This window comes from Mustela nigripes, chromosome 2 (assembly GCF_022355385.1).
Source record: "Mustela nigripes isolate SB6536 chromosome 2, MUSNIG.SB6536, whole genome shotgun sequence".
In the NCBI taxonomy this organism is placed as follows: Eukaryota; Metazoa; Chordata; class Mammalia; order Carnivora; family Mustelidae; genus Mustela; species Mustela nigripes.
The window spans coordinates 161,096,994-161,241,172 of NC_081558.1; the positions used below are offsets into that span (position 1 = coordinate 161,096,994).

The following is a 144,179-nucleotide window of genomic DNA, read 5'->3' on the forward strand; positions in this document are numbered from 1 at the left end:
CACTTGACACCAATGACCAAGCGGTCATCCTGTACTAGGACCTAGCATTATAAAGAGAAATGAGACACACTCTCTGTGTACAAGTTGTTCATAGATGATGTGGATGACAGGTAGCCAAAAATAACAATGTGTTCAGAAATACTGTGATAAACATATTAACAAAGCATTACTGAGAGGCAGGAGAGAAAGTCCTCTACTTCCCATCTACCTCCATCCCAGAGCTTAATTGGTCCATTTCAGGAAAGTCCCCTTCTAACCCAGACTGCCTACCTAATCACATCCCTTGAAATTTTGACCATTCTTCAAATCTTGGGTCAAGCCATTTTTTCAACGAAGTAGTTCCTAATATGAGAAGTAGCAACTAATGGGAATTAGTCTTTCCAGTTTGTGTGCTTCCATCACACCTTCTTTAATCTCTGCTTTAATATTTGCCCCAATTATTTTTAACTATATATGGTAATTTGTATATATATAACTAAATTGTAAGCCCTTTTATACTCGGGTTGATACCTGATTCATCTTTGGGTCTCTCCCAAGCCTGAGCATGGAGGTTTCTTAATATGTACTCAGGGTCAATTTATTTAAACCAGTTATTCTACAGTCCCTTTTAGGATGCTAAAGTGAGAGGACCCTGCTTCATTCTGGCAATTGCGAGTAGTTATTTGCACATGCCAAAAATAACTTCTTGTTTTAAAGAGGCATAAAAAGGCTTTTAGACCTAAAATGTCTTATTCCTCCCATCTCTTTTCATGTTTGAACAAAGAATGGGCATTTATAGTTTATTTGATTTAGTTAATCAAAGATTTTTTAATTTGGAAAAGACTCTATATTTCATTTAATCCAGCTTAATTACAAATGAAGAAACTAAGTCCTGAGAAATTCAGATGCTTCCTCAATATCAGACAGCCAGAACCAACAATACCAAATCTTAAGATCAAGGCTCTCTGCAATAGACTAAACAGTTTACCTTCAATAAAAAGGGAAAAACATGATTTTTAAAAAAACTCAAAAAAAAGTCAAGAAAAGAAATACACAAAAATATAGAAAAAGAATTCATTGAAAATATACATGTTATAGAAAACATTTTTTCATCAGTCCATTTGTCCATAAAGAATATCATGCTTTCACTAATGTCAGTGAAAATGTTTGTAGAGTTTAAAACTTTAATTTAAAAATCTGACTTTTGCAACTTCCAGATCCTTTACCCTTGGGGTCTCCAATCACTCTAAATGGTTGGCAATGAGATTTGTTCTGAAGTTCTTCTCCAGAATATTTCAATATGTTTGGGTGACACTGGCCATTAACAGGTGTTCTTAGCAGTTGTATAAGTAAAATAATACACCAAGGCTTTGTTGAGAGGTACACGCACACCTGTTCTCTCCCATCACGCCTTGGGCAAATGCAGCAGATGCATTCAAATATAACCTAGTTTACTCCATCCCAGTTCTGCTATTATTGCCAGAACTCCTGCCTTTTCTCTGAGCTCTCCCTGGGGCCACCCCACCCTCATCCTGACAGATCTGACACAATCTTATAGTCACCCTGTGTCGTTGTCTGTTGGCACACAGGAGCACACACATGTGCATACACATCACACAAAATAGGTCTAAGCAATAAATCTGAATTTAAAACTTCCTGGGTTCCAATTCCAATATATCCCTGTTCCAAACAGGGATATATATGTGTATATATAAACACATGCATACACACACAGATATATACATATACATATATACACATACATATATACAACTATATATACACATACACATATATACCACATATATCATATATAATTGTAAACATATAAATATATATATTACTCAGATATATAATTTGTATACATGTATGTCTGCCTATCTATCTCTTCACAATGATATATAATCACTCAGATAAGGACCACCTAGTCTTAAACATAACTTCATTTGCCATAGAGGACAGGCTGTGAAAACTGGTTTTAATTAGAGACTACCACCCCCTCCCCTAGTACACACACACACACACACACACACACAGCTGCTCTGTGCTCCCCAAGGCCCCCTGAGGGGCACAGGGATAATGCATGGGTTTTGGAGCCAGCTAGTCAGGGACTTAATTGTTAGTTTTGTTATTTACTATTTGTGTGATCTTTAAAAAATTACTTAATCTCTTGGACAATAATTTTCTTATTTCCAAAACGAGGATGTTAGTAGCTGTCTTGGAGGTATAGATATTTGAGATATATAATGTTTGTCAGTGGGTGCTGGGGTTAGCACTTAATAAGTAAGAACTATTATGCTGAAGGGGATCGCAAAGGGGAAGAGGTGTAGGGGGAATGGGGGAGGAAGATGATGGACTCCACCTCCTGAATGCCTTCTGTATTTCAGAATTTCTCCACAAGGCTTGGCAGAACTTGAGTGCTAGCCATTGGCTAGGGGATATTAAGCTTGGGGGAGGGGAAAGGAAACTGGTGGGGGGGAAGAATGGTTGGTGGGGAGGCGTCCATAAGTGGCTAGCACTTACATGTGACTTTCCTGTGTTGAGCTCATACATATATATGCTCATGCCCCTTCCACTGCTGGGAAAAGGGCATTCACAGAAATGAATTCAGCAGGTTGAGGAGTCAAGGTCATTTTTTTTCTTTCTTTCTTCCTTTTTTTTTTTTTTCTTTTTTTTACATAGAAGGACCAGACTTCACAAAGCAGGGTGAACAAATTCCTATGTCCTCCATAGTGACTAATCACAGCATTTCCAGTTACAGCAGCAGACTCCGGCTATTTGCCCACTTCCCCTGGCAATTCTAGTAACTGTGAGATACCCTATAGATGGCAGAACAAATGCCCAGCTCCTTTCAGGAGTCGTGGTGTCAGAGCACATATCCAAGCCACTGGCAGAGCTGGGGCTGTGGTCTGATCTGTCCGTCCAAAGTACAACAGGAAGGAGGAAGTCCGGACATGCCCTGAATGACAGAGTCATTTAGGGCCTGTCTAAGATGCCATGCTGTTTGCAAACACACACTACCTGCCATACCACCTGACCAAACAATTCCACCTGAAAGCCTGAAGACAGATGACTAATGTTAAAAGAAGCCCGTGCATCATTTCAGTGATGACTCCACAGGCATCAATTAAACATGGAAAAGACCTGTTCTGAGGCATGACCATCTGGCATTTCCCAAGGAACTATAGTCAATGGCTGATAAAACACAAGTGATCATAACTATAAAGAGATTTAGCAGCCCTCTCCTTGCTCAAAAGCAGCAAGAGCCCATAAGGACAATGAACCTGGAAGACCTCCAAAAGAAGAGGCGAGTAAGAAAAGGCTGCATCTGAAGCCAGCTCTGCTCTTCCTCATGCATAGAAAGCAAAGATCTGGGTTGCATGAGGTCATGCACAAAAATCAGACTGCTCCCAGGGATGCTTGCGAGTTTGTCTGGAAGTCTAGGGCTCAACATCAATTGTTATGTCTCCAGGTGAGAGAAAACATTGGCAGTAGTCCATCCCCAGCTCCGAGGGGTGCTTTTCAAGTACAGGCGTCTGGGACTTTGCCCAGCACAGCAGTCCAAGATCACTGTAGTCCAAATGGCCCTCCCTAGAAACCATGTTCTAGCCAGCTTTTGAGTGGAAGGAAGAGGACACATTTAACAAATTTAATGAGAGTGGTTCCAAGGCATAAAACCCCTAGGATAGAAACTGTGGCTGGAGGAGAAGTGTTTTTCAATGCTCTGGTTCTAGATCAGTCAGGCAGACACCTGTATATATATATAGACAAATCTTCAAACACCACCTCATCACACCTAATGACTGCCTGTGACCTCTGATGAGCATTTGCATTCTCTATATCTGGCTTTTCCAACAGCAAAAATATGTGTCTTTATACTCAGTCCTGGTTCTGAACCTGTTATCTAATGCTAATCTTTGTTTGTTTGTTTTTCCTATATGCAAGGTTAAATTAATGAGAAAGAAAATACTTTTCAGTTTTAATTTTGATCCAGATTGAAAATCGTTAATGACCTTTTATTCATTACTCGTGAGCTCTCCTTTTTTCTTTAAGTGATTCAGGTACTCACATGGCCTGGTTCCAACATTAGGGATGTAACATTCTTAGAATGAGGCTACCAAGTAAAAACAAAACACAAACAAAAAGATGCAAATAAACAAACAAACAAAAAAAAATGGTGCTTCCATTCTCCCAAGCCCCTTTTGCCAATGATGCAGTGTACTTAAATCTGTTTACAGCAGCTGCTTCAGTGTTAAGTTTTTGGTTGGAAATAAAAACGTTTAGTAAGGTCACTGACAATTATTTTCTCAGCACAACAGAAAAGCAACCCAATCCATTAATAATAACAACCACACTAAAATGGCAGAAGCAAACACAGTGGGAACAAGTAGGAATAGAAGAGTACCTGGGATTGCCAGATTGGAAAGGGGGACGTTGTGGAGGTGAGGGGGGAGCGAGGCCATCCAGTCGGCATTGCAGACCTCCGATGATGTCTTTGTCCCGCTGGGGTTGGGGGAGCAGATGGTCCCCATCCTGAGTTTCCTCCTTACCTTCCTAACTGCTAGCATCCCTCTTTGTCAGTCAACAAACTGCCCAGGCGCAGCCCAGAGCCACTCACTCAGGGATCATCACGGCCCGGACTCTAGACATTCCAGGGCCATCTTTGTCAAGCCAGTCTTGCCAAAAGACCTTTCTGCCGGGGAGACGGGGCAAGTAGGTGGTTCCCTACCCCCCAGCCCCCGCAGTCCCCACCCTCTCCGGCCCAGCCGCTGTTCCACTCCCTTAATCTGCTCAGACCCGGCTCCGTTAAACTTCTTAGGTTCCCCCTCTGGAGCCGGGGTTAGGTAGGCCCCTAGAGAGCAATCCTACAAAAACTGAACGTCCGGCGAGCAGCCACGCCCGGAGCCACTCACACGACAGGTGCCCTTACGGCGTACGGACAAGCCGGTGGGTCTCTACACACGTGAGCGCCCGGACGCAACATCCCCAGCCGGATTTATGCCTGTCTGTGTGTCACCGGGCTGGCCCAGAAGCTGGGCCTGCCTCCTCCTCCTCCCCCCGCTTCTCAGCACACACTCCCCCTGCCCTGTGGCTTCCCGAAGGCGCTCAGAAGTGTAACCGGCGGCACCCGGACTCCGGCAGCCCCGCCCCGCACTGCCGGGCAGATTTGCCGGGCTACGCGGCCCGTGATTGGCCGCTGGCGGAGCGCGCTCCGATTGGCCGGCGTCCGTCCGGGCTGCCCCTCGGAGCGCTCCCACCCCTCCGCGGCCCAGTTCCCTCCCTCCGTTACTCCAGCCGGGCTGCAAGGCGGCGGGCGCCGCCGCGGGGACTGCGGGCGGGGGAACTTGGGGGCTAGTCCTGGGACCTCAAGAAGGGTCCTTCCTCTGGCCTTCCAGGAAGCCAGCGCTCAGATGCTGTACACGACCACAGATGATGTTTCTTTCCTTGTGTCTTTCCTCTACACACACACACACACACACACACACACACACACACACAATGACAATCACATAGAATGTATTACATTTTAATAAACCACAGAGGCGGCAGAAATAGGGGGAGTAAGAAGGCTGAGAAAGGTGAAATATATCATATTTGGATGACAACCTCTAGGATGGTTTGTTTCAGCAGTTACATAATGAAGATTTACTTACACACCTCTTACCCCCATCTTAGAGGAAGGAATAATGATGACTTCTATTTGTATTACTCAGGTATTTGAAACCTTCTTGCAAATTCTTTGTCCCATTTGATCTTCACAGGGCCCCCATAGGGCAGGGCGGGTGGTGGATAGGATGCCCTTTTCACAGATGAAATGGAAGTTCTGGGGCGTTCAGAGAGCAGCTGGCGCTATTTGGAAATGCCATTTTAAAAGGAAACCCTCAAATCCAGAGGTCTGTAGGCACACAAACTCATTTCCCTGCTTTCTGCAATATTCCCTACTCCTTCAAATGGTACTTTTTCATGGTGGTATACTACAGGGTCTCTAATGGTATGAGAACTTTGCACAGCAACAATCAGAAACATCCTGGCCGACAGGCAAAATCAGAATGCCCCACCCCTACCCAGGACCTTGATAGTGGGGTCCTGGAGGGCTTCAGGTCAGGCAGCTCCTGGGTGACTCAGGAAGGGCTTATGTGAAAAGCAAGCAGCAGGCTTTGCTAAGAGAAAAGTAAAGTCTGACGCCCAATCACTGACCAGCCCACTTCAACTCCAGGGTAACTCCACAGGCCCCTGCAATGCCTGTGTCCTAGGCACCTCTCAATGCACATAACTCCTGCTCATATTGTCCCTGTGGAGGCCAGGAAAAACAAGGCTGTACCTACCTCGAGTCTAGCTCTGTACAGCCATCTTGATGTTACAGATTATCAAAATATTTCTTGGGTTCTGACCTACTCAGGTTAGCACTTTAAACAGTCCCTCTCTTCTCTAATAATTGATTTAAACCCCTGGACTCAGCTGCCTCTGTCTTTCTTAAGTCCCCTACACATTCCCCAACTGATTAATGTTGACCCGAGTAGGTAGGGACAACTCTACGCCCCTACTCAGCAGGAAGAAGTTAGAGAAGATGAGACCTTCCACCTTCAGCAACCTTAAAGATTTAAGGGTCAAAATTGTTCAGGGCGAAATGTGGAGGCCGAGAAAATTAAGGCCATCCCACCTCAGGTTTAGCTGATGTGGGAAACAGAGGCAGAAGAAAATCATTAAAATTCCTTACCTACTGGGACGCCTGGGTGGCTCAGTTGGTTAAGCAGCTGCTGTCGGCTCAGGTCATGATCCCAGCGTCCTAGGATCGAGTCCCACATCGGGCTACTTGCTCGGCAGGGAGCCTGCTTCTCCCTCTGACTCTGCCTTCCACTCTGTCTGCCTGTGCTCGCTCTCACTCTCTCTCTTACAAATAAATAAATAAAATCTTAAAAAAAAAAAATTCCTTACCTACTGACAAGCTCTTGAAACAGACAGAGTAGCTCTCCCCTGGGGACTTAACTGCCCTCACCTTGAGGTTTTGCGGACAATCCTAGCCTCACCAACCCTCTACCCCAACAGATCCGAGTAGGATTCTGTAAGTCTACTTTAACAATTCCTTTATCTCTAAACCTCCAAGATAGTGTCAAGAATCATTCCCAAGTATATGGCCCACTGATACACATCTAAAGGGTCTCACGAGAAGATTTTTATTATTGGTAATAAATAGCCCTTCTCCCAACAATAGCTAGCCCCCCAAGATCCTGGAGACCTTGCTTTCAAAATTCCTTAGAGACTTATGCCATCCCTAATCCCCTTTGTCCTCACCCACCACCGAGTCTGACTGTAATCTGGTTCCAGGTCCAAGTCCCCACTCCGCTGTGTCAGGTATACTTGGGCCCAAGCTTAAGCTTGTCAAATAAACCCTCGTGTGATTGCATCGGTGCTTGGCTCCTTGGTGGTCTCTCGGACATGAAAACTCGGGCATAACAGTCCCCTTTTCCTCTTCCAGGTTATTCTTAACATTCATTTGAACCTGCTTTTCAGTCCTTTGAGCTGCCTGGTATTACAGGAAATTTTTGTTTTTGTTTTCCTGGAGGAGTATCCCATCGTTAATAAAAACAAAGTGTTCATCATGTATCTTCTGGTGTTTAAAGGGCACTTCAATATAGTGCTCTTTTTTTCCAAGTACACCATGGCACGTGTTTGAGTTCACATTAAAAAAATTTTTTTTAATATTTTATTTATTTATTTGACAGAGGAAGACACAGTGAGAGAGGGAACACAAGGAGGGGGAGTGGGAAAGGGAGAAGCAGGCTTCCTGCTGAGCAGGGAGCCTGATGCTGGTCTCAATCCCAGGGCCCTGGGATCATGACCTGAGCAGAAGGCAGATGCTTAACCACTGAGCCACCCAGGTGCCCCTAGAGTTCACATTTTTTATTCCTTATAAAAAAAATCACTCCGTAAAGCAATATCCCAACATCTACTTTTGATATGTCACCTTTCTGTGCTTTTCTTGAGTTTAGCACCCTTTTAAAAATTCCTAAATGCAAAATTTTATTGAAGCTGGCTAAGGCAAGCAAAATGTGTTCTTTAAGCTCTATGGTGGTATGTTAATTTCAATGCATTTTTCCCCTTGATTTTTTAGCTCTTAATGGAAGGCGTGAGCATATTAAGAAGGCATTAAAGGAGGAGGGACTTGGTGGCATGGTCAATTAAGCGTCCAGCTCTTGGGGTCATGATTTCAAGGTCTTGAGATCAAGCCCCACTTCAGGCTCCAAGCTCAGCTTGGAGTAGTCTGCTTAAGACTCTCTCCCTCGGCCCCTCCCCCTCCAATAAATAAATCTTTTTAAAAAAGAAAGCATTAAACTTTAGATTTAGAGATATCACTGTGTGAGAATTCAGAAACAAGAGACATGGAATCACTTAAGACTAGAAGTTTTGTGTCTCCATGAAATTGGCATCTTTTTTGATCACAACGACTTGACTTTGCCAAGAAAACAGTTCAAAAGAAGCCAGCGCTCTTCTTCATAGATTCTTGAGTCATTCTGGGAGAAATCTTGGAGATGAAATCACAGCATGTAGTACAGTTCTTGGCATATAGCAGGTGCTCAATAAATGTTTGTGAGAGGGAGACAGACACTTGGTAAAACACGCTCCGTGGGGTTCTAGGAAGTGTCTGAGAGTAGGGTTTTTTTAAAACCTTAATGTGTAAATCCATCATATTTGGGTTGCATCTGAGATGGGCTCAGATTCTGCATTCCTAAATTTCTAGCTGTGCTGGTTCAGTCCACACTTGTAGGTAGCAGTGCTTTAGAAAACAGGCTCATGTTTCATAGGTGGGTCCTTGTATTGCTTTTTATCTTCATTTTCCAAGGTTTTATTATATTTTTACACCACTTTTAAAATTTAAAAAACTTGCATTAAGAATCTCAGCTAAGCGGGCGCCTGGGTGGCTCACTAGGTTAGGCATCTGCCTTCGCCTCAGGTCATGATCCCGGAATCCTGGGATCAAGCCCTGTGTCAGTCTCCCTGCTTAGTGGGGAGCGTGCTTGTCTTTCTCCCTCTGTTTCTGCTCCTGTGCTGTCTCTTGCTCATTCTCTCTCAAATAAATAAATAAAATCTTAAAAAAAAAAAATCTTTAGCAGGTAACCCACCCACTAAGGGGCGCCTGGGTGGCTTCGTCTGATAAGCGGCCTACTTTTGATTTTGGCTCATGTCGTAACCTCAAGAGCCCCATGTTGGTCTCTGCACTCAACCTGGAGTCTGCTTGTCTCTCTCCCTCTGCTCCTCACCCCTCTTGTGTGCTCTCTCGCGCTCTCTCTCTAAAATAAATAAATACAATCTTTAAAAAAAGAATCTCAGCTAAGAATCTGTAAGTAGAAGAGAATAATTTTTCCTCTCAAATAATGTAATGGAAACCAAAATATTGGTGGGATTTTTATACTATGCCACAGATATTTAGGGAAAAATGATTTTAAAATAAAAATAAAATTTAGGATTTGGTTAGGTAGTATTTTCTTACATGCTGGATTATGAAAGTTATTAAAGGGTTGTGGGCCTAAACTAACAGAAGGAGTAAGATAATAATTACAATGGAGTAGAGTGCTTGTCATGTTCCAGTCGTTCTGGTACTGCTAGGAATGCGGGAAAAGTTAAGTGTAGGCTGGCATCTGAGGAACCTCAGATAGAATATAATTCAGGAGAAAAGAGAGCGAAATATGTGAATTACACATTGTGATGTGAAGTGGAAGGAAGGGATAATACAGACATGTAGAGATGGACAAGGAGGTGCACATTTTGATGGGCGTGGAGAGGGCCAAGGGACATGTTCTCAGAGGAGGCATTCTAGCCAAGACTGGAATTCTGAAAAAGGTGTCTGCAGGTGGAAAACGGGCCGGCAGTTTTGGCGTGAGAAAGAGATGCGCTCTGGGGAAAACATCAGCAGCAAAGCCGTGACTGTGAGTGGAAATGGGAAAGGAAAGCCGCTAGAAGGGCAGCTGGAGGGATAAGTGGGAAATAGGTCTCATTCATTCTTGCTGAACCTTCACAAGAGGCCGGTGAGTTAGGCACTATCTCTTTCCCCGTTTAAAGAGGATGCTAAAGCTTCAAAACGACACAATTCTGCCTGAGATGTCATAGATAGTTAGTGGCCGAGCTGTGACTCTAAATCTCTTGATCATAGTGCCAGTGACTCACTAGGGGTTACCTGTTCATACTGCCAACTTGGTAGAGTTTATAATAGAAATATATTAAAGAGTTTGAACCTTTTCTCCCCCATAGACAAAACAGGCCATTGAAGGTTTTGAGAAGAGACTCACGTTGTAGTTTAGGAAGAATGGCTGGAGAAATGCAGTCCTTTAAGGAAATCACTGAAATCAGTTATCTAAGCAAGAAAAAGGTAAGAGAGCACGGGGAAGCTCTAGCACACAGAGACTAAATGCATAGACTTTCTTAATGACAGTGCTTGCTGCCTCCTCCCCCCACTTCTCACCTCCATGGACCCCGAATTCAAGAGCCCAAGTGGCCTAGCTCTGAAATTATTAATCACTTGCAAGTCTCCTTAAATTGTTCATCCATTTCTTGTTATATATAACCAAACCTGTTTCTAGGAGAATTTCTACAAATTAGTTTTCTTTTCTGGAAATTTTTCTATTACTTGATCAAGGACGCCACTGAATTCCTGAACAGGTGACTGCAGGCTTTGCCCTCTTTGGGAGGCTACATTATATTTCGGCAGTGTCTAAAATGGCTCGTGTTCTTTGGAATTGTGTCATAAATGAGTAGTCAGGTCCCAGAGCCAGCACCCCAAAGAACTTGCCATTTGGGCATTTCTGGTTGGCGAGGCAAGATGGCCTGGATTTTAGTTGATTGAAGACACCCTAAGAACCACAGGGGAAACACACTAATTTAATGACAGTACCTCCAGGGCTGTCTCTGGCCCCCCAAATCTAAGATCCGGTGCTATCTTACCTCCCAGTCAATGTGCTAGATGGGAAAGGAACAGATCTCAGAGAGAATCAGAATCCAGGCACTTTTTTGGTCCGGGGACGTTGCCTAGAGGGGAAGGAGACGACAGGATGCTTTGAGTTCCACATTCACAATGTTTTTTCCCCTCCTGGCTGGTGGGTGTGGGAGGGTGAAGGACGGAAATGAGGAGGCGGTAGACGCACGGTGGGATGTAGCCTGCTTTGTTTTGTGTCTCACGTCAGCAGAGTGTATCCCTCGTCATCTCTGACCTTCTTTTCCCAATTTAAGCCAGAAAATTAGGCGACAAGGATGGGAGTAGGATGGAGAAATGTCCCCAGTATGGGTGGTGCTGGGGACATGATGACAGCAGCAGCAATTACCTCCAGGAAGAGTGACATCATTGCAGGAACTCGAGACATTCAGGAGCCTGCAAGGAAAGGCAGGGAACCAAGAACACTGCCTGGTGAACAGACTTGGAGGGCAGAACCAGGAGCTGGGGATCCAGTTACTTAGTTGATTAGGGCTGGAGCCAGACTTCGTGGCACTAGGACCAATGCCCTGCGGACACACAGGTGAGTGTCCCTGAATTGGGGAGGAGAGCAGTCAGCAGAAACAAGAAGTGGTGGTATGTGCGTATCACCTCCTGCCTGTAGGAAGTTTATGGCTCTCAATGGGGATCCTGGTAATGAGACAAAAGAGGATGACAGGTAGGAGCTGGCCGAAGGTTGTTTCTCCCAGGTGGAAAGGCTTGGGTTCCAGAAGATGCTGAGAGCCTCTGAGTCTATTCTATTTATCCAGGTTTTCTTAGTTTATTTAGAAGAAAATGTACTTAAACGATGACACGGGGTCTCTACAATCATTTTGAGAGGAGCTAATAGCAAGTGATGATCGTAAAATTAGTTTAATATCCATTTATTCCTCCTATCCCACCACACTCCTTGCATCTTCTTCTGCTCCCCTTTCCACCCCTCCCTTATCTCTGAGAAAGTAATTGAGAGAAAATAAAGACTCGGAGGCCAGTTTTCCAGCTAGTCAGCTAGTGGCAGTATGCCTGATTTAATATGTTATAGAGCCACCTTCTGGTGGTAAAGGTACATTTCACGCACACCGTAAATTTCCTTTCAGTTTCAATTACCCTAAAAAAAAAGTTCCTCCAGCACTGACACCAGTAAGACCACTGGGGAATTTATGCAAGAATACGGATTCCTTGGTCACACTCCAACCCTAATGAATTAAATCCCCTGGGGGTGACCCCTTTCTATTCCATCTTTTTAAAAAGGTCCCCAGGGGATTTTAATGTTGCAAAGGTTTTATTTATGTCAGGACTTTGAAATGTCGAGCAATTTCTCTTTCATAAAAAGTTGGAATAGGAAGAATGGCAAAGTAAGCAACTCTTACCCGTGTTGTGTGTAAATTTTTGCAATGAGAGGAGACTGTTTTGGCAGAAATTCTTGATCTCGGCTGAACTGGCAGGAAAACCAACCGTTCTCCTTATTTGACCCCCCCCCCCAAGGTTCCTGGAATCGAGAATGACATCAGCTATGAGGAGAGCTTGTGTGTACTACTGTACATTAGTAAGCACTTGACCTTCGGTCACAGTTAGAATGACTTCTCTACATTCGTTGTTCATTGGGCAAATTCGATCTTAAAAAGGAAAGCATTCTTTTTTAATGGCCTGACTCTGTGTTTGGGGTTGCAGACATCATTTGGAAATAGCATGATGACACATTATCTAAGGAGTAAATATCTCCTTATCTCAGAGTAACTGAGAACAGATATGATCATTCTCTGCCAACTTTATTACTAAAATCACAAGTTTTAGAAATTGACTTCAACCAATATAAGTCATTCTTTTTTTTTTTTTAAACAAGGTAATCAATTTTAGTGTAAATAAAAATAATGAGTCTTTAGTGTTTTTCCCTTAGCAACTCTCTCTGTATGGTAGGTTATAGTCAAAAGCTGTTAGCATATTTCTCTGCAGTTTGATGATTTGGTTTCAAAGGATTCTGATCTGTTGACGTGTCTGCAGGTAACCCCTCAACTCAAGACACATGTATTGCTTCGTGGAGGAAGTCATAGTTTGTCTTAACAATCTATCAGTGCCCACAGCTTCCACTTCCTCTCAGTAGCAGAAGTAAGAAAAAAAGAGCAAAGTTTATCCCACACATCTATGTTTCACCCAAGTATAAAAATGAATGTTCTAGGGCTCAGAGTTAGGCAACAGAATGCAACAGAGGAAGATAGGAGTCCCTGCAATGGAAATATCCAACCCAAGTTTGGCAACAAGACAGTAATGTGGTAGAGGCGGGGTTGAAACATTTGCTCGAAGATTACACTAGATGAGTTTTATGGTCTCTTGAACCATCTTGTTTCCTCCCCATCCCTCCTCCAGCTGTAGATCCTTTTTACCTTTTCACAATTTAGGCCTTTCTTGCCTCTCCTCTTTATTATCTTTTCTTACTTAAATCTTCCACGACTTTTGCTGGAACTGGGTCTAATGGAATGTCTTATATATAAATATGGACCTGATATTTTAAAGTTTACTGCTACCAGCAAAACCTTGATACTGTGCTTTTGGGAGTTTTCTAATAAAGACTTCATATTGGTCACACACTTTCACCTGTGGGACAGCTCAAAATATTCTCTACACCCTCCTCAGATTCAGTACCCAGGATGAGATGCTCGGACCTCAGGAATCAAGGCTCAGGAAACACTAAAAGTTCTCAGAATGAGGAGTATAGATGGCTTGGATGGGAGTTACCTCTCTGTGCTCCCAGCACCCTCACAGTGGTAGGACTAGTGTGTGTGTGTGCAATCCTAGGGCAGAACTTCTCAACCTCTCCTCCTGAGATGCCCCAAGCATGAAGAAGAATAAATGCACCACTTTCCAGAGCCCCATGTGGCCAGCACTGATCATAGCGTTTCTTTCAAGTGGTGTGTGTGTGTGTGTGTGTGTGTGTGTGTGTGTGTGTTTTACAAATCCATTCAAATTTTGTTATATATGTATATAAAATTTGAATAAAGTTGAGATTCTAGAGGTGCTATGTTTATCTCGTGGCTTTGAGTCCTTCCTGGTGCACATCCATATCCCTGGGCATTCATGTTGCCTAATGTGAAAGTCTCAGGTCTGAGAGAAATGCACCATGAATCCAATTATACACAGTGAAGCTCTCTTAGTTTCATCTCCAACCTGGTTCAGCAAAGTACAAGACTACAGGTGGATTTGAGGCCAAAACTTGAAATAGTGCCTATTTTCCAAAACTTGGGCAAAATGGGGCAACACCTGGTTGCGAATCGGGGACATAGGCCCAATTTTTCTTGCCACGAGAGACTCGATTATCAACTTAGGAAGAGTAGAGGACCAAAGACTTCCAATCTAAGACTTAACTCTCTGCTTTTGACTTGATCAGGAAAAAAACTTCACCCATAGAACTGACCCATAGAACTTTGACCCACTGAGATCTGTTCTTGTTAAAATTTCAGACCAAAGGAGGGCTTAGTGGGTTACGCCTCTGCCTTTGGCTCAGGTCATGTTCCCAGGGTTCTGGGATAAGGTCAGCATCAGGCTCTCTGCTCAGCGGGGAGCCTGCTTCCCCCTCCCCTCTCTCTGACTGCCTCTTTGTCTACTTGTGATCTCTCTCTGTCAAATAAATAAATAAAATCTTAAAATAAATTTTTTTCAGACCATGGTTCCTCACTGGGCTGAGTGGGGTTCTTCTTTGTTTTCCAGGTTTACTGGGATATTACTAACACATAACATTGTATAAGTTTAAGGTGTATGACGTAACGATTTGTGAACATGTATGTCCTGGGAAATGTGGATCGCAATAAGGTTAGTTAGCACACCCTTCACCTCACATAGTTACATTTTTGGTGTTGCTGTGGTGAGAACATTTAAGGTCTGTTCTTTCCACAATACAGTATACAATACACCATGCTATTTGCTAGGTCCCCAGAACTTATTTCTCTTACAAGAAGAAGTTTGTGCCTTTTGACCAACATCTCCTCATCTCCTCTCACCACCACCCCTGCCCCCAACCGTGGTGTTTGTGTTTACTTAGTCTTCACATTCCCAGCACCTGGCCTTTTCTCAGCGCCCACGGATACAGACCTGATTCTACCAATCTGAGAGAAACTTTGACACTGACCCAAAGGCAAGTTCAATCTAAGGCATTTGCCAAACCACCCAGATTTGGGTCCTTACCTGACTGACTTGCCACAATAAGATTTTGAAGAACACAGATGTCAAGGGGATGTATTCATTTATGACACAAATTGAGTGAAAAAGAAAAAAAGTATCTCAGCTCACCATGGTCAGTGAGAGACTGTCACCTGTCTCAGCTAAACCCTCTGTTCCTCGAGGCATTTCCCCCTCTCCTCTGCACTCACTGGCCATCACCTGTCATTCACTCACATAGTACTTGAGCACTAACTTGTCCCAGGCCTCGCCCTCCTCTGAGGGTGCTGAGGTGTACAAAGCTACCTGACACCCTTGAGGACATTCCAGTCCAACAGAGGAAGTCCTTGGCCCTCATTTCCTCAAAGGCAAATTTTCACTGAAAATTACACTAAAGCAAAACCAGCAAATGAGAAAGTTGGGTCTCAGGAAAATAAGAGATTATCTTCAAATTCACTGTTTATTGAATTAACACATACCGGTCAAGCTATTTATTGAAAATTTGGGGATATGGACAAAATACTCTAGGAGGGGAAGGCGAAATGATTGCTGAGCCTTCTAGCCCCAGCACCTGCCTGGGGAAGGGCACATGGGCTGCCACCCTGAGTGCTGAATGGGGAGGCAGGGCCTGCTGTAAAGCATACACTGTTTCCGTGACTTCCAGTAGGGTGTTGACAAAAACCACTGCCCAAGGAGTTGTCTCTCTCTTGGGTGATGTCTGGAGGGACACAGCTTAGTCTCCTTTGATATGAAATGGCTTAATGGTGAGAGGAAAAGCTTGCCCTGGAGTTCTGGGAAAATCAAAGGGCTCTATTCATTTCCTTAAGAAAGAAAAATTGATTGAAGTTTTGGTGGATTCCAGCCAGTACCCAAGGCAGGAGAAGACCCAGAAATGAAACAAAAACAGCCAGCTTGCATGATGAATCCTCATTTATTTTCTCCTGAACTTTCAGATTAAGTCCCAGAGAACAAACGAAATTCCCTTGAACGAACAGATCTTTGCCTCTTGTCCTACCGTCTAAGGGTTGCAATGTTTGAAAAAAATAGGCTCGTTTGAAAAAAAAAAATAGGCTGGTTTAGAGTCAATTACACATTACTTACTGGGATCTTACTTAAGCACTTATAAAAAGTTCTATTTGGAAATGATTTCAAACATTAAAAACGATTGCGAAAATAAAAACAAAAAAACCCCCACATACTCCTTTTACCTAGATTCATCTGTTGCTAATATCTCCACCATCTGTTTTTCTATGTATTCGTGTATGTGCATGAAATATATGTGTATTGCATATACACTCACACCCATTTGAGAGTAAGTTATATATACCATGGTCATTTACCCCTAAGTACTTCAACCTGTATTTCCCGAGAATAGGAATATTCTTTTACGTAACCATAGCCGAGTTAACAATACTTTTATCTAGTCTTCTGCCCATATTCCAGTTTTGTCAGCTGATCTGACAAATGTCAGAACTGATTGGCCAGATTTTCTTTGTAGCTTTTCTTCCCCTGCAGTAAAAAGGATCCAGTCTGGAGTTAGATATTTGCCATTAATTGTCATGTCCTTTTAGCTTCCTTTAATCTGGAATATTTTTAGAGCCTTTATCTTTAAGACACTTTTTAAATTTTGTATTTATTCAATGTCTCTTGATGATTGGATTCAGTTTATTTGTTCTCTGCCTTAATACTGCACAAAGATATTGTGTCCTTCCTGGTAAAACACTGGCGGGGGGTGGGGGAGGGGGTATTCATCTAGTCATCTATTCCTCACTAGTGATGTTCATTTCGACTGATCACTTGGTCAGGTTGTTCTCCACTACATAATTACCGTGTCGTTTCCCTCCCTTGTCACCAACAAGCATACTTCTGGCAGATCCTTAGAGACCATGAAAATATCCTAACTGTCATCAAAACTTGCTGGTTGATTTAGCTAGCAGCTGTTGATGAATCTAGCCTTTCTTTTTTTCTCTGTCTCACCTTACCTATATTTTGAGCACCTATTTCTGGTAAGGACTCATATATTCCTGCTTTTTTTTTTTTAATATTTATTTAATTTTGAGAGAGAGAAAGACAGAGAGAGAGAGAAAGCAGGAGCAGGAAAGGGGGGAGGGGCAGAGGGAGAAGCAGACTCTCCGCTCAGCAGGGAGCCCCCTGTGACACTGGATCCAGGTCCTTGGGATCATCACCTGAGCCTAAGGTGGACCCTTAACCGACTTGAGCCACCCAAGTGCCCCAAATTCCTGCTTTCTTTGAAAGGTTTCTAATTCATTAGTGTACATAATTAGGTTGGTGCTCAAATTATCCCAGATTTAGCCAGTAGGAGTCCTTTCAAGCTGACTCTTGCATCCTCTGGTAAACCCCAGCATTTTTGGAGTAAGTTATTATTTTCTGACATAAGAAAATATTTCGTCTCACAATACATCATCTTTGCCCTTAATCAGATTAAGGGCAAATTATCTTAATGAGTCAGCTGTGCTCTCTGGTACTGGAATATCTTTGCTCCTTGTTCCTTTCAAAAGACGTATCTGGGAAAGATAGGCATGTATGTATATAGACTTACAGTACAACACTCAAGTATATAATCAAAATTAACATTACCAATGAGATACAGTTGGATATCATATTATATAAATTATATATAATTTTTCTTTATTTCTTACACTGGTAGCACATTATATAGTCCTTGTACTTTGCTTTGCTTTTTCTTCTTAATACTATCTCCTGGAAATCACTCCATACCAGTCAATGGAGACTTTTTTCTTTCCTATTTTGACGGCTGTACAGTCTATTTCCTATTTTGACAGCTGTACTTACTGTAGTTTATTCGACCAATCTCCTATGTTTGGACATCTGGATAGTTTTCAATACTTGGCAATTACAAATCATGCTGCCAAGAATAACTTTGTGCATATAGTGTTGGAGGTAGAGCTTCAGGGTCAATTCCTGAGGAGAAATTCCTAGGTCAAAGGATAATGTAATATGCAGTTTTATTAGATATTGTCAAGTTCCTCTTCATAGTGATTGTGTCATCTTGCATTCCTCTCAACAACATATCAGGGTACCTGTTTCCCCATAGCCTTGATAACAGAGCACATTGTCAAGGGTTTCAAATTCTTCACAAGTGGATGAAGAAGAAATGATGTCTTAGTGAAGTTTTAATGTGCATTTCTTTTAATATTAATGATTGAATTTTTTCAAGTGTTTTAAGAATTATTTTTATTTTTATTTTTTATGAGATTTTATTTGCCAGAGAGAGAGAGAGAGAGAGAGAGCGAGCGCACACAAGCAGGGGGAGCAGCAGATAGAGGGAGAAGCAGTCTCCCCACTGAGCAGGGAGCGTGAGGTGGGGCTGGATCCTAAGACCCTAGGATTATGACTTGAGCTGAAGGCAGACACTTAACTGACTGAGCCACCCAGGTCCCCCTCCATAGGTTTTGAAAGCTTATTTATCCTGTTTGTAAGTTCTTTATCAGCTTTTATCTGTAATATACGATGCGAGTATTTTCACCTCGTTTATCATTTGCCTTTGACTTTGCTTTTTTGCCATGAAAATTGCTTTTATTTTTAAGTAGTCAAGTATCCATCTTTGCTTTCATTGTATCTGGATACACACACACACACACACACACACACACACACACACACATATATAGAGAGAGAGATATTTTATTTATTTATTTGTCAGAGAGAGAGTGCTTGTGCACAAACAGGGGGAGCAGCAGGCAGGGGGAGCCGCAGGCAGAGGGAGAAGCAGGCTCCCTGCTGAGCAAGGAGTCCAAAGCAGGACTTGATCCCAGAACCCTGGGATCATGATCTGAGCCCCTAAAGCGAAGGCAGATGCTTAACCTACTGAGCCACCCAGGTGTCCCTGGACACATATATTTGTAAAGTTACATTTGTAGGAATAGTTACAGTATCTATGTACGATGACTACAGTGTATATTATAGCACATATATATGTGTGTGTATATGTACTATAGTGTATATATATATATATAAAACTAGTTATAATATCTATATACTATACTAGTGTATGTATATATGTTATATATAAATAGATACAGATATCCACACACATATTATGTATAAACTTATAGTTAAGACAATATACCATTTTCTCAAGAGTTTTTATTAGGAATGGGCACTGGATTTTGCCAAAGACCTTTTAAGCATCTTCATCTTTTAAGATTAATTGTATGCTTTTCCTCCTAAGCCCTAATTATATGGCAAAATATTAAGAGATTTTCTGTTATTGAACCCTTCTTGTATTCTGGGTATGCATAATTCTTAGGTGAGATTTTCAAGTTGGGTTAATATGTCTCAGTGCCTTTGTCTCTATTGACGGCTCCTTTCTGAGGCCTTCTGAAAATATTTCTCACATTCTGTCTCTGAAATGATACCCTTTTCTTTATTCCTTTCTCTTCTTTACACATACTTTTATTTTCACATGTATTTATTTGTTTAAATGTCTATTTCTCCCATTAAACTCTACACTCATGGAGGGTATGGAGGGTGTGGTTCTTAGATATTTTTTAGATCAGCTTTTTTAAATAAAGATTTTATTTATTTATTTGAGAAAGAGTGAGCAGGGGGCTGGGGAGCAGAGGGAGAAGCCGATTCCCCACTGAGCAGAGAGCTCAATGCGGGGCTCCATCCTAGGAGCCTGGGATCATGATCTGAGCTGAAGATAGCAGCTTAACTGACTGAGCCACCCAGGCACCTCCATGTTCTCTTCTTTACGTTGTGATCTTGGGTATATTACTCATCTCCTTTAATTTCCCCAGTGTGCCACCATATAATCACAATCTCACAGAGCCTTTGAGCAGACATGAGAAATCTGAGTGAGCAGACAAGGCAAAGAATATAACAGAAGTTAGAAGACTATAGAGATGCTGGTTGGGAAGAAAAATTTTATTCAATCATTTCAAAGGTGTTCTTTGGCCCTGATCTTGCCCAAGGTCATAATCTCCTGCTCTCTCTCTGGCTGCAGAATGCCGCCTTGTAAGTAATCACAGAATCCAGGGAAGAAAGCCCCTTTGCAGAAGCTGGGAAATAAAATGCCCTTCTCTCACTATCTCATTTTGTGTTTCTTCTTGCAACATCAGCCCATTTCTCCAGTTAATGTCTTTTTCTCCCACGGGGGTAACTTTCACTCACCATTTCAGCTGTCTCTGCTGGTCACTCAAGCTTTGGGTGGTCGACATAGCCATGACAGCTGTTATCAAACTCACGGAACAAAGTTTCTGTATTTTTGCAGATTCAATCTTCAAGTGCAAGTCAAAGCCAACTCTCCTAAATCAGGGTGCCTAGAGGGCTGCCTTCAAGAACCTCTTGCTGGCTCTGGGTTTCGGAGACAATGCTCTTTCATTATCTCTGGCCTTGGTCAGATTCTCTAAACTTCTTTTGGTGTCTGGTCTTGATTACTCTTTTTACTTTTTCTTAGTCTTTTTTTTTTTTTTTTCACACTTTCTTGGCTATTCTACCTTCAGGGGTCAATTATTTCTACTTTTCTTTGTTTTCTGTCAACAATTTGGGCATTAAAAAAAAATCAATATTTACCTAAATGTACACAAAACATCTGTCATCTATTGTAAAAAGAGACAACAAAGCAATGAAATATTATGATATAATGGAGATTGATCACACCATGGACTGGAGACCAGAGATGGATTTCCATCATTCTGGCTCAATCCCTTTTGATTATGTGATGTTGGGCAACTCAAATTCACAGAGTGTCTTAATTCCATTTTTGTAATAGGACCTCTAATGCCCATCCTGGCAAAATGTTAATGTTTTTATTTTTTTTTTTTAGATTTTATTTATTTATTTGACAGAGAGAGATCACGAGTAGGCAGAGGGGCAGGCAGAGAGAGAGAGAGGAGGAAGCAGGCTCCTGCTGAGCAGAGAGCCTGATGTGGGACTTGATCCCAGGACCCCGAGATCATGACCTGAGCCGAAGGCAGCGGCTTAACCCACTGAGCCACCCAGGCGCCCAAATGTTAATGTTTTTAAAAGACCTATAATGCAAAGTTAATTTGGTCAAGCCAACCATATGTTCTTCAGTTAAAACAAAACTTCTGCTGGATCAAAAAAAAAAAAAAGCGACTATTCTTGACAAAGGCACATGTGAAGCTAGTCTTATTTATTTCTCAAGAATTAATGAGGAATGGAGGGTAATTAAGGCAGGCAAACATTAGTTTATTTTTCTATTCATTGGGCTATTACTGTGTAACATGCTATACCTAAAGACAGTGGTGTTAAATAATGAGTATTTATTATCCCGCACAGTGTCTGTGGGTCAGGAAACCAAAAGAGGTTAGCTGAGTGGTTCTGGCTCTCATGAGGTCCCAGTCAAAAGATCAGCTGAGGTGCAGTTAACCAAAGGCTTGAGTGGGGACTGGAGGACATGCTTCCAAGATGGCTTGCTCATATGGCTGGCTAGTTGATACTTGTTAGCAATAGGATTTTGTTCCTTAACAGGGGGCCCTCTCCACAGGGCTGCTTGAGTGTCCTCACATCATGGTAACCAGCTTTTCCCAGAGAGACCGATCAAAGAGAGAGCAGTGCAGAAGCTACCATGTATCCTATGACCTAGCCTTGGAAGTCACACTCTGGTGATTTCTGCATATCTTATTCATTATACTGGGCCAGCAACCAGTACTCACAAGATTGTACAAGTACATGACCCTGGATTTGAATATCTCCTTAAATTTTATACCATAGGTGTCTTCCTTGCCTTACCCTAGTCTTGGCCAGCTATACAAGTTAGTTGCATTTGGTATCAGTGGGGATTATATAAGAGGCAAGAATCATGATGGACATACTAGAGGCTGGTCACCACCAAAAATAAGTACCTAACCAAGATTCTGAATAATGAGAAGGGACCTTGAATGGTTCAGCAGTTCTCAACTTTAGCTGAACTCTGAAATCACCTGGAAGTGCTAACGCCTCGGCCTCACTCCACAGGGATTCTGATTTTATTGTTTTGGAGTGGGACAGCTCTGGTGTTTAAAAAAACTCTCCAAGTTATTCTCACATGCGGTCAGGGATAAGTACACTGCAAATGAACTAAATGTTCCCTCTGAGACTGAAGTCCACCCAGCATTTGCCTATCATATCTGATAAGAACATCTGTTGCCCCTTCCTAGGGCAGAGAGTTTGGGTGGTTTAGAAGAACAAGGAGCATCAGTAATTTACTCACTCAGGAACTCTTGTTGAATACAGAACAGGTGTGGCTAACTAGGTTTCTTTTCCATTACCTATATGTTCTATCTGAAGTATTTTATAAAAGAGTGGTAGGAACAGGATTAATTCAACAATGCTAGTATGATTTGAGCCTGTATTTACCTCAAGACAGATAAAAACATGCAGACTGGATGAACAGGAGAGTTCCCAGAAGAAAAAGAGAATAATAGGATTTGCAGAAATTGGGTTGGGGTTAGGGTGCCTGTTTACTCATGTAATAGTTTGACGTACCAATGCACACATACATGCACACACGTGTTCAAGTGCACACACACACACACGTAAAGCTGAGGATGAGACCAGACCACTCTTAGTTCATATCATTTTAGAGGGCAATGAAGTATTCCCTATATCTACGAGGCTACTTGGTTGCTGGCCAGGTTTTCTTTGATCCCTCGTCCATCCATGGGGCAGGCGCCTGGGCAGAACATGGTGGGAGGAAGGGGGACTGGGACTGGCATCTTGCGCAAGGTATTACGATTTCCTCTAGTGAAAATAAGCAAAATATTTTCCGTATGAGGAAAACTTGCACTTATTTGGAACTCTTTCTAGAACTTTTACATTTTCTTCTTTTTGTAATTTTCCTAGGGAACGCAACAAACCTCAGGGATGATCATATTTTTGGCAAATAGTTCAGAATGTTGGCAGATGCCCAAATGGAAGAGGATCTGGCGTGGACATATGCTTGAAACCATTGTCGTCACCTCACTCAGTGAACTAAAATGAAAAATAAAAACACCGCAAGTACTTTTTTAATAACAGCAGCCTCATTTGCACTTCTTACATAAGCAAGAACATTCCTACAGATCGCATGGGGTATGAGCATGACTTCGCCTCATTCTTGCTCAGTTTCAGGCATGCAGATGAAAGGGGCTGAGTTGCTGGGAAAACAGGTCACTCACTTCTGACATCCACTGCAGCTGCAGTAAAGGCTTGGCTAGAGGGCAATTATGTTAATAAAGCACAATATCCAGCTTCTCGCAGGATTCTAGCAGAGTTCTATGTGGCAAGTCTCAAGTGGCTCTTAGAGAGTCTCCATCTCATGACAAGGCAGATCATTTCCCATGGACTCTTGAATGCAAGTGTACTTGATGGGAGGTGGAGGTGGCTTGAAAGGCGGGGGTCTTTCCATGCTAGGAACAAAACATTGCTCTTTCAATGCTAGGAATGTGAGGTGGTGATTCAAGGAAATAGGAAAATAGGACACAGAGAAAGAGACATCCCCACTAGTTCCCTCAGAATTTTTCCTTCTGTTTATTAGCCACGTTATAATAGCATTAATATTTATAGATATTATATAGCTTGTGAAGCATTTTTATCATAACATTATTTAATTTGCATCTAGGGATTGGACATTATTGTCATCATTCTACTGAGGCTCAGAGGTCTTCAGCAACTTGGTAAAGAGAACCAGACAAGCGATTCTGGTCTTTTGACCAGAACCCATATTCTCCATGGAAACTGCCTCCTAATAGAAGAAGTGTTTCTCTTATGTGGGTTAAAATACTCCTCCAGAGACAAAATCTTTAAATTCTGGGACTAACGACTGAAGGTTTTCAAATAATCCCTTTGCCAACCTTACCCCCGCCTTCACCCACACAGTCACTGTGCACTGTGAGGATAGGGCTGAGATGGGAAGAAAGGCTCTACGGAACCCTTGTATTGGTTGATGCTGGGTGGTTAATGTCAGAATCCCTTACATTTCAATCAGTGAACATTCTTAAAGTCATCTTTATATCAAAAGTACTGTTCTATGTTAGCACAACTCTTTGTCTGAAATGCATTTGGCATATGTCTGAGTTTGGGATGTAGCTGTACAAATTCTCCAACTCTCTTGATATCAAGACACAGAAATTCATCTGTGGACAGATTTCTGTCCTTGACTCAAATCCATAACCCCTTGCTGTGGTATAGCGATAGAGATGGACATGGAGAAGGAGAGAGAGAGAGAGAGATTCTCTTCTCTATATGACTCAAATATTGGATTACAGAATAATAAAAAGAATCAATTCAAAATTTCAGATTCCCACTTTCTTCTTTTAATAAAAATATCTAATGCCTATTACCTGTTTTTTTCTGATGCGTTGATGCAGATAATATATTTCAACAGGTAGATAAAATTCTAAGAAATTTGCACTTCTGTTGTTTCAGGGAAATTAGGAAGTCCTCAAGGTCATATGGTAGCCAAAGTGTAGTCCTTGGACAAGAGTCCAGAATTTCAGACTACTGGTTTAGTGTTTTGTTTTTCACCAGGAAACACTTGCCGCACATGGATATAGAGTCTTCAAGGACAGTTTAAGTAGAAGGTACCGCACAGTGGTCATTGGCATTTTAGACAGTAGTAGTAGGCGTGGGAGAACAGCTCTGTATGTTGTAGGGGTCTCCTCCAATCATGGTCTACTCTGGATCCAAAAGAGCCAAGTCAGAATAGTAAGGCTTAATCTGACATGTCATTTCAGATGGCGGAGTGGAGGGAAAAGATTCTTGGAGGATATTTCAATAAGACAAAAGAGGGGTAACCCACTGTTTACTTTCTTTTGTCCTTGGGAAAAAAGAAAGAGGATGGTAAAAGCCCATTTTGCTGAAAGCAGTAGGGGTTTCTTAAAATTACCTTTCTCACTCAATTTCACACTTGAGCATCTGGGCCCAGCTGGGCCCAGACAGTTCAGAGATGCATGAAAATGAAAAAGTAATGAAGATTAAAAGAAAAATCAGTTTTAGTGTTTGAGGTGAGGCAAGGCTCCATTTTCATTTCATGCTCACTGACTTGCTCCATCTGAGTGTCACTGACTGAGCAGGGAGAAGGGGACACCAAGGCAGAAGTTGCACAACTCATCTCAGCTGGGTGGTGCTGGGCAAGGTGGGGAGCTTCTCTGAGCCTCTTTTCCTCAGTTCTATATGAGAATGCCATAAAAGAGTGATATTTAAAGTGCTCAGTGAGGGACACCTGGGTGACTCAGATGATTAAGCATTTGCCTTCAGCTCAGGTCATGATCCCAGAGTCCTAGCATTGCGGGAGGGATTGAGTCCCGCATCCATCTCCCTGCTCTGCAGGGAGCCTTTTTCTCCCTCTGCCTGGCACTCTGCCTACTTGTGCTCTCTCTGTCAAATAAAGAAATAAAATCTTTTTTTAAAAAAAAAAACAAAACAAAGTGCTGAGTGAATATATTGTACTGAAAAACTATCTCTGTTCCTGCAGATTCAGGATTATACTCACATTTCCTTCTGGTACTGGCACCACCTTCTCACTCCGAGACCAAACAGCGCTATGCAGAAAGAGAGCAAAGCTGCTACAATCACTGGCCAGGACATTCCATCTTTAGGTTTATTGACCACAATACCTGCAAAGGACATAACGAGAGATGAACTTTTATGCCAAACTTCGGGAATTTCAAAGCAGCATGACTTGAACCCTCTCTCCTACCTGTTTTCTCCAATGGTCCTCACTGACCACAGTCATGCTCTGGGATCATACCTATGCCTTGTTCTCACTTCCGTTTTTGCACGTCTGCAGTTACTATTTATGTGAATGTCTTTCTTGTTATAATGTTCCAGAATGAATCTTTTTTTTTTCTTTCATTTTCCCAAGGCCTTGGACAATTCCTGGCACATAATGGGCAATGAATTTGTAAAAATGAAAAATAAAAGGGATAAGCTCTAAATCTGTATTCCAAATTTACTCCAGTAAAGGAAACTTTATATGTGAAGTAATGGCCTAGCTTTGGCTTTGCTTATTCTTTAAGGAGTCATTATATGCTTTATGGAATATTTATGTATTAGGAGGAGGAAAAAAGCATCATAACGTCATAACATTCTGATGCCCTGAAAATCCCAAACTGAGAAGGCCTGATTAGTACGCACAGAGTTGTAGTTGCTCAAAAGATCATCATCGAAGACTTTTCCTTTGGATGTCACTCAGGGAACAGTGTCCAGAATAGAGATTTCCAAAACCTTCTACCACCTCCCTTCTTTTCCTTTCTCTCTCCTTCTACGCACTTCGGCAATAGAAAGGAGAGAAGTGACAAAAGGGGTAAAACTAAAATCAGTTATTTTGCTCTTTCTAGGGTCTGCAAAGGGAGGAGGTCCAAAGTAAAGGTCTGGCCAGAATTATATTGGTGGGTGATAAGCAGACTTGTTTTTCTTACCCCTTGATTATATCCACACTCAATTCATTCATTGCATTTCTAGCATTTGTACACCACGTCAGACTGTGTGAATCAAAGACTTTCCAATATTGTTGATTTAGACCAGAGGCAATGTAAATATCATATTCGGACTGTTTTACCTTTTTTCTAACATGAAGGAAGAATTAAGAAAATTAACTCTCTTAGGAAGTAAGATTGATTCTACTGCAGAGAATAAGAGGGAATGTTTATAATTACACAGTTACTTAATATTTTCCTTTTTGAAAAGCATTTTACAATCATGTTAAAAATTCAAATAGTACAGAAATATAAAGCTACAATGAAAAAGGAGGTGATTTTATGACTTTCAGATGCCAGTTATCCATATTAGAGGCAGCAACTTTTAATAGTTAATTATGTATCCCACTAGAAATTTTATACATATATATGTATACATATATATCTGTTATTTTATACATATACATATATAAACATGTATATGTATCATGAATATATATCTCTTTTTCTTAGAAATGAGGGCAATACATATTGTTCTGTCCCTTGTGTCTTTCTTTTAAAAATATGCTCTTGAAAAAAAATAAATAAATAATTTTTTAAAAATGCTCTTGGAATAACTTCCCATGAAAGTGCATAGATATTTACCTTCTTTGATTAAATGAGTAGCTAGTTCCCCAATATATAGACGTATCATGGTTTATTTACTCAGTCTCTTGATGTTCAAGGGTTAAATTGTTTCCAGGCTTTTGTTATTTCTAACAACACCCTTATACCTTATGGATAGATCTTTAGCTCTTCAGAATATGTAGATCATTTGGGCAAAAAGTCGATTTTGCATTAGAATAATTTGGTTTCATTTTCTTTTATTGTTTCAACTAGATTGTGAACTGTTTGTGGGTGGAGACTAGGTTTTTAATTTCTCTAATTGCCTCATATTTATTATAGTGTTTTTTATAAAGCAAAGTCTCAAAACACATAGGCCAAAAGAGATGGATTCAAAATATTAGTTACCAAATCTTCTCTATGTTCAACATAGTTTGGACTGCAGCAATATGATGTTGTCATGTTTATGACACACATCCAGAGACCTGGGGTCTTCCTGATGCTCACCCAACCTCAGCCTAGTCTAAGTAGATGCTTAGGTTACTCTGGAAGCCCATGCAGTCCTGCAACACAGACCCATATGCTATGTTGTATGTGCAGGTGACTAGTTCACACTAGTTCACAGTAGCAGTAGAACTGTGAAAGAATAGAGTATCATGATCATAAAAAAAAAAAATCATACAGATGATTAACAAGACTACACAAAGTTCTGTTTCAGTCAAGTCAAAATTTACTAGGCTCTACATTGGTAACATGATTTTACCCCTACAGTTTCAGAGAAATAAAAGAACAAAATATTTTAAACCAATGCTTAAAATTTTTCTCCCTACCACACACAGAAAATGAGACCACTGACTTCAGGAATGTCAAGCAGAGCTCCATCTTGCCCCATCTCTGAACTAGGCCGTTTTTTAAGGCACCAATATCTGAAAGGCATCGGTGGGACTTCAGTTTGTTCTACTGGGATGTTGCATGCAGGATGCTCCAATGATCCGAGGACTGGATGACCTCTGATACAGAATAAGCTGAGAATTTAAGTGGAGTGTTCCCCAGTCAAGAGAACACCCTCTGAAGTGAGTTGACAATGCCTCTGCACTTACAATCAAGATCTGGGTTGGGAAGATCTTGATCTCTTATGATATAAAACAAGAAATTATATTCAGTATCAATAAAATTTTATTAGTTTAATTTTTTTTTAATTTTTTTTTAAAGATTTTATTTATTTATTTGTCAGAGAGAGAGCGAGCGAGAGCGAGCATAGGCAGACAGAGTGGAAGGCAGAGTCAGAGGGAGAAGCAGGCTCCCTGCGGAGCAAGGAGCCCAATGTGGGACTCGATCCCAGGACGCTGGGATCATGACCTGAGCCGAAGACAGCTGCTTAACCAACTGAGCCACCCAGGCGTCCCTTTTTTAAATTTTTTTTTAAGATTTTATTTATTTATTTGACAAACAGAGGCAGGCAGAGAGAGGGAGGGGGAAGCAGGCTCCCTGCTGAGCAGAGAGCCCAATGTGGGGCTCAATCCTAGGACGCTGGGATCATGATCTGAGCCAAAAGCAGAGGCTTTAACCCACTGAGCCACCCAGGCGCCCCGCAACAATCTTTCTTGTCTCAGATATATTTTCATATGATAAAGTGTTTCTCACTTTTTGCCTGGCCAATTTTTATTCATTTTTCAGATTTTAATTTAAATATATCCTTATAGGATATATTTATCCTTTCCTGTTGCCAGTAAAAATTACATATTTCTGTTATATTCTGACAATACCTTATATTATGTCACAGTATATCTGTCACAAATATATTTAATTATATGATTTTTTACTTAATGTATATCATCTTCAATAGATTATAATCTTCCGAAGGTCAGCATTTTCAAGGTCTCCCTGTATACAAGACAAGAAAGATCTACTTCTTTCACAGAGTATACCCAACAACTGTTACAGTGCCTGGCAAATGGTAGGTACCCAACAAATATTTGTTGTGTGAGTAAAACACAAAATTGAGAAAAAAGTAAATGACTCACCAGTAATATGGATGTGAATATTTTTAGTAGATCCATTGTTAGTTGTGGGAACTTCTGAAAATGTCCTGATTGTGCTGGTGAAGACACCACCTAGGGATATACAGGGAATATGTGAACTGATCCTAACAGCCATCTCAACCCAATCAAGTGGTGTAAGATCATGATTGGATCTCACTAGTGAAGGAAAAGCTCAATTTTAATGGCCTAAATGTTCCTAAGTACTATGTATAAAGTTTACTAAGGACCAATTTATATCAAGACTTGGACCTTAGAATCTAACAACTACCAAAAAAGTGAAACTCTCTATAGGTTTAAAGAGGAAAAGAGAAACTATACAGTATACATAACATAACAATATTTGCTAAAGAATCTCCATGAGAATTTACATGATTATAGGAAAATGTCTTATGTTGGACCCATAGAAAAATGGGAACTTTCTGTATTCTCCCAATGCAATACCATTTCTCCCACTGTAATGTGTTTGATAAAGTCAATAAAACTTCCTTTGCAACATTCTAGGAGACAATTCCATGTTGACAAATCATCTCAATTGCTAATGGAAAATTAAAATTTAAAATGCAATTTTAATGGATTTAATTAGCCAAGAAATGCTATTTTGTAGATTTCATTTTGAAATAAAATAGAGAAAAAAAAATCTAAGACTTGGTTTCTGACTAGCTTCTTTGGGTGACTCTCACAGGGAGAAGTTTTGGTTCTATTCATTGTCATTTTCATCATCAAGTTGCACTTTTTATACCTAAGATTGGTTTCTTACCAGTTCTTGTTTTTCCACCTCTGCCAACACCTTCCTGACCCTAAATCTCCCCCCCCATCACTCACCATGATTTGTTGAATTTGCACCTGAGGGGGATGAACTATATGTTTCACTGGGCATCCATGAAGCTGTTAAAGGAAGAAGGTATTAGAAGAATCAACCTGATGTGCTATGAAGTGTGTAAACCTGGAGATTCACAGACCTGTATCCCTGGGGCTAATAATACATTATATGCTAATAAAAAATTTAAAAATTAAAAAAAGAAGAGTCAATCTGTATAAGACTAGTTATTTTATAGCCTCTTCTTGACCTTTAATTGAATCTAATAATTTATAATAAAATAATAAAATGAAAAAAGATTATTAATGAATATGTAAAGAAAAATCACTGAACTATTCTACAGCACACATTAGAATGTCCCAAAATAAAGTGGGAGTTGAGGGAAAACTTGTAATTCTGATGTCTCAAATAGCGAAGATTTTGATTATAGCTACTTAGAAGCAGGAAGAAGGAAAAGAAACAAAATACTAGGAGAAGTTTTCCCAGCCACAGAGAGTGCGCCGTAACTATTCTTGTGTTCATCCAATACATGGGAGCGAATGAAAGCCCAGGTGTGTTATGGTGGCCTTTAGTCAAGCAAAGGTGCCAAAGGGACTTTGAAGACTTTGGTAGGACATGCATGAGGGAACAAAATAGTGTGTACTTGTGGATAAGCTGATATTCTTGTTGTGAATTTGTTGTGAATTTTCAGACCCTTCTGGTCACAGGCATCACTAGCTGCTGTGCTGAGTCATCTTGATGGATTAGAGAAGCAAACCTTCCCCTTGAGTGGATGGTAGCAAATTCAGGCAGTACCTATAGCTTTGGGAGTAGATCTATCAACTCATTTTGTTTAGTTCCCCCTCTCTGGCAAGAAAGTTCCACTTCTTGGCAGGCTCTGCATTTCTGTATTTGATAACAGGCTTATAATGTAGTATAAAGTAAAATAGCTATAGTTACACGCAGTTGCAATCAGTAGAAAATTATTATGCTCATCTGTTTAAAACATTAGCATGTATGATTTTCCAAGTTAAGTGCTTTCTTGTGTGTCAAGACCAGAACAAATAAGCAAAACCAAACCAAACCAAAACAAAACAAACATTAAAAAAAAAAAAAACCCAAACCAAAAAACGCTTGGTCTTTTCTTTCCTTGGTTTTTCCCCTAAATGTCAATGGCAGTTGCAGCCACAGACAAAGGTATGTTATCAGGCCCTTCAGGAGTGGTGTAACTCAATGCTTTCCAGGGCGTGCTCACAGTACAGTTTGTCATAGCTAATTGACGTAGGGTCACCCAGAGGTAAGGGGAGTTTTACACACAGCTATTTTGATTTGACTAGGTCAGGGAGATGTTCTTATTTTCAGTATAATTATCTGACCCTGAACATGTGATCTTGACCACTTTTTGTTGGTGCTGTTCTAGACAGAATACCAAGGTCAAGAGATGATGGACTACTGTTTTTTCAAAAGCCAATTTTTAAAGGCTAAGCCTTAATGGTGGGGATTTGAATAACAAAGAACAACAACTAATTAAAAAGAAATTGGGTCGAGGCCTGGATTTAGATAAAATTACAAAGAAGGCAATTTGTTCTGGATAACCTTACAAGATATTTTGCCCAACATGGTGCCTCTACATAACTTTTAATTTTTAGGGCTTGATACCTATATTTTTTATCTTTTCAGAGTTTGTTTGCAAGAAAGGATGTGATAAATTAATTTATGCTAAGATATAAGTAGTTGAACAAATGCTATCCCTTTGAGGGAATTGGGTATTCAATTTTTTTCCATTTTATATTTATCTCATCAGCAAGTAAATACAGAAAATAAATTTATTTTTAGCTCATCTCTACACCCAATATGGGGTTCGATTTTCCAAACCCAAGACCAAGTGTTACATGTTCTACCAACTGAGCTAGGCAGGCGCCCAGATACCAAATGGTCAGTTACATGTGGGTACCAACAGTTTTTTCACCCAATATAGAATGCCAATTTTTTCTGCTCAATATTAATTTTCCCCAGGCAAAATAACCAAGCATAACACAATTTCAGGAGATGGTGATACCATCAACACGATCCACCCAAATTACAAAAATGGCAGTACTTAAAATTTTGTAAATTACTTGGCCATTTTTAAAATTTTCCTTTTTAGACTTCTACTCCTCAGAAACTGTGTGATAAAATTAAGCTACAGAATCCACTTTGGAAAAGCAGGGAGTTATTTTTCTAGTTTGGTTTTAAGATTTGTCTTTATTCTGTTAAAAAAAATATAGTGGGGAGTGTGTTGAGAGAGGTGAAAAAAAAGGAGATTCCAGTTGATGGACTCAACATGTCTGAAAATATTTCAGTAATATAAAGAAAAAAAACTTCAAGAGCAAGAATGTATTATACATAAGAGTCTTTCAACAAGACAAAGAGATGGGCTATTCTTATATCAATTGCTCCCACAAGAAAGAGGTCTTCCTGAAGAATACTTACTTATAGAATCCTCAGTAAGACAGACTTTACTAATTCTAAAGATTCCTCTTTCATTAACATAATATTTTTCTAAAAGCCTATCCACTCTATCCAAAGACAGATATCCAAAGATATCCAATTTTCAGAATGTGCTCCACAATGGCTATTTGATCTGCCACTCTAAGTCTCCTTGAGAGTCTCTCAGCAGAATTATGTTTTTATGTCTTTTAATTGATTGAAATATTCTGCGTTCTTCATACCACCATTCTGTTTGTTAAATACATGAGTTAATTCTTCTTTAAATCTTTTGAGACTCCATTTTCATCAAAATCCATGAATAAACACTACTTTGACATTTGGATGATAAACACCAGCTTGATGGATAACCTCCTTGAGTACATCATCATTATCAGCTGAAAATATTAATATCAGGATGCCGTGTTGCTAGAGTTTCTCAAATAAATTTTTATATCTTTCCTGGAGCGTAACATTGGATTTTTCTATAATTTATTTAAATTTAGCATTGGGTGAAGCTTATTCAACAAGGAAGCTATGTGCTTTGGCACATCTTTCTACCACAAAGGGATATTTTCATCCCATGGTAAAAACAGAATCAATTTTGACAACATAGCATTTTTCCTTATTTGGAAAAACTTGACCATTTTTTTTTAACCAATTTACAGTGGTCAGTAACTATTATGATATGTTGGGCATCTTTTCATTTTGTAGGAAAATCTACTTAGTGTCATACCAAAATCCATGGTTATCTGAAGTTTAAAAGCTCCTTTTCTGATAAAACCACAGATAATTTTTGTTATTCTTATAGAGTAAGCTGATGCAAGCTGAACTTCTCTTGGAATTTGGGTGTCACTTCTACATGTACATTTACAGAGACTTGTCTCAGTTACCCAATCTTTCTTAAGACATTCTGAGTTCTTCTGTCTCTGATTTTGTCATGGAATAATGGCATGGGTAGCAAGCAGGACTTGGATACAGGAATCTCAAAGATCTTCGTTTTCTGCCCCATGCTCCTCTTCAGAGTGAATATGTATTGGGCCAGCACCACCCCTTACATTAGGAAGAACACGCTGGCATCAGCGACCTTGTTTATTCTTGCCATGACCACCTCCTCTATAGATGAGACCCTCATGCTCTTCCTGATCATGAAAAAAAAGATGACACTCATGATCTTTGGATATGCAGGTCTTGTGTGCTAGCTGTGGAGAGACCCAGGAAGCCCCCAGAATTTGGTATTTTAACAGAAAATGGAACTTAAAATCAGAGAAAGAAATCTTGAATTTGTGGTTCACCTAATCAGGAACTAGGTAACAGAACTGGAGAACAGTGTTTTAGAGAAGAAGAACATAGAATGAGAAGTGATCTGAGATATATAAGATTTTAGAATTTGAGAGGAAGAGTGGTGAGTTTAGAGATTCAGCATCTTAGCCAACAGGGAGCAGCAGGACTAACTGGAATGATCCTACAGCGTGAAAGAGGAGAAGGGCCCACTATTGCCATAGGTTCTGGCATTGCTATGTCCCTGTAATTGACTCTCAACCCCTCAACTCCAGCCTCTCCATCCCTTCTCCCTATGGAAAGTAGAATGAAATTGCTATGAAATTATTAGGCAGAACTACCAAGAGTCTGAGAAGATCCAACCAGGACCAAGGAAAGGGTAAAAAATACAATTGCAAAATTTACGAAGAAGGGTACATAAATTTTGAAGAATAGGAATGTATGGTCAAAGAATAAAATAGAGACCCTATGTGAGGTTTTTAAGAGGTTCTATGAGGCCCCAGGTGTGTGTGTGTGTGTGTGTGTGTGCGCGCATGTGCACGTGCATGGGCACACGTGGTAAGGTAATGATAAGCTTGTTGATTTTGGTAATGGGGCAAATTGGAAGCATAGGGGCCTATGGAGAATCATTTCATTTTTTTGCTTCTCTAACTTAGCCAGACTGACTGATTTCAATGTGGTTTTAGGCTCCACTGGACCAGATGGATGGCAGGGAAAAACAAAGAGAAAAGTAATTAAGCTTCTCTTTTCTGCTCCATGGCCTGATCACCTGAACGTCAGGATGAGAACATCCAGGATGTTATTAGCCTTATACACTTGAGGTATTTAGATGGTCAGAGTTGATATCCCCATTTCATAGGTGGTTAAAGTAAAATAAACATTTCTGTTCCAGGCAGTTGGAAACTTGGAAGCTGAACTAGGATTAGATGCTAATATTCTAAAGTTGATAAAATGACAAGAAAAGAATATATTAAAATGCATACTTATAAATTTAATAGAAATGCAATGCACCCAGAATCTTCCAGTGACATCCAAATATATGTGAGCTACACAAAAGCATGTAAAAGCAAATATCCCATTAGAATGTGCTCACAAATAGGAAAAGCTTTAGAAACACTGCTAGTGGGTTTATTTCACCAGGAATCCATCCATTATCATTCTTTTTCTGTCTGTGAACATTTCATAAATCTCTTTAAATAAACATACTGGAAGGAAAAAAACCCCCATTACCAATGCCTGTCATGAATCTTGCCAAATGCATCATCTAATATTGGATGTCACATTATAGTCCAATCCAACGAGTAGAAACATGTTTCAAAAATAGTTTGGGAGTGAGCAATCAATATTAACTTGTTGGATCCAAATGTGTTTTTGTGAATGATTATAAATAGAGCAACTCACTGCAGGGAATTTTTTTCTTTAAGCTTGTGGATAAAAAATGGCAACTAGTAAACAAGATATTCTTATTTGCATAAGTGAGTTTTCATGGTGAGGAAAATTTTGTTTGTTTGGGTTTTAGAGTCCCTTCCTAGATTTCACAATTTCTAAAGCTATTTCATGGTAGGAATGATAGAGAGATGTCTGAGGATAAATGAAGTTTTCAAGTGGGGAGGACAGAAGATGTGAGGAATTGCATAGTTCATTTCATTATGAAATCTACTAAAAAGACCAAGAATACACTTGTGTAAATTATAAAGCACTTTCATGCAAGACCATTTAGTTTTCCGGTTTCTAGGGCAGAGAATATTTTGGGTAGCCTCTATGCTTCATAATGATATGATACGTGGGGTAAATAGGATTTCTTTTTTTATTCTGGGCACACATACTATTGTAATAGCAATTTAAATAAAGCAAACAAAAAGTTCAAAAATTTCATTTAAGCAGATCATTTCTTTTCACTGTGTATGTTTGTGTGTGTTTTCTTCCTTGCCCTTGTCCATATGTACACATATTCTTTCAATTATTCAAGAAATATTTGCTGAGCACCTACTGTATGCTTGCCACTGCTACAGGCATTATGATACTATAGTGAACAAGACAGGCAAAGGTTATGTTCCTTTTGTTGTGTATCTTAGATTTCAGTATACTGTCAACAAAAAAAAATCAAATAAATAAAATAAAGGAAATCATTAGACACCAAGTATTATGCTGAGAATGAAAATATGGGATAACATATATAATCATAGCATAAATTTAAATTTCATTTCTACTTTATCCTATAATATTGTTCAATAAACTTTTATTTTTTATTTTTTAAAGATTTTATTTATGCATTTATTTGAGAGAGAGAGAGGTGGGAGAAGCAGAGGGAAAAGGACAAGCAGACTCCACACTAATCACAGAGCCTAACACAGGGCTGGATCTCACAATCCAGGACCCTGAGATCATGACCTGAGCCAAAATCACGAGTTGGATGCTTACCTGACTGAGCCACCCAGGTGCCCCTCCAATAATCTTTTATCACCATTGCTACATAATTTCCCTCCACAGCCAACAAGTATTGATTCTTTTATCTAATCAGCAATATTTGTGGAGCACCAACTCTATGCCAGACATTACCACAGGCACGGGGGATACAGGTAAGCAGCAACAAAAAAGATAAGGAACTTATCTTGTGTTACCAGTGTAGGCAAAGGAGAGTTTCAACAGAGTTCATTACAAACTTAATTTTATGTTAACACCATTTGGATAAATGTTAGTGTACTAAGTATGGAATTTCATCCCCAGTCTATATAATATTTTTATTTTCAATTTATATCTGATGGGTGAAAATTTTCTAGCCAGTAACCTTGTTTATACAATAAGATGTACTGGCTAGCTTAGTACATTATGGCTATTGTTTGGATTGACTTCATAATATTGCATTGAATTACTATCTCATTCTATTTTACATTCTCTTGTTATTGGATATATTTTTCTTTAACACCCTCTCACCCCAACTCTTACACATGGACTACTGGATTACTGTAAGTAACATTATGTCTTCTGACATTTTAACTTCTAACACAGGGCTCATCCCTTGTATGCTCACTCCAAAGCAAATGCTCTTCTGAATGTGTCTATTATTCACTCATTTATATAGTTTTCTAGTTTCTATCACATATTATGCCTAAGCCATATGGTGTTTGGTTGTACTTGCTTTAATATTTGTTTAAAAATATCATTCCAGGGTCCCTGTGTGGCTCAGTCAGTTAAGTGTCTGGCTCTCAAAGGAGCCCCATGTTGGGGTCCTCTCTCAGTGGAGTCTGCGTGAGATTCTCTCTCCTTCTCCCTCTGCTCCTCCCCCCCCCCAACCTTGTGCTCTCTCTAAATAAATAAATAAAATCTTTAAAAAAATATATATCGTTCCTTATATTGTCACCTGGCATTTACTTTTCTGACTCAAGACAATCTTATTAAGATCCATTCATACTGTTGTATTTGGCTGTCATTCACTCATTTCTCATTGCACTATAATATTATACGACTATGCAATAATTTATTTACCTATTCTCTTGGCTATGGTGACTTAGATTATTTAGAGTTTTTACTATTATGAGTAGTGTTTTCCCCTGACATTTGTGTGCATATCTCCTGGTTACATATATTAGCATGTGTAGAGCCGTGGAGTATAAATCTAAGCACGGAACTGTTGGGTTGTAGGGTATGAAATTGTTTGGCATTAAAACACCATGTCAAGGGGCACCTGGGTGACTCCGTGGGTTAAGCCTCTGCCTTCAGCTCAGGTTATTATCTCAGGGTCTCTCCTCAGCAGGGAGCCTGCTTCCCCCCTCTCTCTGCCTGCCTCTCTGCCTACTTGTGATTTCTCTCTGTCAAATAAATAAGTAAAATTAAAAACACACACACACACACACAACAACAACACCATGTCAAAATGGTGGAAAGTGATGGTACTAACTTGTTCTTTCACCAGCAACATATAAAACATTATATTGATCTACAACCTATCTAACACTTGGCAATTCCAGACTTGTTAATTTTTGCCAATTGATTACATGTGAAACGGTTATCTGATTCTCGTCTTCATTTGCATTTCCTGATTGCCAGAAAGACTAAGCATCTCCTTGGATGTTTTCTAGCCACTTATTACATCTTTTGTGATGTTCTTCTCTGCTCATTTTCTAATGTTTTTATATTTTTAAAAATTGATTTTAGCCATTCTTTATATACCCTTGATATAAAGTTTTGATTCTCTGTCAATTATATATTCCTGATCATTTTTCAATTACATCTGTTGCAAATATCTTCTACACTATAGCTTGCCTTTTCTTTATAACTTCTGCTAAGGTGTCTTTTGATAGAATTTTCTTAACTTTATGGTATTCTACTGTTTCCACCATTTTTATGGTTAGTGCTTTACTTCTCTTCTTTAAACCCTTCCTCACCTCACAGCCAGAAAGAAATTCACCTTTATTTTATTACCTGCTTTAATGTTTTGCTTTTGACATGAAGATCTCACACTCTATGGAGCCTATTTTTACATAATGTGCATGGCAGGCATACATTTTAATACTTTGTTTCTTGTAAATAATCAAGGTTTGCAGATCTATTTGCTGACTGCCTCTTCTTTTCACAGGAATCTGCCATGCCACCTCTGGCACCTCTAGGTTATGCTTATTTGTGGCTCTCTGGGTGTGCTCTCTCTTCTGATACTCCCCTGTTTATCTCTCATATTTGGGCACTGAATTCACAGGTGTCTTTTATATTATTAGCATATTTGTTAAAAGCAATATGTTAAATTAAATTTCAGAGGATCATACACAAATGGTCAAAGTGCATCATGAATTAAGGATTATGATTAATCCAGATCTATGAACTTGAGGTCCATAAAAGAGATAAAATAAATAACTAATGCTACAAAGAGCAATATGATACATGTTCCTCTTTGCTATTTGATCTACTTCCTAAGGACACATTCTCGGAAGTAAGATGACTGAGCCAGCAGGTATAAAAGACTTTTAGAGGTTTTAAATGTACAACTGAAACGCTTTCCTAAAAGAGACACGTGGATTTACTCTTCGTGGCCAAGGGCCTAGCAGCTAAGCCCAGAGTTCTGCACTAGCAGCATCTGGGATCTTAGTGGCAGCCACATCCCTTGCCACTTCCCTACCAAGCAGATTTCTATCTTGTACCACTAAGAGGTAGTAGACTTTCCCTTCAGATGCTGCAGATACCTAGTAATGTGGCATCAGCACACGCTGCTGCAGGGTAGCCAGATTAAATGGCCACACCAGCTCTGTGCCTCACACGGGGCTCCCTCTTCTCACTGCTTTTAGTGACATGTGTATTCTGGCTAGCTCACTCTTTCCTCAGTTAGCTCTTCCATCCCCGAGAGTTATATCTTTATTCAGATGCCACCTTCCTCAGGATGGCCTTGCAAAACCCCCTATTGAAAATGGCAACCCACTCTCCCACCAGATCTTCAATGCCTCCTTCACTGCTTGCTTTCTTCCCTATCACTCATCACCATTTGCCTGTCTCTCTTCCCCCAGAATTTGGAACTGTTTTTGGATCTGTTTTTGTTCACAAATGTATCCCCAGCAACTACAACAATGCTTCAAACACAGTAGATAGACGTTTTGTAAGTATTTGTTAATATGATTATGAGCAGAGCACGTCGTAGTTGTTCATCATACATGTTGGCTGAATTAATGAGGCCCAGAAGACCCCGAGGGACTCACAGTTACACTTACAGTTTTTGGTATCTTGCCCACGAGGGGTCCAGGAGTAGTTGAAGCCTTGGGTAGTCACACTGGAATTGCTGGCTGAAAGACAAAATTCTCGGAATCCAACCTTTTTATACAGCTGTAATTTAACTTTACTTTGATGTGCTGAATTTTTAATCTATGTGACTTTGGGGAAATCTGAAATTGAAAATATGCTTTCCTACACAGGAACACAGCTGGCATATTAAGCGAAAGCTCTGTAGTTTATGTTTAATGCCAACTTGTCACTGCCTTTCTTTCTTTTTCAGTTCTTGTCGCCAAATCAGATCACTGGGAGTACTGTCAAGACTACTTTCATGTTATCTTAAAATTCCATGAGAAATGAAAAGTATAGTATAATAATTCACCAACCCATATTTTAAAGATTATACTGATTGTCATATCAATGTATAGCCACCATTTAGATTACAATTTGCCACAGAGCAACTCAAAACCAAAATACCAACATCAAATGAAAAATATAGCCTTTTGCCAAAACCTCAGTGTTGTCAGAACTGTACTAAATCTTGTGTTTTGTTTCTTTTCAGTCACTATACTCACGTTGAAGGGTGGTATTTGGAGTCGAGGTATCCACATCTCCAACGGCTATGGAAGATATAGCTGGATATCCTATTTTGAAAAGAAAATTCCCAAATTAAACACCAAACATGGTGTTTACATTCCCATGTTTAATATGCTGCTATAACTAACAAGGGTGGCATGTACAGCAGAGAACATTAGAGAAGGAAAGAACCTTGGTGAATACATAGTCTAATGGCTTCATTTTATGAAACTGATTCCAAAAGGCATATGCTTGTGGCACCATAGCCAATATTCAATATCATTTTATGATTTTAACTCAGCTCTCCTAATTCCAAGTATATCACATTCACACTTTCAAAATATGTTGTGTTCATGTCTACTCTGTGTAGGACTCCAATCTACACACAACAATGAAGACAAGGTCCTCACCTTCATGGAACTTACCTTGCAGGGAGTTTCCACAATTGTACATAACATTTTCATATGTGCAATATGGTTACTTATCTACTTCAGTTCTTAGCTTTCAAAATCATCCCCAACTTTCTAGTCCATCATTTCCCATTCTTCTCCTCTCTCCCTCTTCCTCCCAAAATGAAGGACTAATTCATATTCCTTTGAAAATATCCCTAGGGTTGAAGCAAGGCAGATTGAAGAAGAAAAATACCCAATACACTCCATTGAAAACATGGTCATATCTCTTGGAAAACAAATATATTTAAGGTCACTTCCATAAATACTCAATTCAAGAAGATAACAGGATTAGATAGAAAGGGAAACTAAAGGCAAGGAAAATATAGTTAGAAAAAGTATGTTGATCCCTGTCAAAATCTGGGGGTGGGGTTAGTACACAAAATCCATTTCTTGATGTCCTGTACTCTTTTTTTTTGTTTTTTTTTTTTAAGATTTTTATTTATTTATTTATTTATTTATTTGACAGAGAGAGAGAGAGCACAAGTAGCAGAGAGGCAGGCAGAGAGAGAGGGGGAAGCAGGCTCCCTGCTGAGCAGAGAGCCCAATGTGGGGCTCAATCCCAGGACCCTGAGATCATGACCTGAGCCAAAGGCAGAGGCTTTTTTAACCCCCTGAGCCACCCAGGCGCCCCATGTCCTATACTCTTAACAGATATAGGTCCCACATTTAGTCAGAACTTTCTGGTAACGATGTTAAAAAATGTTAAGTCATTAATGGCTATCATAGGATAAAACCAGTCAATTTTCAAGAGACACACAGCTTTCTTTTTATTGTGATTAACAACAAATTTCTTCTCAGTCTTTTTTTAAAAATATTTTTAAAATATTTTATTTATTTATTTATTTATTTGAGAGAGAGAGAGAGAGAGAGACAGAACAAGCAGTGGAGAGGGGCAGACGGAGAGGGAAAAGCAGGCTTTCCACTGAGCAGGAAGCCCAAGGCAGGGCTCAATCCTAGGACCCTGGGATCATAACCTGAGCTGAAGGAAGACACTTACTGACTAAGCCACCTAGACACTCCTTCTCTCGTCTTTTAAAGAAAAATACTGTATACTGTGTCTGATATTCTTAATAATATCCTTATAATATGATAGTATGCTCATTCCCTGTATGCTTGAATTAGTAATGAATAGGATCCCACCTTCCCAGGTATCTCAGTTCTGGGAAATGACATGCTTAAATTTAAAAAAAAAAAAAGGATAATCAAATCTCTGAAAAAAAATATGTAGGATATATAAATAAATTGGCATGATGGTTTATGCCAATCATCTATAAGTGATTTACAGTAATGATCAACAATAATCATTTTGCAATGCAGGCTGCTAATGGGCATCAAAGACACACTTTACCTGAGCTCCCAGAATACAGTCGGACATGGGGAAATGCGTTAGAGGCTGCCTCAGATGGTGCTGTATGAGGAACTAAAATGGGCAACCGGCATCAGGATGGCAGATAAAATGTTTTAAATACTGAATATGCACAGTTTCATTTATCCAACAAATACTTATTGAGGCTCAGTGTATTTGAGAATTGGGGATGAAGGAAAGAGTGAAATATTGCTCTTACCCCCACAATTTAGTGAGAATATAGGTCAGCATGTCAGACTATCAGGTAGTCACCAAACCCCGTCTTTTCTCTGGTACAGATGAACTACATCTCTTAGCCTCATTGGTGGTTGGATAAGTGTGGTTGGGTAGGTGTGGCCATGTATGAAGTCTAAGCCAATGGAACATGAGTGGGAGTGATGGTTGTCATTTCAAGACCTGATGTATAAAACCTTCCATGTAAGATCTTCCATGACCTTCCCTCATATGCTATCTGATACTATGAAGCAGGGGGACTTATACATCACAACTTAAAGGTGACAGACCTGCTAGAAGCCTGGGTTCTTGAATGACCGTGTGGAACAGAACACCCCATCACTGTATCTCAGAGTGAATCTGAATTTTATTTCTTTTATTGAGATGGCTTTATCTTTGTCCTTATCTGCAGCAATTCCTTTACTAACCTATTTTATTTATTTTTCAAGTTTTATTTAAATTCTAGTTCGTTAACATATAGTATAATATTGGTTTCAGGAGTAGAATTTATAGTGATTCATCACTTAAATATAACACCCATTGCTCAACACCAGTGCCCTTCTTAATGCCCATCACCCATTTGGCCCAACCCCCCATCCGCACCCCTCCAGCAACCCTCAGTTTGTTCTCTATAGTTAAGAGTCTTTTATGGTTTATTTTCCCCCTCTCTCTTTTTTCCCCTTTCCATATGTTCGTCTGTTTTGTTTCTTAAATTCCACATATGAGTGTAAGCGTATGGTATTATATGTCTTTCTCTGACTGACTTATTTTGATTAGCATAATACACACTAGTTCCATCCACATCACTGCAAAATCCACTCTAACCATTGCTATTTAACATAGCATTGAAAGACTTCCCCTCAGCAATCAGACAACAAAAAGAAATAAAAGGCATCCAAATTGACAAGAAAGAAGTCAAACTTTCACTGCAGAAGTGCAGTGAAATGCAGAAACGATACTCTATGTAAAAAGCCCAAAAGACTCCACCAAAAAAATTGCTAGAACTAATACACGAATTTGGCAATGCTGCAGGATATAAAATCAACCATACAGAAATATGTTGCATTTCTCTATGCCAGTAATCTATTTTAAAAGTTTTTGTATTCTTATGTTTTTTAAAGTTACCTCGTATCCTTTTATTTTAGTTTATTTTTTTTTGTTGTTGTCATTGTTTTATTTTTATTTTTTAAATTTCATTTTATTTTTTCAGGGTTCCAAGATTCATTGTGCACAGACAAATGAGTAAAGAAGATACGGTCCATATATACAATGGAGAATTAAGCGTCCATCAGAAAGGATGAATACCCAACTTTTTTATCAACATGGACGGGACTGGAGGGGATTATGCTGAGTGAACTAAGTCAAGCAGAGAGAATCAATTATCATATGGTTTCACTTACTTGTGGAGCATAAGGAATAACATGGAGCACATTGGGAGAAGGAGAGAAGTGAGTTGGGAGAAATCAGAGGGGGAGACAAACCTCATATGCTTTTAAAAATAAGGCAAGACAAAAAATGTACAGAGGGATAGAATGACTAGTCATAAGTAATCTTTGGGTATTAAGAGATACTGAGAGATATGTGTTTCTCCTAATTAATACAACAAGAAGAGGTGAGAGAGCTAGAGAGAAGAGAGAGGGAAGAGAAGAAAGACTCTGTCCAGGTTTTTAAGAGATTCTCAGAAGGATGAAAAGAATGATTCCTTTACCCTGGGACTCAATTCCTCATGTAGGAAGGAGTGAAGCCTTTCACTGTTGGTCAACAGTCTCTTAGCTTACCTCCCATGAAGGAGCTTCTTTCCTTCCTTCCTTCCTTCCTTCCTTCCTTCCTTCCTTCCTTCCTCCCTCCCTCCCTCCCTCCCTCTCACCCTGAGAACTGACCTCCATAGAATTCACTGAGTGATTTAGTAAGTGAAAGCAGAAAGGAATGGTTTTAAAGTAGTGATGTGATAACAATGGTGAGAATAATGATAAAGAACTAAGAGGTAATTATCAAGAGAACTTTGTATTTATTTGTAGGCAATGTTACTGTTACCTAGAAATCTTAGTCTAATAAACAACTGCCAGTCACCTATTAAAATACCTCTTACTTGACAAGCAATGGACATCATCCCCAGCCAATCCAATGACCCATACTGACCAATAGCTCCATGTGATTTAATTCTGTCAGGAATCAGTGGAATCCTGATGAAGTGTGATAGCTTTTTTTTTTTTTTTTAAGATTTTATTTATTTATTTGACAGAGATCACAAGTAGGCAGAGAGGCAGGCAGAGAGAGAGAGGAGGGGAAGCAGGCTCCCTGCTGAGCAGAGAGCTCTATGCGGGCCTTGATCCCAGGACCCTGAGATCATGACCTGAGCTGAAGGTAGAGGCTTAACCCAGTGAGCCACCCAGGCGTCCCTGAAATATGATAACTTGACAGAGAATTTCATTTGTATTAGTAAGACTGATTGAATTTCTTTTTTGGAGAATCAGAAACTAAGGTGACATAAATCCTTCCTTCTTGAAACTTTACTGCAGGGAACGGAAAATTCATTCATTCATGAACATGCTGTTCTTGGACCACATGGGAGGAGGAACAGTGAATGCCCCAGTCTCATACGTTGCCTTGATCTTTGTGTTACTGTGCCTCTTGCTTGTCATAGGTATCAGTGCTGCTCTATGCTTCCTCTTACAGGCCTGTTAAGTATATTGAGGGCTGACTGTGTGCCAATAAGTTTCTGGAAACAAAAAGATCAATGACATCCCATCAATATCCCCAGGGAACCTAAGCTCATTTCAGTCTTCTCATTCTCCTGCTGAATTTTGTTTGGGTCATGGCGTGAGGGTCTGTACCATGTTCCACAGGTTATTGAAAAAAATGATCCCTTTACTATGAAACCTTGTTCCTTACATGCAAGTAGCACTAAAGTCATTTTGAAAACTATCTACTTCTTCAGGTGAATTAAATCCCACCCACTCCTCTTGGCTCTACAGTATGCTTCAAGGTTAAAGTTCCTTGGCATTACATGACCTGACCTGTAATAATCTCCACATTGTTATCTCTTGCTTTTACCTCCCTATGTTCTTTCATTTATTGACCAGTATTGGGGATCCTCTATCTTCCAGGTATTGCATTTGGCACTGGGGGCACAATGATCAGCTCCCTTGGGATTGGAATTCATAGAGGAGACAGACATCAACCAGAGAATTACAGAAAGCAATCCATGTATGAGAACACATAAAAGAAGGTATGCCTTATTCAGAGTTACAGGAAGGCTCCCCTGCAGAATGGGATGGAAGAGTGGGGGCAGGGGAGGGGAGATGGGAGCCTCCGGGCAGAGGACACAGGGCAAAGACCCACTGGGTGGTCTCATACACTGTTAGTAACAGCAGTGTGTGGTATCTATGTGTCTATTCAGGGCTGGGCCTTTGTAAGCCCTCAACGAGGGTTTGTTCTGTGTGTTGAACTGAGTATGAGACTGCAAGGCATTACTTGTCACAGTGCATACATGTTGCCCCAGCAGCAGACAGTGATCAAACTGTGGCATACCAGTAGCAGGAACACTGCTTCTTTCTCAGGGCTGTTTTGTGTGTATGTGTGTGTGTGTTTAAAGATTTTATTTATTTGTCAGAGAGACAGAGAGGGAGATGCAGGCTCTGCAGGCTCCCTGCTAAGCAAGAAGCCTGATGTGGAACTCGATTCCAGGACCCTGGGATCATGACCTGAGCCAAAGGCAGGTGCTTAACAAACTAAGCCACCCAAGTGTCCCTGTTGTTTTGTTTTTAAAAGTGTCTTCCTAATGCAAACTGGTGCAACCACTCTGGAAAACAGTATGGAGGTTCCTCAAAAAGTTGAAAATAGAGCTACCTTATGACCCAGCAATTGCACTACTGGGTATCACAAATGTCGTGATCTGGAGGGGCATGTGCACCTGAATGTCTATAGCAGCAATCTCCATAATAGCCAAACTATGGAAAGAACCTAGATGTCCATCAACAGATGAATGGATAAAGAAGATGTGGTGTATATATATACAATAGAATACTATGCAGCCATCAAAAGAAATGAAATCTTGCCATTTGTGACTACGTGGATGGAACTAGAGGGTATTATGCTTAGCGAAATAAGTCAATCAGAGAAAGACAATTATCATATGATCTCCCTGATCTGAGGAAGTTGAGAGGCAATGTCAGGGGTGTGGGCGTAGGAAAAGAATAAATGAAAAAAGATGGGATCGGGAGGGAGAAAAACCATAAGATACTCATAATCTCACAACACAAACTGAAGGTTGCTGGGGTGGGGGGGTAGGTGGGTAGGGAAAGGGAGGTGGGGTTAGGGACATTGGGGAGGGTATGTGCTATGGTGAGTGCTGTGAAGTGTGTAAACCTGGTGATTCACAAACCTGTACCCCTGGGGCTAATAATACATTATATGTTAATAAAACATTAAAAAAAAAAGTGTCTTCCTAGAGTCTGACCTGGAGATCTATAACTATAAAAAGACATAATTGGCTCTCTTTTGACACCAAATAGAGCATTTTAAAAGAATTATATTTATACTCCTCTTAGCCAAGTCTTTGAGATTCCTACTGATCATCTATTTCAGCATATGAATAAGACAGCTTATTTTTTGTGTTTTCTGTTTCAAGGTTATATTTACATTTACAATACAGCCAAGCCTCCTCAGCACTCAATAGTTAGTTCTGTATCATGACATGCTGTGTAGGCGACTAATATGCCAAACCCAGTGACAAAGAATTGCTTGCTTTGTCTGCTGGTTGTTTATTTGTTCTTCAGTTTGAATGCTTATTGTTATTAAACCTTGCAAGCATCCAGAGATACATAATAATGACCCATGTTTCCAGGAAAGAGAAGGGGGTTAGAAGAAAACACTACTTGTACAAAATGTCTTGCTTATATTAATTTGAAAACTGCCATGAGATTAGATGAGAAGTTTCAAAACTTTCCTAGCCCATTTCTATTTCAACTTAAAAATTTTTTTCCACTAAAATTAAAAATTAGCCCTTTATATTATCACTAGAAATTTAATTAAGTCAGAAGACAGCTCTGTTCAGTTCTGAGTTAAATGGAAGAGACAGAAACATGTTCTCTAAGAGCTAATTCTGGTTGGCTTCTCATGACATTATGAAATAGAATGGAATCTCTTCACCTGGACTCCTGCCATGTTCCTGGGGACTGTCCTTCTCATCGCCAGAGAAGGGAGACAGAGGGCAATGCTGGAGGTCTGATGGTGGGGCTGGGAGGTTAATCTGGGAGAAATATTGATATAGTTTTCAAACTAACTTAAATTTTAAAGATCATTTCATATGGACATACTCTGTACCAAATAAAAGAGACAGGTGAGTAGTTGGGAGGTGAGGTAAGTAAAAGATAAAGGAGAAAATGGTCGTTTAAAAAAAAAGAAATATTAATTTGGTCATTGGTTCTACCTTTAAGGAATTAAAAAATATAAGTAAAGGTCTTGACTTATTTGGAGATTAGTTTTGTTTGCTGGACTCTTCTTTTGATCATGGCATGCTTTCTCAGATAGCCCTGCGTGGGTCTAAGCTTTATACTTGTTCTTTATGCATTTTCATGTTTGATACTCATAATAACCATATGAACTAGATAATACTCAGTCTTGGTTTTCGAGATAAGGAAACAATATTAAAGAGGCAAAATGACTTGCCCAGGTTACACAGCTAGTAGGTGGCAGAGACAGGAATTGAACTCAAGACTGTCTGACACCAGAGACTATATTCATTCCACTCTGGTAGCCTTATAAAGAGTAGTTAGCCTTGCTACAGAACCAGAGGGTAGCTTTGGAATTCAGTCATGGTCCCCACACAGCCACCCAGAATCACTGAGACCTCTGTCCCTGCCTCTCTGCCCCTCTCAGCCTCCCCTCACAAGGCTGCCCAGTCTTCAAAACCTGGCCAAATGCCAGTTTCTTCAGGGAACCTTCCTCTGCTCTCCCTGAAGCCCTTCCTTTGTTAATCAGTTCCTCTTTAACCCCCAGAACATTTACTGAGCTATCAATACTTACTGACACAATAGTTACAGAAAAAAAATTTTTTAAAAAGATTTTATTTATTATTCGACAGAGAAAGACAACAGCATGAGAGAGAACAAGCAGGGGGAGTGGGAGAGGGAGAAGCAGGCTTCCCACTGAGCAGGCAGCTTGATACGGGGCTCGATCCTGGGACCATGGGATCATGACCTGAGCAGAAGGCAGATGCTTACGACTGAGCCACCCAGGGGCCCCTACAGAAAAATATTCTTAGCCCCCAGAATATTTACTGAGTTATCAATCTTAGGGACAATCATGTGTTATTACTATTCCAGGTGATAGAGATACATCCACAGACAAATCAGACAAAGACAAAATGTCCTTATGGGATTCCCTTTCTTGTGGGGAGAAGCCAAACTAGTGCATTATACAGGATGTTAACAAATGCTGTGGGGAAAAATAAAACAGGAAAAAGAGGAAAAATAAAACTTCCTATCGGAAGTGAAACAGAGGACATTACAGCTCTAAAACAGTCCCATGGAGAAGACGACATCTGAACAAAGATTCGGAGATGAGAGTGTGAACCATGTGGATTTGGGCGGAAAGAATTTTCCAGGCAGAGGGAAGAAGGAAAAAGGCCCTGAGGTGGAGGCACCTCATGCTGTGGGAACAGAGAGGAGGCCAATTAGCATAAACCAAAGTTAGTAAAAAAAGAGAGTAGTGAAAATATAAGAAACTGGATACAACACGTGAACTTTCAGACTAACTTTGTAGCTATTTGCCCTTCCTCACTTCTGTTCTTCCTCCCCTCACGTGACCATGAACCTGGTGGGTTTTACTTATACCAGTAGTCACTGAAAGTAGAAGTAGACACATAATTCTAGGGCTAGATTATTTCTTTTTATTAAAACACACACGCGCACAACTTATACAGACTGGTTACTTAATCAACCACTCTGTTTTCTACCATAGGTTCCTACCATCTTCAAAGGGATTTAAGGGGACAGTTACAGTGTAACAATTTGACACTTAAGTGTTTTCCATGCCTAATCCCTTCTGTTGCTCATAATAATTCATTGAGGAAGGAACTACCCATATTAATGTCCTTTCTTTTCGTCTTTCTCTTATTTTCCCCCATTTTCTTCAAGCATCCTCATCTCTGGCCAATTATTCAGTAGTCCATCTCACTATTGCCAAGAACTACGGCTTTCTGTGGATGAACTCAATGGGTAAGCCATCATTTCATCATGGCTATCCATTTTCACAAAATTATTTTATTTAGTAAGTTATTTTAATTTTTTATCATTTTATTTTTTTTCATTGTGATAAATGATGATAAACTCCCTCGTCTATTTCACCCATCCCCACTCTCTCCCCTCCCCTCTGGTAATCATCAGTTTGCTCCCTATAGTTAAGAGTCTATTTCTTGGTCGGCCTCTCTCTCTCTGTTATTTCCTTTGCTTATGTGTTTTGTTTCTTAGATTCCACACGAGTGAGATCATATGTTATTTGTCTTTCTCTGACAGACTAGTTTCACTCAACATTACACACTCTAGCTCCATCCATGTTGTTGCAGATGGCAAGATTTCATCCTTTCTTTTTTTTTTTTTATTTTATTTTATTTATTTATTTGACAGAGAGAAATCACAAGTAGATGGAGAGGCAGGCAGAGAGAGAGAGAGAGGGAAGCAGGCTCTCTGCTCAGCAGAGAGCCCGATGCGGGACTCGATCCCAGGACTCTGAGATCATGACCCGAGCCGAAGGCAGCGGCCCAACCCACTGAGCCACCCAGGCGCCCCAAGATTTCATCCTTTCTTATGGCTAAAAGATATTCATCACATCTTCTTTATCCATTCCTCTCTTGATGGACACTTGGGCTGTTTTCATATTTTGGCTATTGTAAATAATGTTGCAATAAACATAGGGATGCATGTATCTCTCTGCATTAGTGTTTTTTGTATTTTTTGGCAAATACCTCATAGTGCCATTCCTGGGTTGTAGGGTAGTTTGTTGGTTGGTTTGTTTGTTTGTTAATTTTAGGGAGAATTTCCATAGAGTTTTCCACAATGGATGTACCAATTTGCATTCTCATCAACAATGTTTCTTGTGTTTTTTATTTTAGCTATTCCAACAGGTATGAGGTGATATCTCATTGTAGTTTTGATTTAAATTTCCCTCATGATGAGTGGCAATGTTGAGCATCTTTTTATGTGTCTGTTGGCCCTCTATGACTTCTTGGAGAAATCTCTGTTCATGTCTTCAGCCCATTTTAATTGGATTATTTGTTGTTGTTTTTTTTTTTGTTTTTGTTTTTTTTTTTTTGGTATTGAGTTGTATCAGTTCTTTATAGATTTTGGATATTAACCCTTTATCAGATATATCATTTGCAAAACTCTTCTCCCATTCAGTAGGTTGCCTTTTAGTTTTGTTGACTCTTGGCTGTGCAGAAGATTTTTATTTTGAAGTAGCATCAGTAGTTTATCTTTGTTTTTATGTCCCTTTGTTTTTATGTCCCTTAGGTTTTAAATAAAAAGTGTCTATATTTTAGGTGTGCAACATGATTCAATATAAACATACATAGTCAAATGATTAGTACAGTCAGCTAATTAACATGTCCCTCCTCACATAGTTAACATTGTTTTTTTGTACAATGAGAGCACCTAAAATCTACTCTTAGAAAATATTCAACATTCAATATAGTATTATATATATTATAATATATAATATATATATTCAACAGTATAATATAGCATTATAGTCATCATGCTGTACATTAGATCTTCAGACTTATCAATCTTACATAACTCCAACTTTGTACCCTTTGAACAATATCTCTCTGATTTTCCACTTCTCCACCCCAGTAACTAGTGTTCTACTCTTTGCTTTCATGTATTTCACTCTTCTAAATTCTACTTATAAATGAGATGCAGGTTTCTTTTTCTGTGTCTGGCTCATTTCATTAGTATAATGATTTGCAGGTTCATCCATGTTGTTGCAAATGGCAAAATCTGTTTCTTTTTTAAAACTGAATTACACACACACACACACACACACACACACACACACACACACTTTCTTTACCCATTCTTCTGTCAATAGAAGATGTTGTTTCCCTCTAAGATGTACATGATTTTTCTTCGTGTATATAACCAGAATAGAGATTATTGGATCATACAGTATTCTTTTTTATACCTTTCCAATGAACCTCAAAAACCATTTAACATAATGGTTTTCATATTGTTTTCCATAATGGCTGCACAAATTCATATTCCTACCAAGAGTGACAAGAGTTCTCTTTTCTCCATATCCTCACTAACACTTTTTATCTTTTATTTTTGCGGTAAAAGCCATCCTACAAGGTAGGAGGTGATATCTCATTGTGGTTATGATATGCATTTCCCTAATGATTAGTGCTGTTGAGGTTCTTTTCATGTATTTGATGGCTATTTTTTTTGTCTCTTTTGGAAAAATGTCTATTTGGGTCCTTTGCCCATTTTTAATGAGTTGTTTCTTGTTTTACTATTGAGTTGAATGAGTGAGTACCTTATATATTTTGGATATTAGCCCCTTATCAGATATGACTTAAAAATATTTTCTCCCAATGTATAGGTTGCCTTTACATTTTGTTGTTTCTTTCTTTTGCTATACTGAAGTTTTTTAGTTTGATATAGTACACTTATTTGTTTTTGCTTTTGTTGTCCAAGCTTTGGTGTCATATCTAAAAATAGTGCAAAGGCCAATGTCAAGGAGCTTCTCCCCTATGTGTTCTTCTAGGAGTTTTATACTTTCAGGTCTTGTGTTTAAGTTTTTACCCTATTTTGAGGAGATTTTTGTGTATGCTGTAAGATAATTTCATTCTTCTGCAAATTGATATTTAGTTTTCCAACACCATTTATTGAAAAGTCTATCCTTTTCCATGTGTATTCTTGGGACCCTTGTAAAAACTAGTTGGCCATATATGCTTGAGTTTGTTCCTGGGCTCTCTATTCTGTTTTATTGATCTATGTGTCTGAATGTATGCCAGTACCATACTGTTTTGATTACTACAGCTTTGTAGTACAGTGAGAAATCAGGAAGTGTGAGGCCTCCAACTCTGTTTTCTCAAAATTGCTTTGGCTATATGGTATCTTTTGTGACTATAAATTTTATGATTGTTTTTCTATTTTTGTGAAAAATGCCATTGGAATTTTGATAGGGACTATACTAAATCTGCATATCATTTTGAGCAGCATGGAAAATTTAACTATATTAATTTTTCCAATCCATGAGCATCAGATGTCTATTTGTTTGTGTCTCCTTCAAATTCTTTCATCAATGTTTTTGGTTTTCAGTATATGGGTCTTTTACTTCCTCACTTAAATTTATTCTTAAGTATTTTAGTCCTTTTGATTCTATTATAAATGGGACTGTTTTCTTGATTTCCTTTTTGGATAGATCATTGTTAGTCTCACTGAATTTCTTTTAAAAGCTGAATTTTAATGGATAATACAGAACAGAATTTTCAAATGGAGCTCTTTGTACTTTTATTTTAGATGAGGTTCCAAAGGTTAATAATGATATTATAGGGCAAGTCATCCTCACTTCTAAAGCAGAAAGCAGAAGTCTAGACCACCTGTGAAGGCCATGTGGGGTGGCCTATCATCATCACTCAACCTCAAGACTATGTAAGGGGCAAGAACCCCAAGTGAGGATTTTTTTAAAAGAGAGTTGTCAGTGTGCTTAGAGTCAGGTCCCCTCTCATGGAGGGACTTGCCTTAGCCCAAGTGAAGTGTGGTTTCAAGAGAACCACTCAGAGTTATTGGCTTATGTGTCCTGGCATTTGGGATGAAGAGAACTAGTGCTTAACTTAAGCTACGTTGGGAACCTATGCTTGACTAGAAGAGTTGAATGGCCATATTGGAGAAGAAAAGCACTTCCCCCCAAATAGGAGGCCAAAGTGCATGTTTTCCCATGCAAAACAGGGTGCCATGAAAAGACATCTCACCCAGGAAGAATATCTACGGAAGAAAAAGCTCCTAAGAGGACAGAACTCTGGAAGCTTATAAGCTGTAGGGGGATAATAAACAGAACACTGGAGGAGAAACATGGCCTGCATCAAGGGAACAATAGCTACAGGCCAGTCGCAGACTTCTGAGAAATCTGCCAGAGTGCCCCATGAGGTCAAGATGGCACATTTTTTATTCACCCCATCTAGAGGGCACTTAGGTCAGATTACAGTCAGCCTGATAAGGAAGGTCTTTTCTTACCTACCTCTCTCCTCTCTTCCACATGATATGACCCCAAAAGAGAGGTCCAAACCAATAAGCAGGAGTGCAGGAGAGGATTGAGCCAGGACATTTCTTCCACCCCAACCCCCACAGACATGAAGCACACAACCTTCCATCCCCAGCTGCTTCAGCTGAGGTACACCCACATGTGGTTGGTAGAAGAGTGGGGGACAGTTCTGGATCAAATTAATTTTTTCCAAGTTTTGACATTACATTTGACAAGCCTTTTTAATTATTGACACAAGTCCATTCTTGAATCTGAAAGGGACCAGACAACATTTATTATATGAAAATCACGAGAAAAAGCCTATAGAGGCTAAGGAGAAATTATTCAAGAGAGCTCATCTGGAGTTAATCATGGGGAAAAGAAAATTCCTTTTTTTTTTTTTTGTTTTTGTTTTGCTAATGTACTCAGTTCAGCTCAATTATTCAACTAAACATAAAGGTAAAAGTTATTTGTACGTTCAGGTTGCTGCTGTCAGAGTGATCTGGTTTGTCAAGCTCAATTGTTCAAGACTTTGCCTTATTTCCATGTAAAACTGAACCTGGAATTTAATTTATTTCTTCAAATAGTAATATTTTTACTTGACCTTCCACCTATTGAAATACTGTCTACCCACATAGCCACCCAGCTTCCTTGGCAAATGTGTAAACTGTATTCCATCGATTCACCTGCAGCTCAAAGAACCTCTAAGCCCATAATGACATTAGCTGCCGCACTTAAAAGAATATAGGCCGTCAACTACATCTAAACACATCTGCGCCGGTTCGCCAATCCCTGATGTCAGGATTAGAGGGATATTGACCTTCAGACCAGCATAAAGGAAATATATGGTGTGAAATCTTGATCTCTGCCCAAGACTGTCTGCCCATGGGAGGCAGATTATTTGAGGAACATGTGCTCACTGAATGGCTACGGCAATGTGTATTGCCGGATTACTGGTCTGGAAAGGATTTTCAGGACCACCCCCACACCCCCGGGGGGAAAGGACAGTAAGAAGGACAGAGCTCATTACATGTTGTGTGGTGTGATTACAGATACTTAGTAATTTATGAAATGAATGCAAGAATAGGCCAGCCAATAGCTTTTTTTCCACAGCTACCTTGTTCCGAAGAGGGAAGACTAGATAAGCAATACTCGATACTTCTGCTCCCCACTGTTATTTCCATTTGACAATCTTGTCCAATGGGATATCTTCCAGTGTAATTCCCCCAGCCATTCTGACATGCTTTCTCATAAATCAGTTTTGTTGCTTCCCGTAGGCAGCTGCTTCCTTTAGTCTGTACCCCTCAGTCTCTGATCCCCACCTACTGAGCACTAAGCGTCCTTACTTGTAGAGCTAGCCAATGGTTAGGGTCAGACTGGACCTGATATTTTATCTGAAGTGTTCAGGAGTAGAAAGAATCTAGACTGTGGAGATTGGCTGAAGCTTCAGAGAAGCTAAAGCTTTTGATATTAGCTAAATATCAAAACCAACACCATCAAGTCCAAGGGTTCATATGCAGACAAAAATCTGAGGCAGAGCCCAAAGGCCTGTGGGCTGGTAGACAGTGAAATGGGAAAGTAGGCAAGTTGATTGTGCTAGAAATGCGAGCTCTGTGTAACTGGGGTCCTGCTTGTCTTGTTCGTTGTTGTATCCCAACACCTCTTAAGTTCCTGGCACCTTTTAGGCACTCAATGTGTATTTGCTGAATGAATAAATGTCTTGGATGATTGCCACCATTGGGGCTGGCATTTTTGAGGCCTGTTCTTTTAGTCACACACCCTGAAGCCAGTTCAAAGCCAGAGTTCGAAGGCATAGTTCCCTACTCAGAGCACCGGGAGCACCTGAGTTAAGTACTGCCTTAAGGCAACGTGAGACTGAGACTGGTCAGGTGTCTGATTGTTCCACCCCATCAGGTTGCCTTGTCTCCCTATTTAGCTTGTCAGCCTCATGTCTTTTCCTAGGACAGTGCTGCACATGCAGCAGGGACTCAGAAAACACCCATCAGTTCAGGCTGAATTGTGCCGGGCTCCCTGGGTAACTCCTGCAGTTTGTTACCAGGCTCTCCTTCTCTAATCAAAGAACATTGTTTGCGTTATCTTACATTCATCAAAAAAAAAAAAAAAAAAAAAAAATCCTTAAGCTGAGGAAGAAAAAAAATACAAACTGGATGTTTGCAGCAAGACATGTAGCTTAATAATTAGGACTGAATTATACAGTGCATTCCATAGTAGAATTTGGAATGAAACCACAGCCTTTTGAAGCTGGTCTCCATGACATGTTCCATCTTGTTTCTTTTCTTAAAAGAACACAAAAGGTGAATCCTTTTAGCTTCTGAGACATAAGGCAGCCAGTCATCATGTGATTTCACAATGACCCTCCAGATTACCAAGACAAAATTTGGATTTTTCAGCTGTAATTCAGTGTTTCTTCTAAGAAAATAAGTTTTGTTTAGCCTAAAAGAGCCACTGATTTAACATTTTTTGACATCTTAGACTGAAAATTGTTCCAAACACAATTTGTTACTCTTTTGACAGAGGTCCAGATTTTGTAAAGTGAGAAACAGCTATTCTCATACCTGAGCCTTGATCTAAAATGGTTTCTCAATCTCAGCACCACTGACATTTTCGACCAGGTAATTTTTTGTTGTGGAGGCCATCCTGTCCTGTGCTGTATAACATGTGGCATCCTTGGCTTTGGCAGGTGGCACCCTCCCCGCCAATTGTGGCAAACAAAAATGTCCCCAGACACTGCCAAATGTCCCTGGGAGGGGGGCGGCCAAGTTTCCCTGCTGAGAACCACTGATCTACAACAGTCCTGTGGTTCAGTGTGGTAGGATCTTATTTTAAGGAGCTCTTGTGACTCTCCAGAAATTTCCCAACCATATCACTTTAGCATGAGAGTAGATCAGATTTTCTTCTTGCTTTTTAACAAGTATGTTCATTTGATTATATTCTCTTTTCCTGTCTAATACTAGAGGTATTTTATATTGCAGCCTCCTTAAGGTAACAAATGTTCTTTTTCTTTTCTTGAATTTCTTCACAGAAATAAGAATGGTATTTGGTCTGATGGATGCATTTAATGTATATCAACTAACCCTGTGAAAAACTCGGTATGAGAAACTCATTTCTGCTTTCAGCTGGTAGAAGGTTAGTATCATAAGGGCATAATTGTTTTCTTTTTTGGTCCTTGTCGGATTCTCAGTACCTGGAAGAACACCTGGTATGTAGTCATGGCTTAATAAATATTTGGTAAATTAATTATGTCACTTCTTTTCTAAAAAATATTTACTGGGCTCCCAATCCCATTTCCTAAGGGATAACACTGAGAATTCTTGGGCTGGAACTTAACACTTTCTTTATTCTGCATTTTCCAATCTTCTTCCCTGCTTCTATGCTACATAATCCCATCCCCTGACCTAAACTTATCTCCTAATATTTTCTCAAATTCCCACAAACATTCTTGCCAATGCACAAATTACTCACTTTGCTCTCTTTGCTTAGAATTTTTTTCAAGCTCTCAACTGAGTCAAATAAATGCAACACATACTTAAAAGGTCAGTCATCTTATTTCCTCTCTTTGGTTACATTTCCTGGCTCCAAGAACCCACAGGGACATCTTCTTACTCAAAGTCAAAAATTTGCTGGTCTGTACCTCTCCCTGAGTATTTTAATTCTAAAAGATGCAGCACCTTTCACTATACTATTTTTGAATTATCATTTTTGTGGGCAGATATAATCTCTTTCCAAGTACACCACAACCATTTTGAAGGCAGAAATAAATTATCATCTCTTGCTAAAGACATCATGGAGTATATTAAATGACACTTATATAGTGAAGGAGCAGTATTCTCCTTAATTCTTTTATTCAACTAGTACTTTTTTCCCCCTCATTTTTAAAATTTAATTTCTTTTCAGTGTAACAGAATTCATTGTTTATGCACCAGACCCAGTGCTCCATTCAAGTAGTACTTTTGTGCATCTACTCCATGCTGGGTATACGTCCCCTGTCCTCACAAAGTGTTTAGGCCAATTGGAGAAACCCTGGTATCAAATGTGGCAAGAACTAGATTTGAGTCCAAAGACTTTGGTGTGAATACTAACTTTGCCACTTACTAGTTGTGTGGTCATCTCAGTGACTTCATCCCAATGACTTCATCTGGAAAATGGGGATGATAATGCTTGCTCTGTCTACCTCCCATAATAAAGATCAAGCTGTATTGCATTTTATGTGCAAATATTTTCTAAATGACAGGATATGGTAGTTTTAATTTGTCCACAGGTTCTTTAATACTCTTCCCTTCAAGAAGTGGACCCTTATTCTCCTCTTGAGTCTGAGCTGGACTTAGTGACTCGCTTCTAATAAAGCAAAGTGATGCATGCAATAAAACAGCAGTGCAACTTCTGTCTTGGTTACTCTGTTTCTTTTTTTTTCTTTTTTTTTTTTTTAAAGATTTTATTTATTTATTTGACAGAGAGAAATCACAAGTAGATGGAAAGGCAGGCAGAGAGAGAGAGAGAGGGAAGCAGGCTCCCTGCTGAGCAGAGAGCCCGACGCCAGACTCGATCCCAGGATCCTGAGATCATGACCTGAGCCGAAGGCAGCGGCTTAACCCACTGAGCCACCCAGGCGCCCCGGTTACTCTGTTTCTTGAATTCCTTGGTCTGAGCAAGGGCAGCTGTTCCGATGTGAGAAGCTTTCTGGAGAGGCCCATATGGTGAGGGACAAGGGCCTCTTGACAACATGCTCAGACTTGGAAGCAGAACCCTCAGCCCCAGTCAAGCCTTCAGATAACTGAAGCCACAACCAGCCCCATTTGACTCTAACCTCATGAAAAGACCTGATACATACCATCCAGCTTAGCTGCTCCTGGCTTTCTGACCCCAAAATCATGTAAGACAATTTATGTTTTAAAAGTTGCTAATGTCGGGGATAATTGATTAGGGAGAGCTGGGTAACTGGATAATATGTACAGTACTAAAGAAATTTAAGGTATTGTTTTTGACTGTGCAAATATTTGTTGAATGAAGGATAACATAATCTACTGAGGTTTATAGCTGAATGATGAGTTAGGAGTGGAAGAAAAAGCAGCTTCCAATAAAAATTGCAAAACATTAAGAACTAGGAGAAATTAGATGAATGTAAAATTTCTGCTGGGTGATCGGCAGACATTTCCCACCCTGCCACATACTTCATTTTCTGAGAGGTATCAACCTGTGACAGTGACTGCAGGCTATGAGCCAAAGGGTACAGGCTGAAAGAATTGTTCATTTCTCCTAACTGCTTTTGGTTTATTTCATTTTCCATTCTCATTTTGAGCTAAAATTGATAGTTTTAATTAAATAAGAAATGAGAACTGTACTTCTCCTTTGCACAGGATATATACATATATACACTAAAGAAGGTAACCATGGTTCTTTGTTAAACACAAAGGCTATAGGCATGGGAATTTATGATTTGTTTGCATCAGTGCGACCTTCTGAAAGTCACTGCTCTCCCTTTGCCAGAGTAACACTGACCCAGCCTGGCCTTCATTATTAATAATGCCACTGGGAGGCTGAATTCACAGTCCTCACCAGTCAACTTTGTCAAAATTAATAAGAACTGGAACAAATTTAAATTTAAAGCTATCTAACTACATCTGGTCCACAGGATGCCCATTTATAACCAATTTCTTAAACACCCCACTGAGAACACAGTTGTGGAGGAGACTGTCAATTTATTAACCTATTTAATAATAAATACAGAATTTAAATTTCTCACTGAATATTTATTGACCCTAATTTTGCCAGGGTTTCAAGTGAAGGGCTTTGGAAGCTATGTTAACTCTTTAAAGCTGTAAGAATAGTACTTAATATATTTGCCTAAAATGTTATAGGTAATAAAAGAATGTGAACCATACAGATTTTCTGAAAATGTTTTATCAATCTGCTTGGTTAAAAGACTGATAGCTCATGGAAAATAAAACAGTGTAGTCACTAATTGAAGATGACATGCTACAATATATAAAAAATCCTAAAGACACCACCAAAAAATCACTAGAAGTAATAAATGAATTCAATAAAGTTGTAGGATACTGAATTAATACCCAGAAATCCGTAGCTTTTCTATATACTAATAAGGAAGTCTCAAAAAGAAGAATTAAGAAACAATTCTGTTTATAATTGCACAGAAATAAAAAACAAAACCAGAAAAACCTTAAGAATAAGCTTAACCTAAGAGGTGAAAGACCTGTATTCTGAAAACCATAAAATACTGATGAAACAAACTAAAGATGACACAAATAAATGGAAAGCATCCTATGCTCATTGATCAGAAGAATTAATATTGTTAAAATATCCATACTACTCAATTCAGTTTACAGATTCAGTACAATACCTATCAAAATACCAACATCATTTTTACAGAACTAAAAGAAATAATACTAAAATTTTCATGCAACCACAAAAGACCCCAAAACAGCCAAAAACAATCTTAAGAACAAAGCTGGAAGTATCACAATTCCAGATTTTAAGATATACTACAAAGCTATAATAATCAAAACAGTATGATACTGACACAAAAACAGACACATAGGGGTGCCTGGGTGGCTCAGTGTGTTAAGCCTCTGCCTTCAGCTCAGGTCCTGATCCCAGGGTCCTGGGATTTAGCCCCACATTGGGCTCTCTGCTCAGCAGGAAGCCTTCTTCCCCCTCTCTTTCTGCCTGATTCTCTGCCTACTTGTGATCTCTCTCTGTCAAACAAATAAATAAAATCTTAAAAAAAAAAAAAACAGACACACAGATTGTGGAACAAAATAGAAAGCTCAGAAATAAATCCATGCTTACATGGTCAATTAATCTATGACAAAGAAGACAAGAATATACAATGGGAAAAAAATCTCTTCAACAAATAGTGCTGGGAAAACTGGAGAGCTACATGTGAAAGAGTGAAACTGAGCTATTTTCAAACACCATACACAAAAATAAACTCAAAATGAATTGAAGACCTAAATGTGAGACCTAAAACCATAAAAATCCTAGAAGACTACATGAAAATAAAAACCTTTTGCACAACAAAGGAAACTATCAATAAAACAAAAAGTCAACCTACCAAATGGGAGAAGATATCTGCAGAAGATATATATGCAAACTATATATCCAATAAGAGGCTAATAGCCAAAATATTTAAAGAACTTATAAAACTCAATACCCCCAAAATAAAAATCCAATAAAAAAATCAGCAGAAGACATGAACAGACATTTCTCCAAAGAAGACATCCAGGTGGCTAAGAGATATATGGAAAGATGCTCAACACGTTACACTCAACGGAATGGCTAAAATCAAAAACACAAGAAGCAGTAAATGTTGGCAAGGATGTGGAGAAAAAGGAGCCCTCATGTACTGTTGCAACTGGTGCAGCTGCTCTGGAAAACAGTATGGAGGTTCCTCAAAAATTTAAAAAGAGAACTACCCTATGATCCAATAATTGTGCTACTGGGTATTTACCAAAAAACTCCACAAAAAACACAAATTCAAAGGGATACATGTTGGTAGTGTTATTTATAATAGTCAAACTATGGAAGCAGCCAAATTTCCATTTATCCAGATGAATGGATAAAGAAGATGTGATGTCTATTATTCTATCTATAACTATATTTATATCTATACAATGGAATGTTATTCAGTCATAACAAAGAATGAAATCTTGCCATTTGCAACAACATGGACACAGCTAAAGAGTACAATGCTGAGCAAAATAAGTCTGAGAAGGACAAATACTATATGATCTCACTCATGTGGAATTTAAGAGACAAAACAAATGAGCAGAGAGAAAAAGAAAGAGAGAGAGAGAAATTAAGAAACAGACTCTTAATTATAGAGAAAAACTGATGTTAGTTACCAGAGGGGCGGGGGTGGGGGTATGGGTGAAATAGGTGATGAGGGTTAAGGAGTGCACTTGTCATGATGAGATGATGAGCACCAGATAATGTATGGAATTGTTGAATGACTGTATTGTACACCTATAATTAATATAACACTATATGTTAACTAACTGGAACTAAAATAAAACATAAATAATAAAATAAAGAACTTATACAATTCAATACCAAAAAACCAAACAATCCAATTTAAAAAAATGGGCAGAGAAGCTGCAAATATGAAAATTTCATATTTTTTTTCTACAGGAGACATACAGGAAAATGCAAATCAAAACCACACTGAGGGGTGCCTCGATGGCTCAGTGGGTTAAGCCTCTGCCTTTGTCATGATCTCAGGGTCCTGGGATCGAGCCCCACATTGGGCTCTCTGCTCAGCAGGGATCCTGCTTCCCTCTTTTTCTCTTCCTGCCTCTCTGCCTCCTTGTGATCTCTCTCTGTCAAATAAATAAATTAAATCTTAAAAAAAAAAAACAAAACACACTGAGATATCACCTTATTCCTGTCAGAATGGCAAAATCAAAAAGACAAGAAATAACAAATGCCAGAGAAGATATGGAGAAAAAAGAACCTTTGTGAGAATACAGCTACTATGGAAAAATAGTATGAAAAAATAAATAAAAAGTGAAGTACCATATAATCCAATAACTTCACCACTGTGTATTTACCCAAAGAAAATGAAAACATGAATTTAAAAAATATACGATAGGCACCCATATGTTTATTACAACATTATTTACAGTAGCCAAGATATGGAAGCCACCCAAGGGTCTACTCAATAGAGGAGTGGATAAGGAAGATGGACTATTATGCATCCTTAAAAAAGGATGAGTTTGTGCTATTTGCGGCCACATGGATAGAGCTTGGGGCTATTACGCTACATGAAATGAGTCAGACAGGGAAAGATAAATACCATATGATTTCACTTATATGTGGACTCTAAAAATAAACACAAATAAATAAACAACCAGGACAAATCAGACCTATAAATTCAGAGAACAAACTTATGGTTGCCAAAGGTGAAGGGGGTGGGAATGGGCAGAACTGGTGAAGACGAGAGGAGATACAGGGTTCTAATTATAGAAGAAGTAGGTCATGGGATGAAGGGCACAGCATAGGGAATATAGTCAGTGTTGTATTTTAACAGTGTTGTATGGTGACAGACAAGTGGCTACCATTGTGCTGAGCACATCATAACAGGAGCTGAATCACTATATTGTACACCTGAAACTAATATAACATTGTGTGTCAACTACACTCAAATAAAAAAAAAAAAGAATTAAAAAAAAAAAAGAAAGTAAGACTGAAAACATTCTTACTTGTAGGAGACCTGCTGTTGACTGGAGAAGGTTGGGTGCCAATGGTTGATGTGACAACATCATGCAGAGGACCTATGGAAGGGTTCACTGAGCCTGAAAGGATGAAATGGATAATGATGATGAACAAAATATTGTAATAGAAAGATGATGTGCTGACCTAATTTTCCCCACAACTTTATCCATTATCTCAGAAATCGTTATTGAAGGTCTGTTACATTAAGGCTGTGGGACATTGTGGTGGAGGACATCAGGCTGCCTTTACGGACCAGACCCTAGGTAACAGGCAGGGAGCCAGGCACTGTGTTGAGTGTAGGGCACCACGGGGTTGCAAAGAAAGGGCACCGGCTGATATTGGGAAGTCAGGAGAAGCTTCCTGGTGTTAAAATAACATTTAACCAAGCACTGGTAAAACAACTATAGCAGCTAATATTTCAAAGTATTTGCAAAGTAATCATACAATCTACAAATCTGTAAGCCTGTAAAATTAGATTGGCAAGAGTAGAAACTCTTGCCAATAGTTACAATGATGTAACTATCCAACCGGAAGTAACATCAATGAGCCTAAGATTAATGGTATTATTACTCCCATTTTTAAAATGCCTGTTTTTGTCAGAAAATTTTCATCTGGTTATAACTTTTCTCTCTGTGTGTGTGGGGAGCAGGTAGGGATGAAAGAGAGACTAGAATATATTGTTTTATCATATAATACATTTATATCGGTTCCTTAAAGCTCCCACTATTCAACTGTAAAATAGTCCTACTAACAGTATAAAACAATCTACAAATGCCAGAAGGATCTACTGACTTTAGGAAGGTCAGGGTTAAATATGGTTAAATGATTTTGAGGCGAGGGAATTTTGCAACTTTCTAGATATAATGACATTGGGTAGAGTGTCACACATCTGATGAGCTGTGTCAATTACTTGGACATTTAATTATAAATTATACTATTGGTTCTGTTCTATAATTTACTTTAAGAGAAAAGAATATATTCTATAAATTGTGTCACCTGATAGCACATAGCACATTGGAAGGGATCTGTGTTTTGTAATCAAGATGTATCTGTGTTTTATTTTCAGTGTTGGTAGTGTTGTTGCTGTTGGCTGTAGGTGATGTTTACAGCTGGCTCTGACTTGTTATCATATAAATGATCCCTTGCTATTAAGCTCTGAGGAAGTAGGTGTGGGATGGGTAGAAAGTTACCTGAGAGCATACAAATAGACTAGTGGAATGACCATTTTCTTCCACCCATCCCACCTGAAACATATTTGAACACTTCAGCATGACATTCAAATCTGATCATTATTTTCCTCCCCCTGTTCCATTCCCCACTTCATTTCCCGATGCTGCCTATCATCTTTTACAACTCAAATCATCCACTCAATCCAAGGGGTGATATTTCAACCTGATCTCTGTGGATTCTTGCTTTGTGTGCATGCTGTTTCCTTATACTTTCCCATTGCAAACAGCCTTGTATGTACCATCTGAAACTTGAAGAATCCCAGGGATCTTTGTGATGTGCTCAGAGTCCTAATGTTTACCTTAGCAGGGACCTTAGTACTCTACATCATCAGTATACCCCTCAAGAGAAGTGACTGTGTTGCTCCTCATGGTATTTCTGGTTCCTGGCAAATGCAAGTGGATGAATGAATGCATATGGATTCATTCTAAACATTGAAAGAGAGAAGACCAACTTTAAGTGCCTATCTGATGGCTGGTGCATAATGAGCATCATCTGCCAAAGCAGTAACCTTAGTAAGCATGGGCCTGGAAAAAGAATGCCTTGGTGTTTTGCTCTGTAGACTGAGTGGAACAGAGGGTGGCAAACTACGGCCCACAAATCAAATTCCACCCATCGCCTGCGTTTGTAAATAAAGTTTCATGGGAACACAGCCATGTCCATTTGTTTATGTAATGGTTTATGGCTGTTTTTGTACTACAATGGCAGAGCTGAGTAACTGCGATAGAGACCATACGGTCCACAAAGCATAAAATATTTACTATCAGGCAGATAAAAACAGAACATGTTTGCTGACTTCTGGAAAAGAAGATGTTGATAGGTTATGCTTAATCCTAGATTTCTGCAAAGGGAAACATTTATTTTTCATTTACTGACTATTTCTATTTTAAGATATTATTCTGCCATGTTTAACACCACATGGCTTTGTAATCTGAGGGCTTCTCAGCACACATATCCTTACAGTGTATTAGGAAGTTGCCACTGCAAGATTTGTATTTAAAGATGAACTCTTTGCCCTGTAACAAAAATGATGCATGGCTTTCAACATGAAACCTGCAGCCAGAAAAAAAAAAAAAAAAAGCCCTTCTGGTTTCAGATTGTCCTGTAAAGTAGAAGCTCTGCTTTGGTCAAAACAAAACTCAGAGGGTGTAGAAAGAAGTGGCTAAAACCTAACGGGAAATCGAAACAAAACAACAAAACTATTTCCCAAAAGTCAAAAGCAGAATTTAGCAGAAGCCTGTCAGTCGGTTTTCAGACCATCACATTTGGCAACCGGTTCTAAGGGATGAAGCTGCTGGCCTAAAGCAACTTCATCTGCTCCTGAGTGTGTCTCCTCTGCAGACCTGGCAGGACGCTCAGGACCACCTTCATGGTTAATAGTGGCCAGGTGTTTGTCTGGCCCACAGGGCAGCTGGTCAGTTCTAGGCCTTCCTCAGAGCTTGGATTAGCACTTAACTGGTCCATCTAGAAATGAACCAAACTTCAGATCTTCCTAGATCCTTGCTTGTGAAAATGTAGTCCATGGCTTCTTTTAGGAGCGTGTTTAGAAACGTAGAATCTCTGGCCCTCCCCCTCCAGCTCAACTTAGTGAATCAGAATCTTCTTTTTAACAAGATTCTTGGGTGATTTCTGTATATATTAAAGTCCTTAACTGATACCCTTAGGATCCCTAGGATCAGACAGGGTATGAGAAAAATCATGAAATAGGAAGGATTTGGCATATTCTGCCTCAATATTCAGTTGTTCTCTTGCCGCACTATTGAGATATCCCTTTCTGATCCTTTCTCCATATTCCAAAATACACGTGCACCCTCAAACAGACATGACTCATCAACCCCTAAATCTCTGTCTATCCCAAATGGAAAGCCATTTAACGATGAATAACAGCTTATGACAGCGAGGACATTACCCACCCCAGGGGGTATTTGCACTCAACTTTTGTTTTAAAATAAAGAAAAAAAACTCACCTCCACCTCAAAACAAAACAAAATAAGACAAGGCAACTCTGTATATGCCAAAAAAGTTGACCCAACAGTGCTAGAACTTTAGACATTCTGGTAAACCAGGGTAGCAGTGAAGCAAACTACCTTGGTCCCTCCTGTTAACCTAGTAGTCTTTGAACTTTATCAAATGCCCTTAGGTCATGTGATGGATTAACTTTCCTTTGAATAGCTATAGATCTTGCATTCATTCTTTCCTAGAAAGAACAGAGCACTCCTACACCTCTTGAAACAGGAAGCAGACCCCCTTGCACAACCCTCCAGCACTGAGATAAGGTCTCTAGCTGGTAACACCAAGATATCATATCATCAAGAAATGTTACAGAGCACTACATTCCCTTACCAACTAACTGCCCTGAACCCCTTTAAAAACTCCCGGACCAGGGAGAAAGCCTTTGGACAAGACTCCACCTTCTCCCCAGGTGGCCAGTCTCTTGAATAAAGCTCATATTCCTTTCTAGGCAAAACTCTTTTTTTTTTTTTTTTTTTTTTTTTAAGATTTTATGTATTTGTTAGAGCCCACAGGCAGGGGGAGTGGCATGCAGAGAAGGCAGAGAGAGAAGCAGGTTCCCTGCTAAGCAAGGAGCCTGATGCCGGACTCCACCGAGCACCCTGGGATTGATTATGACTTGAGCCAAAGGCAACCGCTTACTGGACTGAGCCACCCAAGCCAACCCCAAACTCTCTTTTGAGTATTGGCCTATTGAGCAAGGGGCAGCCAAACTTGGGGTTTGGTAACAGCAGGGTAGGATATTTTGGAAAGGATCTTTTAAAAAAATGTATTTATTGTTGAGTCACAGGAATCTGCAGGCCCTGGTACTCCATGGCTGCTTGATGAGCCACTGATCACCCGACCCTGATCCCTCCCCTTTTCCAAGTTTACTAGAATAAGAATCACTGAGCATTTGAAATTCCGGGGAGACTGTGAGGTAGGTGGGGAAGGGACCGTCTCAGGGGACTATTAGCTTGCAGGCTTCCAACTCTTCTTTGGGAACAAAGGGCAGCAAAAGCTTCTCTTACTAAATCTCCTTTTTGCTCTGTAATATTCTCAGAATTTCTCCACTTTAGATTTTTGTCTTGTATTTTCATCTCAATATCTATCAACAGTAATGGCTTGATAAAGCAATAACTGTTGCACAAAGCATCAGAAGTTTTCCCAGTGTTCATAAAGCACCCAGCAGTACTACCATGAGCAGAAAGTACGTTTGGAAGAAAGTGTTTCAGAACTTAAAACAAGTAAGGGAGTGTGATCCAGTGATGACACTGCTTTACAGAGTCTCTGCTATATCTTCTAAATCATTCCCAAAGATCCATGCTAGAATGTGACTAGAATGTAAGCTGTAATTTTGGGAAACTGCACTCTTCAGGATTTATTGGTTTTAATATTTGATCATAAGGGCTAAAAATTCATTTGACAATGTAAAAATAACCATTTGCTCAGAACCTAAAATTATACTAGATCAAGGGCTGTCCTGTAAAGCTGGAATTGTGGTATGCTTTGGGAATCAGGATCAGTGCCCTTCCTTATTATCCTAAAATTAGTTATTATTTTCTTATCTTAGGACTTAGCTTAGCTCAAGAAAATGTGAAGACAAGCCACAGATTGGGAGGAAAATATTTGCAAAAGATTCAACTGGTAAAGGACTATTATTCGAAAAATACAAAGAACTCTTGAGACTCAACGGTAAGATAACAACCTACCTGATTTTAAAATGGGCCAAAGACTTTCATAGACACCTCAGTAAAGAAGATAAATGGATGGCAAATAAGCATATGAAAAGATGATTCGCATAATATGTCATCAGAGAAATGCAAATTCAAACAACAATGAGATATCATTGCACAGCTATGAGAATGGCCCAAATCCATAACACTGATGCTGGAGAAGATGTGGAGCAACAGGAACTCTCATTCGCTGCTGGCAGGAACGCAAGATAGTACTGTCACCTTGGAAGAGAGTGAACCCAAACCTAAACATACTCTTACCTGCAGTCCAGCAATTTTATTCCTTTGTATTCACTCAAAGGAGCTGAAAACTCGTGCCCACACAAAAACCTCCACATGGATCTTCACAGCAGCTTTATTCATAACTGCCCAAACTTGGAAGCAACCAAAATGTTTTTCAGTAGGTGAACAAATATATAAACTGCTCCATGTATAAAATTGAATAGTATTCAGTACTATTAAAAAAATAGGCTGCCAAGCCATAAGACAACACTGAAGAACCCTAAATACACATTATGAAATGAAAGAAGCCAATCTGAGAAAGCTACATACGGTATGATTCCGACTATATGACATTTGGAAAAGGCAAAATTGTAAAGCCTACAAAAAAAAAAAAATCAGTGGTTGCCAGGGATTGGAGTTGGGGTAAAGGATGGATAGGAGGAGCAAAAGGATTTTTAGGGTGAGAAAATTTAAGGCTGTTTGAAACTACTGGCAGGTACATGTCATAGTACATTTGTTCAAACCCATAGAATATACAATACCAAGTGTGAATCCCAAAGTAAATTATGGACTTTGTGTTATTATGATGTGTCAGTGTAGGTTCATCAGTTGTAACAAATGAACCTTTGTCTTGAGTCAAGCTGATAGCGAGGGAGAATGTACTATGTGGGGGAGGGTATATAGGAAATCTCTGCACCTTCCTCTTTTGCTGTCAACCTAAAACTTCTCTAAGAAAATAAAATAAAATAAAACCTTTAAACCAAGAAAAACTCAGTTTTAATGTCAGGAAAGATTGGAATTTTAAACATGGTTCTGTGATGGGATTTAGGAATTTAAGGTTGTTTGGGTGTTAGCTCATGTTCTTAGAGTCTGTCAAAGTTACTGGCAAATCCACATGAGAACCAGTCACCTTTACCCTATTCTAAGACTGTAGACCTTAACTGTGTCCAGCCTTCTAGAAAGGACGTGCATTTATCTCTGAAGGAACTAGACAAAACTAAGTATGGATGTTCCAGTGTAAATCCACGACCACTTCTGAATGATTAACTCAGAGTTCACAGGGAGAAGCTTGTGCAGTATTATAAGAACGATGCCACTGTCCCAGATTCAGAATGGCACCTGCTCCTCAATGGTGGATTTGCATTGAGCCATGTACCCTTCCCATCCAAGGCTCCCAGGAACCAACTGCCTGCATTTGTGAAAGCGCTGGGTAGGACCCAAGACACAGACAGTGGCCTTGAAGCAAAGGGAAACTTTTCCTTATAAGCTATCCTGGATTTTATGAGTATGATACAGACTACAGTATCTCTGAAAATAGGAAGGTGGTAAAAGATGTTAATGGTCTTGCAGAGTTGTAATAATGGCTAACAAATCTGCTCAAGTATTACTTTACTGTTATCTGTGCATGTTTGATAGTTGTCGTTACAAACTTCTATTTTTTATAGGCAATCTGTTGTCGCTGTATTTGTTGAGACATTTGTTCACATCTTTTAGGTAGAAAAATCTCCATTATCTGGTGAGGTATAGAGTAGCGAATATTCTGGTTAAGCAAATGTTGTGATAAGTAGAATGATCCTGCATATCAATTTTCAAGTCATAAAAATCTTCAATGTGTCAGATTCTGTGCTTCAACCTAGGGGCATGAAAATCATGAGGATAGAGTCCTTATCCTCAAGCTATTTATATCTCATACATGGCTTAAGTATTAAAATTATAAATTCTATATATAATTTAATACTTAAGTATTAAAATTATAAGTTCTATATATATAATTGAAGGTTTTTAGTGACTCAGAAGGGATTTTAGGATTTTAAGAATCTCTCTTGATCATCAATATATTAGTGTTAATTTTCATCATATGGTATGTTAGCAAAAAGCTATTATTAAAGAAAGTTGAAAAAAATTTGCCATATTCATCAGAAATTCTCAGGAACAGGAATCAGCTACTTTTTATTTGAAGAAATTCTTTTAAGCAGAGTCCCATTGTTTTGTCAAAAAAGTTTTGATAGTATGAAATTTAATAATTTTGAGCTGTGTAAAGAGTTTTCCAAGATTAAACTACCATGGAAATAATGAGTGTTCTATTTATTCTAATTAGAAGGGTTCTGAGTTTATGGCAGTCTTGATCACCCCTGGTTGACCTTATTAAATAGACAACTCACCCAAGGAAAAAGTGATCTTTTCAGATGAGATATTCCACACTTCATTTCCGGGGACTGGAGACAGAGCCATACACCAGATGGTCAGGTTGTTTGATTCGGCTGGTTTATTACCATACACCTTTGTCAAAACAGACTTCAGCTCCAAAAATCCACCTTTGTCTTTTCTCTCTTCATTAGTAATGTATATTCCTATAAGACAGATCCGGGATAAGATCAGTCACCAGTTTTCTGTATGAGCCATAAAATGATGTCGAGGCATGGCTGGGGATGGTCCAGTTTACAGTAAAAGAGTCTAAAATGGTCAAACCACAGCTTCTGCACACTGAGGGTTTATTCCAGCAGGCCTAAACTGTTAACCTAAACTGTTTTGCTCAAGCTCCTGCATGGTATTGATCAATGGTCAAGGCACAAAATGTATCGATTAATAGTGTTGCTTTATTTGTGACCATGGGTCCGGGGTTGGGGGCCCGGACCATGGGCCCGTGGTTGGGGGCCAGCTGTCCTAGCTCACCAGCATTGTTTATTGGAAACAGTGAGACTGATCATTTGCATGTGACCTGGGCCAGAACCTGGGAAGGCTTTACTGTCGAGTCTGGTTACATAGCAGGAATATGCCTAAGTAAAATACAAAACAACCTCAGCCAAGATTCCATTTTGGGCTCCCCATTTCTGAGGTATTCTCTGCCATATTGGTGATCCCCTCCCCTTTAAAAAGAACCCCATGCCTGATTTCACTGCCCCCCTTGCTGTAAATCTAGACACGTGATATGTACCCTTACTTTAATGGTGTTTTTATATTGTGTCTTTTTCCTGAAATAAGCTATAGATTTATAACCACTGTCATTTTGGGTCTTGTGAGTCTCCTTTAGAAATAGAAACTATTTAACTGCCACTGTTAGTCCAGCCTCCAAATAGCACACATGGCAGCAGGAAATTAATGTAAAACCATCTGTCACTGTAGGCCAGAACTTTCTGGACTCTCCGTAGCTTTTTTACACGACGGGCTCTAAATGCTAGTTTTGAAGTTGTTGCTTGCCAAAATAATAACTAAACGCAGTTTTACCACACTGTCTGGCCTCATGGTTGGGAGGGTAACCCAGTACATCAAGCCAGGGCTTATTTAACAGGAGAACATATATCTAATGACCTTTAAGAGGTATTTTCAGGATTGCATCCATCATTATTAAGGGTGAATTATTTTCAAGTGAGTAACAAACCCAGTAAGAGTCTAAAAATGAATCAAGTGGATTGATATAATCGTTCATCAACATGAACTTTTTATTTTATCAGTTAAAAGTAATAATGTATCAAAAGCTATGGGACTCAGTTACTGTTGAAAAGATATTGAGCTTTGAGCAAAAGAATGACTCAAGAGAAAGGGGAAGGGCTATTGTCCCAGGCAGGGAATGGCTGGGATCATTCTGCCTGTTTACTACCTCTGAAAAGTACAGCTTTGTACGTTCTCACCTGAGCTTGCCTCTATGTGTGTTCCAGCTCCAAGACTTTTTAATCCTCCTAGAGGAGTTCCTTGTCATAAAGCCCAGTCCTTTATGTATACTTCCTCTAGTCTTCTACACCCTACCCCACTCAGAGCCTTAAAGGAAAAAGTAGAAAGTATTTCTTTATTGATTTAAAGCAGTGGTGCTAAGTTATCTGATAAATGAAATTATTAATAAATGTATGTTGAATTAAACTTTTTTTGCCCTCCTATAAGAGATCTGCTTTTACTAGCAGTTAAATAAAACATGAGCATTTATATTCAAGTTAAAGAAATCAGGTGTGGGGCTCCTGGGTGGCTCAGCTGGTCACTTGATTTTGACTCAGGTCATGATCTCAGGGTCCTGGCATCAAGCGAGGAATCTGCTTCCCCTCTTCCTTCCCCTCTGCCCTTCTCCTGCTCATGCACACTCTCTCTAAGAAATCTTAGAAAAAAAAAAAAAGAAGAAGAAGAAGAAGAAGAAGTCAAGTTTATTTTTTAATTTTGGGAAATGTGACCCACACCGGTCCTCTTAGAGGCACTAGATGCGGTATCAGAAAATAGCACCTGGTAGGCAAGATGATGTTTGTTTTGGAATGAGAGTTGTTTTTAAATGCCAAGATCAACTTGGTCAATGGTAATTTCTATTCTTCTTTGTTTTCTTTCTTTTTTTGCCAAACCCATTTCGGCTGACTGATTTCCTTACCTTCTTTTTTACCTTGAGGAAAGCCTCCTTCTATAAACCATGTGAGATTTGCTGTGGGAAATACATTCCTCAGGGAGCAGGTGAATGTTCTCTGGGGGTAAAGGCAGAACATAGAAAGGCTTATTTGCAAATTCAGAAGAAACTGGTACCCCTTACAACCCCACCAACTGTCACATACAGCAAATTGGCAGGAAAGGATTTTCTCCACTTTCAACAAAGCTGTGTTTACCTTTCAGAGGTTATGTGAAAATGTGAGCTACGAACTGGCTGTCTCCTATAGAGATGTCATGAATTCAGGGCTGGAATCATAGGTTAACTTATGAAGAATCTAGGACTAGACTAATGTTGCAAGACTGGATTCTGGGTTCTGGAGAAGGCAGATCACAACTGCATACAGGAAGAATAAAATAATACTAGACGGAAGCCAAAGACTAGAAAAATGGAGAAGCTCTAACAGGCAGAAGCCAGAAAAGAATATACTGTTAGACTAAAAGCTAAAAGAGATCCATATTTTGGTTGTTTCCACTCCCCAAATAATGTAAAGTACTACTTAGAGCCACAACCAGAGACACCGTTATTATAAACATCTTACTTTTGACTTGTAGAGAATTTATGTAATTGGTTTTTCATTTTTTCATCCTAACAATGCTAGAGGGCAGGGAGGACATGCCTTATCATTGCCATTTGACAGATGGGGAAAGCAAGGCCCCGAATCACAGAAGAGTGAAAGGGAGTAGAATATAGTCGATGGCACAATTGTGAACTCTGCCACTCCAGTCCCAGTCCAAGATATTTCCTGGTAAGACACATTGTACTGAAACATGAAAGAGACAGAACACGTAGCTTATGTTACAAAACAAGAAAGCTTAGGGGTAGGGTCAGTTATGTTTTACTTCCAACACTGTATTTGCTCTTCGTGAGATGATAGTTTATTTCAACAGCCTGGTGAAAATATCCAATAAGACTTTATAGGATCCTCATTATTTTATTGGAGACACTGCAAAATTATAATCCCATTCATAGTTTTTTGTTTTCTCATCAAGAAATGTATGTATTTCACACACAGCCAGCCCTGGTTCTTGTTCTCAAATATTTTCCACAATGGATGGATTCACTAGTTAACTAGTAAAGAACAATGAACTATACGTAATACTTGGGGTGCCAATTTCCCCACAGACTAATAATACCCAGAGAGTCTGGTCCTGAGCAGAGTTGAGAAACCAAATTTAAGGATACTAGAGTAGCATTTTTCTGGTGAGGTCCTACAGAGGTACAGTTTAGCACCTTCCCCATACATCCCTACAAAAAGCCCAAGGAAATCACCAGACTTTCAGAGGGGACTGTCTGTGGAATGCAGAATAGCACATAGAGAACACGGCAGCTGCCAGTGTTTCCACTCATTCTGTATTGACAATGGAGACCCGTGCATGGATCAGCCATGCAGACCTATGACATAATGTCACTTTTTGTCCTGGAAAATCAAATGTAAAACCAGGTCCCCTAAAATATAATTTATTTAATAAAGAAAAGAGGTTTCAATTTCTTTAATTCAGTAAAATGCCCAAGATTGGTATTTATCTTCAGGTGGTCCAGGAAGGGATGTAAGAGTTACAGGAAATGAAATGTTTAAAAAAAAAAAAAAGTGGTAAAGGTTTCTGTTAACAGCAATACTTTAAACCACTCTCATGACTCATTTTCTCCATGCTTGGTTAACCCACCGTAAGATGATGATATGGTAATATCAGGAACAAGTAAGGGTTCCATTATTTTATAAAGGCAACAGGCTTACTGAAGAAATCTCTTGTCAACATAATAAAAATATTAAAAAACTTTAACTCTTGTGGATTCTCTAAATTCACATTTTATGGAGTGAGTCACATTTCAAATACTCTCCACCACCTCCAAACTGTGTTCCAAGATTTTTGTTTCAGAATGTGGTTCTTGTCCTGAACGCCTCCCTCCCAGTCTCTCTAAATTCGAAAAGCCACAGACTTAACCAGCTCAAACTGAAGTCAAACCTCTTATGAAACATCAAGTTTGGAGGGTTTTGCTGAGCAAGCAGAATTACTGCAGTTTGGGAACTTCCAAATGAGTCAGAAGAAAAACATGTTACATTAAAAAATATATATATGAAGTATATATGGACAAGAGTCTGTGTGTATACACCCATGAGTGTACACACACAATTTCCTCTGTTGAGAAGTCAAAATCACTCACTCACTTAATGCACGGCTGTTGCATTCAGGAGACAAGCCAAAGAACTGGTCTCTCTAACACATTTTCTAAGTGTACACAGAATACCTGCGCAATTGCACAAAGAATGATGTAGTAAGTGGCAGAAAATATTTGGGGAGTTCTGTAGGAGAGCAGAGAAGGGTGAACTCTGGGAATAGGAGAACAGAGTTGTATTTTGCAGACAGGGAAGAGAGGGGCCTGGACTCCACAGATGGGCTGTTGCGGAAACTAGTGGGGAATTCGCAAAGTTGGAGAGATGGAAATGGTTCCTGTGAGTTGGGGGCATTGTCCCGGCAGCAGAGGGACGCCGGCGGGAGATTGGATGGAGCGCGAGCCTGGAGAGTCAGGAAAAGTGAATTCACATCTGGCTGTAAGAATGATCATTTCCTTTTTTTCTGTAGATGAAATACTGAAACGCGGACCATTTGTAAATGAGCTCAGATTCAGTTTGCCTAAATTTGGGCAGAAACTTTTCAGAAGGGCTTTCCGCAGAATCATTTAAAAAATAATTTTTTTTAGTTTAGAAAGAGGAATCTTTTTTTTTTTTTTTAAAGTTCTCCTATTCGTTTACCCAGTCTTCACCTCTCTTTGGAGTCTTTCCTCCCCTCAACCTTCTTTCTTCACTTGAAATTCATCTGTCTCTGTTTTCTAGTCTGCCATTTCCATCTTTTCTATAACTCAAGCATTTTCCTTCTACGGACACCTTCTTCAAAATGTTCCTGTCTCCTCCTGGTAGGTTCTCCCTCCTAAATATACATATAGATAAATAGTAGCATTTATGTGACTATTATGTGACTATTCTTTTATTTCCCTCCAACTGAGAATACAAGCCAACAGCAATTCAACCTTGCCAATTCCACTTACATAATATAATAAAAAGCAACCTCAAATCTGTCTCTCAACATCTCAGATTTCTTTAAACTTGGGAGGTTTCCTTTCACTTAATCTTCCCTTTCCTGCAAGTTCTTTTCCACTGACTATATTTACAACTTCCATAGTTTCCAAACCCAACGTTGAGACTCATGGTCTGACAACTGGACAAAATATTTGAAAGCACAGATGTCATTGAGGCCTGTGGTTTCTCTGCTGAAATCTCACCCTTTTCCCCCCTTCAGTATTTTCCTTTGCTTTAAGAGGCCAGATGATCGGGTTATCTGGAAAGAGAGCTAAGACCTGTAGGTGCTTGACTTACTGTTTTATTACCAGCCCTGTTCCAGGAACCTCTTTTTTGGAGTGGGAGGGGAGCAGAGACAAAGTTTGCCTCAGTGCGTGGGCAGACTTGGACACACCTACCTGGAAAGGAGGCTTCCCTGGATGTGGGAGGGAACAGTAACTGCAGGTGCCCTCCTCCTGGGGGCAGGAGTCAGCTAATAGCTACCCACAGCGTGCAGGAGTGCTCACCCCACACCAAAGCCCTCAGAGACACGTTCAGAGCCTTGCTTGACTGTAAGTACCCACTTGTAGGGTTGGGGAGGTGGGAGTGTTTCCTAACTCTTTGGGGTTGCAAAACTTGACAAAGAAGGTTCTCCATTACTTAAGAAATGACCCCAAAAAGGAGAGAGATGTCAGGCTATTTTTTACAATGTAATTTAATTATCCATCTATTTATTTCGGTGGGGGTGAATCAGGCAAACATCTGGAGCAAGCTGCTGTCGGGAAGGTCTTCTCAGCTATTGGCTTTGCAGGTGATGGTGCCAGGGAAGGTGAAGTGTAAGCTACTTGCTGAGGACCACCGAGCGACAGGTCTCTGGAGATGTGCTCCACCTCCTTCTCCTCTGTCCATGCCAGCTCGTCCTGCTGAAAACAGCTAAGCCTGCTGTTCGGAATTCTTAGAATCTCATTCCCAGAGGGACCTACCTCTCTAGGGGCAAACTGACCTCACACTGGGAACCTTATTACCCAGAGTTTGGACTGCCTGTTGCACCAGTTCTCAGGAAGTGCGAGTGTCTCCCACGTCAGCCTCTCTCTGGGTGTGCTTCTCCCTACTCTGAGGAAGGCCAGTGATGCCCCAGCCTGGACGTTGTGAGCAGCCTGGGGGTTCGGAGCCTCCAAAACCCATTTACAGGCATCCACGAGCATAGACACAGTGGAAGCAGCCAGGAGGGAATCAAGAGAAAACCTGACACTTCCAATGTTCAGAAACGTATGGAATGGTGCTTGATCTGTAGAGGACCCTGAATTTACTGAAGAACTTTGTGATTTCTGGACTCATTTGCTTTGCCTTTCTGGTCTAGACAAGGAGGGATCAATACACATCTGGGGCCTGGAGATAATGTATACGGGAGCCTCAGAGGGCATTTCATGTGGCTCTGACTCACCCTGACTCTCCCGTGAAGCGGAAAGGAGGAAACACCACACCACTCAGGTGTGGCCAGCCTTTGACCATTGTTGTGAATGCCCAAGAGTTACTACAGTCCCTTCCCAATTACTCATTTTGCTTTAGCTGTGGTTGAGCTAAGACTTCTGGCTCAAGGAAAGCTACAGAAGAGGAGATAGGATGAGGCGGGAAGAGGAGGAAGAGGAGGGAACCAGGATGAAAGCAAAAGGAGACCTAGAGATGAAGGAAGAAGAGGCAGTGAGTGAGAAGGGAGAACAGGTTGGCCCTTTCATGAGAGCTATGCCCGCCCCTCTGCCGCACAACAAGGGGACCCGGTTTTCAGAGGTATGGGAGTATTTCCACCTGGCCCCTGTTCGTGCCGGCCACCACCCCAACCAATATGCCACCTGCCGCCTGTGCGGCAGGCAGGTGAGCCGTGGCCCCGGGGTTAACGTGGGCACCACAGCCTTGTGGAAACATCTGAAGAGCATGCATAGAGAGGAGCTAGAGAGGACTGGCCATGGTCAGGTGGGGCAGCGCAAGGACCCGAGGCCCCAGGGGCCCCAGCTCCCCATAGGGATCGAGGGTGACTGGGCCCAGCTCCTGGAGCAGGTGGGGGCCCTGGCGTTGTGGGCCAGCCAAAGGGAAAAGGAGGTGCTTAGGAGGGAGAGGGCCGTGGAATGGCGGGAGAGGGCAGTGGAAAGGCGAGAGCGAGCCCTGGAGGAGGTAGAGAAGGCCATCCTGGAGATGAAATGGAAGGTGAGGGCCGAGAAGGAAGCCTGTCAGAGGGAGCAGGAGCAGCCTGCCTTAGCGCATCCCTTCCATTTTGTGTAATCAGTCTGGGAGGTATCTGTTCTGAAAACACAGACTTGAGGCTCACAGCAAAGAGCCACGTTAGTGTAAATAGAAAATATTTTGTTTTTAAGAGACAGAGTGCACAGTAGGTTAATCTCAGGAGGGGTCAGCTGACCAAACACTTATGTATAGGGCTCCTAAAGCTGTCCTGATCAAAACTTCAAGATGCATTAACTGGAGATAAGTGCAGTTTTGCCATCATGGGTCTGTCAGTTTGGGTACGGAACGAACCACCCTGCTGTGTTGCTGAGTGAAAATAACGGGATTTATGCTTTGCACTTGGTTTTGGTGGAGCTGAGGGTTCTGACAGGTGAGTCTGGTCAGGTGGCTGGAATGTCCCTATGTGACCAGCTCACTCTAAGAGACCCCACCAGGAGCTGAGCACAGGGTTCCTGGGGCCCAGGCCTTTGCACACATCCCGGTGGTCAGTTGAGAACTGGGGACGGAGCTTGTTCTGTGCGGTACAGCTGTGGATGGACATAGAAGCCTGCACCTGAGATCTCGGGCCCCATCTGGTGCAGGTCTTTCTCCCACTGGTGCTGTGTTGTACTACCTGCTCATATTAAAGCTGTGTCACCAGCACAACCTGTCTGAATCCTGTCTTTCCAACAACCTAACACATACATCATTCCTGTGTGATCGGCACAAAGAGAACTGAACTTTTCAGCTCACTCGGCTGAAACAGTAAGAACAGAAGATATAGAAACTTATTCATAAATATTTGAAAATATAATCCAATTTCATATTAAGGTCTGTTGAAGAGGGATTTCATGAGGAAGAGATGAGAGAAACTCAGAAAGGAAAAGGGAAAGGTGGAGAGATGGGGTGAGGAAGAGGCAGCAAACCAGAAGAGAAAGAAAAAGGGATAGAGAAGAAGTGTGAACACGGAAGAGAGACGGATCCCCTCCCCCACCCCCCAGGGTTGGGGGAATTCGCCTTGAGAAGATGAGAGACCTGGGAGACTGAGGGACAAAGAACATTTTCCTAGGTTCTGAGGTCAGTTTGTAACACTTAGGTTGCATTTGTTTTGTCCCTACAGACCTCTCATTCACGTGAGCTATAGGTTTGGGATTTTATCCCTGTCTTTGAGATGCTGGCTGCATGCCAACTGTTCCCTGATTTTTTGAAAAAAAAAAAAAAAAAAAAAAAAAAAAGTTCATTTTTAAATACTCAGAGATGTTTTGAAAAAATGGAAGCTAATAGCCCATAGGGAGAGAACAATTCCCTGGGCTGTTGAGGATACGCCGAGTATGTTGTTCACTCAGGAATAGAATAAAACCAACTGGCAAGGAGTTTGGCCTTTGTGCTGGAGCTTTTATTTTGAATGATTCCTCTAGAACCTTTTTTTTTTTTTTTTAACTGGGTTGGGGGTGGGTGAGGGGTGGTGGGAGCTGGGAGAAAACAGCTAATAAACACAGTCTTTCATTGTCTCATAAATAAGCCCAAGCCCTTTACGGGCAGGCAACAACCTTCCAGAAAGCGGACTAGATCCTGGTATAATGATGGCTTCTTGCCTGGCTCTGTCCTTACCTGTGTGTGGCTCCCTCTTAGTGCTTGTTCTTAGACTGTCTGCAGCTCTAACAGCCACCTCTGTCTTCTCTGAGAGCTGTTTGTAGAACAAGCACAAGTCCAAACACAAGCTTGGGAAAAACCCAGACTGTACTGCAGACTTTTAATCTCCCTTTTTTCCAGAAACCAGCCTGATATTAGAGATTTCACTTCCCATATGGAGTCCAAAGGGGTACGGTGCCATTTTCAGGGCCCTCTCCAGCTGGGGTGCAAGCTCAGGGACTCACCACTGCACATGATGAGGGCCGCTGGGAGTCCTGTGGCTGGACCCTGGAAATCAGAGCCTTATTGTGTCCTCAGACAGAGAAAGAAAGAAAGAAAGAAAGAAAGAAAGAAAGAAGAAAAGCTCTAACACCTAATCTTAAACCCATACACACGCATACACATGTACACTTGAAATGGAGTTTAAGAAAGACAAAGGATCCACGAAGTTTCAGGCTTTACAAAATCACAATGAAATAAAGAGCACCAGTGAAAATCTTCAAAGAGCCACCAGAGTCATACTGCTGAATGATAACATGTGTTTTTAGAGTCTGGCGTCTACTTCACATGTCTCCTATGATTTTAACTTCTCTTCATTTTCAGGCATTTTTTTTTTTTTAACGATTTACTTATTTATTTTTGAGAGAGCAAGCACAAGTGTGGGGGAGGGGCAGAGGGAGAGGGGAGAGAAGCAGAGCTGAGCTTGGAGCCTGACATAGGTTTCAATCCCATAACCCTTAGATCATGACCTGAGTGGAAATCAAGTCTGATGCTTAATCTACTGAGCTACCCAGGTGCCCCATTTTCAGGCATTTTAACCCCAACTACCTTTGTTTCCTGTTTCATGTTAGGTAGCTCTTTCTATATATATTTTTTTCACCTAACTTTTGTCAAACATAATAAAGGTAGAGAACAACAAGGACGAGATCCACAGAGATGCTGGTGTTAAAGCAGAAAGCACAGGAATGAAATACAGACACATGTGGCTCATGGGAAGTCCGAACTATTGCATAAACTCTGGAGTTTTCATGCATCTCTCTTGTGCCTTTGTTTGCTGCATCATCAGAGTAGGGTATGCAGGGCCAGGACTGTGAGCTGATGGCTCCTAGGCCAGCATCTTTTATTGGAATACAAAGTCTGGTACAAAAAGGGGCCCTGTGGTTTCAGTAAAGACTCCCTTTCCAGGTCAGCTTCAGGGCCGAGGCTGTGCGCCACGCTGGAGCCCTGGTTAAGCCTTGCCATGGAACTCACAAGAATATGACACCCACTCTGCTTGGACAAACCTGGCATGTCAAAGCCTGAGAAGCATCATTTTTAGGATAATCTGGGGGCTTTTCTATTTTTCAGGAAAAATGAATTAACCATAAACATAACTCATAACTGACCAAATCCCTATTACTTTTAACACTAAGGGCTGCTGGTGTAGTGAATACATAGCACATAGTAGGCCATCTCATAGGAACATGTTGGATTAATTTCTCAGGAATGAAGAGGGGGTTGGAAATGACCATGAACCAACCCTATGGTTGCCAGATGGTAGACACCTTGCATATGTTCTCTCACTTAATCTTTGTATCACTCCTGAGGGGTTGGGATCATTTTCCCTGCTCACTGATGAGGAAGCTAAGGAATCAAGGTCCCGGGGGCCAGAGTTAATAAATGACGGAGAATTCAGACCCAGGCCTGTCGGATTCCACAGTCTATGTTCTGTTTTTTTCATTATCCCACACTGCCTCCTAAAATCAATCACACGGGAGATTTATGAACATTTATCCAGATGAAGGGATGGGTGAAAGAGAATAGGTGACTGATAAATAGTGGGAGGAGGGAAATGCTCCCGAGACATCTATCATGGGCGAGGTACTCCATTACTGTGCATACATTTAATTCACCCAAGAACCCTGTGAAATATTAATCTCGATCCCAGTTTTAGGTGACTTAGCTGAGACTCGTGGAGGTTAACTACTGGATGAAGATATGTAGCCAGGAAGTGGTCAGATTAGGATTCGACATTAGTTCTCTGTGCCCCTGAACCACAGGCTCCTCTCCTTACACTGTCCTGCCTGGAATCAGGGATGCCAAATGCTCGTCCTGGCTCTGCCCTTTATCAGCAACTTAGTTGTGTAGACTCTCCGGGCCCTAATTTCTCATCAGTAAGATGACTCATACTCTACCTTTTTCCAAGGCTCACTGAAAGCATGACTCGATAAAAGCATGTGAAAGCACTTTGAAGAGTTAAGAAGCTATTAAAAATACAATGGGGACTCTAAGAATATTAGGGTAAAGAATTACTAATGTTTGGCAGAACCCTCAAAGATCCGCAGACATGCTGTGTCCTGTCTCTGGTTATAAAGAGTCGGTGAGAGATTACTCACTAATTCCCCAAAAGGAAGGTTCTCTGAGTTGTCTAGTCAGAACCCAGGTAAGCATGGGTACAGAAGAGGAAATCTGATAACATGTAAGAGAAAGTCTTTTTTCTCTTTAACTAAAATTCTTGGGTCCAATCTTATGGTTCCGTATCTGAATTGAGTCCTTAGTACCTGTAAACATTAGCATAAAGGACCTTCAAGAAATCCTTATAAGAAACAAAAATACCTATCAAACATTGAGCCATGAGTTTGTTTTAGTCAAACTATTGAAATGAAATCCACTAATAAAGTTGGGATTAATTGTGGAAGAAAAAAAATTTTAATCTTTTTTATATACTCAGGATTATAACACCAATTATCTAAGAGACTAACACATAAAATAAACAGCAGACACAAGTATATTCTCATCTAAAACCATCCCACAGAGTCTGAGGTATGATTTGTATGCAGCTGTCAAATTAAATGACTGATATTCAGCAGGACCAGAAATCATAAGTTATTTAGTGTTCGAAGGACTAGAAGAAACTAGAATATGAGTGTAATTTTCTCTCATCCCATGTAGCAAGAAGTGTTTGAGAATTTGTGGGAATATTTATTTTACAACTTGGGATTTTGAAAAGTTTGAATTAAGTCGAAGTGTCCCAAGACAGCTGATTGACACTAATAGTAATAACAATATAGCAACAATTATAATGTTCACTGATGCTTAGTATCTGCCATATTTATACTAAGAGCCTTCCACACATTATTTCATTTAATTCTTAAGAACAACAAGATGCAGATACTCTTCTTATCCTCTTCATAGAGATAGAAAAACTGACTAAAAAGATAGAAGTTTTTTGCCTAAGGTCACAGCCAGCAAGAAGAGCTGGCAAGTGAGCCCAGAACCCAGTGACTTGAGGCTGGGAATTACCGACAAGAAACTTTTCCACCTGCCTTTTTTCCTACTGCTTGAGGAATAGCCAGGATTCTGAAGGAGTTACAGAAGGGCATTTTTCCTCTTGTCACTTCCAAATAAAAACTACAGGAAAGCTGCTATAGGAAATAGATTAGAACAAATTAAATGCAGCTGAGCAAAGGTCTCATTCTTATAACAGGATTCACACTGCTTTCTGTCCTACTTTTCTTTTACTATCTTCTCCAGTTTTTATTAAGGAGAACATTAAACTATTGAGACAATTTTTCCAGAAAATTTAAGGATTAATAAGGATTACAGATCACATGTTCTAAGAGCCCGAAGTCAGAAAGTAAGATTCCCATTTGGTTTCTAGGATCAACTCAGTTTCCCTTCTTCCTCACCAGAAATTAATTGGCTGAGGGCCAAGGAATAAGGTGCTTTGAGAAAACATTCTGGACAATGATGTAACAAAACATACCTTGGCATATTATACTACAGATCTTCAAAAGCTTCAATGTGACTCACCTCTCTCAAGACATCCGTAGAGTTATTTTCCACAATCATGGGAATTTCTGGCTTAGCTTAAAGGCAAACAAAACACAGTTAGTGGCACTGACTGTCATCTGACCTGGCCACCATTTGTGTGTGTGTGTGTGTGTGTGTGTGTGTGCGTGCACGTATGCGTGCACATGTGCACGTGCATGGGTGTGTAAGATTCATCATCAAATATTTATTAAACACCCAACACATGCCTAGGAAACAAAGGTGGACAGATCAACTTCACTGTTCTTAAGAAATTTACATTTTCAGGGAAAATACAGATCTTAGAAAGCACCAGAGAATATCTCAGTGATTCTGATGTGCTGCTAGATTGTAAGTGCCTAGAAGCCAGGCTGTTTCTTTCATTCATGTGTCCATCTCTAGCACTTAACAGTGCCCAGCGCAAAATAGGCACTGGGTACATTATGTTGAACTGAAGTGACTTTAAGACAGCTCTTGACGGCAGACAGTAAGCCTGTCACAGGTACTGTCAGTGCCTGGTACAGCCATGTGGCACTTCCTTCTACGTGTTGGAGGCCTCTCATTGGGCATACCTAATGAGTCCCTCCTAAGAATTTATAGGAGCACACTTAGTCCACAAGTAGGGCAAACTGTAAGTCTAGAGAGCTAATGGTGATAACAGATGGGGAGTTGGCGGATAATACTCCAACTTCCTTGCCTTTATTTGGGAGAGAACTCTGATGTGTGTTCTTCCAGAGTTCCCCTGTGGGAGTGAGTTCTAAGCCCACACTGGTAACCGGCATGGTCATGTACATTTCATTATCTTCCTTCCCTTCCTTGGTTTTTCCACTCGTCTCCTGATGTTTCCGTCCATAAATTCCCTCCATATGTAAATCTCAAATAAATTAATTTAACTCGAATCCTGTCTCCATGGAGGAGACCAAAATACACCCTACAACCCTAACGGGATGACGGGGATTCTGACTTCATATTAGCAACAAATACCATCGAAATGAAGAACCTGAAAGGAAGACTAGGTACCGAAAGCTGCAAGGGTGCTAGAGAGACAAAAGAAAATGTAAATTTCTTTTGAGGCTCAGGACAATCGGGTTTAGGGGTCAGGGGTTAGGAGGGGGCAAACCTGTGATGTCAGGTTCCCTGCTAAGGAAAGTAAAGTCAGAGGAGATTAGTGAGAGAAGGGCAGGAAGTAGCAAGGATGCTGGGGAAGCTTCTGGTCCCTGGACTGTTAGAGAATGGAGGCATTATTAAGGAAGAAGAAATAAGCTGGATTTAGGGCATCCAAGCTGGAGTGCTACACGTGGGTATTTATGTCAAGGTTTTCAAGTTTTAATTTTTGGCTTGTTCTATTTGAGGAATCACCGAGGGATGCTGAGTGGGTTCTGAATAAGACATGTATTTTCCTTCCATGCCAGGGCCACTGTAATATGCACTTGGTGGCACACACACACACTGTCTAAGGACTGGATGAGACCAGCCAAGCATAGCCTGGATAGCCCATTCACTAAAGGGGGAAAGCCAGGAAGCAGGGAAGAACTCATGAACGAGCAGGCAGAACCTCTTATTTTTAAGCCTCTACTGAAAGATCAAAGACGGAACTGAGAGCAAGCTCTAGACACCAACAGGGCCAGAAGAGTGAGAGGTGAAAGAGAGGGAAGCGTTCGAGACGAAGATGGAAGTATCTGTCGCAGAGAGATACGGGGTGCAGTTTAAGTGTTGACAAGGCAGTTAGATCAAGCTGGGGAGCAAAAACCCTTGGTCCAATGGGACATAGTTCGTCTAACTTGGAATCGACATTTCTTTTCACATCCTGGATATCTGCCTTCATCGATTTGCCTAAAGTCAGGCCAGATGAGTCCGTTTCATGTTGGGTCGAAGACAGTCACGCCCCAGTAAGTGAGTGAAGGGTAAAATTGATGAGAGATAAACAGTCTCTCCCACCACTTCACAGAGCACTGTTCAGGCTCCATAAGCAACCTGATCATCAGGGGTGATTGATTATCTCTTAGCCCATCTCCCAAGGAGAGACGGAGGGAGAGGGAGGGAAGGAGGGTGAGCCAGAGAGCAATATAGGAAGGGCTATAAGCATAAGACTTCAAACTACAGAAATCTTGGCTGCAGCTGCTTCCGTCTTTATACACCACAGGGTCTGCATTTCCCTCAACATCCTGAACTTTCTGATCTTTAAAAATAATGCAGTAAGATTCTAAGTAAAAACAAAGATGATTCACTCTTCCAGTCATTCAGAGAACTGAAGAAAAATCTAGGAGCTCATGCCCTTAGATTCTGTTAAGTTATCTTTTTTGTTTACCTCATTTGCAAAAATAATTAATTGCTCCTCCACATCACTGCTTTTCTCTTTGCCTTCATTTAAAAATGATTTTTTTTTTTTTTTTTTAAAAACACAGTTCTTGGAGACAACAACAACAAAAAAAATCCAAAGCCAGGGGTTTGTATTTATTAATATTGCCATGCATCACTGAGCAAAGTAGGATTTTCACATTTCCCCCAGATTTCCTCCCTGCAGAGTCTGTGCAATTTGAGTGAGGCCACGGTGGATATCTCAGCTCCGCCCCACACTTCTGTGAATGCAGGGACAGAGGGCCATCCCCACAGGCTCCTTTGCTGAGGCCCTGGCCCTGCTGGGGGTGGGGGAACTCCCGCAGTTTCTTTGGAGCTGTGTTTATTATTTTTCTTTTCTCGTACTGGCCCTATTTCGCCTTCCTCCCACAAGCAACCGAGACAATTAGACAACTAAGTAATTAGATTTTGGCAGTTATAATTAAAGAGATTTCCAGTATTTGCAGGAAACATTAAAGTTGTAAATAAGGAGTGGTCACCGGGAAACTGGTCAATCTAGGGCCAATTAATTACTCTCTGTGTGATTTTATTCTATCAACTCAATCACTGTTCTTTAACTTCTCTCCTTATTCCCACCCTTACCATGAATGACAGTCTCAAGGGCAACAGCTCTAGAGTAGCTACCCTGGGGAGCTGCTCTCCAGTTAACAAGGCACTTTCTTTCCAGAGTGGAGCAAGGCAGGAGAAATGGACAGGAAGATAGCAGGGAGCCCAGAGAACAAAATCTCTTACCAAAAACCTTGACTGTGGTGGAATGCCTCAAGATTTTGCCAGATCTGACCACAGCACGGCAGGAGAACTTCCGGTCATCATCATGGATTTGGACTGGAGAGAGGTAGAGTTTATTATCTGTGCCTAGCTTGACTCTGTCTTTAAACAATGTGGAATTGCTGATGGAGTGACCTTGGGTGATGAGTGTTTCCCGAGTTCCATTATTCTCCTGCTGAAAGAAATAGTCACTAGTTACTAAGCACTCAATCATGTCAGCTCTGGGCTAGATGTTCCATGTGCATTAATTCATTTATATCTGTAAAAATAGAGATGATGAATGAAGAACTGAAATTAAGAGATACTTAGTATATTACTAGAGAAAAGATCTTTACACTTGTCAGTTCACAACTACAGTCACCCTCTCCTAAAGTGAGTAGAAACTTGATGATCTTCTGACTAGAACTTTCTTTCCACAACTTTCCATAAGCTGCATATCGGGGTGGGATTTGGAGGGCACAGCACTGGGGGCTAATGAAAGACCGTAGTTCTTATTTTAAGTTCAAGAATCTTAATGCTAAGATGTCCTGTATTAGCTTTGTTTTAAATCTTCACTTAAATTGGATGACAGTTGTCCTCCCTTCTATCTTCCCTTTAGAAAAGGGCTCCTTTAGCTCCCCTTGGGGCCAGGACTAAGATGAGGTGAAGAGACCCCTAAGGCATAGCATTTAAGGAGGCATTCAGTCTCGGGATCCTGTAAGTGCAGGGTGGGCGTCTGAGAGTAAGTGCTCCTTAAATTTTGTGCCCTAGGTGCCTCCTAGTCTTGGTCCTTGCCCTTCTGTCTTTATTTCTGTTACCTTCAAGGAGGACACATAAAGGGTAGACAGTAAATGTTAATCTGAGTTCCACAAATCAGAGTTTATTTGAAGTATTTCGTTCTTCTATTCCATATCCTTTCTTGCGTCTGTGAAGAAATGCTCCTATTATTCTTGCCATACCCAGAATTTCCATGGACAAGATCCCTGGGATTTCACTGTGCTGGTCAGTGTCAGTGTATGTGCTAAGGGCCAGTGACGAGGGGACTCTTGAGGGGCACAAGGGTAAAGGAAGGGTTATGCCCTCATTCTTCTTTAGTATAACTTAATATTCTCAATTGAGTTGCTTTGAAAACATTCTGATGCCCAAAGTCTGTCCTCTGGAGATTCGACCTCAGTGGTTCTGGGATGAGACTTAGGCGGGGGCATTTTTTTAAAAAGGTCCTCAAAGGATCCAGGTTTGAAAACCACTGATTTAACTGTAAACAGCAGATGAATCATGACATGCAGAGATCAGTGGGAAATGAAGAGAACTAAGATGAAGAAAGTTGAACAGCAAGTAGTACATTTGATGGGGAAGGAGACACACACACACACACACACACACACACAAACGAAAAGAAAGATCTGTCGCTTGGAATCTCTGGCTTAAATCTGTTAAAAAGCCAGATGATTCAGAGTAGTAGAAATGGAAGCTAAGTGAGTAAGAGAATTCAAGTATGAGTGAGGAGCAGAAATGGGGGAAACATGAAGGCAGACTTCTTAAATAGTTCATACAGGTATTTCCAGAATATATTTCATAGAACTTCTTCTGTAAGACACCATTCTTTAGGGTCATATGGCTAGGACTGGTATCAGCTTTACATACCCATATGTAGTTAGTGCCCCTTGCAAAGAATGATACTCTGCTCAAGATATTCCTCCTGAAACAATGTACATACCTTTGTCCCCCCCCAAAAGAGGGAACCAGGTGTCAGTGCTGCTATCTTCCTCATGAAGATACACACAGAAAATTTAAGGGAGAGAGCTTGTATCCTGGAGACAGGGCCTCTGAAAGGAGTCCTTAGTATTGGGTGGTGACAGAAGACCATGGAAGGCCCTTCAGTCCATGGCTGCTGATCTGGAGGCCAATCATTAAGGAAGCAGGCTCCCCCTGCAGGTCTCCAGAACCTGCTCACTGACACAGCTCTCGCTTCTTGCACAGGTTCTGTTTTTGTGAGGATCTTAAGAGTTCAAAAGGCTTCTTGGTCACTGAGTAAATGACTCCCCACCTGGAACATTTCCACCGGCTACTTTGTAGTGGGAAGAAAGGCAGTCAGAAGCTGAGCTTGAAGACTAGGAAGACAAAAGCTGCCTTTGCTTTATTGTGTAGCTCCATGTGGCTGGCTGGCATAGTTTAATTGATGCCAGAGTTAAATAGGGGGCTGAGGCAAGAACCTGCGTGTGAATGGCCGCCTTCACAGAGCAAAGGAGAGATGAGGTGGGGAGAAAATGAGCTCAGGCAAACAATGAAACGTCTGGAGCTGGAGAGGGGAAAACAATACTAATATTATGTTACCACCACTACTAAAATTTTATATTCTTACTAATCATAGTTTAAATTTATTTAGCACCTACTATGTTTTAGATACTCTGAAAAGTCCTTTTAAGTCTCATTTATTCCTTATGACAATCTGGAATAAACTAAGGCTAAGTAATTTGTGCAAAGATCAAACAACGCAAGGTATTTGAGTCACAGCATCGAAAAGCAGAGATGCCCAGGTCCAGGGACAATTAAGCCTCAGAGACAACATGCAGTAATAAAAACCAAACCATCACAAAATAATAAAAAGAATTTTTTTTTTTTTGAGTATCCAGAATGAAAAATTTAAAAGAAATTCCAGGAACCCAAAGGTCTTTATACAAATTGCTAATTGTGGAGGTGTGGGCAATTTGTTGATTGAAGGAGCTCTTTTATGATATACTGATCCACGTTGGTGATAGGGGTCAGCCTCAACTCTACTTGATAATAATGATCTTAGGTAACCTGGTCTGCTGCAAACAGACCGGTAATTGGTCTCGTACCGAGTCTTTACTCTTCCCTGTTTGTGTTCTTCTCGTTTTTCAAAGAAAAAAAAAATGACAACTTTTTAAAAATGTTAATAAATGTTCCTAAAACTTAATGGGATTCTCAAATTGGAGGACCCATATGATTTAATGAGGAATGCGGCCTGAACTGGCTAATATGTATGGTACACGTGTCTGGTCCCGACACTCAGTAGATACCCAAGTAAGACAAACTCGCTGTCCGCCAGCCTCACTGATGACCATCTGTATTTCATGAGAATTCACCATATGCAAGGCTAAACTGAAGAATCATGGAGAGTCATAAAATGGATCCTTTAAATATGAACTTTAAATATGTACTGAGTACAGGTACTATGCTAAGTTATTTAGTTTGTGTTACCTTCTTTATACATCACAATACCAGCGTCAGGTCCATACTATAATCATCCCCTTTTACACAGGAGGGATCTAAAACTTCGTTAGGCAGCATGTCCTAAGTCATACTGAATTCTGAGACAAAAGGAAAAATGTACACCTCTATATACTCTTCGTAAAATATTCTCCCATGCTTTGACCAGGTGGAAAAAATTAATAAAAAATCTACAATTAGGAAATTTTTATGACTGTGTAAAGTTGTGCCCATGGGGGACACGATACTATGAAGTCCCAGAAACCACAGTCTAATTGGAAAATACTTCGTGAATAGCATAACTGGGTCTCAAAGCAGACAAAAACAACAGCTTAGTTTTGTTTAAAATTTTGATATTTTGTTCATCATGCATTTTCCCTAAATTTTGGTTTTAAAAAAAAGTTCATTAAAATATGTATCTTAGGGGCGCCTGGGTGGCTCAGTCGGTTAAGCCGCTGCCTTCGGCTCAGGTCATGATCCCAGGGTCCTGGGATCGAGCCCCGCATCGGGCTCTCTGCTCAGCAGGAAGCCTGCTTCCTCCTCTCTCTCTGCCTGCCTCTCTGCCTGCTTGTGATCTCTGTCTGTCAAATAAATAAATAAAATCTTTAAAAAAAAAATATGTATCTTAATTACTATTTTGGGGGCAGTCCCTTAAACTTTGTACCTAAGGAGAGGATCATGCTCACCTCACCCTAATCCTAGCTCCGAGGTCACACAGTAAACAGAGGAACCAGAATTTGAAAACAACAATTTCCTTCCCAAAACTCATGCCGTTAATGATTTTGCTATACTCAGCCTCATAAAAGTAGAGAACAAACAGTCCTTGCTTTTTCTGCTTCTAGTCTATTTGAGGAGAAGAATAAATTCACAAAAAATCCCTCAAAATCAGGACCCATAGAAGAGAAATAAATGTATAATTTAATTTTGGGCAGGATTTGGATAAAATATTTGGCATGATGAGGGTTGGGCAGGGTCATAATGAATCATGAAAAGCTCTTCTTATATGTCCCTCAATGACCTTAATGACAAACCTTAAAATAATTTATGAAGGCTTTCCTGTTTTTGCCCTAGAACCAGAATTTCCAATACAGAAAAGAGATTTTGGTACTATTTGATTTAGTGATGTTATCTCATCTCCAGGCTGGCCTGAGCACCATGTCAGACCTGGCTGTGTTGACCACAGCCCATGTCAGGTGTTGAGAGTATAGAGCACATTCAATAAATTCTGTTAATTGTATCAGCTATTGCTTCTTTATCTCCAAAATGCTTCCTATCTTCACATTTCTTCCATTTATTTTCCATCCAGTCAGTGCTGTCAAGGAGGGCTGCTTACAAAACTCCCCATGTCTCCTTTGTAGAGCACCAGAACAATATTTTCCCAATTATCACAATGGGTTGTGAGTCCTTTGTGGGTTGGCTACTACTCTATTTCTGATTACAGTGAGGACGATTAGGGTCAGCTGCCATCAGGTAGAAGGTGAGTCTTGCTTTCTGAATAGCTAGGCTTCCCACAGGCATGGGAAACCAACATTGATTATAATTCCCATTTAATTTTTGTTTAAATATAAAAGATTACAAATATTGAAGAAGAGGATATAGAAAAGATTTATTTATAGACAGAAATATAAAGAAATATAAGCACATAGGTTTTAGTTATGTGCCCTTATCACAAATATTGAACTGTCTGAATCTGATATAGACTTCTTGTCATGATTTTAAGGAGAAAAATCATGGGTTTTTCTTTATCCACCAACTTTGGAATCAAACATTTCTTTGATATCTCTCTCTTCATCTCCATTTCCAACTTGTACTCACGGTCCCGGGGTCTTGGTGTAGTACATGTCTGATGTTTGCTGGCCAGCTGTTCTTTAATTATCCAGCTCAAACATAATCTAAGAAGATTTTCCAGGTCCATTTATGCAGAACCAAACGATTTTCCCTCTCGGCTGCCATTTCTTATGTTTTTATTAAAGCTGTATTTCATGGCAGGAAATATATGCCATGTAGTTTTGTATCCCCACAGGACCTAACACTCAAAACGGAGTCATGTATGTTTGTTGGACTGAACTGAAATTTATGCTGTAGGAAATCAGGGTGATACCCTGGAATGAAAACAGAATATCAGATGGTATTTAGAAGCTCCCAGGATAAGTCTGCAGAATTTCCCAGATGACTCTATACTTGTGTGTCAGAACATAAACTGAGAGAAGTATTGCTTGTCCTTTACCCACCAACTGCATACCATCTAAACACAAACATCCTATGACTTCTTAATTCATTATCCCATCCTGTACATAAACCCTCAGTGTCCACTGAAGGATTAACCTTTCGTGTTTATTTAATTACCTCTCACACTAGATCAATGTAGAATACACTATTTGCATCTGACGACTTTTACTTCAATGTAGTTGCCATCCTGGAATGTAACTTCCCCAAATGCAAAGAAACCACCCCCATGAACACATTTAACACAGCCTTTGCATGGGGTCAGGTACAAACACTTTTTTATAACTGAGGGATCTTAAAGACCACCTTTCCCATGAGTGTCATAACAGAATTAATTAGGTCTTTAAAAATCCAACATACAAGAAGACATGCCTTTTGTTTTTCAGTGACCTAGATTAAAATAATTTTAGTTTATAAAATTGTTTCCAGGGATGCCCGGGCGGCTCAGTTATTTAGGCGTCTGCCTTCGGCTCAGGTCAGGATCCCTGGGTCCTGGGATTGAGTCCTGCATCAGGCTCCTTGCTCAGTGGGAAGCCTGCTTCTCCCTCTCACTGCCCCTGCTTGTGTTCCTGCTCTCGCTATTTCTATGTCAAATAAATACACAAAATCTTAAAAAAAAAAAATTGCTTCCAGGGCTTAGTGCGGCATTTGAAGGGGAGGGGCACTTTGCAGCTTTTGAGCTTGGTCCAGCAGGCTCCTGCCCTCCTCAGCTCATCTTCACCACCTCCGCTCTTTAACCTTTTCCTAAAAGCCGCATTGTGTCACGTTTTTAAAAACAACTGGCTTGTCATGATTACTACTACCAGTTTAACAAGAGATAAAAGAACGAAAATATAGACTGAGGGGTATTTGTGTCCAGCTGCAGTGGATTCCCTAATATGAGCACATCAGCGGATTTCCTCTCAGACCTGCAGAATCCCACAGCTGCCAACAGTGCGGAGCACAGATGTAAATCGGAGGAGCAAATAGATTTTGACATTTAAAAGGGAATGTGCAGTAGGAATTTCCTCGGCACATTTGCCAATACGATGTTCCCTTTGAAGAGAAGTTTCTTTCAAAAAGATTCCTCAAGTCATCTGTATCATGGTGCATCCTTCAAAGTGACAGCGTGGCTGGAGGTTCTTGAAGTTTAGGATTGCCTCACTGTGTGACCTTAGGTGCACTCTTTTCATCCCTTATTTATCTCACATGCCCTGGCAGGATCCACAGGTAATGTCTTCATAGCCTTCTTCGTTTCTTTGAAGACAACCACCACATAGAAGATGCCTTATCAGTTATCTAGTCGTTGATACCTAATGAGATGCTCAGTAACCAGTTAAACAGGCAGCATGAATTTAGTGACCACCATTTAATATGAGGCCACTGAATAGGACTGTGGAGGAGAGGGACAAAGAGGAACAGATCCATTCAATTATTTATTGAGTCTTTGTTGAGCAACTATGTTCTAGGTACTAAACGAGAGGCTAGGGATTTTTGAAATGAGTGGCATAGTTTTTTTGCCCTGGAGAAGCTCATAGTCACACAAAAGACACAGGCTGGCTGAAGTATTGACCCGTGCTTGGAAAAGCAGATAACCCAGCCTTTAGATAAGATAAGAACACTATAGATCAATTTACCAGCCACTATCAATCCCTACAGTCAAGCTTTATTAAACTGTATTATTGTTACTATTAAACTTGATGATTCCCCTTGATAGTGAAATTGTGGTATTAGAGTGGAAATGTTTGCCCTTGGGTGGAAGCTATGAATAACACAAACAAGGTGTAGTGACCTTCCATTGCTGTCATGTCTAGGACAGCCAGTTCCTGCCCTCTTGAGATCATCTCCTCTTTTCAATTTTTTTTCTGAGAGCCTCTTTGTATCATGTTTGTTAAGAACAACTTATACTAATGATAGATGTAACAACAGGAAGATTTACGTTTTGGAAACCAAACCGTACAAAGGGGAAAGAAGGTGTTTTTTTGACAGATGACAAAAAGACACTGTAGATTTTAGGACAGTCTGAGAAAGTTATCTTAGAATATTTTTTTTTCTTTTCATCCTACTGACTATCAAAAAAAAAATGTATCTAGATACTGAAAACTCATCAGTAGGTTGTGTTCTGAAGCCTGCTTGCAAGTCCATTATTTTGAATTTGGCACATTGTCAGACAGATCTTTGTATATGAAGGGTCTAGTTTCTAAGCCAGTCCACAAAAATTTAGGTAACTCATAATATGAGTGATCATTTATGTGGATACAGCGTTTTGCAAGTGTATCAGCCACTGTATTCATGGAGATCTAGGAGTTCGGCAAGAATTGAAATCTTGTGTTTTCATTTTGATGACAATCTAAAAATAATCAAAATCATGTTCTGGATCATCTAAATCAACACCCCATTATGTGATTCTCAAAACGGTGCTTATGGTTATCTTTGTGTTAGTCTTGTGTCATCAACCAATTTAACAATAGTAGAGGTTTACTATAGATTGAGATTAAAGCTAGCTGCCATTTGGTTGGATTGCCTTGGGAAGTTTTTCATAGAAATCAAGGTCTCTGGCTTCTTTTTCTTTTTTTCCCCCTTCCTTTTCTTCCTTCTCTTCCCCTCCCCTTCTTCCCTTCCCTTTTATCGCTTCCTTCCTCCCTCCCTTCCGATGTCAGAAAACATGGCAGCTATGGGCCTGCCCCAGCCTGTGGCGATAATACAACTGAGATGGCTGCTTCTCATATAGTCCTGCTTCTCTTGTGTATGTTTCCTCCTGTATCTTGTAAGCAATAGAGTTTGTGTGTCCCCATCTAAAGGAATGTTGCGTATTCCCCAGGATGTAGCAGCAAGCATTCTAGGAAAAGGGGTCTCTCCCTCTGCATATATTGTTTATAAGACAATTATTTGTGCATAGGGGTTTCTGCTGCATGTGGCTCCTCTCCAGGACACCATCACAATCCTTTCTCTCTGTAATTAGGGTTTGGTATATGGCTTGAAATAGAAACTAACCTTTAGGAACTAATTTTTAAATTACTGTATTCATAGACCCAGAGGCTTGCTGAGTTGGAAGGAATCTTAGTACTCACCCTTCCTTCCCCTGCCAGTCCTCAACCTTCTACCTGTGTGCTTCCTTCCCTATTATTACTTCTTATTCATTTCTATTTCATTAATATTTAAAGATCATTGTAGTTATTCACTGAAAAGGGCAACACTTACCACCAACCATGCAAAGGTGAACTCAGACGAAATTTCTGAGGAGGTGTTTTGAAAGCATGGTATTTCCAGAGTCTGATTTATCTGTACTTCTATTATATGGCTGCTTCTCAATTCATCCTGTGTGACTATAACAAAATATAGGTGAAAGAGACATGAATATGTGATCGGTCTATAAAATGCTTTTTGTGAAAGAAACAAGAACAGTTTTAGTGGAGAGCTTCATCTGCCCTCAGGAGACACCTAGGACAAGGCAAAACCCCACTATACTCCTCATTGTATAAATGGCAAAAAGGAGCCACTGAGGATCGTAGAGCTGCTTATCACTGAAAAATTACAAGGAAACTCCCCTAAAAGAGTCCAACTCACAATCTGGTATGTTCCTCTGCTTTGACCCCAAAACAGTGCTTTAGGCTTCAGATCATATCTTTTTGATCAGTTGGAATATAAAACTTTATAGCCTGGCCTCTATCCTATGAAAAATCCTAGTAGGTTTAAAGTTTTTTTTAGAGACATTTTAGGTTCATAGCAAAATTGAATGGGAAGTAAGAGAGTTCCCACACCTCCCTTGTCTCCCATGCATGCACAAGCCACCCCTCCCCCCCTTATCATCCTTAATCACAGTGATGATTGTATCGTTACAATTGATAAAGCTACATTGACACATCATTATCGTCCCAAGCCCATAGCTTGTTTCCATTAGAGTTCCTTCTTGGCCCTGAACATTCCATAGGTGTAGAGGGCTGTATAATGACCTGTATTCACCACTGTAGTGTCACACAGAATAGCGTCGCTGCTCTAAAAATCCTCTGCGCTCCACCTACTCATCCCTCCCTCCTGCCAGACTCTGCCGTTCGCTAATCTTTTTACTGCCTTATTGCCCCTCTGAGCTGTCTTTTTAGAACTTATAAATATTCCTCCAAAGAGGGAATGATATAGAAAGATACATAAGGAAACTCTGAAGAAGGCACTAATGCTAATGGATTATTTATTTATTTATTTATTCTTCATTTTAAAGGTTATAAGAGACAAATATCAGTTTCCCAGGTTCTCCTTGCGAAGTCATACACACACACACACGCATTTGTGACTAAACTACAATAACATCAAAGAATAGTTTACAAATGAACTCTACCATCTTAATATCCCGAAAATCTGATTTTCTTTTTTCCATGTCTATACAACTCTTGTTTGTATGCATATGTTTTCTCATGCTGCAGTCCTTTTAACCAACAAATGTTACCCCGTATTTTTGCTCGATTGTTTTTGCTGTCATATATATACATCATCATTTGGTTTGTCATTTCCAATTACTGAATCATGTGTTCTCTCAGTTTGGGTTTTTAGTTTATTTAAACTACTATAACCTATATAGCAAGGATTATCCTTATACTAACAGCTTTCTTCTGACCATTCAGCTACTTATTCTGTGAATTTTGGGGGCACCTGGGTGGTTCAGTGGGTGAAGCCTCTGCCTTCAGCTCAGGTCATGATCTCAGGGTCTTGGGATCGAGCCCCATATCGGGCTTTCTGCTCAGCAGGGAGCCTGCTTCCCTTCCTCTCTCTCTGCCTGCCTCTCTGCCTACTTGTGATCTCTCTCTCTCTGTCAAATAAATAAATAATTTTTTTAAGAAAGTCTGTGAATTTAATGGATATGAGTATCCTCATTATTATTAACAGCATTTATTTTTAAGTGAAATATTTCTCAGTTTGGTATATGTAGCCTGTAGGACTTCGTTATATTCCAATGTCTTAGCAACAGAAGCTTTACTGAAAATTCGTTCTTCCTGCCTTCCTTAATTGAAACCAGGCCTCTCCATTAGGCACATCTTTCCTACATCATTCTCAAATAGTGGCTGTTTATTTTCTTATGACCTTATTTCCTCAAAATGAGGAGGGAGGACCAGTGCTTTTCTTGCTCCTCATTACCGTTTCCAAATATTATTCCAATCCCATTATTAAAAGAAAAAAAAATCCTTTCTTTTATGGTTAAGACGATTTAGCTATTAACAGCACTTCCAAATAGAGTTATTTGTATACTACCACTGATACTGCTTGCCAGGACTGCTTACCATCATTATTGTCATTACTACTATTTAATTTTATTCCTGATATTACTGTAATTGTTTTTATAATTGTTTTACTGACGTAAGTTTATTTTAAACAGAGGATGATGGTCTAGGCACTAATATTTGAGAAGTGCATGAAATACACTTGGTATGTTATTTATATTTTAATATATATTACCCAAATACGTACGTATTAAATTTTTGTAAAGCTGATCCAGATTCTGGGAAGTTGGGAATGCAACCAACCTCACTTTTTAAATATTCCTGAAACTCCCTATAAAAACAGACAAAGTAACAAGAGCAGCAAACCTAAAAACACACAGGAAATATGTGTAGGAACACTCATTAACAGTATGTCCCCATTAATAGATGGGGACAAATCACTGGACCACTGCCGTATCAGCAACTGAGCAGAAATCAACAAGGAAAATCGACTGGGCTTCTTATTTCCCTCAGAACTAAAGAACGTCCTCTCTACCCCCTCCCCCATCCCCCACTAAAAGCAACAGGTAATCACTGGAAAGACATGCAGACTAATCTGAGAACAGCAGCAGAAATGTAGAAAGGAGTTTGCAGGCACCAGATTACCAGTGCCTTCAAGGGAAACAAGAAGAGGCTTGTCAGTGTTGGAACAGCGGGTGCTTTTTAGACAGATCCCGTACTGGGAAGAAAACCCTGGGAGTAGAATCCAAATTAAATAGGATAGGTCCAAAAGGAGAAAGCAAACAAGCAATTTAGATAAAAGTGAGGGATAGAAGGAAAAGAAGTATATCTCAGAAAGTACAATAGCATATTATTTACCTTGAAAATAACAGAAGACAGTGCTCTAGAGACACTGAAGACTTTAAAAAAGCTAGCCTGGTCCACCCTTCCATAGCAAAAATCAACATGCGTTTACCTTAAGCGTAAGCAATAGAAAAGGAATGGGGTAAAATCACACATAAAGAGACCATGAGAAGAGAAAACAAAAGAATATCCCCTCAACAATGGCAGCATTTTAGAAAAAGACAATTTCACAATAAATAATGACTTTAGACTAATAACTCAAAACAAGGTGAAAGAAATAAGGGAAATGATAGGAGCTGCAAAAAATTTTAACAAGACTGCTAAATGAGTCAACTGGAAAGAAGGAAGCTCAGCAGAGACAGGTGAGAGAATCCAGGAATGGGTTGGAAATAACAACTCATTGTAGAAATTAAGAGCAAACTAGAAGAAAAACAAGAACATACTGGCCCAAAAGTTAATGCTAAAAGAAATTTAAAAATTTCTTTTAATTTATTCTTAAATTCTTAAAATTTCTTTTAATTCTTAAAATTTCCTAAAAGAAATTTTAAAATCGAATAAAAGGGAATTTCTAAATAATAAATAATAAATTTTAAAAGAAAAAGTATCACTTTCAAAGAAAATGATAAGCAAAGAAGATTGAAAGTGTGTATAATAGAAGGCACTAAAGTCAATAAGTGGTAGATAGAAAAAAATACTAAAAATTATAATTCAAGTACAGTTTCTTAAAGTAGAAAATGATTAGCAAATACATATTGTAAGAGTATACTGAAAAAGTGGGAAAATAGGCTCAAAATAGACATTAAGCAAATTACTATAATGGCTTTTTAAAAAGTCAGTTATGGAAAAATAGGATTATTATTAACTTTTTGACAGCAACTCTTTATGCCAAAAAATAATGTAGCAACATATTTAATGTACTCAAGGAAAGAAAATGTGAGCTAATGATTTTATATTCAGCAAAATTAGCTTTTTGATATGAAGACTACATAAAACCTGTGAGAGCCAGGGAAGTCAGGGAATATTGCTCCCATGAGCACTTCCTGAGGATTCTCCAATAGAATACACTTTAGACTGGGGAGAGATTTATGTAAAGTCTGGGGTGAGTGTTGAATCTATGTTCACCTTTAGCACTAAAAATAAATCGATGTTATAAGGAAGAGAGTAGTAATAAATACATATTTTAAAATAATGCGAAAAGGGCACCTAGTGGCTCAGTCATTAAGCTTCTGCCTTCGGCTTAGGTCATGATCCTAGGGTCGGTCCTGGTATTAATTCCCACATCGGGCTCCATACTCAGTGGGAAACCTGCTTCTCCCTCTCCCATTTCCCCTGCTTGCGTTCCTTCTCTCACTGTCTTTCTGTCACTCTCTAATAAATAAATAAATAAATAAACTTTAAAAAAATAAATAAAATAAAGAGAAAATATAAGGATCACAAATGGGGCAGGGGGAGGGTTGAGATGGTTGTGGCTATGGGGCCACGAAAAGGTCAGTGAGAAAAGCCATGTATAAAACTGAGCAAATTATAAAAACTATCATTTCAAGACCAAAGGCAAACATGTAATTGAGAAACATCTCTTCTTAGAAAAATGCTAGAACTTCAGTAGAATAGCAGGAGTCTTTACTCTGCTTGCCTAGGAATCCTTCCATTCCCCTTCCCCGGTGTTGTCAGTGAGAAAGGTAGCTTTACCATCTTGGAGATGGATGCAAGAAACAGCAGCTTTTCTTCCAAAAGAAGCAGACTTAAGTTAGATCTGAGTGTGTAGGTACTTCACTTTGTTAGCTAACAGGCACAAACTTGGTAGGAAAACAGAGAACTGAAGCTTGGTTAGCATGGGTTTGCAAATCCCATTTGGGGTGAGTAGCAGAACAGACGGACATTTAACATGAAGAATCTAGAAATTAGAGAGTCATGGCTGACCAGGAAAATACACAGGTGAGTGGGGAGACCTCGGGGAACTTATTGAAAAGCAAAAGCCAAGGGAGACCGTGTTACGGTCTGCAACTTTGAACACACCCTCTAACCACCCCCCTCAACCCAGCACACACACACATCAATATGTAGGGGGTGGAAGCTGAACAGACTTGAGGAATTGGAGCACAACTTCTGTCAAATTCATTGGTGGACCAATAAAGGGGCTTTGCCAATGCAGGGGCAATTTGTTGGAAACTAAACTAAAGACATAATAAGTATAATAAAAAGTTGAGCAGAAAAATCTTTACACACTGAAGAGGAAACAGATTTTATAATTTAGGTATGGTTAGTTACCAAAATTAAAAAAAAAAAAAGGAAACTTAAAAAAACTCAACTGGATTTAGAGTTGTCACATTATTATTATTATTTTTATGCCTAGTTTTCGAAAACAACAACAACAGAAAGATGATACATGAAGAAAAGAGGAAAGCATGTCCATGCTCTCAGGAAAAAAACAGTTGAAACTGATTCCTACATTGGCTTTAACAGACATTAAAGCAGCTCTTATAAGAATATTCATGGGATTAAAACAAAAGATGATGACTCAAAATGATAAAAAATGACTCAAAAAATAGGGAATCTTAGTGGAGAAATAGAAAACTATCAAATGAACCAAATAATTATTCTAGAGTTGAAAAGTCAGTAACAAAAAATAACTAAAAATTTACTAGGGATGGTCAACAGCCAATCTGAGATGGCAGAAGCTAAAGAATCAGTATATTTGAATATTGATTAATATAAATGACCTAGGGGCACCTGGGTGGTGCAGTTTGTTAAGCATCTGACACTTGGTTTTGGCTCAGGTCATGATCTCAGGGTCATGAGACTGAGCCCCACATCAGGCTCTGTACTCAGCATGGAGTCTGCTTAGGACTCTCTCTCTCCCTCTCCCGCTGCCCCTTTCACCAGTGTTGTCTCTCCCTCTTTTCTCCCAAATAAATAATCTAAATGTATATGTGTGTGTGTGTGTATATATATAATCTGAAGAAAAGGGAGAAAGAAGATTGAAGGAAAACAGAGCTTCAGAGCCATATAGGACAATATCAAGTGTCCTTAAATGTAGGCAATGGGAGTCATAGCAGGAGAGATGAAAGAGAGAGGGAAAGAACAAATGCTTAAAGATATAATGGCCCAAAACTTCATATTTGATTTTTAAAAACTTTCCGGGAAGTTAGTTTACCTCCAGGTTAATCTAACCTGCAGGAATCTTAAAACTCAAAGAAGTTAAACACAAGGAGAAACCCACCTAGGCATATTATACCTGCTGGAAGCCAAAAGCAAAGAGGGAATTATGAAAGCAACGAGTGAAATCAACAAGAAAAACAAAACAAAACAAAACAATCACATGCAGAGACCAATAATACAATTAATGGCTCACTTCTCACTAGAAAAAATGGAGATCAGAAGATATATTCAAAATGTTGAAAGAAAAAGCAGCCCACTTAAGAATGCTGCATTCAATGAAACTATCCTTTAAAAGTAAAAATGAAAAAGCAGGATTCATTGCAAGTAGATTTGTCTTATATGAAATTCTAAAGTCCTTTATGCTGAAAGGAAGTGATACCAATTAGTAACTTCATGAGGTGGAATGAAGTGCACAGGAAATGGTAAATACAAGGGTAAATATAAAAGATTACATATATAGTTCTTTTATCTCTTAATTTAAGAATAGAAAATTTTTAAACCATTAATTTTAGCACTGTTCTGTTGGGTTTATTTTGTTAATATATAATATATATAACATGTACATGATATATATGCGGACAGTAATAATGAAAGGAAAATATATGCTGGAAGAAGTTGCAAAAAGAGAAAAAGAGAGAGAGAGAGAGAAAATAAACACAGAAAGAGACATAAGAATGATCCTGACATTGAAGTTATCCAACAAAAATATTAAAATAGCTTTTTAAAAAATTAACATATAATGTGTTATTAGCCCCAAAGGTACAGGTCTGTGATACCGCCAGGCTTAAAAGAGTTCTTTTTAATATGCTCAAGAATAGAGATAAAGATAAGTAAATGAAAGAATGGACAATTTCATCAAAGAATTAAAAATCTACCAAAAACAGTAACTTAAAAATATTAGATCAGAAACTAAGAACTAATTTGATTGGGTTGAAAACTTAATTAGACATCATAATAAATAAGATTTGTGAATTGGAAGTGTAAGTCAATAGAAAATTTCTAAACTAAACTATAGAAAGAATAAATAAAATAAAACTATTTTATTTATTTATTTGAGAGACAGATCATAAGTAGGCAGAGAGACAGGCAGAAAGAGGGGCGGGGAAGCAGGCTCCCTGCTGAGCAGAGAGTCCGATGCGGGGCTTGATCCCAAGAGCCTGAGATCATGACCTGAGCCGGAGGCAGAGACTTTAACCCGCAGAGCCACCCAGGTACCCCTGAATTCATAATACTTAATACAAAATACTTTTTGATTACCTTATAAGAGTGCTAATGAGCCAACTCATTTTTCAAACTGATAAATGGAAAGAATCAAGCATCTGTTTGTTTTTCTTATACAAACTGTACATCTATTAAATAATTGTCTCCTGAGAGGAAATTTCTCTATAAGAAGACTTCAGGTAATAAATACAAGAATGACAGAATTTGAACAACACTCTTTGTCAACCCACAGTGAATTAATGGATCTAGGCAATACTTATCAATGGCGTTTAACATCACATACACAGACATTATGTGCGTCTGATATAACTATGCAATATCGTCTATGAAGTACTTGTGCCAAAAAACACAAAAAATAAAAACAAAAAGTTAATGTGATCAAATCTCTATATTCGGCAAAGTAGTAAACAAGGAACATGGATATACCAAGGGATACAGGAGCAAAATCCAGGCTGTGGCTAATTTTACAGATAAAGAGCCAAATTTACTTAGCAAATATTTTGGAGAAGGAAAATAAGAAACATAAAATAATCTTCAGATTAAAAGGGAATTTTGGGGTGTCCTGCTCTCCACTTAGCAGGGAGTCTGCTTCTCCCTCTCCCTCTGCCTCTTACCCCCTACGCACTAGCTCTCTATCTTTCTAAAATAAATAAATAAAATCTTAAAAATATATATATAAGAGGGGTGCCTGGGTGGCTCAGTTGGCTTGGAGGCTGCCTTGGGCTCAGGTCATGATCCCAGAACCCTGGGGTTGAGCCCTGCATCAGGCTTCCTGCTCAGCAGGAACCCTGCTTCTCCTTCTCCCACTCCCCCTACTTGTGTTTCCTCTCTCGCTGTGTCTTTCTCTGTCAAATAAATAAATAAATAAAATCTTTAAAAAATAAATTTAAAAAATTAAATTAAAATAAAAAATAAAAGCGAGTTTTCAAATTATCACAGTACTTTCAATTGATGTGAATCCAATTTAAATAACCAAAATATAAAAATAACAACTATGAGGTCAACTGGATATTTCATGGTATTAAGAATTTACTAGTTATTTTTAGTTCTGGTAGTGGTATCATGGTTTTATATATATACATCCTTTTTAGCTTTCAAGGAATCATTCTAAAATAAATAAGATATTTTGGAACAGTTTAATCTGGAAGGTGGTAGTTTCTAAAGGTAAATGAAACAAGACTGTGAGTTAATGATGACTGAAGTTGCATGTTTACTCTGTGGGAGATCATTATACTATAATATATAATTTTGCATGTTTGAAACTTTCCACAATTAGAGGTTTTAAAATCTTTTCATGAATCATCTGAAATCATCTTGAGTATTGCCAGCTATATGTAACATACTTTGAGTAAAACTAATCCTTCTCTCTCCAGATTCACTGCTAGTATGCTCTTATTCCATGACTGTAACAAACTATGGCCTGTGGGTCAAATCTGGTGGCTGCTTTGGTAAATCAAGTTCTGCAGCAACACAGCCAGGCCCCTTAGCTTACATACTGACTGTAAGTACTTTCATGCTACAGCAGAGTTGAACAGTTTTGACGGAGGTTGTACAGGCTGTATGGACAAAGCCTGAACTATTTGCTATGTGGTCCTTCAAGTTTGTCAGCTCCCACTCTGATGTCCCAGTCCTCATTCATTATTCTTTGAAGATCTCCGTTATCCAGTTTGCAACCTTGATACATTCCCGAGTGACTTCAAGTTACCGTGCCATTGCACATCCACCACCTGGCCCCTCAGTCTGCCACTGTTACCCCACTGTCTCCACTCCATTTCTGCTGTCCACTGTCACGATCCTGTTTGGAATCTCTGTGCCACCCCTAACTGCTCCACCTACAAAATCACTACAAACCTTCAAACACTCCTGCTGGTTGTTTTGTGCAACTAATTTTGTCTCAACTGTTCTTTGTCCTCATTCAGTCTTTAAATGAGTTGATTTCTACTTTCTCTCAATCCATGAGCTTTCTTTGCTTTACTTCCCTTATTATCTAGAAAAGATCCACAGTCTATCATTACAGTAACATTCTTGCTAATATCCCAAATCCCGTGGCTCTTTCCCCTCACCCCTCGCTAATAAATAGGGAATCCAATAGTTAACTCCAGCTATCTACTTTTTAATGCCCAGACCCAAGCAGCCAAGCACTACCAGTGAATGGAAATTGTCTTACCATACTTACTATAATTTCTTACCATACTCACATGTACAGTCAACACTAACTGAAAATTCAAATACATTTACCTAGTTACCTTATTTTCCCTCTATTCACAGAGGTGATTTCAAACTTTGGCCAATCTCTTTTCTGAAGACTCCTCCCCTCTCTCTACTCGAAGATAACTTTGTATCCTATTTCATTTAATTTAATTGATTTATTTTTGAAGATTTATTTATGAGAGAGAGAGAGAGAGAGAGAAGAGACAGAGAACAAGCAGGAGGGGCAGTGGGAGAGGGAGAGAGTATCCCCAGCAGACTCCGCACCAACTGGAATCAGATGCAGGGCCTCCATTTCATGACCCCAAGATCACAACCTGAGCCGAAACCAAGAGTTGGATGTTTAACCAACTGTGCCACCCAGGTGCCCCATGTTTCCTATTTTAGAGAAAATAGAAGAGGGCACCGCCCTCATCATATGCACTTATTCCAATTTCCTTCTTCCCGTTATATAATTTTAAAAAACTGTCCTTTTGTCCAATTTCAGGATCCCTATAGTACTGATGTTATAGATTTCATTGCCCCTATATTCTCAGAAACCTTAGTTTATTTATTGTAGTTTTTCTTTGGTTTATTTAACCACTCTCTTTCAACTCTGACTTGGTTTTGAAGTTTAGCCAGGCATCTTGCATTAATTAAAACCAACCCACTACCGCACAACGCTGATGCAAACCCTCATTTGAGTAGTCATACCGTTCCCCTCACTCCTGACAGACTTCTTAGAAGTTGTGTCGACATTTGTTGTCTCCATTTCCTTGCCTCCTACTCACTCCTGTGCTCCCTTGAGTCTGACTTCCATCTCTCTTCCGTGCCACAGAAATAGCCTCTGTTAAGGTGATCAATAAGATCCTTGTTCCTAAATACAGTCCAATAACCATGCTGTCCTTTCAGAAACATCAGAATTGATAGTTACTCCTTTCAGGAAATATTATCATTCTAGTTTTTTTGTGAGCCAGATTCTCTCCCTTTCACTGCTGCCTCTCGAGTCTCTCTTCTAATCCTTTGAAGATTTATCTTTCTCCATCTATCTCAGCTGAAGGGCTACATTGCTTTTCTCACTTGATTTTCTCTGCCTACATGAGCTCTTTCAGTCCCCAAACCTCAGTTAGCATATACTCATACAGTTCACCAATTGGTAACTTCGACTTAAACCTCTCTTCTCGAACAGGAGTTGTATATCTCTTTCCTTATCTCCTCAATGTGTCAACTTCCCATGTAACTCAACATGTACAAAATCAAATTCAGTCAAACTCCAAACAGCCCCTGCATGATCGGATTGTCCTCCAGTTTTTCCTAACATAAGGAGTCATCCCCCCATTTTTTCCTGTTCCACACATTCAAACCCAAAGCGCCATTCTTGATACTGCTTTTTGTTCCCCATTCCACGCATGCAATCCAACACCACATCCTGTAGGGTGAATCTCTTAAATATACTTCTAATTTGAACACTTCTCCCCAGGTACCTCACTGCCACTCTACTCAATGTTATCTCACTTAGATTTCTGTCCTGTTGTAACTTATCTATATCATCCTCTCTATCTTTTCTCAATCAATTCTCTATAATCTTGCAATAAAGATCTTTTTGAAATGCAAAATTCAAAAAATTCAACAACTACCTTCCAATTAGTTTCCATACCTCCTAGGATAAAGGTAAAACTTAAGTTTCTAACTAGCCTCTTCTTCAAAGGCTTCCCTTTTAATCCTTCTGCTCAAGCCATACCTTTTAAAACCCCCCATACTTGCGATATCTCCTAACCACCACAGAGCCTTTACACATCCTGTTTTATGTAAAGCTGTCTTCACCATATTTATCTAGTTAATTCCTGCTCAGCATCACTTCCCCAGGAAACCGTTCCTGATTTACCTATTACATCTTCTCAAAACACTACTTTCTTACTGCAAGAGCACTTTTCACTGTTGCAATTTGGCCTTAGTTTGTTTGTTTATTTGGTTATTTTGTCTCTTCCCATTGGACTTAGTGATTCCTGATGACAGAGTCATGTCTGGATTGTGTCCCTGTATTTTAAGCACTCAAAAATATTTGTTGGCTAAAGATTGAATACAAGAATTTAAGAAGAGCCAGCATTCAAGCTCAAGAACAAACCATGCTATAAAATTGACACATACATCAGTGAAACAGAGTTCCCAGAAATAAAACCACATGTAGGATCAATTAATTTATAACAATATTATTATGAAAGGAGCCAAGAAGACACAATGGGAAAGCGTAGTCTCTTTGATCAATGCTGTTGGGGAATTGGGATAGCTGCATGCAAAAGAATGAAACTGGACTCCTGTCTTCCACCCTACATAAAGCTCAAATCAAAATGGATTAAAAACTTGAACGTAAAGCTCCAAACCATAACACTTGTAAAAGAAAATATAGGAGCAATGATTTTTTTTGGCCTTGGTAATGATTTTTTGGATTTGACACCAAAACCAAAGGCAAAAAAAGCAAAAATAAGCAACAGGACTGTATCAAACTAAAAAGCTTCTTCCCAGCAAAGGAAAACATCAATAAAGTGAAAAGGCAACCTGTGGAATGGGAGAAAATATTTATAAATCACATATCTGATAAGGGGTTAATATCGAAAATAAATAAACAAGTCCTACAACTCAACAGTAACAATCCAAATTAAAAATGGCCAGAGAAATTGATCAGACACTTTTCCAAATAAGATATCCAACCAAGTATCCAGGGGCGCCTGGGTGGCTTAGTAGGTTAAAGCCTCTGCCTTTGGCTCAGGTAATGATCCCAGGGTCCTGGGATCGAACCCCGCATTGGGTTCTCTGCTAGGCAGGGAGCCTGCCTCCCCCTCTCTCTGTGCCTGCCTCTCTGTCTACTTGTGATTTCTGTCAAATAAATAAATAAAATCTTAAAAAAAAAAAAAAAGATATCCAAGTATCCAATAGGCAAGGAAAAGGCCTCCCCGTCACTAAACAGAGAAATGCAAATCAACAATGTCACCTCACACCTGCTAAAATGAATGTTATCAAAAAGGTAAGTTAACAAATACTGGAAAAGATATGGAGAAGAGGCAGCACTTGTGCATTGTTGGTGGAAATGCAAACTGGTGCAGCCACTCTGGAAAACAGTATGGAGGCTCCTCAGAAAATTAAAAATAGAATTATCAGGGCACCTGGGTGGCTCAGTCAATTAAGCTTCTGGCTCTTGGTTTTGGCTCAGGTCATGATCTCAAGGGTGGTAGGATCGAGCCCAGCCTTGGGCTCCTCACTCAGTGGGGAGTCTGCTTGAAGATTCTCTCTTTCCCTCAAACAAATAAATAAAATCTTGAAAAAAAAATAAAATAAAATCAGGACTTCCGTATGATCCAGCATTTCTACTTCTAGGTATATATCTAAAGAAAATAAAATCACCACCTTGAAAAGATACATGTATCCCCATGTTCACTGCAGCACTATTTACAATAACTAAGACAGAAACAACTCAAGTGTCCACCAGTGGATGAATGGATAAAGAAAATATTCTAATATACAAGGAAATAGTATTCATTAATTTAAAAAAATGGAAATCCTGCCATTTGTGACAACATGGATGGATCTTGAAGGCATTATACTACATGAACAAAAGAAAGACAAATACTCTGATTTCATTTCTATGTGGAACTTTAAAAACAAAACAAAATGAATTCATTGGTACAGAGAACAGGTTGGCAGTTGCCAGAGGTGGGTGTGGGGGTGAAATGGGTGAAGAAGGTCAAAAGGTACAAACTTCCAATTATAAGATACATACATTCCGGAACTAAAACATACAGCTTGGTGACTAAAGTTAACAATACTATATCATATGTTTCAAAGTTGCTAAGAGAGTAAATCTTAAAAGTTCTCATCACAAGAAAAAAAATTAACTCTGTGAGGTGATGGATATTAACTAAACTTATTGTGGTGATCATTTCATGAGATGTATATAAGTATCACGTCATCTGTTGTACACTTAAAACAAATACAATGTCATATGTCAATTATATTCTCAATAAAACTGGAAGAGTCAAAGAGCACATTATGCCTCTAGACAGAGTAGTCGAATTACCAAGATTATATTATCAAGATAGTATATTCCATTACTAGTAATATAATAGTTTTTTTTATCATATTCTATATTACTTTATTATCTACCTCCTCCTCCTTGTATTACCATTACTTCTTCCCCTCCTACTGCTTCCAGTCACAACATTAATGGCCCTCTAAGGCTTTTTCATGATCTGGGAAATTAGAGTCACGTTGCACTTTAATAACAGAAACTAGTAACTTCAAATTTTAAAATACATCAAAAATTCTACAATCTCAGGCACTTATATAAGAAAACAAAATCCAAGAAACCTGGGTTAATTATAGCAACTAAGGGTTCAACTCAGAAAACTGCATGTCTCGGGGTAACTCGAAAGCCAACCCAGGAGGAAACCCTGTCAGATGAAAATGAAAAAGAACCAAAGCCCAAGTGTTCATTATAATTTCTCATCTGCAGCCCCCAGAGTACCACCTCACACAAAGGAACAAAACACTGTGAAAAGAGAACAGAATCCCTTCTCAGGCCTTCCAGAACATGGGGACAGATACTGTTTTATGAACAGACGGGGAGGAGAATGGCTCAGAGGACAAGAGAAAGGAGACAAGAGGTCCCTACCGCCTGCGGTCCTCCAGATTTTCATATTTAGATTCTTCTACACCATCTCAATTTGCCTCTGTTCATGTGCTTCGTAAGTGTTTACACTTCGTGTGAGCTTTGCTTACCCACCTAGCTCGTGAACCTGAAGATCTCCCAGGGGTATACAAGGGAAATGGCACAGAATGACAGAAGGAGAGGGAAGATCAAAGGAATAATGGGGGAAGAGATGTGTCATTGGGGCGGGGACTTGACAGGGCTTTTGAATGGCAACTGCCTCATCTGAGTTAAGTGTCTACCCTTTCACTCTCCACCAGGCTTACACTTTTGGTCACTCTGTAATGAAGGATGTTTTGTCCCTTTCTGTTTTGCTCTTTCGTATGTTGATCTCTTTGTACTCGGTACCCAGTATCAGAACTATTTCTTTAATATTGAGGCCATTTCTTTTTTTCAATCTGGTGCAGCTGACAAGCAGCAAAGTTACAATGAGAAGACTGGGGAATTTCTAACCACAAAGCATGTAGACATGGCTTCTGCCTATCCAGAGATCTGCCGTTTTTAAAAGCTAAACTTGGCTTCTTTGAGTTGCCCTTTATTTTAAGAAATATGCCTTCCTTAAAGGCAATGCCACTCTCCTTTCCGGGTAACGTACTACCTCTTCTCCAGTGCTGTCCACATGTTGAGCTGTCCCTTATCCCTTATTTACTAGAGGGAACATCAATCCATCTTGTCAGTTCTCAGGGGAGGCTTTAGATCCTCAGAGGTGCGATAGTACATTTTACAGATTTAGGCAAAAGGTACAAAAACTTTATCTAAAGCCAAGGTCACCGTGTACCTGTGCTAATGTATGTTCAATGTTTCACTGGGTTCCGTAGCAGGCAAATATAAAAAAAAAGAGGGAGGAGGACTCATTTTAAATAAGAACTGATAAAGAGAGTTCACACATTATCATTATTACTCTTCTTAATGAAAACTACCCTTTTCCAAACTCTGACTCTCCGGCAGGAACTATGCTAAGTGCTTTACACAAATTACCCCATTTAATCATCAAAATAATGGTACCTATAAAGGAGGTACTATAATTATCCATATCTGTTATATAAGAAAACAAAAGCATAGAGACTTGAAATAACTTGACAAAGATGAAATGTATATATAGTAGACAGAGCCAACACTCAAATCCAGGTCGCTGTCTCCAAAGTATGTGTAGCAAAGCACTGTTCTATGCAGGTCTCCTTATTTCTCTTTGTTCAACCCCGCCCCATGCCACCCCCAATTTGAACTCAAGTGTTTCTTTTTTCCTGGAAAACAGTAATGGGAACAGGGCATCGTAAAATAGTGGTGGAGGACCTCCCAGTCTCCAGATGGACTGTTCCAACACCTTGGTCTTATCTCTTGATAAGACATGGAGAGGAGGTAATAAATCCATCTGTGTGGCCTGATCTGGGCAGTCCGGTGCCTCTTTTAGCACAGCCTTCACGAGTTAATTTTTGTTGTTTTTCTCTTACATTACCAGGCCACTTTTCCCCTGACTTAAAAACATTTCATTTCCAGTGCATTTTCCATTTGTTGGCCTTCATTTTCACTCTTTTCCATTAGTATAAATGGAAATCATTTACTGTAGGACCAACTAATTTAGGGTAGGCATTATTATCATCATTTTCCAGATGGGCTCAGAGAATGTACGTGACAATCCCCGGGTGAAATTTATTTCTGTCCAGAAAGGAGCTAGAACTTAAGCCTAGGATTCCTCCTCCAAATGCAGCCCTCTAAGGCACGTATGTGTGAATGCTACCTGTCCAGCAGCCTCCTTGGTGTCTTTGCCTGCCCAATACTAAATAGGACATATACCCAAAGCCACTTGCATACATCCCCCCACAAACATACTCTGCTCCCTATGCCTTCAATGAATGGCACCTCCTCCCACGTCACCTTAAATTTTTCTCTTCCCTTCCTTCAAACTACCATTGTCCTATATCCACTCTATTAGCAAGTCACACCTATTTTATGCCCAAAGCATTCAATTTGTTGTTTCTTTCTATGTCTACCCAAACTATCACTCTGTCTCCTCTGGGCTATTGGGACTGTCTCCTAGCTCGATCCCATCATTTCCTTCTTGCTCATTTTTTTCTATTCTCCTACCGAAGCCGGCACGATCTTTTTCTGACACAAGTACAACCAGGCTATAAATGTCATGCCATCCTTTTGTTGTGAACACTTCAATGTCTTCCTATGGCTCTTAGATAAAAATCAAAACTTCAAATATGGCTGACAAGATCTGACATGATCTGGTCCTTGCCATGTCTCCCACCTCATCCCTTAACCTCTGCGCTGCAGCCCCGCTGGCATTTTCTCATGTCCTCAAACACTACAAAGCTCCTCTCACAAGCTGTTCCCTCCCCCTGGATCACTCACAAACTTCCCACCTCCTAAATGGTGTTCATGTCTACCCTTTCTTCAGACTTCTGCTCCTGTGTTGCTTTCCCAGGGTCAATTTCCCTGGCCCTTATTACATGCTCTTTCACAAGACCTTTATCACTTACCCTTAACACTTGTCACTGTTGCAATTTTACATTTATCTGTGGAATTATGTGATGAATTTCTGTCTTCCTTTCTGGGCAATACCTCTTTCTGCCCAACCTCTGTGTACTTAGCACCGTGTCTCACACACGCTTGGTGCGTAAGACACATCTGTCGAATGAGTGAGAGCCGAGTGAAAGTGTGTGCTCCTTTCCCTCTACAGTTATGCTTACCATTTGTCTGAAGGAGTAGGTTGTAGATTTTAGTCCGAAAACCCTCTGGATACAGAGTAAAGCTACACTCATACTTCCCAGTAAGCGAGGATGACACGTTCTTTAAGTGCAGAGTCCACGTGGACACATTTCCGGGAGTTTCTGTGAAAGTCACCAGTGACTCACAGGGACCGCCATTACTACAGTGAAAGCCATACTGAGGATGATAAAGGGCAATCAGATCCAACTTATCAGTGACCTTGGACCACTGCATCTGCACCAAGAAGCCTTTCTTCCACGTTTGACAGGTCAGGTTGATATCAGAGCCAGGGGAAGCATAGACGTTTTCTGTACTGATTGCTTTTTCCCATACTCCTGAAAAGGAAGGACATGAGCCATTCGCTTACATGATTCATGTGGGATGACTCTTATTTAATTAAACCTTGGTCACTTTGGTGAGGTGAGAGAGCAACTAAGAAACTTTCTCTCCGGCTGCCTTACACATAGGAGGGAGCCAGTGCATGATCCCCATAAAGGAGCAGAGACTCAGTACAAATGAGGAGGCATTTGCTTAAGGACTCTAGAGAGATAGTCCTCTCTTTTGTCTGTTGGGCTGTCCAAAGGATAATTTAAGTTCTCTTACCACCTGTGAATAAAATTAAGCCTACCTAGAAATTGAAGTCCACCAGCAAACAACTACTTTTACTATAAGTATTATTGATTTTTTTTGAGCTGCATATAACACACCAATAATATTTTCTGAAACTGAAAAAATAACTAATATGTGTAGGGCTGTTTTTAAAAATCTATGTTCACAAGATGCTTTTCCATAGGCCATTTCATTTAATCTTCCTCACATACCACAGAATGATGTTAAAACTCTATCAAAGAGGAAACTGAGGCACAAAGTGATTAAGTGACTAGCTTCAAGTCACACCTCATTAAAAGAACATGCATTTGGTTACTTAAAGTCTGTGCTCTTTCTCTAACCTTCATAACAACCCAACTGCTTCCCAAATTGGTTGAGAAGAGTAAGAAATTTGACATTCACTATGAAGATCAAAAAGACCTCCATGTCCATGCAGTTAGGGCTCCTGAGGGGAGGAAGGGAGAAAATACCTCAGGTAGAGTTTCCACTGAAGATAAACTATGGTCAGCATCCTCTATCATCAACACTTTGAAATACTAGACATAAAAAGAAGATCCTCTCCCATCAGCTCTCTGACCACATAGTAGAAGGCACTTAAAATATGTTAAGCATTGAGCCTTTGACATGCCTTCACCAGTGGAGGCCTCCATTTTAGCGTTAATGGAACACTGTTCCAGGAATGATATATTATTATGACAAGTACCACTGAAGCTCACAAAGGAAAAAGATAAAAAGATGACAAGCAACGGAGAAGAAACAAGGCTCTCTAAGGTACTTGAGAAATGGAAATTATTACACTTTCATGGATTCAAAAGTTTGGGTAGGCAGAGGTTAGTATAGTTTAATGTTGTTCCCTGTAAGCTCTCCTCTGCCTGATAATATGCCTCTGATTCTATCCACAGCATTGTATTCCAAAGTCTCCTTTGATTTAGAAATTCTCCTTAAGATCTTTGTAGCTCCATCTGTAAAGCATAGTTAATTCTTAAGACACTCGGACTCTCTGTAATTCCCCCATGCTATGGAATGCAGAACCAATCTTTCCTCCCGCTATTTTTAAATAGGCCCTAAAGGAACCGGTTCCCAGTGTTGCAAGGACCCTACTTTGTCTTCCAGGTCCATACCTACACATGCCTCATTAAAATTCAACATATGTTTAAATCCCAAAGACATTCATATTTGGAGGAGTAATACTTGTTATATACAAAAGAAAAAGGATCCTCGAGAGAGAGAAAAGTTGAGCAGGGATCCCACAGCACTGGTGGCTTTGTGATTTTTTTTAGAATTCGGGAGTTGTTCTGACGACCATGGAGAGAGCATTTCATTTCCAAGAAGCATAATTTCCAGTTACTCTAGAGATCCTCTTAGGAAGGAAATGGGTGAAAATGTCTCAGAGCAGTGGCACAAACCACTCATTCCCTTCTTGTTTTTAGTGTTCATTAGTAATCATTTCTAGACCCTAACATCTCTCCAATAGCTGCCACTTAAATTTGTAACTGAAAACTTTAGAAATGATCTGCCTTTGGTGATCAATGTCAGCAGCCTCACCCCATTTTAAATGAACAGAGGCCCCACTCACCCCAAAGCAGCTGATCTGACAAGACAGGACAACCAGAAGCCTTACCCCTGACAAAATGTATCTGGATGATGGAACAGACAGCACAGTAGGTCCATTTTTTCTCCATCGTCTCCTAAAGGCCTTACGCCAGCATTTCCATGATCATGGATGTCAACTGATGCCTTGAAGCAAACACCAGCTCCCCTATTTGTGCAGAAAAACCCCAAACCTACTGCACGCCTGGGTCTGTTTATCACTTGGCAAGACCCCAGGAAATGAAACGTAGACAGGAAAGTAATGTGGTTCAGAGCTAAGTATAACCTTCACCAGAACAATGTTGAAACTGTTCTCTGAAATTTTGTGTATCACCTTCATTAAAAGACTTCTCAGGATCCAAAGATTCTCTCCTTCAGGATCTCTGTGTCAGTCATGCTGATTCTAAAATCCAAACAAAGGAAATCATGCAGAGCGATTCATAATGTACTTGTTATACATTTCTTTTCAAGAACACGAAGTCATTGAACAAATGTGAGCTTCGTGTCTTTCACAACAGTTTTTCTGTTCACTTTTAAAATATGTTTTCCTTCCCATTTCCCAGAATGGTTCCTGGGTGAAAGAACAAAGAATTAACACACTTAATTTTAATAAAATCTGAAAAGTAACGGAGGGTAACATCAGCTATCAAACCGAATTTTATTGTCACACCTAATGCAGGAAAGTCCACATTTCCTGGGTGGGGGGGAGGGGTGTTGAGAAGGGAGGGCTCCTTTTCCAACCCTCATCTGGGTTAGGCTGGAGGTGAGACAGGGGAATCTCTCACTCCAGCAGCTGGAGGATTTTTTTTTTTTTTCTTCTGACAGCAGAACAACTTGTCTGTGTCTCAGCCAAAAACCAGAGAGAGTAAGGCCGAAACAATCTGAATCCAAAGGCAGAGAACCTCTTACCTCAGCCAGCTACTAGGCCTGGGATATCTGCCCCGTCACTTCCATTTATAGAGGACTGAGACTGGGGTTTAGGGAGGCAACTCCTTCTACATGATGGCTTCCTCACCAGGTAAGATACACATACTGGTTTTTCTAGCTTGAAACAAAATAACCTTCCACCCTTAAGAGAACGAGCATTGGGCTGAGGACTACAGCATAGGGTTGATGGACAAAGAATAAGACCAAAGAAATACATGTGTTTACACACAACCATATGAACCATTGGTGAAATATTCTGTGACCCTGATTTCACTACCACAATAGGGCAGCAACCAGCAAGCCTAAAGACACATGAGATTGCGGAGCTGTGTTCCTAAGGTCGCTGTTTTATGGAGGTCTCGGGGAGAGAGAATTCTGGCCACGTTGTTGTTATGTATATTGTCATCGTGTATCACAACATCATGATACACTGATCTATCTTGTACATACTGATCTGTCCCTGTAGGAGGACTTGGGAGAAATATGGATGATGCTAAGACATAAGGCATTACCTTTGCCATTTAGAAGACCAGAATTTCGCTGGGAGAACAGAGATTTGCATCGTGGTGAAACAGGGGTTCCGTCCTGGATGTCCAGACTACCCTCCACACCAGGCTACCCTCTGCACCACCACTGGGAACACTCGCCATGGCAACTATCACTGCAGTTTCTCACCACAAAGCTAATGATGTTTCTTGCAAAGGTCAGAAGATGGAGTTACTTATTTCCTAGCTCAGGGCTCCTCAGACCTTTATTCTCACCCCCATGCCCACCTCCACACTTAGTTTCAGATCCCTAGAGGTGTTGGGCCAGGTGATGTTCACAGGGATGCTTTCAGGGAGGCTGGGGAGTGCACAGACTTTGACTGAAAGTCAGGAGATGTCCCTGTTCTGACTGCCTTCGTCTCTTTGCCTTCACCCCTGGAAATTCTAGTAAATCACAGTGATGACGTATAGCGGCAAACATAGGCTAGGAGATCTTGATATGCAGGTTCGTGTTCCCATTCCATTGGGACGCATGACAAGCCCAGGGAAGGACTTTGGTCACCTCACTCCACAGTCCTATTAAGAGGATTTACCAACATGAAATCCATAAAAATCTCAACTTACTGAATTCTCTAAGAATACCTCCTCTTGAAGCAGTTATGCTCCTAGTGCTTTAAACTAAAACACCTCTTAAAAAAAAAAAATCCCTCAAATTCAGAAAAAGGGAAAACATCACTTATTTTCCAGAGCTACAGACACTTGGAATCCTTGCCTTCCACTGGGGTTGGGCAGCGGGGCAAATCTGTCCTCTCAGGGTGTGCCTTAGAGAGCTTGGTCTGTGGGTTTTGGAGCTAGAAACCTCTGTGGCCCGGAGTCATCAGATTTGACTAGCTCTCCATTGGAGTTCACCCAGGCTCTAAGAGAAGAAAAAATTGCAGATGCCCACAGAATATTAATGGGAGACACCTGGTGTCCAGCTGCAAGCCCCATGCGACAGCCCCTCCATGCCCGTGTGCATGCAGCAGAGGGCAGCAACGCCCTGCGGACCGGCACTGTTCGCCCAGATGATGGGAACTGCCCCCGCGGCTTTTCAATTCCAGTAACGTTTTCTAAAGGCCCTTTCAGCATGGGGATAGACATTCTCTGTACTTAAAAATAACTCCTCTATGGAAGTCTTGAAAATCTCTATTATCCTCCCTGCTCACCAAATCCCAATTGCACAGCATTTCTTCTGCCTCAGATTAGAGTCGGCTGCATATAAAGAGAAAACAGAAGCCGCCCGTTTCACACACACAAAGAAATCTTGAACTTCGTGAACTTCAGAGGCAAATTCAATTATTTACAAAGAGAACCAGGGGCACGCATTATTTCTGCTGGAGGCAAGCCATAATTGTGTGTTTTGAGCAAACTTTTTAAATGCTTCATCTAAACACTGACACTCAATGAGAAAAGGACATTTTCAGAAGGAGGAAGTTGGGCAAAAGGTAAACTTACATTTGTGGTTTGCACAGAGGTTAACTCATTATTACTGATTTGTCTTGGATTTTTATTCTTTCATTATTATATATAAAAATTCGAAAGTGTAGTGTTACACCCTTGTACATGCAGCATGCTTAGAAAACATGCTGCTTAATGTTTCAATTAATCAAGAGATATTTATTGAGTGCCAACCCTTAAGGGATTACTGAAGAGGCATAATTATAGGTAATTTTATGTAATTATTTATTTATTTATTTATTTACTTTTGAGCAAGAGAGCTGGCAGGTGTACAAGCAGAGAGAGGGCTGGAAGAAGAGACAGAGAATCTCAAGCAGACCACAGCTCAGAGCGGAGTCCTGTGCAGGGCTCAGGACCCTGAGATCATGACCTGCGCTGAAATCAAGAGTCAGACGTTTAACACTGAGCCACTCAAGTGCACCAGTTTTATGTGATTTGAAAATGTAAATGATGAAACACAACTCTTGCTCTTACCACATTTATTATTTTGCTGAAGACAAACATCCCTGCACACCATAAAGGAGTCAAGAAACATAAGGCACAGAACTGAATGAGTAGGTAGCCCAGGATTTTAGGAGAGGAGAGGTATAAGGATCAAGTCAGTAGGGAACCTAAACCTGGCTTCTTACTGTAAAGACAAGTCTGGTGGAAACCACAAGGTAAGTCATTTCAACCACAGGAAACACTAAGAGCCATCAGCTGGAACTGCTGAAGTTCAAGGCCAACTCTGTGAGTCAGTTGTTATCATGGAACAGAGGCTTTATTGAGGGGCTGGGGCCCAAACAAAGCTGTCCAAGGGGTGAGATTAGATGGAGGAGGGCTTTGAATTCTGAGCTGTATTTTTTTCTTCATGTTATAGGTCTTTCAACAAAAGAATAACATATATAAAATAACATTTTAGAAATATGAATTGAGTGGAGTTGTGGATAAAATAAGGGGGGAAGAGAGAGGAGGAAGACCTGTTGGGGGTCTTGCATTTCTTTAAGCATCGGAGGACAAGAGTCTACTGATTCGTTATGGCAGAGTGTGATGGGGGTGCGGACATTACAAGGAAAGAGGAGGCAAGCCTTGGTGTCCAATTGGACAGGGAATCAAAAATGTGCTGGGAAGTTTCATGCATCAGACTGAGGAGAAATGAAAAACTGTAGAAGATGTAAGGGCTGTAAAACCATGGAGAAGGGTCATGGATTAAATGTCATGGGTCCCTGCTGGAAGAGCCACCTCCCCAAGGAGCAAGGGATCACTGGACTTTGATGGAAAGTGAGGGACAGCCCGTTAGGTAGAGGCCCCACCTTCATGAGAAGCAAGTTCCCCCTTTTGGTTTCCACTCAGATTTTATGAGATTTAAGAATTGCCCTCTAATGGGAGAGAAAGAATTTCATGACACTTTCCGCAGATGACAATCTATTTAGTCACCATCATTTCCACCATGCTCAATGCCATCCGTTAAAGACTGATTTTAATGTAATACACTTTTCCAATGATAACATCAATATCTTTTCATTACCACAATGCATTTTAAAAGGGTTAACAAAGAAAATAAAAATCAGCTGGAATCCTAACCACCCACAGACAACCAGTATTTCTATTTTTGTCTTACATCTCCCTGGATTTTACATAAATATGTATGTATGTACGTATGAAGAAAATTGATTTTTACTATGTTTACCACATGCACTCCAGCCTGTCCCTTTTGTTATACTTCATAATATATTGCAGACATATACATGTTATAAAACAAAGATAAACCTCCTTCTTTTGAAATAGTTGCATGGGATTCTGTTGTATAGATGTTCAAAACAGAATTCTGAAGTAAGATAAATATAAAATTTCTACCTAATGTTTTACATTATGAAATAGAATTTAAAAATTCAATTGAATAATTATAGTTAGTAACCTTTGAATAATTTTCAGTGGCAAGCTAAAATAAGGAAAGAGAGAAAGGGCCACCAACAGAAAGGAGAGAGAGCTTGGTTTTGCCAAAGACCTGGGAAGCTAATGCTAGCTCACTCATAATTCATTAATGTTGACTTTTGCAGGAATATATTTTACAAACTATTAATATCACTAGGATTAACACACAATAAAAGAAATCTTAGAGATTCTATGTCCTACCCAGTTTCAGAACATTGAAATTTTCTTAAAACATCTCTTCCAAATGCAATGAGAAAAAAAAGTACCACCTGAAAAACTGAGAAGTGTTCCAATTGATTTCAGACCTTAAAAAAAGATAGTTAAGGAGCCAAGTCACATACTGTGATGCAAATATATTCTTAAGCACATTGTGTTTTTACAACTATGGATTCACATACAGATACTGCGTTTCTACACTTGGTGAAAACAACAGACTAAGTCAAGTCAACCAAGGACTGCATCTGATCTTTTGGAAGTAATCTGTCCCACCAATGATTTCCTTTTTAAAATTTATTTATTTATTTATTTAGTCACTTAAAAACAACATAAATTTATTATTTTACTGTTCTGTAGGTAAATCTGACATGGTCTCACTACTCTAAAACCAAGGTGTCGGCCGAGTTCTGTTTCTTTCTGGAAACTTTAGGAAGAGATGACTTTTCTGGCCTTTTGCAGCTTCCAGAAGCTGCCCGCGTTCCCTGGCTCAGGAGTTCTGAGTTTGAGAGCGAAAGCCAGAGCCAGAGCCAGTGAGTGAGAGGAAGACAGAAGACAGAGGCCACTTTGGTATTTGCTGTTTTCTGTAATGCTGTGGCTCAATACAGCCTCAGTTAGGTAATGTTATCAGGAAATAGGAGATTGTGATTAATAGCATTTCCTGGGTAACTGAGAGCTAAATCAAATACTTTTCATAGGGGAAGAATTGTGATGGGAAGGTAAAGTAAGTGAGGAAAAGGTCCTCACTGCTGAACATCTCTTAAAAATGTATTATTTCACCTTTCTGGCTCAATGAAAACCTTGCAATAAACATTACTCCACTTTATTTGGTGACTGAGGATCTTACAGAGACCACAGACATTCTTTTGGACCTCAGACCCCATAGTGGTCTAAGAACATAGAGGATTCTTGTGAATAAAAATATGCTCCCCTTCTCCAAAAAAAGAAGTCTAACTTTTGAAAAATTTGCCTTCTTTATGAAGAGTCAAAAACAGAGGCATGGGCATGCCTCGACACAAAGGTTGTCTGTTTTCTGCCACAATCTTTAGAATGTTGGAGCTAGAAGGAGCTGTACCAATGATCTAGCAGAGCCAGAGCTCTTCATTTTACAGATGAAGAAACTGAGGCTCCAGAGGTGTCTTGGTCAAGGTCAAAGAGTTTGTTGTAGGAAACCCTGTACTGCATCGTACACTGAGATGCAGAGTCTTTGCTTACACTATTCAACTATTTAGTGCAGTGAGCGCAACAGCTGAAAGCAACCATTCCTCAAAGTAAAATGCCTCTGATATCTTAAGAAGTAAGAAACAATCTAGAAATCATTTGGTTTTGTTTGTTCCCATTACATTTCTCTCTACCGAACTGCTGTAGTATGTCACAGAGGAAACAAGAGTGAGCAATTTCTGTCTGAATGTATAGATGTACATACACACATTCGTTTGAGAAGTTTGTGTTTGTGTATTTGTTTGTTCGCTTGCTTGCTTTTCAATTTAATTTCCTGGAGGAATTCTGACCAGCTTTCTGGGTGATACCACAGGGGCCATTTTTAAATCGAAGGTATTGAGTTAACTTCGCCTGGTATTATGTAACTCAGCATCAATTTTATTTTATTGCCACTGTTCTTTCACTATTTATTATGTATTTTTCTCTTTCATTTTGCTCAGAGAAGGCACTATAGATCTCTTATTTATTTCTCCAAATACTTTGCTTTCTCTTTGCGGCCTCTCCTCTCTCCTCAGTGCACACAGCCGGCCTATGGGGAAGCTGCTCTAATTACTCAGCGCCCAGCTGGGAAGGCCACACTTCTAGAACTGGATGACGAGGTAAACAAATGAACAACAGAAAACACTGTGTATGGAAAGTCCTCTGAAGCAAGCAGAAGATCCTCAAAGCTTTATTTTCTAAAACAAAATCATGCCTTGTCCCTTTTGAGAAAGTGGGGAAAAGCTTTTCTTTTCTTTTCTTTCTTTCTTCTTCCTTTTCCCTAAAATCATGCCTTGTTGCATTTGAGAGTGTTAGAATCTACTTGGAATTACCAGCATTTGTATCAGTTTCACACTCTAAGCACAGTTATAGACCCTGGAACTTTAGAATCATCAACCCCTTATTTTATAAACAAGGCACCTGGTGCCCAGTGAAGGGAAATGATGAACCTGAAGTCACAGAGCTATATGCATACCATAAATATTGAACTCAAAGGCATGGCTTTAATGTGGGCCACTTTTTCATACAGAAACAAAGGCTAATCATACCACAAATATTGCTATTTACATGACCCTGAGAAAAGAACCACAAAACCAGACTGCGCTGTCAACTGGGCTCAAGTCCCAGCAAAGCCATTCATCCCTACATACAAGCCTCACAGGTCGTGTGACTCAAATGTGTGCCTTTGGGACATAAAATTGCATAGAACAATGTGTCAGAGATCTGGCAGTTACTTGTAAGAGGTACAGACCTTAAATGCCAGTTTTGTAAATGTCTAAGCTCCTCTTTCCATACATCTCTAAGGCATACAGGTGCTTGAGAAGAACTCAACACCTCACCGTGGTTGGCCAGACTCTGCACAACCGACCACTAAGCCCGACTCCACTGTCTCCGCCCTTCCAGCCGCAGAGGCCCTCATTCACCACAGTTCGCCCCCTCTTTCCTTTCTGTCCCTCAGGCTCTCTGTGTTCTTTAAACCCCAGGGTCTCTGCGTGAGCCATGTGCTCTGTTTAGTACTCTTCCACAGCCTTGTTACATGACTGGATTCTGTCATTCTGGGGTCATCCCCTTCCTCTTCAAGGACGTTTCTGACCCCCATGAGTGTTCACAGGAGCACGCCCCCTCTCCCCACCCATGGGTCTCATTCATATCAACAGCAGTTATTCCCTCCATGGTGCTTATCGATCGACTAAGAGAAGTTAGGTTGCTGTCTTTCATGTTGGTGTATTGTCACTTTACTTTCTTTTAGAATGTAAGCTCTGCAAGGAAAGGAATTCTGTGTATTAATCATCTCTTACACCTCACCAAACATCCTCTTGACTCACCTTTTCATTACAGCTGTTGTGGAAGCAACCAGCTGCTTACATATACAACCTCTTACAACCCTTACATATACAACACATACAGCCTCTCCTCCGCCGCCCAGAATGACCCTCACTTTCTGACTGGGTGTCTCTGGAGCAGAGACACAGTGCCTCATCCATTCTGACACATGAACAACCCTGAAAGGTAGTTAACACCCCATAGGGTAACACGTGGCCCATGAGGAGCAAGAGCTCATGCATAAATCCTTCCTCTTCTAATGATCAGGTGAGTGATTCTAAGGTGTGTTCTACAGGACTCTTTAGAAGGTGCCCAGAGGGACCCAGCCACATCTGTCCATAGTGCAAGCTGCTTAATAATATGCCTTTAGATTGGTTGTTCTTCCTTCCCTGCTTTACTCTTCTCTGTCCCCCATTTCTGTTCCAGAGAATGACGTTTTAAGGTAGCTGTAAACAGTCTCTTATCTCATGCTGTGCCTTTGGGGGAATGCATGTCAAAGCTGTCTTCTTATTTACTGCTCTATCTCCAGCCCCCAGAATGGTCTTGGCCACATAACAGATACTATATTATTATTATTATTTATTATTATTATTTTTTTTTTTTGGTAAAACTCTCTTTACTAAGTAACATCATTTCCCATCAATGGGAACAAATTAGCACACTCCTCTCACAATGTCCACAAAATTGCAATAAGCTAGTCAGATAGTCTTAAAAATAATATATATCCTTTTTTCTGATGAGTTTCTAAAAAAATATTGGGCTCCAACTACATGCCAGGTACTAGGACTGATCTACAGAGACAAAGATAAAGAACCTCCCCACTGACATCGTTTTAACATTATCAAGGAGAGGGATGACCACTGTAAGTATGAGCAGTCCAAGGACCCCCATAGGTCCCCCACCAATTATGACCTTTAGGTCCACTTTAAACTATATAAGGAAATCAGTAGCTCATAAAAGAGCAGACAATATACACCTTGACAATGTCGATATAAATTTAAAGACATTTCATGGCTGACCTGCCAAATGCTCAAATGAACTATAGAAAATAAAGAAATCCTTGTCACATGAGCCATGGAACTCAACAGCAGTACTTAAGATAGAAATGACAAACCTACCTCTACCAATGATAAGATTCTTTTCTCTGATAGCCAGAAAGCTAAGGAGTATGATGCTATAACTCTGGGGAAATGAATATGATCTAGGTCTCCTACATAGAGGCAGGTGATATTTTAAGTATCAGAGAAGATACAGTACAACTTCTGCTGGTACTAGTGGTTTAGCTCTCACTGAATTTCTTGTTTCTTGGGAGCTGCATTACCCCAGAGTCGGTAAGCCAGTCTCAACCCATCAGAAAACAAAAGGCATATTCAAAAGTGATAATTGAGTTGAGTTTAATGTGCGGTTTATATATAAGGCATGGTAGGGTTGTAAAGGCCTATTTAGCCAGAGCAATTCCACCCAGTTGAACAGCCATTTTGTTGTTTATGCAATAAAACTTAAACTGACCCCCCCCCCCACCCCTGCCAGGGGACTTACATAAAAGTAAGTCTGGGAAACCAGTAAAATATGGTTGACCAGTCCCAGGAAAAAGCCCAAATACAAGGGCTGGTCAGGCCAGGTGGAGACATTCAATCAGTGAAGTGCTCATACTGTCTCCCTAGCTACCAAGGAGTGTTGGCCCCGCCTTTTGGGCGCCAATTCTGACCGAGGTGATAGGCTAGTTCAAATATCTACTATAGGGTAAATTGTAAGTCAATTGGCCACCGTGTGTGACCTAGCATGAGATTGCGTGTTGCAATCTCATTGGCCACCTTGTGTGGCCAGGCTCAACCACATGGCCTTTGCTCTATAAAAGTTAGTCTGTAAGGCAGGGAGGGGTCACCCTCTCTGTAAGAGGCAGTACGACCTGTCAGTTTGATTCTGGATGCTTGGTGCAAAATAAAGCTTTGCTTGACCTTCGCTTTGTATCAGTCTCGCTCCTTTGATTACGGACCCACCAGGGTATAGGGGAAATAAGAAGGGATGTCATAGTTCTCAGGGCTAGCAACACTGGGAAGCCACTTCCTTTCCCAGGACTGAGGGGAACTGGGAGAGGGTCACTGGAGAGAATAACTATAGGAAGAGGGCCTCCCGACAGGAACTGTGGCCTTTTCAGTATAGAAATGCAGGCAAGCCACAGCAACTCTTCACACAGGCAGCTGGGGATATGAATACCTCAACCTCACTTTCCTTAGAGGGAGGAAGGAGAGTAAGGTTGAGACATTTGCAGAACCAGAGGTCAAGAGAGCTCATTTACAGTCCACACAGCTTTGCCTCCTGGGCCAATAAACATGATAGATCTGGAGAGACCAAAAAAAAAAAAAAAAAAAAAGTAGTATCCAGCATACCAGCCAATGTGGTCCTCAGTTATTATAACAGAAAAGGCTGTAGGCTTTCTTTGAGGCTCACTGTTGAGTGCCCAGCCTCACAAGAGTCACCTCAGAAGCCACCAGTCAGAGAATTTTCAGCATGGTGGTGGATGAGAGCTTGAGTTGAGATCCTCTCCCTTCCAAGAAAGGCTTCAAAAGATGTCACTTCCTTCAGTCCTGTGCAATAGGAGGTTAAGTCCTCTTGTGAGAAAAAGCTTCCCCTATTGGCAATGTCTGTAAGATCTCAGATCTCTCAGAACAAACAGTTAAAATCAGAAGAATGTGTCATTATGTTCTGCATATAGAGTGACTAAGACATTGTTTCAGGCTCTGACCATTGTGCAGTAGGATTTAGCTCTTGATTTTAAAGACAAACAAATGATCAGCACCTTTAAACTTCAGCTTCACCACCTCTTGTCACCTCATTGAATATTAACAGCATTCCCTGGGGAGATCAAAAGTTACCACTTCATAGACCTCCTCTTTTACTTTGGTCTCAACATACCAGGTAGCACCAAGGTTTCCCTGGAGAAAAAGCATGTGCACAGGTATCAGTTTGAAATCTTTATCTAAGGAAAACTCTTGGATTTTTCCAAGGAATTTTCTACCTCCGTTATGTGGAAAAGAAGCCTGTTGTGGGGCATGAAATATTACAGATCAGGAAAACACCCCCATGACCTATTAGGAGGGGAAATAAATACTTGAGAATAAGCAAACCAGAAATGGAGAGTTCAAAGTGGGTAACAGGACCCAGCCACAAACTGTGAACTAAGACTTATAACTTTCTTATAACTGTCAAGATATTCTGCAGCACCATGTAATGTCCGTGCTATCCTGGGTCCTGACACGCTATTGTCATGGTTTGCACTAAATCCATTGGACAGAGATATTGGAGATTATGGATTTTAAATATATAATTTCTTATGTAGGATAAAATGGTTTAATATATTTGTTTTCTTAGGGCTGTATAAATTACTGCAAAATTGGTGACGAAAACAACAGAAATTCATTCTCTCACAATTCTAGAAAGCAGAAGTCCAGAAGCAGGTGTCAGGCGGGTTGCTCCTCATCTGGAGGCTCTACAAGACAATCTGTTCATTAATGCTTCAGCTTCTGGGGACTGTTAGCATCACCCAATCTGTTTCAGTCTTCACTTGGCCTTCTCCCCCTTTCCTTGTGTCATCTCCTCTTCTGTTTCTTATAAAGACATTAGTCACTCGATTTAGGGCCCACACTGTTAATCCAGGATGATCTCATCTTGAGATTTTTAACTTAATTACATCTGCGAGGACTCTTTTTTTGAATTAGGTCTCATTTATGGGTATTGGAGCTTAAGACCTGCACACTTCTTTTCGGTGGGTCACCTTTCAAACCACTAAAGATAGCTTGAAGCAAAATCATCTCAGATAATCAAGCATGCTCTCAGCACTGAGGAAACTGGCATCTTCTAGTATTAGATCCTGTGGTGTGCTGACAAACTCCCTCTTCCAAGACTGAACCACGCATTTCCCCTGCTGCTGCCTGCTAATGGCTCATAACTGAGTCACTCTCCAAGAATTTTCTTCATCTGAAGAGAGCTGCCTCTGCCAAGTTTATGCTTCCTTCCCGGAAAAAGCCCACATGTAATGAGAAGATAATGAGGGGCAGGTACAAAGGCCTGGTCTTTGCCTCAATTCTGGATAACTCTGAAGGGTCATCCCAGCTCTAGAGCTCCCTTGTAGAACCGGCTGAGTCCTGTGCTTTAACTTTATCACAAATCAACTTCTCCTTCTGCCCTGTCTTGCTTCCTCACTCCCTGGTAGGTGTCGTTCCCAAGAGCAGCCCCCATTACATCTCCTGCAGACAAATCTCACCACATATGTTTCCCAAAGACCCTGACCTAAGACACATCCTGACATGAGACAAACCATAGATATTCTAAGTAGCTCAGAAGGAGTCTTTTTGGAGAACCATCTGCTCAAGGGGCTGGGAGAGCCATTTGGATGATCAAAGGAGAATTGGGTAAAAGAAGTCCTTATCCTCCATTGTGTGAGCTCTTTGCTCTATTATCATCCCTGTGATTTGAAACATGAAGTATGAAGTTACACACAAAATGAAAAGGACAAAACATTTTTTTTAAATATAACTAATATTTTTCAAAAATTATGAGGCTAAATAGATGATTACCAGATACGGAATTTTAGTAAGACAAAGCAAACCAAAATCTTATCATGTTAATAAAAATTAGAGAATATATTTCTCAAACAGAGAAGGAAAGCAAAAGGTCCTGGATGTCAAGAAGAGAGAATAAGCCTTAGTCTTCTTACATATGAGGCTAATGACAATACCTAGCTTCCAGGGCTGCTGTGAGAAAGCACATGTGAAAGCACTTGGTACAAAGCTTGGCCAACAATATAGCTAATGAAGCCACAATAATGGTAATAACAATAAGATGCAAAGGAAGGGAGTCAGGGAAGACTTTCTAGCCATAGCTCTTCCTCAATTCAGTGATGTTGGACAGATAGGTCATTTAACCTTTCTGTGCTTGCGTTTCCTCATTAGTAAAATAGTAAACTGCTAAAGATTACAGAAATGAAAATGGCCTTCTAATTCACTGATTCAAGACGAGTCTAATGGTCATCATTAAATGACTTTTAGAGATCTCAACAATTCAGCAGTCTGCTAGGCGTGCTATTAAGCTACAAAACATAAGATATCCATGAACTATTCAGAAGATGATAGACCATTTAAAACATAGAAAATTGCAATAAATTATATGGATGAATATCTATATTCTGGCAGATGCAGCCTATAATCCCTTAATGTTTCCCCCCTCCCTGCCGAGTAAGGAGGCTTTTTCTCTAATCCTTAAAAATCAATGCTATAGTAAATTAATCATAGCCTGCTGTAGTGATTGGATTAATGAAAAGATCTTACTAGGGCTTACATGAAAGCCTAAAGTAAACAGCCACCCAATATACAGATGTTCTGGGTAGGGCATAGAGACACTATAAAATCCAGTTAAAATTGAATTAATAAATCTATCCACTTAAAAAGAAACCTTCTAAACTGGAAGAGGCTGGGATCTCAGATTCTTTACCTTTTTGCTTCCTTAGCAATTTTGCTCAAATAAAATTTAGGTTTTATTAAAACCACGGATTCCTTGAAAGTCTTCAGCAGGTTAGCCAATGTACCTGCCCTAATTGCTTCCTGGAGTGGTCTTGGTTCTGGGCCACTCCAGGAAGATGAATCCAGATCAGAGGAATGCCTCTGTCAGATTCATTTGGGAATTTAAATCAGTCCCAGATCATTCAACAACTGAGGGTTTAAAGCTAGCCACGAGGAAATCTTTAAGCTTCCTTAGCAGGAGACGACTGTAACACCGTGATAGAAGACAGCTGAGAAGTTCAGTCTCCACGAATCTACATCGTTCACAATGTTTGGCATAAAAGTTCAAGGAATGATGAGTCAATATGTACTCAGAAGTGGCCATAATGTTCTGATTTATCATGTTTCACTTTCCCACAAAGCAGGTGACAAAATGGGAATAAAATAAAATGAATCTATTCTTATTAGATTGGGGCCACAATCTCATACAGGGTTTAGATATTGGATTTCCTGACTGCTTCCTGTGTTGTCGGCTTATTGCTTTCAAGGGAGCCAGCAACGGCCTGGGATAACAGAGTGTCTAGGATGTGAGACATCTTAAATGGATGACACAATTTCCCTGGGCTCTGCTGCCAGCGGAGTTCCCTGAGCAAGTTAGTGTTTATGTGCTGGTGATGTTTGGGGGCTCAGTGGAAACTAGACAGGAATGATCCTTGCCTAGAATAATGATTACCATTAAAGAAAGTGGGAACACAAAGATGAATACTCTTACTGATGATATTTACTCAGATTCAGTATTGTCTGAGTCAGGAGTTTTGCTTCTTTGGGCTGAGAAAGACTCAAGGATTCTTTCTGCGCTAGTCCCTGTTCCTTTCAGGGTGCTTCTGAGTACACTTTGCCTTGACTCAGTCAAGGCATTCCTCTCTTACCCATATCAAATGTGACACGTGCCCCTAAATCCGTATGTTGTAGAGTTGGTCTTAATATCTTCTGACACAAGCTTGATCTGTCTGGCTCAAGGCCTCAGTGTGACAAAAGAATAAAGAACTCTCTTCTCTCTGAGTTTTACAGGAGCCTTGGTCCAGCTTTGCTTCTTAAAAATATAAGTTTGATGATAGGTCCTGAAGTTTGCTGATAGGTCAAAAATCAAGAATATTTTCATTAATTCAGAGAAAAAAGACATCATCTGTTAAAAGTGAACCAGCTGGGGCTAGAAAGTGTGGGTGAATGGGGGATTGTGGGGAGAGGTGAAAGGAGACCATACTACCTAACCAGAAGGTTCCTTCACCCTTTACTAGCTCCATCCAGGATTTCTGGACCTGCTGGTATCAGCAGTTGACTGGTCCCTCTGCCCAGCAGTGTATGGCAGGAGGACCAATGTCAGCCCTGTACCTGCTGCACTGGGATTCACTGTTCAGTCCCACCAATTTGCCCATTAACTGGCTCTGTCAAGGGTCCACCTGGTTGGAATGGAACATTGCCTCTTTCCTGTCCTGATTCTCCTGGCTCAGAGGGTGGGACTGCTGGGAAACTTGTCTGGCTTCCATGGGCAAACCCAGGGCGACGGTCTTCTGCTCCCATACCCCACCCCATGCACACTTCTGTGGCTAGCCCTTCTCTTTTTTTGCAAGCCATTCAACCTTCAACTCCATGATATGGGTCTCCCTAAAGTTCTGTTTTCTTTCTTCTCTTCTTCTCTGTCTACCCTCCCTGCTCTTTTTCTCACTAGTAGTTTAAGCAGGTGGTGGAAGAATGATAGCATACTCAGAGGCTGAGCTACATTTTGGGAGGCAGAAAGAGTAGAGGATTCTTTTGAGAAGAAAGGGACAGTGTGAGGTAGCAGGAGTGGGGGCAGAGGGGAAACAAAGAGTGAAGAGAAAGAGATGACTAATGCAAAGGGAAAAAAAAGGGAAAAGTCACAGAAAAGTATCTGGGAAATAATGAGGAGGGCTGAGATCAGAACATAGAGTGACCACACTGCAAAGGAAAACAAAAGTGCTTCCGGTCTGATGGCGAGGAGAAGAAAAATTATTGTAGGATTGGTATGTGGAGAGTAAGAAAGTTGGAGTTCAGATCTGAGCTCCCAGCCTTGTATATAAATAGAAAAGCAGGTGGGTAACTTGCAGAAAATCAGTGAGGTGGGGGAGCCCTGAGGAAAGTGGAGCAGGGAGCTTTGGAATACATATCAGAAGGATGGTGACAGGAAGGCAAGAGAAATAAAGAAAAGGATTCCTGAGTGGAGATGAGACTGTAGTTGAAGATGATATATTGACTTTGTACTGAAATCAACAATACTTGAAGTTAGGGACTAGGAAAGGAGAATGCATGACAGGGGGTTCCAGCTCAGCAAGGCAAGGTTGTCAGGGGGCTGAGAGGCCCACGTACAAAGAGAAGACAGAGGACAACTAAATTTGCTGATTATGGGTTATCTTGGGACAAATGGAAACTGGAAAGGTGCCTGAAGAATGGGGACAACAGGAGTGTTGGAGGGAGAAAGGAGGTAAAGAAGAGGAAGCTCTCTCTCCGTGCTTGATGATTGTTCTCCATTCCTATCGGTTTATAATTTTGACCCAATTCCAATAGCATTTTTTTTTAAAAAAAAGGACTCGTGTGATTAATATCCAATTTAAGATTTGGCTACTCTTGATCCCAACAGCTCATGGTTGTAGCAGCTAACACAAATATATTTGGAAAAATGGCCTCTGTTAGAAGGAGACTATATGATGTAACTTTTTAGTGGGCTGAAGAGAAAACAGGTAGTGCCTGCAGCCTAAGGTCAGCACACAGGGAATCACAGACCTTGGACTTGGGGGCAAGAGAGTGAGGGGTGATCCTTCGAGGAAGCAGAATGCCAAAGAATAAGCTTTGCTTACACCATTCTGGCTGTGTTTTGTCTTAGGTATATCTGGCATTACGGGAGGTAAAGAAATGGTTATGCAATTCTGTCCAGTTCTGACCCAGGATCATGATAATGCTCAATTAGGGATGAAAAAAACCAAGATTGTGTGGAGATGTGGGAGAGAAATCACCTGATTAGATCAAGATAGTTCTTCATATCCAAATACAAATGATGCCAACCCTCAATTGTCTGATTGTCCTTGGGCAGCTGCCAACATTCATCCCAGGAGGTCTTTATTTTCTTTCAAGAGACCCAAAATCAATCACTTAATTCTTGGTGAGGTTAAGGTGGAAGATTAGAGTGGATTAGAGTCAATTATAAACACAGTCCCTTCTGCCATGCTTCCTGGGGACCAACAGAAGCTCAGCAGATCCCTCATTAAAGCGATTACTCTCACAAGCCAATGATACTGTATCTACTTTATCTACTGGTCATACCTGAGCTTATGCTGAAACCAAACCAGAAAAATTAAGGAAATTAAAAGGGAAAAAAGTAGGAATAAAATAGAAAATAGGAAATAAAATACTTGAAAAACCTCATAGCCTCAGACTGGAAAGACCCTGCTTAGAATACAGATAAATGAGTTATGTTTCTCTTTTTAAAAATTTTATTTATTTGTCAGAGAGAGTGAAAAGGGCAGGCAGAGGGAGAAGCAGGCTCTCTGCTGAGCAAGGAGCCCAATGTGGGACTCGATCCCAAGACCCAGGGATCATGACCTGAGCCAAAGGCGGATGCTTAACTGACTGAGCCACCCAGGTGTCCCAAGATATATTTCTCTTAACTCAAGACTGGTAAGAACCATTAGCTTCTGGAATTGGCCAATGTATATATTAATATTAGAGCAACATTTTCTGAGCTAAAAGAAATTGAAACGATGGTGGTGGTGATTGTAGAGGGAAAACAACACTAAGTAAATGACAGAATGTCAGGGGCCAAGAAGAGAGCTAAGGCCGGAACACACTACTGCTGCTCCCCCACACCACATGAAAATGCTCAGACTTGATGTTGTGGTAAATGGCACGTCTGCTCAGTGGCTCCTCTGCCAGAGTAGATTCCACATGAAGAATGCCTGTTATGCAAAAGACTAGCTAAATGATTCACAGATGTGTTGTTTTAATGTTTGCCAGCTGTCAGCTATGAATTGGGGTTCGACAACCTAAAGTCCCTACTGTGTGCCCTCAGAGTCATTTCAAGCTATTTCCTCATTTTTAAAATGAATATTAATTGAGCCAATAACACCCTTATGTATTTCTTTTTAACATTTCAGGTCTTATAATAATGGTTCATTTTCAAAGAATGTTTCATAAAATGGGAAAGAATTTTGGTTAAAATCAATGCAGTCTCAAAATTGGTATTTTAATCATACAGGCAGAAAACGTTAAGTTTCGACTCCCTGTTCTACTACATCCAATGTCTTAGCAGTACTTAGAATTTTTTCATTAGCTGGCATGGTATTAATTCCTTCTTCTGCTAGCACAATGGGCTCGGCTATGCTCGCCTTGGGATTTTAAACCTAGGATTTTTACTGGCATTTACATGATTAAAAACACAGCATTAATTTTGCCTTAATACTTAACTATGCTTTATTTTTATTTTTCCTTTTTAAGGAAGAAAAGCTGGTGAACAGAAAGAGAAGACAGACATTCATTTGGTAACTCAGTCAGAGACTAATGTGAGCCTCATGGAGGACCCTGAAGGGAAGCATGAAATGAAGGGCAAATAGCAGAGCTCTCACAGGCTGTTATCCATAGTCGTTCTCTACCAAAGTGGACCAGTCAGTTAATTTACAGGGAAGGACCTCTTCCACCTGCAGGATTATAACAGAATTTGAGCTATTAGCAGCACTGGGTTTAGCATTACAAAACCTTAACCTGAGCCGTACTTCTATCATTTACTAGCTCAGTGAACTTAGACAAGTTATTTTACCGTCTGAGTCTTCTTTTTGTTTCTGAAATGAGAATTTTCCAGGGTCTTCCAACTAGAAGAGGAATTCTCCTGGAATTTTAGAGGGATTAGATGAATTCACAGAAGCAGCAGCACTCGACACAATGCCTGGGGCATGATAGTCGCCGAATAAATACTAGGCGGTTTTCTTCTTTCCCGTTTTAATTAAGGAAGGATGGCTTTTGAAAAATTGTTTCTAGGATTCACACTTCTAACTAAGAACATTAGCAGAGACAACATAGGTGTAAGTAATTTTGTAGCAATCTTCAAAGGACAATCCAGCATATGCTACCCCAGTGAAAACGGGTCTGACCTTGACAATCTTCCAGTCCAATTCCCTCATTTTATAGACAAGGAAATTGACCCAGAGAGCTTAAATGAGACAATCAAGTCACAGATATACATGGTGATACAATCAGGACTTGAAGCCAGCTCTCTTGCCTTGATCCTAGACCTCCCAATTACCATGTTGATGCTACTGTAGCTGGGCAAAAGAAGTGTGAATGGTCAGGGTGTCCATGAAGTCTGAAGGTTTAGGGACATTTGCAAGTTTTCAGTTAGCTTATTGGTCTCAGCAAGAGACTGAACAGTATATGCTCATATCAAACAGAAAAATGAGCATTCATTCTGACAAAATAAATACTTCCAGAAATTTATGGAAGGGCTAAGACTAACCTTGAAACTAACCTTGAGCTGGCCTCAAACACATATCCCCATGGCCCATAGTGGTCTCTGTCCTAAATAACCCTACCCAATGGCAGCAAAATGAGAGTCTAGACATAATGGATGGGATTGAAAAGGGCTTGGGGGACTTCCAAGTTTAACATGTACCATATTTCCCCCAGGTACCTCTTCAGGTTTGGCTTGCAGTGGAATTTTTAAAAGCAGGTAACATCAGGTGGCACATGTCAGGGAATACTTATCCAGCCCCACTGACAAACTGTATGGGATTTTGGTTGAGGCCATTTGGGGAGAGCTCTCAGAGCAATGGTTTTCAAAAAGCCAGTGTGAAAGCTTGTGCCAAGCTGGCTAGCTGTACTACTAGGGAATTCTCTAGAAAGAAAGCTTTAAGAAGCAGAGTTCTTCTCCTGAGATCCTCTTTCAGTCAGTCTGTGGTGGGGCTTGGGCATCTCCATTTTTCAGAATTGCCTCAGATGCTTTCATATTTAGCCGTCACATTAACTCAAGGTGGGAGTATTTGAGGAGAGATAGTAAGAACTTTACAAATGGCAGATATGATGGCTTCCAAGTCAAGTGCCTCCCCTCATGGCATGCATGTGGTCATGTGCAAGAAATGACTAAGTGTCCTCACCTGTTTTGCTCTACCATTAACTGTTCCTCCCTCCATAGTCAAACTTAACTGCCCATCTACCAGAATGCAGGCACATACCCTGAGTACACCCCTACTCAGTATTTCTCTCTGCCTTGTGGGAGTACTGTCTCTTCCCCTAATAGCCAGTGACCTTCTTGAGATAAGAATGGAGACTATGAATATGCTCCAGTCATCTCTGTACGTAGTGCTGGGCCTGGCCCATGGTAGGAACACTATAAATACTGGAAACATGAATTAAATACAGCCTCCTTGTTACTGGGATATGGCATCACCTCTTTCTTGGCTTTAGGAGAAAAAAATGTTGATATCCTTGGGGAAAACTTGAGGTCACTGAGAATTCCGAGATTTATTTTTCTGGGAAACTGATAGACTCAACTTTTGAGCTCAATTTCCATGAGACAAATCCTAACCCAATGAGTGATATAAACACCCACAGTGTCACTTCAGGAGATGAGCCATGTGACCCCTGGGGCTTCCACATGCTTCCATGATTCTCAGAGTGATTCAGCCAGTGGCTGTTAAACAAACACAGATGCCGATCTGGGAAGCAAAATGAGGATAAAAGCTGGTGAGCCCACAAGTCTACAATAAATCTACCCTTGAATCAACTGGGATACCTTGGGCAGCATGTAGTCTTCTGATGCAGATTCATCTTCAGCTGTTCTGAATTAATTTGGGGATTATAAAATTGGAGTATATGAATGCAAAAACAATGGAAGTGTCAGTTTACACTGGCACCCAAAGAACTTAACTGCATGAGCAAGAATAGCTTACCATGATCCAAGAGACAATTCTGTTTTTTACTGAAAGGGAGGATAGCTGAACCTAAATTATTTTTGGCTGTGGCTAACGCAAAGCTGGGTAACTCTGGCCAACTCAAGAGTAAATCTACAATAAGTTTATGGGACTCTGAATAATCTCAGTGAGAATTTATCTCAGGAGAACAGAGAGATCATCAGGCTCCACTTTGTAGTGAAGCGTCAACCTCAAGAGGCAGCAGGAATTCTGTATACATCTTGGTGTCTCTCCTTCACAATGGACTCCTGACCTAGTCCTTCTGAACTCATGTCTACGGAAGGGGGAGAAATAGGGAGGGGATAGGATGGTGTTAGGTGCAATAACTAAGGAAATAACCACACAGTGTGTATAAAGCTGCACCTAGTCCAGACTGAAATTTAAGACTTCTTTATCTTTCCAGCATCATGTGAGTAGAGAAACTCAGTCCACAGCCACTCTAACAAAAACTTCCTGATTCTTGAGCATCTCCAGATTCCTGGAAATTTCTCATTCTTGTATCCTAATAGAATTCTCCCATCTGCATAGTCTTGTCCTCACCATCCTGATCTATCAAGCTCCCCAACCTCTGCATAGAGCATTCCCGATACGCATCTGACATGGGAAATCACTCTACCATATGTCCCCTATCCCCTAATTGGATTTGTAGTTCTATTTCCTTGATTGCTTTTCTCAAACAATACACTTAAATTTTGTCCTTTATCTCTTCAGAGAGAAGGGAGGCAAAGAAGCTATGAACATCTATATGTTAGGTTTATTTTATCATAGCTGTTTGAATAAAAACACTGTAGAGTTTGGTACAGTCTCTTTTTTAATATGCCACTAAAAGAAACAACACAGGTTGTAAAGAAGAGATCTTTACAGTTTTTCCTAGATCCCAAATGGCTTTGGCCAGGGTTCCTTGAGGGTCCATATGCAAAAGCAGCCCCTCATGCAGGTGATGGTAGTCAGAGTAAGGGACAGAGTGCATTGAGACATTAGTAGTATATTGTAGCAGCAGCAGCAGCAGCAACTGACAGCACTCTTTGAAAGAAGCAGTACTAGGGACAGGTAGTAGCCATGCCCAGTGGCAATATCAGGGCCCTATGGAGGTGATGGTGACATCCATGAAAGCAGGTGCACCCTGTAAGAGAGAACTACTATGGGCTCTGCCAGCTGAAACAAGGCAACTTCACACAGATCCACATGGACTGGAGGCCTTGGAAGCATACATCTCTGAGTGAGTCTGGAGCAGAAGAATAAGAAAAGGGCACATGACTTTGGTCACTAAAGAATTATTTGAAGTGTATGTGAGATACCACTTGCAAACTGGGGGATTAATATGGGAGCTAGTGATACTATAATAGCAGCTTACTGAAAGAGCCAGTGAAAAGTTTGTTAACATCACTTTAATTCCCATGTTTTATGTCCTTCTAGATAGTAATACAAGTACAGGAGTGAGGATGTCTGGTTTGAAGACACATATCACTTATGACAAAAAGTGACATCAGTATGTGATTCAGCTTGACATACTGATATCCAGGTTTTCATAGCAAAATCTAAGTTAAAAGTTCCCTTTTTAAATATGAATTATTTTTGGAAGTTCCCAGGAATCTTTGATCAAAATCTCATATGTATGTCCACTATCTGATTCAGTATTCTCTTAGATAAAGGATCTGGAATACATGCCTTCCATATAGATGGGGGTTTTTTAATCTAATTTTTTTTCAGTGTTCCAAAATTCATTGTTTGTGCACCACAACCAATGCTCCATGCAATAGGTGCCCTCCACAACACCCATCACCAGGCTCACAGATCCACATGGATTGGCTATGAACATCTATATATTAGGTTATATGTTATGTTAAAGATAAGCTTTTAGCCTTTAAATTTTGAGTGCTTGAGAATTCGGTGTATTTATTACAGTATTTCTGCTATAAAAATTAATCAGGAATAGCCTTCTAGTATTAACCTATATTTCTTTGGTTAAGGCTGGGTAGATGGATGGATGGATGGATGGATGGATGGATGGATGGATAGACAGAAAGATGAGTGAATGGGGGCTAATCTGTTTTAATATTTCATAGGATCTCTAAAGTAACTAACAACATCATGGAGTTTAGTTAGCTACTAGAAATGTTTCCTCATTTTCCATTCCTTAAACATCGCTGACATTATAAAACAAGAAAGGAAGAATATTGAACAAATCAACAGATCTATGTCTGTAAATCACCATGAGCCCTCAAACATGTTTCTTCACTTCTTCCCAACTCAACTTTCTCATCCATATAATCAAAGAATTGGACTACATTGTCTCTTAAATCTCTTTTTGCTCTAAATTTCTATGATTCAGCTTTTCTTCAGTTGTTCTAAATTGGGTAGAGCAATGGTTTTCCAACTTTTTAAACTAGTGGTATCCTTAATTCATATGGTATATAAATAAATCTTAACATTTAAAAAAAGGCAGATGTTCTGTGGATGAACTGTAGGTGTGAGGCAGATTTTACATTTTCTTGGTACTCTCTTCAACCCTCCTCTGGCTCCTCTAGTGTTCTATAGATACCAATTTATAAACTGTTACACTATGGAAGTAGTATGGAAGCACTTGAAACTAACTAAATACATTTGAAATGATGGAATAAAAGCCAAATCTTGAATACAGCTAGAGACTGGGGTGTCTGTGGTTCTGGTGAGTTCCAGAGTCAGTTAGGAAAAGCATAAAGGTTTCAGAGATATGCCCCATAAAAGAGGGAACTGATTTCTTTCCTCTATGACTAGTTTTCTTTCCTCAATGACTTCAAGACCAAATTCTCTAAGTTTTGTGTCAACTTCACATTCCTTCAAAAATGAAGACACAAAATGGGGAGTGCCCCTGGAGGAGCTTTGGGCAGACAACCTTAAATCAAATTCAAGGGAAGAAAAATACATTTTAAATTGTATCAAATAGCAGGATGCAATGACACATCAATAACAACTGCCTGTGGCCGCATTTTTAAATGATGGCTTGAAATTTATCCCCATTGCCCTCCTCCATCTCTCTTAAAATAAATCGCAAATAAGGTTGAGTGAGGAATGTCATTTATGCTTTTCCCATTCTTCTTCCATCCAATTCAGAAATGAAAATGATGTTGATGTTTTATTTTGGTCACCTTTTGTTAGAATTCTCACCGTAATCCATCATGTTCTCTAAAAATATTAGCAATTCCTTTTGACCTAGTAAAAGACAGTGAGCTTCAAATTGACTTGTTGACGGGGGGAAGTGATAGACTATGGTACTTCTCAGTTATTTTAGGTAAAGCATGTTCTTGACATAACTTTGATGGATGGTAGTAAAACACACAATGGACAAGAATTAAAAGGGGCAATGAAAAAAAGTTATCATGGTATTTCCGCCCCCTTTCTCTCTTGTCTACTTCTCCATAAGAGAATGGTATGTCAGAGAGACCTTCACTATGAAATTTATAATTGTTCCTTTATTTAGCACAGCTCAAGGTTGTAACTGACTATATCATCAGGGACTCAAGAACACTTGAAATAGTCATGGAAAATGAAGCGTAAAGAAAGAAAAAACAGAACTCCTAAGTGATGTCATTTCCTGCAAACAAGAATTACCATTCCTTTATGCCTTATCTACTCTTAATTAATCCCATCTCATCTTCAGCTTTGTTTAAATAAAGTAAGAATGTGGGAGCCTGGGTGGCTCAGTGGGTAAAGCCGCTGCCTTCAGCTCAGGTCATGATCTCAGGGTCCTGGGATCAAGCCCTGCATCGGGCTCTCTGCTCAGCAGGGAGCCTGCTTCCTCCTCTCTCTCTCTGCCTGCCTCTCTGCCTACTTGTGATCTCTCTCTCTGTCAAATAAATGAATAAAATCTTAAAAAATAAATAAATAAATAAAAATAAAGTAAGAATGTACTTATTTAGGTTTTAGGCATATATTTCTCCTTAGTGAAAAAATAAAATTCAAAGATTTCCTTGCATAATTTGCCACAATATTTTTTTCTTCTATTTACTTATATAAACATTAAGAATTTATGAGTTTTGTATATGTTAAGCACTATTAATTGAAGGAAAGTAAAAAAAGGAGTAAGACATGATTCTTCCCCTCAGGAAACTCACGGTTTGATTTTTCTGCATTGAAATCATAGCCTGGGTATCAACAGAGAAGTCTCTGAGCAGAATGTATTGCTCTTAATAAGAAGCTTAAAATAACACCAGAATAAACTGGGAATACTAACAGGAATACAGGGAGAGGATAATCAGCTAATCTTTCATTTTCTATTATAGCTTACTTATTTACGATGATATTCTCTCATTCTCTCCAGTCTTGTCTAGTTGGAGGTGCAATGCTGCTCTACCAGGCCAGAGCCTCTCTTCTCATACTAATGAAAAACATGAGCAACAACTTGAGGAGAAGCAGCTTACTGGTCCTTCCTTTCTTGAACTAAATGTGTGTAAGGTTTTAATGTGAAATTTGAAGGGAAAACAAACTCTAAGAGGAAAACTGTACTTTTAAGTCCCTTGTAATTTTTCTCTCTATTCCACTTTTACATAAGATTATGACTTTTGGTTTTAGCTCAGGTCATGATCTTGGGGTCCTGAGATCAAGACCTGAGTTGGCCTCTGCCCTCAGTGAGGAGTCTGCTTAAGATCCTCTCTCCTCTTCCTCTCCCCTCTGCTCTTTCCCTCTCTCTGAAGTAAACAAATATATCTTTAAAAAAAAATTATGTAAGGGGATCATTTTTACATGTATCTGATTTAATCCTGTCAATGTCACTGTGAAGGAGACATTATTAATATTGAGATTCAAAAATTTGGATACTTAAAACATTTTTTAAACTCTGAAAAATCCCTTTTCGTTTTGAATAGTGCCTTGAACTTTGTTTTATTTTATTGTGTCAAGGAAACATAACATGAGATCTACCCTCTTCACAAATTTTTAACTGTACAATATGGTAGAGTTGATTATAGGTACAATGTGGTATCGTAGATCTCTAAAAATTATTCATTTTGCTTAACTGAAGTTTTCTGTCTGTTGATTAGTAATCCCATTTCTCCTCTCTTCCAGCCCATGGCAGTCACCATTCCACTCTTTGATTCTATGAATTGGATCATTTCAGATACTTCAAATAAATACAATCGTGTAGTATTTTCTTTCTGTGACTAGCTTATTTCACCTAGCAAAATGTTCTCAAGATTCTTCCATGTTGTGAAATACTGCAGAATCTCTACTTTCTTAAGGCTGAATGATATGCGATTGTGTGTATAAAATACATTTTTATCCATTCACCTGTCGATGGACAGGTTGTTTCCATGCACATGGTGTTGAAATGAACATGGGAGTACTAATATGACTTTGAGATCTTGATTTCAGTTCCTTTGGATTAAATATACAGAAGTGGATTTCTGGATAATTTGGTAGTCTATTCTTAATTTTTTGAGTAACCTCTATACTGTTTTCCACAGCAGGTACACCATTTTGCATCCCCACCAACAATGCTTAAAGATTCTCTTTTTTTCCACATCCTCACCAACACTCATTACCTCTTGTCTTTTTGATAACAGACATCCTAACAGGTGTGAGAGGATATCTCAATGTGGTTTTGATTTACATTTTCATGATGATTAGTGACATTGAGGGGTTTTTCATATGTCTATTGGTCATTTGCATGTCTTCTTTTGAGAAATGTTTATTCAAGTCTTTAACCCATTATAGTTTTCTATTTTGGCCCCCTTAACTTATTTCTTCCCCACCCCCACCCCTTTCCTCTGGCAACTACCAATCTGTTCTCTGAATATATGGACAATTTTTTGTTGTTATTGTTGCTGTTTTGTTTTGTTTTAGATTTCATATATATGAGAGCTTATATGGTATTTGTCTTTCTCTTTCTGACTTATACCACTTAACACAATGTCTTCAAAGTCCATAATGCCTTCAAGGTCCATCCATTTGTTGCAAATGGCAACACTCCATTCTTTTTTATGGTTGAATAATATTCCATTGTGTATATATGCCACAATATATCTGTTGATGGTTCATATCTTAACAATTATAAATAATTCTGCAATGGACATAAAAGTGCATACATCTTTTCAAGTCAGTGTTTTCATTTTTCTTCAGATAAATACTGAGAAGTGGAATTGCTGTATCATATGGTAGTTACATTTTTTATTTTTTGAGAAATCTCCATATAGCAGTTACACCAAATTACATTCCCTTCAACAGTATACAAAGGCTCCCTTTCCTTCACACCCTCACCAACCCTTGTTATTTCTTGGCTTTTTAATTTTATTTTCAGTGTTCCAAGATTCATTGTTTATGCACCACACCCAGTGCTCCATGCAATACGTACCTTCCTTAATATTGCTTGTCTTTTTGATAATAGTCTAACAGTTGTTAGGTGAAATCTCATCGTGGGTCTGATTTGCATTTCCCTCATGATTAATGATGCTGAGCATCTTTTCATGTACCTGTTGGTCATCTATACCTCTTCTTTGGAAAATGTATACTCAGATTTTCTGTCCATGTTTTAACTGGATATGTGGGTTGTGTGTGTGTGTGTGTGTGAATGGGTTGTAGGAGTTCTTCATATATTTTGGATATTAATTCTTTATCAGATATATGAGTTGCAAATATTTTCTTCCATTTAGTAGGTTGCCTTTTCACTTTTTTGATGGTTTTCTTTGCTGTGAAGAAGCTTTTTATTATTATGTAGTCCCATTATTCATTTTTGCTTTTGTTGCTTTTGTTTTTGTTGCTAAATTAAAAAAAAAAAAAACCACCAGCAAGACCTGTGTTAAGACATTTACCACCTGCGTTTTCTTTTAGGAGTTCTATGATTTCAAGTCTTATGTTTAAGTCTTTAATTCATTCTAAGTTAATTTTTGTGTGTGGTGTAAGACAGTGGTATAGTTTCATTCTTTTCATGTGGTGATCCAGTTTTTCCAACACCATTTATTGAAGAAACTATTTTCCCCATTGCATACTCCTGGCACCTTTGTCATAAATTAATTGATTATATAGGCATAGGTTTATTTCTGGACTCTCATTTCGATTCCATTGATATATGTATCTATTTTTATGCCAATACCATAGTGTTTTAATTACTATAGTTTTATAGTATGGCTTGAAATCAGGAAGAATGATGTTTCCAGTTTTGTTTTTCTTTTTCAAGACTGCTTTGGCTATTCAATGTTTTTTGTGGTTCCATACAAACTTTACAGTTATTTGTTCTATTTCTTTGAAAACTGCCATTGGAATTTTGATAGGGATTGTACTGAATATGCAGATTTATTTGGGTAGTATGAACATTTTAACATTAACTGGTCCAATCCATGAGCAAGGAATATCTTTCCTTTTATGTTTGTCCTCTTCAATATCTAAATTTCTTCAATTTAATCAGGTTATGAGTTTTTACACTATTGAGTTGTAGGAGTTCCTTTTATATTTTGAAGATTAATTCCCTATGGGATACATGTCTTGAAAATACTTTCTCCCATTCTCTAAGTTGCCTTTTAACTCTCTTCATTTTTTCCTTTGTTGAGCAGAATCTTTTTAGTTTGATGTAGTCCCATTTGTTTATTTTTTGGTTCCATTGACTATGGTTTTGGTTGTCATATCCATGAAATCATTGCCATAACCAATAACCAGCGTGAAAAAGTTTTTCCCCTGTTTTCTTCTAGGGGTTTTATAGTTTCAGTTTGAAGTATTTAATCCATATGAAGTTGATTTTGTGGATGGTGTAAGTTTTCAATTTCATTCTTTGGCATGCAGATATGCAGTTCTCACAGCACCATTTTTTTTTTCTTTTTGAAGAAATCATCCTTTCCCTATTGTGTATTCTTGACACCTTTACTGAAGGTCAATTTACTGCATATGTGAGGGTTTAATTCTGGATTTTCTATTCTGTTCTATTGGTTTGCATGCCAATCTTTATGCTAGCGCCATACTGTTTTGATTATTGTAACTTTGAAATAAATTTTGAAATCAAAGTGTGATGCCTCCAAATTCATTGTTCTCAAAACTTACTTGGCTATTCATAGTTCCACATGAATTTTTCTTCTATTTCTATAAAAAGTGGCATTAGGATTTTTATAGGACTAGAATTAATCTGTAGATAGCTTTGGGTAATAAGGATACTTTATGATATTAAGTCTTTCCATCCATGAACACTGGAAATCATTCCATTTGTTTGTGTCTTCCTCAATTTCTTTCATCAGTGTTTTTGTAGTTTCCAGTATACAAGTATATCCTCTTCTTAGTTAAGTTGATTCCCAAGTATTTTATTCCTTTAGATGTAAATGAGACTGTTTTTCTAATTTCGTTTTCAGGTAGTTTATTTTAAGTGTATAGATGTGACTCATTTTTGTATTTTAAATGATCATACACCATCATCAAATGGGATTTATCTCTGGGATGAACCCAGGAGTTTTTTTCTGATCCTAGTCTATACTCAGTCTCCAGCAATTAGTCAATTATCTTTTAACTGTTTCTAACAAGCTCCAGCAGTAGTTCTGATCCCACTAAGCTGTGATTTCCTATATTCTGATTCCAGTTTTCAAGGCAGTAGTTTGCATTGTGAAGTCAATAGTTCAACAAATCTAAGAAGAGTTATTGTTTTTTAGTTTGTTTAGGTTTTTCTTTATTGTAAATGGGATGACAACTTCCAAACTCTTTACATGCCAGAACGGACACTGTAAGTCTCCAAATTTTCAATTCTATTTATATGGTATGTACTTTTTTGGGAGTGTGAGTGGCCACTTTCACGTAATTTTGAGATTCACTCATATTGTTGTATCTATCAACAGTTTGTTATTTTTTATAACAGGGTAGAATTCCATTACTAAATATACCAAAATTTGTTTATCCACTCATTTGTTGATCAAAATTTGGGTTTTCAGTTATTGACTATTACAAATAAAGCTGCTATAAACAAAAGTATGTGAGACTTTGGACGAACAGATTTTCCTCTTTTTTTCTCCTTGAGCCAATTCCTAGGAGAAGAATGGCTGGGTAATTTGCTAGGTGTGTGTGTTTAACTTTTTCCTAAATTGCCAAAACATTTTCCAAAATGGTTTTACTATTTTACACTGTCACCAGCAGTGTATGAAAGTTCTACTTCCCATCCTCACCAACTCCTGACCTGGTTAAGATTTGTTAATTTTCATCATTCTAATGGGTATGTAGTAGAATAATAGTTTTAATTTGCGTTTTCTTTCTTTCTTTTTTTTTTTTTTAAGATTTTACTTATTCATTTGACACAGAGGGAGAGAGCAAGATCACAAGCAGGCAGAAGAGCAGACTGAGGGAGAAGGAGAAGCAAGCTCCCTGCTAAGCAGATAGCCCCATAATGGGGCTTGATCCCAGGACCCTGTGATCATGACCTGAGCTGAAGGCAGACACTTAATAACAGAGCCACCCAGGAGCCTTTTAATTTGCATTTTAATTATGAATAATGATGATCATCTTTTCATGTCCTTTTGTTCTTATCTGCTTTTTTGGTCTATCTTCATTTGTGGTGTCTATTCAAACCTTTTGTCCATTTGGTGATGATGAGGGTCCTTGTCTTTCTGTTAAGTTGTATGTTTTTTAATGTAATCTGGATACAAGTCCTTTGTCTGATATATGTATTTTGAATACATCCTCTCATGTTTGGCCTGCCTTTTTTCCACTCTTAATTATAATTTTCCATGTACAGAGGCTTTTAACTGCAGAGATGTCCCAATTATTTTTTTATGGTTTTGCTAAATTATAAGGGATTTCTCTTGTGTTTTCTTCAAAGGTTTTATCATTTTAATTTGTATGTTTAGGTCTACAATCCAGTTTTAGTTATTTTTGCATATGGAAAGAAGTAAAAGTCAATGTAATGTGTCATTTCATAGCTGCGTTCAAAACTGTTTATATGTCTTTACATTCTTTGTTTTTCAGCAGTTTAATTATGCTATGTCTAGGCATGCTATTTTTCTCTTTTGTTTTTATATCCTCTTGGGGGTTCAATGAACTTCTTTCCATTGCTTTCAAGTGCATTTTCCATGGCCTCATGGAGTATAGTTATAATAGCTATTTTAAAATATTTTTTCTCATATTTTAAACTCCAAGTCATTTTGTGGTTAGCATTTATTGGTTATCTTCTCTCTTGAGAACTGCTCACATTTTCTAGGCGATTTATGATTGT

The 144,179-nt window shown here is 39.7% G+C and overlaps 3 protein-coding genes, 1 long non-coding RNA gene and 1 pseudogene across 5 annotated transcripts in view; 2 read left to right on the forward strand and 3 right to left on the reverse strand.

The window, feature by feature from the left end:
- The window catches only part of PLCXD2 (phosphatidylinositol specific phospholipase C X domain containing 2), a 51,957-nt gene extending 46,846 nt beyond the window's left edge, over positions 1-5,111 (reverse strand). For both annotated transcript variants that reach the window (XM_059392004.1, XM_059392005.1), the window contains exon 1: positions 4,385-5,111. In XM_059392004.1, coding sequence (XP_059247987.1) covers positions 4,385-4,547 — 163 coding nt within the window. In that variant the 5' untranslated portion in view covers positions 4,548-5,111. The remainder of the gene's footprint in view (positions 1-4,384) is intronic.
- Positions 5,112-11,253: 6,142 nt separating this feature from the next.
- On the forward strand, positions 11,254-25,586 carry LOC132010205 (uncharacterized). Its single transcript, XR_009402193.1, has 3 exons — positions 11,254-11,486; positions 22,925-23,152; positions 25,536-25,586. It is a non-coding gene; the product is annotated as an uncharacterized LOC132010205 (long non-coding RNA).
- CD96 (CD96 molecule) lies at positions 23,353-113,681 on the reverse strand. Its single transcript, XM_059388132.1, has 14 exons — positions 113,532-113,681; positions 111,283-111,636; positions 94,466-94,590; positions 85,814-86,024; positions 82,727-82,782; positions 71,977-72,067; positions 69,794-69,982; positions 62,445-62,537; positions 39,933-40,001; positions 39,360-39,431; positions 29,946-30,008; positions 29,106-29,195; positions 25,554-25,677; positions 23,353-23,469 (listed from the first exon to the last, which is right to left on the reverse strand). The coding sequence occupies exons 1-14, from the start codon at positions 113,590-113,592 to the stop codon at positions 23,361-23,363; spliced, it is 1,707 nt and encodes a 568-aa protein (XP_059244115.1). The 5' UTR covers positions 113,593-113,681; the 3' UTR covers positions 23,353-23,360.
- LOC132012558 (cytosolic 5'-nucleotidase 3A-like) lies at positions 31,082-33,520 on the reverse strand (annotated as a pseudogene).
- On the forward strand, positions 76,709-77,362 carry ZBED2 (zinc finger BED-type containing 2). Its single transcript, XM_059388130.1, has one exon. It carries the CDS (start codon positions 76,709-76,711, stop codon positions 77,360-77,362), a length of 654 nt encoding a protein of 217 aa, XP_059244113.1.
- Positions 113,682-144,179: the final 30,498 nt, after the last annotated feature.

Excerpts from the sequence above, each read along its gene's own strand:
- ZBED2 (XM_059388130.1), top strand. The coding sequence starts at position 76,709 with ATGAGGCGGGAAGAGGAGGAAGAGGAGGGAACCAGGATGAAAGCAAAA.
- CD96 (XM_059388132.1), bottom strand. The coding sequence starts at position 113,592 with ATGGAGAAAAAATGGACCTACTGTGCTGTCTGTTCCATCATCCAGATA. Across the intron at positions 86,025-94,465 it reads TCACCTTTGCATGGTTGGTG|CAGGAGAATAATGGAACTCG; the intron begins GTAAGTGTTGCC and ends TATTTCTTTCAG. Across the intron at positions 72,068-82,726 it reads CTACGGATGTCTTGAGAGAG|AGAACATTCACCTGCTCCCT; the intron begins GTGAGTCACATT and ends CTTTACCCCCAG.